General features: G+C 39.4%; 2 protein-coding genes across 6 annotated transcripts; one reads left to right on the top strand and one right to left on the bottom strand.

Moving 5' to 3' along the window:
- Window positions 1-72,158: 72,158 nt before the first annotated feature.
- On the top strand, window positions 72,159-89,070 carry NFYB (nuclear transcription factor Y subunit beta). Of its 4 annotated transcripts, none has more exons than XM_082664969.1 (8): window positions 72,159-72,264; window positions 74,838-74,924; window positions 81,556-81,649; window positions 83,066-83,196; window positions 85,273-85,470; window positions 86,696-86,777; window positions 87,718-87,797; window positions 88,621-89,070. In XM_082664969.1, the coding sequence occupies exons 3-8, from the start codon at window positions 81,556-81,558 to the stop codon at window positions 88,651-88,653; spliced, it is 618 nt and encodes a 205-aa protein (XP_082521095.1). In that variant the 5' UTR covers window positions 72,159-72,264; window positions 74,838-74,924; the 3' UTR covers window positions 88,654-89,070. The 4 variants fall into 4 exon arrangements, with proteins under 4 accessions (XP_082521095.1, XP_082521097.1, XP_082521096.1 ...); XM_082664970.1 differs by lacking the exon at window positions 72,159-72,264 and adding an exon at window positions 72,897-73,374; XM_082664968.1 differs by lacking the exon at window positions 72,159-72,264 and adding an exon at window positions 72,897-73,388.
- Window positions 89,071-96,954: 7,884 nt separating this feature from the next.
- On the bottom strand, window positions 96,955-143,662 carry HCFC2 (host cell factor C2). Of its 2 annotated transcripts, none has more exons than XM_082665746.1 (16): window positions 143,490-143,662; window positions 141,909-142,057; window positions 140,288-140,448; window positions 131,153-131,361; window positions 130,326-130,410; window positions 128,668-128,774; window positions 128,375-128,563; window positions 124,470-124,637; window positions 123,878-123,930; window positions 113,407-113,584; window positions 110,089-110,292; window positions 109,502-109,575; window positions 107,453-107,590; window positions 105,670-105,855; window positions 104,749-105,034; window positions 96,955-97,663 (listed from the first exon to the last, which is right to left on the bottom strand). In XM_082665746.1, exons 1-16 carry the CDS (start codon window positions 143,650-143,652, stop codon window positions 97,656-97,658), a joined length of 2,358 nt encoding a protein of 785 aa, XP_082521872.1. In that variant the 5' UTR covers window positions 143,653-143,662; the 3' UTR covers window positions 96,955-97,655. The 2 variants fall into 2 exon arrangements, with proteins under 2 accessions (XP_082521872.1, XP_082521871.1); XM_082665745.1 differs by lacking the exon at window positions 96,955-97,663 and adding an exon at window positions 101,468-104,194.
- Between the last annotated feature and the right edge of the window lie 517 nt (window positions 143,663-144,179).

Genomic DNA, 144,179 nt, shown 5'->3' with positions numbered 1-144,179 from the left:
CAGTTATAGTTTTACTTCTTCTTTTCCAATTTGTATTCCTTTTATTTCTTCTTCTTCTCTGATTGCCACGGCTAGGACTTCCAAAACTATTTTGAATAACAGTGGTGAGAGTGGACATCCTTGTCTTGTTCCTGATCTTAGAGGAAATGCTTTCAGTTTCATTAAGAATGAGGTTTACTGTAGGTTTGTCGTATATGGCCTTTATTATGTTGAGGTAGGTTCCCTCTATGCCCACTTTCTGTAGAGTTTTTATCATAAATGCGTGTTGAATTTTCTCAAAAGATTTTTCTGCATCTGTTGAGATGATCATATGGTTTTTCTTCTTCAATTTGTTAATATGGTGTATCACATTGATTGATTTGTGTATATTCAAGAATCCTTGCCTCCCTGGGATAAATTCCACTTGATCATGGTATATGGTCCTTTTAATGTGTTGTTCGATTCTGTTTGCTAGTATTTTGTTGAGGATTTTTGAATTGATATTCACGAGTGATACTGGTCTCTAATTTTCTCTTTTTGTAATATCTTTGTCTGGTTTTGGTATCAGGGTGATGGTGGCCTCATAGAACAAGTCTGGGAGTGTTCCTTCCTCTCTAATTTTTTGGAAGATTTTGAGAAGGATGGGTGTTAGCTGCTCTCTAAATGTTTGATAGAATTCACCTGTGAAGGCATCTGGTCCTGGACTTTTGTTTGCTGGAAGATTTTTAATCACAGTTTCAATTTCATTACTTGTGATTGGTCTGTTCATATTTTCTATTTCTTCCTGGTTCAGTCTTGGAAGGTTATACCTTTCTAAGAATTTGTCCATTTCTTCCAGGTTGTCCATTTTTTTGGCACAGAGTTGCTTGTAGTACTCTCTTAGGATGCTTTGTATTTCTGCGGTCTCTGTTGTAACCTCTCCTTTTTCATTTCTAATTTTATTGATTTGAGTCCTCTCCCTCTTTTTCGTGATGAGTCTGGCTAATGGTTTATCAATTTTGTTTATCTTCTCAAAGAACCAGCTTTTAGTTTTATTGATCTTTGCTATTGTTTTCTTTGTTTCTATTCCATTTATTTCTGCTGTGATCTTTATGATTTCTTTCCTTCTACTAACTCTGGGTTTTGTTTGTTCTTCATTCTCTAGTTCCTTTAGGTGTAAGGTTAGATTGTTTATTTGAGATTTTTCTTGTTTCTTGAGGTAGGCTTGTATAGCTATAAACTTCCCTCTTAGAACTGCTTTTGATGCATCCCATAGGTTTTGGATCGTCGTGTGTTCATTGTCATTTGTCTCTAGGTATTTTTTCATTTCCTCTTTGATTTCTTCAGTGATCTCTTGGTTGTTAAATAACGTATTGTTTAGCCTCCATGTGTTTGTGTTGTTTACGTTTTTTCCCCTGTAATTCATTTCTAATCTCATAGCATTGTGGTCAGAAAAGATGCTTGATATGATTTCAATTTTATTAAATTTACTGAGTCTTGATTTGTCACCCAAGATGTGATCTATCCTGGAGAATGTTCCATGCACACTTGAGAAGAAAGTGTAATCTGCTGTTTTTGGATGGAATGTCCTATAAATATCAATTAAATCTATCTGGTCTATTGTGTCATTTAAAGCTTGTGTTTCCTTGTTAATTTTCTGTTTGGATGATCTGTGCACTGGTGTAAGTGAGGTGTTAAGGTCCCCCACTATTATTGTGTTACTGTTTATTTCCACTTTTATAGCTGTTAGCAGTTGCCTTATGTATTGAGGTGCTCCTATGTTGGGTGCATATATATTTATAATTGTTATATCTTCTTCTTGGGTTGATCCCTTGATCATTAAGTAGTGTCCTTCCTTGTCTCTTGTAACATTCTTTATTTTAAAGTCTATTTTATCTGATATGAGTACCAGCTTTTTTTGATTTTCATTTGCATGGAATATCTTTTTCCATCCCCTCATTTTCAGCCTGTACGTGTCCCTAGATTGGAAGTGGGTCTCTTGTAGTATATATATGGGTATTGTTTTTGTATCCATTCAGCAAGCCTGTGTCTTTTGGTTGGAGCATTTAATTCATTCACGTTTAAGGTAGTTATCGATATGTAGGTTCCTGTGACCATTTTCTTAATTTTTTTGGGTTTGTTTTTGTAGGTCCTTTTCTTCTCTTGTGTTTCCCACTTAGAGAAGTTCCTTTAGCATTTGTTGTAGAGCTGGTTTGGTGGTGCTGAATTCTCTTAGCTTTTGCTTGTCTGTAAAGCTTTGGATTTCTCCATCGAATCTGAATGAGATCCTTGCCGGGTAGAGTAATCTTGGTTGTAGATTCTTCCCTTTCATCAATTTAAATATGTCATGCTGCTCCCCTCTGGCTTGTAGAGTTTCTGCTGAGAAATCAGCTGTTAAACTTATGGGAGTTCCCTTGTATGTTATTTGTCGTTTTTCCCTTGCTGCTTTCCATAATTTTTCTTTGTCTTTAATTTTTGGCAGTTTGATTACTATGTGTCTCGGAGTGTTTCTCCTTGGGTTATCCTGCCTGGGACTGTCTGCACTTCCTGGACTTGGGTGGCTATTTCCTGTCCCACGTTAGGGAATTTTTCGACTATAATCTCTTCAAATATTTTCTCAGGTCCTTTCTCTCTCTCTTCTCCTTCTGGGACCCGTATAATGTGAATGTTGTTGCGTTTAATGTTGTCCCAGAGGTCTCTTAGGCTGTCTTCATTTCTTTTCATCCTTTTTTCTTTATTCTGTTCCACAGCAGTGAATTCCACCATTCTGTCTTCCAGGTCACTTATCCGTTCTTCTGCCTCAGTTATTCTGCTATTGATTCCTTCTAGTGTATTTTTCCTTTCAGTTATTGTATTGTTCATCTCTGTGTGTTTGTTCTTTAATTCTTCTAGGTCTTTGTTAAACATTTTTTGCATCTTCTCGACCTTTGCCTCCATTCTTTTTCGAGGTCCTGGATCGTCTTCACTATCATTATTCTGAATTCCTTTTCTGGAAGGTTGCCTATCTCCACTTCATTTAGTTGCTTTTCTGGGGTTTTGTCTTGTTCCTTCATGGGGTACATAGCCCTCTGCCTTTTTATCTTGTCTATCTTTCTGTGAATGTGGTTTTTGTTCCACAGGCTACTGGACTGTAGTTCTTCTTGCTTCTGCTGTCTGCCCTCTGGCGGATGAGGCTATCTAAGAGGTTTGTGCAAGTTTCCTGATGGGAGGGACTGGTGGTGGATAGATCTGGCTGTTGCTCTGGTGGGCAGAGCTCAGTAAAACTTTAATCCACTTGTCTGCTGATGGTGGGGCTGGGTTCCCTCCCTGTTGGTTGTTTGGCCTGAGGCAACCCAACACTGGAGGCTACCTGGGCTCTTTGGTGGGGCTAATGCCGGACTGTGGGAGGGCTCACACGAAGGAGTACTTCTCAGAACTTCTGCTGCCAGTCTCCTTGTCCGCATGGTGAGACACAGCCACCCCCCGCCTCTGCAGGACACCCTCCAACACTAGCAGGTAGGTCTGGTTCAGTCTCCTATGGGGTCACTGCTTCTTCCCCTGGGTCCTGATGCACACACTACTTTGTGTGTGCCCTCCTAGAGTGGAGTCTCTGTTTCCCGCAGTCCTGTCAAAGTCCGGCAATCAAATCCCACTGGCCTTCAAAGTCTGATTCTCTAGGAATTCCTTCTCTCGTTGCCGGACTCCCAGGTTGGGAAGCCTGACGTGGGGCTCAGAACCTTCACTCCAGTGGGTGAACTTCTGTGGTATACGTGTTCTCCAGTTTGTGAGTCACCCACCCAGCAGTTACGGGATTTGATTTTATTGTGATTGCGCCCCTCCTACCGTCTCACTGTGGCTTCTTGTTTGTCTTTGGATGTGGGGTATCTGTTTTGGTGAGTCCAGTGTCCTCCTGTTGATGACTGTTCAGCAGTTAGTTGTGATTCTGATGCTCTCGCAAGAGGGAATGAGAGCACGTCCTTCTCCTCCGCCATCTTGAACCAATCTCCTATCTTTGCCCATTAAAAACCCAGACTTCACAGTAGGATCACAATAGGATGTGTTATGCAACAAGCAGGAAACTAACTTTATGTAGAAGTTAATTTCCTTGTGGGCAATTCCAATTTGAATTAATGCATTTCTCATTCTAGAGAGAAATATGAATTAATCAGGCCAAGTACAAATATAAAAACAAAGTTTCACCACTCTGACTCACTCACATCACAACTGCTAAATGAGATAATAAAAAGCAAAACTGAAGGAAATAACCTGGGGGAAATTCTATTCCAAGGTAATTTTTTTTTAATGAATGTGAACAGCCAAGTATATAAGTTGTACCCCCCTCAGAAGAAAATCACTGTTTTTACCAGGAGAGGCACCTAACCATCTTTCATGGCCAAAGACATTGAAAATTCATTTCCATATTAATTGAATATCTTATATTCTGAAAAGCTAAGGAACTGCCAAGGTAAAACCAGAGGATATTTGTCCAGAAGTCCTGGCATACCCAGAAATTATTCAGATAATGACATTAAATTATTCAGATAATAACATTAAAGTTGCCAGAATAATTATACATTTTAATAAGTGTGCAAATACCTACCACGAGCTGTGTAGGAAAAGTTCATCATTCCCACAGTACAGGCAATTAAGTAAAACTGCCTAAATAAATAAATAAATGGCAAGGCTTTACCTTTTTAGACACAGGGCAGAGAGCTGAGAAATGAGGAAGTCAGGAGAATTCAGGGATAAGATAGTAGGAATGAGAGTAGTTACAGGTCAAGGAGATCTGCGATTGTCAGGAACACATAATCTGACGGCCTATCACTAGCAGCAACCCTGACCACACTAGCCCAACCCTTCATTGCAGAACTAGAGCAGAGTCAAAATTGGAATTTTCTAATTCTTTACTAGTGTTTTAAAATATAAAAGTAGAGTGACCAAAACTGGCATATGGCAGGCACTCAGTGGTGGTTGTTATTAATAAAAGTGTACACTGTAGGCCTCCAAGTGCTTTCACATAGACTTGAAACCATCTGGGCCTCACAATAAAGCTGTGTATTTTACAGATACAGTAGATAAGGTGGCACTGCCATCCTCATTCTATTGTTGAGGGAACTGAGATTTACGGAAAGAGAACTGAGGTCTTTTCAGTCCAGGTGTTCCTTCTGCTGTACCACTGTGAGCATGCAGCTATGAAAGGAGAGGCTAGGCTAGAATAAGAAACCTCTTTTTAACAGGATCAGTTGTGCTTGGAACAGAGATAGATATTTGTTGACTGCGATTTAACCAAGGCTCAGAATTGATAGAATGAAGATCACCATCCCAGGTCTTAAGTCTTGATAGGAAAACAGGAAGAGCAAGTAGTTCTCTTATTTAATCAACACTTTAATAGCATTTACTATGTACCAGGCATGTTCTATGGCTTTTTACAAATATTTACTAATTTTATCCTCACAACAAAGTTCTGAGATAGGTACTATTATTATCCTTATTTTACAGATGAGAAAACTGAGGCACAATAGGTAAATAACTTAACCAAGGTCACACGGCTAATAGGATGCGGAACCAAGATCCAAACTCTGACTTCAGAATTCAGGTTCTTAACCTTATTTGGTAACAGAGAAGATTAGACAACCACATAATTTCAGAACTAAAAGGAATCTCAATCATCAACTAGTCTCAGCTCTTCATTTTAAAGATTAAACAAGCGAGAAGAATCTCAAAAGATCACCAGAGCTAGATAACTGAGCCCCCAGAGGGCCAGAATCATACAACAAATTTCTAATACCCAGCCCTCTTTTAAATTCTCTACCATTTACTGCTTATACTAATCATTTAGAAGTTAGCATGGGTTATCTTAGATCATTTTTCTTTCTAAACATATGTTCTGCCTTCTCAGTTTGAATAAACCCCCTAGGGATGGGACCTATACCTACCTCTTGGTAACCCTACTCCCAGTATGATGTCCCACACAAAAGGCACCATGATGACATTAATAGGGATGAAGCCTCAGGTGACAATGAAGCAGACTATGTTCAGGTGAAAAACAAAGGTGAAAGGTTCTGCCTACTTTGCTTCCACTGCTTGCCCGCCTTCCCTTTGTTCTTATTTGGAAAAAGAGAAACACACACACACACACACACACACACACACACACGCACACACACGCACACGCACACACACGCACACGCAGAGCCAAAAAAACCTGTCTCTACATAAGGCTTCCAGAATAAAAAGTCTTCTGAATTCAACCTCTCTGAGAACTGGAAAATAAGTCAAGAGATAAGCAAGCTGAGGGAAAACTGAACTTAATAAATTACCTGGACAGATAGTTATGTTTACTTAAGACTCCATCGTGTCTAGTCCTAGAGCAACCCTGAATATAATTTAAAGTTAAACTTCAGTGCTATTTAAATGCCCTCAACCTTCCTATTAAGCACCTGATCAAGTTTGTCTTTAAATCCTCAACTTCAATCTGTGGTTAAATCGAGATGGATTAAACCAGTCCTCTCCATGGCTGTGATCACTGACCTTGTCTAATAATCTAAGATCATGAACCAAGTAGGAAGCACAGTTCATTCTCTGCCCATAATAAACCAGAGCATAAAGAGATATTTATCCAAATTTGGAGTACCTTAAGTAACAGCTCCTTAGGATATAGTGCCTATAGACGTGCTAAAAGGGAAGCAAATCACCTGGTTTGGTAACTCCCCTACCTCATCTTCCCTGACCTTGACTACCTGACGACTTCTAGTACTTTGCAAAAACTCAGAAAAAGATTACTCAAGCAATGTTTTGTTCTCATATCAACACTCTCCAAGTACTCGGAAGCAAGTTACACCTACACACACACCCTTCCTAGGGTGAAATCCAATTGTTTACACCTGAGCTTGAAAGTCTGTCAAATTTCTATCATTCAACAATTTGTCACCACCTGCCGAGGTTAAAGCCTCACCTCAGTACAGCGCTTGCACGTGGACTTGCTGAGGGTGACCTCAGGGTGGCTGTCGATCCAGGCATGCAGCTGGGCGCTGGGGCCTGTGAGGGCTGTGCTGGCGGACCCTGAGTGACCACTCACGCCGGTGGTTGAGCTTTCTGGCGAAGTTGGACTAAAGAGACGATCCTTAGCTACAATAGAAACAAAGACGGTAATTATCAGAAGGAAAAACACGATGTTGCATTTTCTAATATCAGGTTCGCTCCAAGAGTCTCACAACTTCAGCCCCAGCAGCCACACTAAGGGATCTGAGGAAGGACTCCAACGCGGACGACACATTTAGCTCTGTCATCTGACTGGAGACTTCTGGCAACTCATTCGATATTCCCGACTCTTTTTTTTTTTTAATTTATTTATTTTTTAATTTATTTTTGGCTGTGTTGGGTCCTCATTGCTGCGCGCGGTCTTTCTCTAATTGCGGCGATCGGGGGCTACTCTTTGTTGGCGGTGTGTGGGCTTCTCATTGCGGTGGCTTCTCTTGTTGTGGAGCATGGGCTCTAGGCACGTGGGCTTCAGTAGTTGCGGTGCGTGGGCTCAGTAGTTGTGGCTCGCGGGCTCTAGAGCACAGGCTCAGTCGTTGTGGAGCACGGCATGTGGGATCTTTCCGGACCAGGGCTCGAACCAGTGTCCCCTGCATTGGCAGGTGGATTCTTAACCACTGCGCCACCAGGGAAGCCCCTCCCAACTCACTTTGCATACTCAAGATTAGTTCTCAGGGGATCCTGACAAATGATAGCAAGAGTCTGAACCATCCCTGGAGAAATAGTAGAAGGCTCTGAACACTGAGGGCCACATTTACCCGACTCCTACTCCTATCCATGGCTTACATGCAGAGAGGCCCTGAATCAGACATTATGTCCCCTTCTCACACAGCCCTGCTCAGAGACACGGGAATAGACGACTCAAACCAAGCCTTACTCCTTTTCCTCCAGCTAATTCCTGGATAAGACACAGGATCTTTAGTACACAGATGCAACAAATTTTCAAAAAAATACTTTTTTCAGAATCTCTGTTTCCTCTCCAGGAGTTTGCTGGGGTCCAATTTGGCACCATAACAAACATGACCCGGCTGAATGGTATGTGATCCCCACATGACAGCACCGTCATCCTGCACAGCATCACCAACCAAAACCACTGAGAGACTGCTGCCTCTGGCCTGTAAGTATCTTAAACTAGCTGTCTACTTCAGGGTCCACACACAAACCAAGGTCAATCCTACCCTTATTACTTGCTCTGCAAGTTATTTCTTCTCATTTCTGCTTGTCTGAGACTTACCCATTCTCCAATCTCTTCATCATCTTCATAGTTCATATTCATGTTTATTAGGCAGGGAGTGACTATCTAGATGCATCACCTCATTTAATCCTTACAAGGATACCATTAGGTAGGCACTGCTACCATCATCCCTATTTTGCAGATAAGGACACTTACTCAGAGAGGTTAAGCAACTTCCCCAAGGTTGCACAGTTTACAGTAAGTGATGGAGCTAAAATTTCAAATCTAGGTTGTAATTCTCTAGAACCCATACTTAAAAAAAAAAACAACCCAGCTTTATTGACATATAATTCATATACCATAGCATTAACCAATTGAAAGTGTACATACAATCAATAGCTTTTAGTATATTCAGAGTTGTGCAGCCAACAACACAACCAATCTTAGAACATTTTTATCACCCCAAAAAGAAACCCGGTACCCATTTGAAGTCACCCCCTATCTTTTCCCAGCAAGCCCTCCTCCTTCACCACCTCTAAGCAACCACTAATCTATTTTACAGAGTCACACAATATAGTCTTTGTGACTGGCTTCTTTGACTTAGCATGGTATTTTCAAGGTTCATCTATGCTGTAGCTTGTATCAGTGTTTTATTTTTTTAATTGCCAAATAATGTTCCATTATATGGATATACAACATTTTATTTATCTTTTCATGAGTTGATGGACATTTGATGGACATTTAGCTGTTTCCACTCTTTGGCTATTGTGAATAGAGCTGATGTGAACATTTGTGTACAGGTTTTTGTTTGAACTCCTGTTTTCAATTCTTTTGAGTAAACATCTGGGAGTAGAATTATTGGGTAATGTTAAGTCTTTTGAGGAATCACCAAACTGTTTTCCAAAGCAGCAACACCATTTTACATTCTCACCAGCAATGTATGAGGGCCCCAACTTCTCCACATCCATGCCAACACTTATCTGTCTTTTGGATTCTAGCTATCCTAGTGGGTGTGAAGTAGTGCATCACTGTGGTTTTGATTTACATTTCTCTGGTGGCTAATAAAGTTGAGCAAATTTTCATGTGCTTATTGACTATTCGTATATGTATTTCTTTGGAGAAATGTCTGTTCAAATCCTTTTCCCATTTTATAATTGGGCTATTTGTCTTTTTATTCTTGAGTTTGTAAAATATTCACAAATCTGATATCTGATCAGATATATGATTTGTGAATATTTTCTCCCATTCTGTAGGTTTTTCTTTTTTACTTTATTTGATGGTATCCTCTGAAGCACAGAAGTTTCAAATTTTCTGTTTTACTTTTATTTTTGGCTGTGTTGGGTATTCGTTGCTGTGCCTGGGCTTTCTCTAGTTGCGGTGAGTGGGGGCTACTCTTCGTTGCAGTGCGCAGGCTCCTCGTTGCAGCGGCTTTTGTTGTGGAGCATGGGCTCTAGGCGCGCGGACTTCAGTAGTTGCAGCACGCGGGCTTCAGCAGTTGCAGCGCGTGGGCTCAGTAGTTGGGGTGTGCAGGCTCTAGAGCACAGGCTCAGTAGTTGTGGCGCACAGGCTTAGTTGCTCCACGGCATGTAGGATCTTCTCAGACCAGGATTGAACCCATGTCCCTTGCATTGGCAGGCGGATTCTTAACCACTGCACCACCAGGGAAGTCCCAGAAGCTTTAAATTTTGATAAAGTCCAATTTATCTATTTTTTCTTGTACTTTTGATGTAATATCTAAGAAATCATTGTCTGATCCGAAGTCACAAAGGTTTTACTCCTATAATTTTCCCCTAAGAGTTTTATAGTTTTAGCTCTTATATTTAGTACTATGATCCATTTTGAGCTAATATTTGTGTATGGTGTGAGGAAGGGGTCCAACTTCATTCTTTTGCATGTAGATATCCTGTTTCCCAGTACCATTTGTTGAAAAGATTATGCTTTCCCTATTGAAATGCCTTGGCACCTCTGTCGAAAATCCATTGACTATAAATGCAAGGGTAGAGCCCATGATTTTAACTAGTATGCTATACTGATATACCTAGACTGATATTTAAACAAAGTGTTAACAAAATCAGCTAATCCCAAGAAATGTTAACAATAGTTATCTCTACTAAGCTGAACTTGCACTTTTCATCATATACTCTTTTACATTATGTGTTTTAAAACATGAATATGTATTATTTTCATAAAAAGTTTTTTAAAAGCTAGTCAGTTATAAATTTTAAAAGCTAACCCCTATTATATTCTGTCAAGACAAGGGTCAACAACTAAGAGACTGTTTTTTAATGTACTAGACATTCAAATATTACTAACACCTGAAATATAGATGGAAAGGTGAAAAGGGATCTAGAAATCCTCTTATCTCTGAAATATGAAGAATGGATGCTTCTTAAAGAAAAACTAAAATCCAGTCAATTAGTTATAGGATCCCAAAAGAGCAACTGGGTTTTGTATTCATGGCAGAATATTCCAGATCAGACTATACCCTTAGTATCTGTCCTCCATAAGCTTGTAGTCTAAGATAGGCTTCTCAACCCTTATTTGCGTCAGAATCACCTGGGTTCTCTAGGTCTCACTCTTGACCTACTGAATCAGAATCGCAAGCCATGGGGCCCAAGCATGTATATTTATGTATGTGTATGTATATATGTATGTATGTGCACACACATAACTATACATATATTTTAAATGTTCACTGGTTATGTACACTCCTAATTAAGAACTACTGAACTAAGGCAACATGACACATGACTACAGCCCAACAAATGATACTTTGAAAATTTTTAATTAAGCTCTGGTTTTTATTTTGCTTATTTTAGAAGGCAAAGCGGAAATAAGGATTCTTAGTGGTAACATCTCATAGAAAGAGAATCACAGGATATGAGCATGGGAAAGACATTTGGGGTCACTAGGCTAACCAATTCGTTCTACTGATGAGGAAACTGAAGTCCTCAGGTAATTAATGGGCGTTAGCGTCAGTGCTACCACACAAGCCTCGTGATTCCATTATGCCTTACTGACTCCTTTGATTTCACAGATGACTGACTCTAAAAGAAGGTGACAATTCCTTACAAAACATCTATGCTAAGGGCCCCACCCTCCTATTAAGCTCAGATATTTGCCAATACACAGAACACAGTACTAAGTACCATTACAAGGAAAGGAATATCTTCCGTAATCAAAAAGAGCTGCAATATTACAGGGGAGAGACTATTTACCAAAAATAAAAATAAACAAACAGATGGATAAATAAGTAAATAATAAGAGATTGCACAACTAATCAAAAGCATCAGAATTTTTCCCTAAATTCCACCTCTAACAAAAAAGGCAAATAAAATTTAGTTAACAATTTTATCATTTGTTTCCAAATTCCCCCCCTCAATTTTGAAATAAAATTTGAAACAGCACTGAAAGAAATATATTAAGTAAATGTTGCAAGAACTACACAGGACCAGTTGGTCAGGAAAACTCAGGTAAAATTGTAATTATAAGTTTCTTTTATTTTGCCCCAACTCTTCTGCCTAAGATCAATTCCTAACGTTTAGATCCATCAAGTACCTACTATCCACTTATAAAAAGTCTAAAGGGTAATAATATAAAATATGCTCCATACTTAAACATTTACAAGAATTATGTACATCAGCAAAAGAGATTGGATAGCACAGAAATAGACAAATATAGAATAATTTATGATAAAAGATATCACAAAGCAATAAAGAGAGAATGTATTTTTTAAAATAGTATAGTAATGATGGCTTGATAATTTGGAAAAAAGTTTTTTCCCTTATGTCTTACTATATAACAAAGCATGTTAAATGGAACTTTGAGATCTCTGAGGCAATAACTTCCTAAGCTTAGAAGTAAATACAAAGGAAAAGAGCAACAGATTACACTGCAAAATAATAATAATAATAATGTTTTTAAGGCAAAAGAGTAGCTTAGGGAAAATATTTACATTTAAAAAAAAACAAAACAACAACAACAAAAAAAACCTCAAGCAAATTGGTGAGAAAACAGCAGTACCACAAATGATAAAATGAATAAAGAACAGGAATTCTTTAATTCATTAGAAATTTAATTCATTAGAAAGAAAAGAGCAAACCTAGAATAAAAAGGTGTATTTATTTTTATTTCATAATCAGAAATGCAGATTAAAGCAATGAAGTGTCACTTCTTACATATTAAAAATGGAATTCCCATTGGTGGTAAATGTACATTGAGGAGAGTCCATGGATATAAGGGGGTATGTAAATAAGCTGTTACTATTCTTTTGGAAAACAATTTGACAGCGTGGATCGAAAACCACTAAAATGGCCATATCTTTTAACCCAGCATTCTCACTTGTGGGAATTTATCTTAAAAAAAAATCTAAAATAATGAAAACATTATATTCACAAAAATGATCCCCACCTCCTAGTCTTCTCGCAGAAGCTTTCAGTAGTCTTTATTAATATACCTAGCATCACCTAGTTAATGGAACACTTCCAAATTCCTTTTTGATACAAGTTCTATAACTTTAGGAATAATCATGTTAACTTCCTGTAAAATCCAATGGAACAAAATAGGCCACTGACCTAACACTCTCCACTCTCTATCTCCTGAATGTGTGTATCACCTTTCTAGAGACAGGGACAAAGTTATATCTTGTTGCAGCTGCCTTTCTGCCTCCAAAGGCTATATCACAAACAGATTCTATCCCTACTCTCTAGCCTACTTCACCTCTTTCTATTCCCAGTCCTCAATCCCCTCTTTTTCTCTAATTAGTCCCAACAGTTTAATTACAGTATAAACTGTATACTGTACAGTTTAGTAAAAAATTAGAAATAACAGATGTCCCACACTGGGAGAATGGTTAAATTATAGCAGCTGTCTTGTTCTTCAATCATTTCAATGGCTGCATACTATTCAAGATTCAAAACAATATAGAAATGGTTTGACATAATGATAATTAAAAGGAAGCAGAATACCAAATCCTATGTACTGTAGTTTTGCAATTATGTGAAACTCTGCATGTAGGAATCTGAAAAGGAATCTGCAAAATGGCTATACGAGTTGTACTGGCATGACAGGATTGCAAATGGCTTTTCCTTTCTTGTATTTCTCAAACTTGAGAACAATTTTTTTTGCAAAACCTACTAACTGGCCACAAATTGCTACATATGATCCTTAAATAGCTCTTGGAGCCAAAAAAATTGGCTGAATAAATTTTAATAGACTTGTGTCGGATGATATTATGTTTCAACATTAAGTCCAGTGGGTTTATGTGGAAGAGTAATTGTTCTCATGAGGCACATCCTGAAATACTTAGGGTGAAAGTCATGATGCCTGCAACTTGTTCCAAATGGTTCTGGCAAAAAGTGTGTGTGTGTGTAGAGGGAGAGAGAGACTGGGAGGGAGAGAGAAAAGAGGGTGTAAAGAAGAAAACTAAAACAAATGACAGGAAATGTGAATCTTGTGAAGGGAATATGGGTATACGTTATATTATTCTTTCATCTTTTCTGTTGACCTGGGTGAACTGCTAGACTGCTGGGTTAGCAGCTTTTAAAACTTTCCTACAGAGCCCATAGTAGAATATTCCTGCTTGGATTTGTGGGGAAAGTCTGGTTCATTGACCTTCATCACCTTCAGCCATGTCCCTGCACTGAGGCTGGTTTGTGTTTGAAAAACTCAGGAAGTTGTATGTCAGCTAACCCTAGAGACATTAAGAAGCTCAGAACCAATCCCTGGGACTCATTTCTTGATTTCCATTGTTCAGGCAAATCCCAACGATTTCTCTGATGCAACATAAACATCTCTAAAATCAGTGGCTCTCAAAATGTGGTAGGCACACCTTAGAGGTCCCTTTACCTCTTTAGAGGTAAAGCTATTTTCATAATAAGATACATTTGTCTTTTTCACTGCTGGAGTTCTTAATAATGTTTAAGAGTAAAGGACAAATTTTTGAAAACCACCAACCTTGACATTTTGAAAAGTTTGAAAGAAAGAATATGTGAAAAGTGGGGTTTCATTAGGACCCAAAATTTTTATGTAGGTTTGCAAGAAAACCAAGTTCTTCCCTTAAACCTAAGTGAAGTGAACCCAAGTTGGCTTCTCTTTCAAAGCCCCTGAAACTAATTGGAACAGGGCAGTCCTCTAGGCCTCGTTTTAAAACATTGTTGTTGTTCTTTTGTTATGAGTTCTAATTCCAGGACACTTAAAATGAAGGAGAAGGAGAAGAATAAGGAGAAGGAGGAGGACACAGAGAAAGGAGAAGCAGCAGAAGCAGAGCAGCAGCAGAAACAGCTTGACTATAAGGAAGAGATCCATCAACACTCCCTCCTTTCTGGATCCTTACACATTGCATGAAGCTGCAAAGGCCTGTGTTTCTATTTCGTGGTCATGGCAACTAACAAAAAAACAGCAGATCATCATGAGGGTTGACCGATTACACTTTTGAAAGGACCAGATCAAGGTCAAGAGGTTTACACCAATCAAAGGATGAGAGAAATAACCTAAGAACTTCAAAGCTGGGAAACAAGGGGGAAGGCGAAGAGGAGCCCAGCAAAGAAAGCAAAATGGCAAGGTTAAACACAGACTGGAGCTGCCACTTGTTAGAACTTGAACTTCTGCCACTAATTAGCAACATGATCACTTCAAATGTGATGATAAAAATTTTATAGCACTCCATTCAAGGATTTCTGCAGATCCCACAGTTCTTAACAAAACTTTTTATTCAGTTCAAATGCAAAGAGTTTTGCAAACACATCACCACTCTCAGATTTTTTTAAAATAAATTAATAATTTTTAATAGTATTTTATTCAAACCACGGAAACACGGGATATTATTACAGTTGAGTGTAACAATACACCATCAAGTAAGAGGTTATTCCATAAAAAAAACCTAAGAGTAGGGAAGCTTAAGTGGGGAAGCATATATGATCTATAAAGTGAAGAAGACAAGATAATTGTACGTGTGTTTTAAAGTCTGCAGGGTATGAGACATGCTAGAAAAATAAAACACAAGTATTTGTGGAAACACAAGGAAGACTAGAAACTTAATGGGACATGCTGATGGCTCTCTGATGCTGAATATAGTAAATACATCTTAGTTTTTAGTACTATTTATTTACCACATTGAAATCAAACACTGGGATGGTTTTTAGTTTTGAAAGGGGTTTTTAGTTCTTACAAAGAATCTGCCACATGAAGTACTAATTATGTTAGAAGCAAGCTGCTACAGAAGGGCCTACAACACCCTGGTTATAGCTCTTCTTGTAGCTCCTTCCAAGGAGTCTTATTAGAAGATTAAAATTAAACCTGGGTTGTGGTGGGGGTTCTAGCCTAGAAGGAATTTCCCATTTGCCTCACTCCACAACTGTATTCTTCTTCTTTTTTTAAATAAATTTATTTATTTTTTGGCTGTGTTGGGTCCTCGTTGCTGCACGCAGGCTTTCTCTAGTTGCTGCACGCAGGCTTCCTCTAGTTGCGGTGAGCAGGGGCTACTCTTCGTTGTGGTGCGCAGGCTTCTTATTGCTGTGGTTTCTCTTGTTGCAGAGCACAGGCTCTAGGCACGCGGGCTTCAGTAGTTGTGGCACACGGGCTTAGTTGCTCCTCAGCATGTGGGATGTTCCTGGACCAGGGCTCGAACCCATGTCCCCTGCATTGGCAGGTGGATTCTTAACCACTGCGCCAACAGGGAAGTCCCACAACTGTATTCTAATACGATTATACGCCACGTCCAGGATTCAATGGCTATACGAACCAGAGAACACACATTGTGAAAGTAAATATCTCTTCCCCAAAGGACTGGTTTATGATGGGAAAAACTATACCAGAAGATCAAGTGTGTTGTTACTGCAGCAGACTCTGTGTGGAGGTGGGAGTACGGTTGGTCTTAGTTTACTGGATCACTCGGCCCAAACATCATTCTGTCAGGGTGAGGATTTACCACAGGAATTTGGAAGGGTTATTTAAGGACCAAATGGTGGGACTTCCCTTGTGGCACAGTGGATAAGACTCCATGCTTCCAATGCAGGGGGCCTGGGTTTGGTCCCTGGTCGGGGAACTAGATCCCACATGCATGCCACAACTAAGAGTTCTCATGCCACAACTAAGGAGCCCATGTGCCCGCCTGCTACAACTAAGACCCAGCACAACGAAATTGATTAATTAATTAATTAATTAAAACTATTAAAAAAAAAAAAAAGAACCGAATGGTAAAAGAAAAAAATATCCAACTTTCTCCTACTGTTAAATTTCATATTGATGCTGTTAATAAGATAATAAAATCATTTTAGGGACTTCCCCGGTGGTACAGTGGCTAAGAATCTGTCTGCCAATGCAGGGGACATGGGTTCAAGCCCTGGCCCGGGAAGATTCCACATGCCACTGAGCAACTAAGCCCGTGTGCCACAACTACTGAGCCTGTACTCTAGAGCCATGTGCCACAACTACTGAGCCCACGTGCCACAACTACTGAAGCCCGCATGCCTAGAGCCCATGGTCCGCAACAAGAGAAGCCACCGCAATGAGAAACCCACGCACCACAACAAAGAGTAGCCCCTGCTTGCCTCAACTAGAGAAAGCCTGTGCGCAACAATGAAAAACCAATGCAACCAAAAATAAATAAATAAATAAGAAAATAAAAAATTTTAAAAAGAAAATCATTTTAAAGGCAATACTAGAGAACTTTTTTAAAATCAGAAATATAAACACTTTAAAAATATTACATGAAAGAATAAAATTTTAAAGTTTTCCTTAGTATATTATATTTTTTAAATGATTTAAGAAATCAGATTTTTCTCATCTATGATGGATATACTCTTGACTTGATAATGCTCTCTAGATTTCAATTTCTTCATCTACGAGATAAGAGTTGGTCTAGATATGTACAAAATTTCTGCAAAGATGTCTTTTCTGGACATAAAGCATACACATGGAAGAAAGTGTAGGTGCTATCTTTCATTGTACAACATACCCACTATCAAATCTGAATTACAGTCATTAAAATACAAAAGGAATATGTGGAAATGACTAAGCTGATCCCTCACACTCACACACTCACACTCACACACTCACACACACAAACCCCTACCAAATACCACTTAAAAGCTAACTAAAAGAAGTTCTCTTACCTATACTAGACCATTAATTCTCATAATTTCACTGAACATGCTTCAAATATATATACATACAGAAATGTTTTGTATTTCTCTTATTCTTTATGTTACCTGAGTGTTAAAAAAATGGAAAAGTCATAGTATACTAAAATGTCCAGCCAATATGACCAACATTAGACTTTTAAAGAAACTGTCTCAATCTTTCCAGTTTTCTCATAAAAGGTTTAGAAATAAGAGATAAGGTTGCATTGTGTTTGAACAGATTTTCTTTTAAGGACTTAAGAGAAAACTATAGAGTGCTCTTGCCTTCTGAGATGGCCCTCACTCTGTCTGTGGAGTATGTTACTCTCTAAATAAATCCACATCTTACCTATCACTTTGTCTCTCATTGAATTCTTTCCATGATGAGACATCAACAACCTGAGCTTCTTTAAGTCATGAGACCAGGTGTGTGATCTCAGTAAAAGGACTGTGGGTTCAAGTCCCAATCTGGATTTTGGCTGGGTTCAAGTCCCGGCTTGTGGGTTCAAATCCCAACCTGATATGCATGGTTTCAGCTGGTGACCATGAAGGAACAGTGATAAGACTACAACAAATAGGGAGGAAATTTCTGCAAAAAAGTGAGATGGACCTTAAGATCTTGGCACCAAATATCGTTGACTCTATCATTGTATAGAAAATTTCATCTCTAAAAGGAAGAAGAAATACAATCCTGCAGCCTGTGGAACAAAAACCACATTCACAGAAAGACAGACAAGATAAAAAGGCAGAGGGCTATGTACCCCATGAAGGAACAAGACAAAACCCCAGAAAAGCAACTAAATGAAGTGGAGATAGGCAACCTTCCAGAAAAAGAATTCAGAATAATGATAGTGAAGATGATCCAGGACCTCGGAAAAAGAATGGAGACAAAGATCGAGAAGATGCAAGAAATGTTTAACAAAGACCTAGAAGAATTAAAGAACAAATACACAGAGATGAACAATACAATAACTGAAATGAAAAATACACTAGAAGGAGTCAATAGCAGAATAACTGAGGCAGAAGAACGGATAAGTGACCTGGAAGACAGAATGGTAGAATTCACTGCTGTGGAACAGAATAAAGAAAAAAGAATGAAAAGAAATGAAGACAGCCTAAGAGACCTCTGGGACAACATTAAACACAGCAACATTCACATTATACGGGTCCCAGAAGGAGAAGAGAGAGAGAAAGGACCCGAGAAAATATTTGAAGAGATTATAGTCGAAAAATTCCCTAACATGGGAAAGGAAATAGCCACCCAAGTCCAGGAAGCACAGAGAGTCCCATAGAGGATAAACGATAAACCCAAGGAGAAACACGCTGAGACACATAGTAATCAAACTGGCAAAAATTAAAGACAAAGAAAAATTATGGAAAGCAGCAAGGGAAAAACAACAAATAACATACAAGGGAATTACCATAAGGTTAACAGCTGATTTCTCAGCAGAAACTCTACAAGCCAGAAGGGAGTGGCATGATATACTTAAAGTGATGAAAGGGAAGAACCTACAACCAAGATTACTCTACCCGGCAAGGGTCTCATTCAGATTCGAGGGAGAAATCAAAAGCTTTACAGACAAGCAAAAGCTAAGAGAATTCAGCACCACCAAACCAGCTCTACAACAAATGCTAAAGGAACTTCTCTAAGTGGGAAACACAAAAGAAGAAAAGGACCTACAAAAACAAACCCCAAACAATTAAGAAAATGGTCATAGGGGCTTCCCTGGTGACGCCGTGGTTGAGAGTCCGCCTGCCAATGCAGGGCACACGGGTTCGTGCCCTGGTCCGGGAAGATCCCACATGCCGCAGAGCGGCTGGGCCCATGAACCATGGCCGCTGAGCCTGTGCGTCCAGAGCCTGTGCTTGGCAATGGGAGAGGCCACAACAGTGAGAGGCTTGCGTACCTCAAAAAAAAAAGAAGAGAAAATGGTCATAGGAACATACATATCGATAACTACCTTAAATGTGAATGGATTAAATGCTCCAACGAAAAGACACACGCTGTCTGAATGCATACAAAAACAATACCTATATATATGCTGTCTACAAGAGACCCACTTCCGATCTAGGGACACATTCAGACTGAAAGTGAGGGGATGGAAAAAGATATTCCATACAAATGGAAATCAAAAGAAAGCTGGAGTAGCAATACTCATATTAGATAAAATAGACTTTAAAATAAAGAATGTTACAAGACACAAGGAAGGACACTACATAATGATCAAGGGATCGATCCAAGAAGAAGATATAACAATTATAAATATATATGCACCCAACATAGGAGCACCTCAATACATAAGGCAACTGCTAACAGCTATAAAAGTGGAAATAAACAGTAACACAATAATAGTGGGGGACCTTAACACCTCACTTACACCAACGCACAGACCATCCAAACAGAAAATTAACAAGGAAACACAAGCTTTAAATGACACAATAGACCAGATAGATTTAATTGATATTTATAGGACATTCCATCCAAAAACAGCAGATTACACTTTCTTCTCAAGTGTGCATGGAACATTCTCCAGGATAGATCACATCTTGGGTGACGAATCAAGCCTCAGTAAATTTAATAAAATTGAAATTGTAGCAATCATCTTTTCTGACCACAATGCTATGAGATTAGAAATGAATTACAGGGGAAAAAACGTAAAAAACACAAACACATGAAGGCTAAACAATACGTTACTAAATAACCAAGAGATCACTGAAGCAATCAAAGAGGAAATGAAAAAATACCTAGAGACAAATGACAATGAAAACACAACGATCCAAAACCTACGGGATGCAGCAAAAGCAGTTCTAAGAGGGAAGTTTATAGCTATACAAGCCTACCTCAAGAAACAAGAAAAATCTCAAATAAACAATCTAACCTTACACCTAAAGGAACTAGAGAAAGAAGAACAAACAAAACCCAAAGTTAGTAGAAGGAAAGAAATCATAAAGATCACAGTAGAAATAAATGGAATAGAAACAAAGAAAATAGCAAAGATCAATAAAACTAAAAGCTGGTTCTTTGAGAAGATAAACAAAATTGATAAACCATTAGCCAGACTCATCACGAAAAAGAGGGAGAGGACTCAAATCAATAAAATTAGAAATGAAAAAGGAGAGGTTACAACAGACACCGCAGAAATACAAAGCATCCTAAGAGAGTACTACAAGCAACTCTGTGCCAAAAAAATGGACAACCTGGAAGAAATGGACAAATTCTTAGAAAGGTATAACCTTCCAAGACTGAACCAGGAAGAAATAGAAAATATGAACAGACCAATCACAAGTAATGAAATTGAAACTCAGTCTCAATGGTGAAAAACTGAAAGCATTTCCTCTAAGATCAGGAACAAGACAATGTTTCACTTTCGCCACTATTATTCAACATAGTTTTGGAAGTCCTAGCCACGGCAAGTAAAAGAAATAAAAGGAATACAAATTGAAAAAGAAGAAGAAAACTGTCACTGTTTACAGGTGACATGATACTATATATAGAGAATCCTAAAGATGCCACCAGAAAACTATTAGAGCTAATCAGTGAATTTCGTAAAGTTGCAGGATACAAAATTAATGCACAGAAATCTCTTGCATTCCTATACACTAATGATAAAAAATCTGAAAGAGAAATTAAGGAAACACTCCCATTTACCACTGCAACAAAAAGAATAAAATACCTAGGAATAAACCTGCCTAGGGAGACAAAAGACCTCTATGCAGAAAACTATAAGACACTGTTGAAAGAAATGAAAGATGATACCAACAGATGGAGAGGTATAACATGTTCTTGGATTGGAAGAATCAATATTGTGAAAATGACTACACTACCCAAAGCAATCTACAGATTCAATGCATCCCTGTGAAATTCCCAATGGAATTTTTTAGAGAACTAGAACAAAAAGTCTTAAAATTTGTATGGAGACATAAAAGACCCCGAATAGCCAAAGCAGTCTTGAAGAAAAAAACGGAGTTGGAGGAATCAGACTCCCTGACTTCAGACTATACTACAAAGATACAGTAATCAAGACAATATGGTACTGGCGCAAATACAGAAATATAGATCAATGAAACAGGATAGGAAGCCCAGAGATAAACTCACCCACCTATGGTCAACTAATCTATGACAAAGGAGGCAAGGATATACAATGGAGAAAAGACAGTCTCTTCAATAAGTGGTGCTGGGAAAACTGGACAGCTGCATGTAAAAGAATGAAATTAGAACACTCCCTAACACCATACACAAAAATAAACTCAAAATGGATTAGAGACCTAAATGTAAGACTGGACACTATAAAACTCTTAAGAGGAAAACATAGGAAGAACACTCTTTGACATAAATCACAGCAATATCTTTTTTGATCCACCTCCTAAAGTAATGGAAATAAAAACAAAAATAAACAAATGGGACCTAAGGAAACTTAAAAGCTTTTGCAAAGCAAAGGAAACTACAAACAAGATGAAAAGACAACCCTCAGAATGGGAAAAAATATTTGCAAATGAATCAACGGACAAAGGATTAATCTCTAAAATATGTAAACGGCTCATGCAGCTCAACATTGAAACAATAAACAACACAATCAAAAAATGGGCAGAAGACCTAAATAGCCATTTCTCCAAGGAGGACATACAGATGGCCAGGAAACAGATGAAAAGCTGCTCAACATCACTAATTATTAGAGAAATGCAAATCAAAACTACAATGAGGTATCACCTCACACCAGTTAGAATTGGCATCATCAGAAAATCTACAAACAACAAATGCTGGAGAGGGTGTGGAGAAAAAGGAACCCTCTTTCACTGTTGGTGGGAATGTAAATTGATACAGCCACTATGGAGAACAGTATGGAGGTTCCTTAAACAACTAAAAATAGAATTACCATATGACCCACCAATCCCACTACTGGGCATATACCCAGAGGAAACCATAATTCAAAAAGACACATGCACTGCAATGTTCATTGCTGCTCTATTTACAATAGCGAGGTCATGGAAGCAACCTAAATGCCCATCAACAGATGAATGGATAAAGAAGAGGTGGTACATATGTACAATGGAATATTACTCAGCCATAAAAAGGAACGAAATTGGGTCATGTGTAGAGACATGGATGGATGTAGAGACTGTCATACAGAGTGAAGTAAGTCAGAAAGAGAAAAACAAATATCATATATTAACACATATATGTGGAACCTAGAAAAATGGTACAGATGAACCGGCTTGCAGGGCAGAAACTGAGACACAGATGTAGAGAACAAATGTATGGACACAAAGAGGGGAAAGCAGCGGGGGGGTGGGGGTGGGGGTGTGATGAATTGGGAGATTGGGATTGACGTGTATACACTGATTTGTATAAAATGGATGACTAATAAGAATCTGCTGTATAAAAAAATAAATAAAATAAAATTCAAAAAAAGAAAAAAAAGAGAAAACTATAGAAAGCAGTGGTATTTAGAAGTCCCTCTGATCCAGCAATATTTTCACATGTATAGAATACCAGGAGAAAAAATATTTAATAAATATACCAATATACCAATCTACACAATCTTGTCCAGAAAATACAAGACAAGGGACCATTTTCCAACTCATTTTATGAGACCAGTATTACCCTGATACCCAAACTAGACAAAGTCAGTACAAGAAAAGAAAACTGTAGACCAACCAATATCCCTCATAAAAAAGACATAAAATTCCTCAACAAAATAATGTCAAATTCAATCCAGCATTATATAAAAAAAAATAATAATAATATACCATGAGCTAGTGGGGTTTATCCTGGAATGCAAGGTTGGTTCAACATTAAAAAAAAAATCAATCAATGTAATCTGCCACATTAACAGTCTAAAAAGAAAAATCACATGATCAATTGTATGCCAACAAATTAGATACCTGCTATGAAACTAAAAACTTCCTAGAAAGACATGACTACCCAAACTGACTTTTTTTTATTAATTAATTAATTTATTTATTTTTGGCTGCATTGGGTCTTTGTTGCTGTGCACGGGCGTTCTCTAGTTGCAGCGAGCGGGGACTACTCTTTGTTGAGGTGTGCAGGCTTCTCATTGTGGTGGCTTCTCTTGTTGTGGTGCATGCTGTAGGTGCACGGGCTTCAGTAGTTGTGGCATGTGGGCTCAGTAGTTGTGGCTTGAGGGCTCTAGAGCACAGGCTCAGTATCTGTGGCACACGGGATTAGTTGCTCCGCGGCATGTGGGATTTTCCCAGATCAGGGCTCGAACCCGTGGCCCCTGCATTGGCAGGCTGATTCTTAACCACTGCACCACCAGGGAAGTCCCCCAAACTGACCTTTTTTTTTTTTTTTTTTTGCGGTATGCGGGCCTCTCACTGCTGTAGCCTCTCCCGTTGCGGAGCACAAGCTCCGGACACTCAGGCTCAGTGGCCATGGCTCACGGGCCCAGCCGCTCTGCGGCATGTGGGATCCTCCCGGACCAGGGCACGAACCCGTGTCCCCTGCATCGGCAGGTGGACTCTCAACCACTGCGCCACCAGGGAAGCCCCCCAAACTGACTTTTGAAGAAATGAAAATCTGAATAGACCTACACTAAATAAAAAGATTGAATTAGTAGTCAAAAACTTCCCACAAAGAAAAGCCCAGGCTCAGGTGCCTTCACTAGTGAATTCTACCAAACACCTACAGCAGAATTAACACCAGTTCTTCACAAACTCTTCAAAAAAATAGAAGACGGAACAGTTCCCAACTCATTTTATGAGACCATTATTGCCCTGATACCAAAACCAGGCAAGGACATCACATGAAAAGAAAACCACAAACCAGGGAATTCCCTGGTTATCCAGTGGTTAGGACTCCATGCTTTCACTGCCGAGGGCCTGAGTTCAATCCCTGGTTGGGGAAGTAAGATCCCACAAGCCGTGTGGCGTGGCCAAAAAAGAAAAAAGTAAACCACAGACCAATATCTCCTATAAATAGAAACACAAAAATCCCAAAATCCTCCACAAAATATTAGTGAACCAAATCCAGCAACATACACAAAGGATTATATACCACAATGAAGTGGAATTTATTCCAGGATAAACTTTGCACAGGTTGATCTAACATATGAAAAATAAATCGATGCAATATCCCATGTTAATTGAATAGGGACAAAAACTACATGATCATCTCAATAAATGCAGAAAAAACACTTGACAAAACCCAACACCTTGTTATGATAAAAACACTCAACAAACTAGGAATAGAAGAGAACTCTCCTAACCTGATAAAGTCCATCTATGAAAAACCCACGACTAATATCATACTTAATGGTGAAGGACTGAATGCTTTCCCCCTAAGATCAGGAACAAGTTAAAGATGTCTGCTCTTGCCACTTCTATTCAACATTGAACTAGAGGTTTTAGCCAAGACAGTTAGGCAGTAAATAAAATTAAAGTTATCCAAGTTTGAAAGGAAGTAGTAAGACTATCTGTGTTCACAGATAACATGATATTGTATATAGAAAATCCTCCGGAATACACAAACACATGAACACACATCTCTTAGAATGAATGAGCAAGTTCTGCAAGTTGTAACATAGAAGGTTAATATAAAAATCTTCAGTTACATTTCACTAGCAATGAGCAATGTGAAAATGAAATTAGGCAAGCATTTCCATTAACAATAGCTTCAAAAAGAATAAAATACTTAGGAAAAGGTTTAACAAAAGCAGTGCAAGGCCTATACATTGAAAACTACAAAACATCATTGAAAGAAAGAACTAAATAAATGGAAAGACATCTCAAGCTCATTGACTGGAAGACTTTAAGATTGCAATATTCCCCAAATTAATCGTGGAGCCTCTGCTGCAACTCTGGGTCCAGCAGGGATAGCTGTGTGAGCCCCTCCCATCTCTGGCCGAATCTAGGGCCTTCGCTCAGCAGTCCCTGAGCCGTCTGAGTCCTGCCCACAGGTAGCTTGAGTAGCCTGCACTGTACCAGGTGGCGCTGTCTGAGAAGCTCCGGGCCCTGGTGGACATACTGAGTGCCAGAGCTGCCCTCTGAGAATCCCCTGCTGGGAGATGCCTGAAATTAACATGAGTCACTCACTATAGCACACCCCCCCCCAAAAATCTACAGATTCAATACAATCCCTATCAAAATCCTAGCTGTCTTCTTTGCAGAAATTGATGAGATGACCTTAAAATTCACATGGAAATGCAAAGGACCCAGAATTGCCAAAATCTTGAAAAAGAGGAACAAAGTAAAAGGACTCACACTTCCTAATTTCAAAACTCACTACAAATCAACAGTAATCAAGACAGCGCAGTACAGGCACATGAATAGATAATAGATCAATGCAATAGAATTGAGACTCCAGAAATAAACCAGTATGTTGATTTTTTGACAAGGGTTTCAAGACAATTCAATGGGGGAAAGTAGTCTTTTCAACAAGTTGCTGACAACTGTATATCCACATGCAAAAGAATGAAGTTGGACCCCTTCCTCACACCATACACAAAGATTAAATCAAAATAGATCATGGAACTAAATGGAAGAATAAAAACTATAAAACTCTTAGCAAAAAACATAGGAATGGGGCTTCCCTGGTGGCGCAGTGGTTGGGAGTCTGCCTGCCAATGCAGGGGACGCGGGTTCATGCCCCGGTCCGGGAAGATCCCTCATGCCGCGGAGCGGCTGGGCCCATGAACCATGGCAGCTGAGCCTGTGCGTCCGGAGCCTGTGCTCCGCAACAGGAGAGGCCACAGCAGTGAGAGGCCTGCGTACCGCAAAACAAACAAACAAACAAAAAAACATAAGAATGGACCTTCCTGGTGGCACAGTGGTTAAGAATCCACCTGCCAATGCAGGGGACACAGGTTCGATCCCTGGTCTAGGAAGATCCCACATGCCATGGAGCAACTAAGCCTGTGCACCACAACTACTGAGCCTGCAATCTAGAGCCTGCGAGCCACAACTACTGAGCCTGTGCACCACAACTACTGAAGCCCACGTACCCTAGAGCCCAAGCGCCGCAACTACTGAAGCCCACATGCTCTAGGGCCCATGTGACACAACTACTGAAGCCCGCAGGCCTAGAGCCCGTGCTCAGCAACAAGAGAAGCCACTCCAATGAGGAGCCCGCACAACACAATGAAGAGTAGCCCCTGCTCGCCACAACTAGAGAAAGCCCAGGTGCAGCAACGAAGACCCAACACAGTCAGAAAAAATATATATATATATAGGAATAAATCTCTGTGATCTTGGATGGTTTCCTGGATATGACACCAAAAGCACAAGCAACAAAAGAAAGCAAAAGATTAAGTGGACTTCATCAAACTTTAAAAGTTTTATGCTTCAAAGGGTACCATCAAGTAAAGTTAAAAAACAACCTACAGAATAGGAGAAAATATTTACAAATCATATATCTGATAGGCGACTTGTATGCAGAATACATAAAAAACTCTTACAACTCAACAATAAAAAGACAAATAGCTCAATTATCAAGTGGGGAAAGATTCTGAACAGACCTCTTCCCAAAGAAGACATACAAATAGTCAATAATCACACAAAGAGATGCTCAACATCATCAGTCAGGGAAATGTAAATCAAAACCACCATGAGATACCACTTCACACCAACCAGTTGGCTAAAATTTAAAAGATAGTAACAAGTGTTGACAAAGATGTGGAGAAATTAGAACCCTTATACATTGCTGGTGGGAATGTAAAATGGCATGGATTTTTAAAAAGCAGTTTGGCCATTCCTTAAAAATTTAAACATGTAATTATATGATCCAGCAGTTCTAATTCTAAGTATATACCCAAGAAAAAAGAAAATGTGACCACACAAACTTGTACACTTATGTTCATAGAAGTATTATAGATAATAGCCAAAAATAGAAACAACACAAATGTCCATCACCTGATGAATAAATAAAATGTGGTATATCCATACAATGGCATATTTTTTGTTCTGTTTTCTTCATTTTGTTTACTCAGTTGTAAAATTATTTATTTTTCATAATTTATACACATATATAAGCATAAATATAAATAATATGATCCCTAGAAAAACGATCCTAACATCTTTCTATAGGATTACTTCAAACAGAGGCAACAGACTATATTTCCTTTTTGATTGGACCTCAGAGTTTCAGACACAAACAATGGCATATTATTCAGCAATAAAAAGAAATGAAGTACTGATAATATGCTACAGTGTGGATTAACCTTGAAAATGTGCTTAGTGAAAGAAGCTAGTCACAAAAGACCACATAGTGTATGATTTCTTTTCTATGAAATGCCCAGAATAGGCAAATCTATACAGACGGAAAGTAGATTAATGGTTGTCAGGGTCTCCTGGGAGAGAGGAGTGGAGAGGGTATCTACTGCTAATGGGGATGAGGGTTCTATTTAGGGTAGTGAAAAGATTCTAAAGTTGTATAGTAGTGTTGGTTGCACACTTAACTGTACACTTTTAAATGGTGAGTTTTATAGTATGTTAGTTATATCTCAATTTTTTAAAAACCTGGACACAAATGTTTATAGCAGCTCTATTTTTAATCACCAGAAAATGAAAACAATCCAAATGTCTTTCAATAAGCGAAAGCTTATATTATGGTACATTCATACAATGTAATAAATGCAATAAAATAGAATACAACATATTGTATGAATCTCAAAGGCATTACACATGTGAAAGGTTACATTTTGTGTGATTCCATGTATATGGCATTCCTGAAAAGACAAAACTATATTGATGGAGAACAGATCAGTGGCTGCCAGAAGTTAGGAGAGGGGATAGGTTGTGACCACAGAGGGAGAGCAGGAGGGAGTTTTTTGGGGGGTGATGGAACTGTAATATATCCAGACTGTGTACATGTGTGTTAAAACTTATAAAACTGACAACCAAAGTGTCAATTTTACTTGTAGATTAAGTCTTAAGATTTAAAAAATATCCCAAAAGATATACTCAGTTACTGAGCAGCTGTTATGAAAAAAGAAAACAAGACTGCAATGAAGATCTTATATATAGAAGAGGGACATGAATTTAAGAATCATTCCTTTCAGAGAACTGGTTCCAGAAATGTACTTGTATTTATGCAAATCCCTCTAATCTTTTTCAAATGCAATTAAGACATTATTTTTGATTTTAATATATTTATCACTGTAAAGCAAGTTCTTTCCTGCTATCTCAGGAGTTGCTGGCTTGCCCACATAAAATGAAGTGAATGAGTTAAAATCTTAGTAGTTATTCAAGCATGTATTACAGGAGCCAAGACAGGAAAACAGACATGTCTTAGATAATAAATGTGAAATTACCTTGTATATTGTGGAATCCTACAAAATGCTAGGTATTTTTGTATGAAATTATTACATGTCCTATGCATTTACTTTTTTTTTTTTTTTTGGCTGCACTGTGAGGCTTGTGGGACCTTAGTTCCCCGACCAGGGATTGAACCCGGGCCCTCCTCAGTGAAAGCGCAGAGTCCTAACCACTGGACCGCCAGGGAATTCCCTGCATTTAAATTTTTCTGGGAGACAGATCCATAGAATTTTAGAGCTGGGAAGGATTTAAGGTTTATCCGTTCACTTTATTTTGCAAATGAGGAAACTGAGGCCCAGAGTGCCATGGAATGTGTCTCAAATCACACAGCTAGTTGATGGTAAAACAGGAGCTAGAACTCTGTTCTCTTGACTCTGATTCTCTTTCCACTCCCCCGCAAGTGAATTGTGGAGCCATAGTCTAAATAAGCAGCCCTCAAATATAACAGGAGCTCTCTGCAATGATGGTCCTGTACTGGGATCAACCTTAGAAGCTAAGTTGTTTTATATCAGGCTCTTCCAATTCAAGGTTACGTTCCAGGGACCCGACTGATCTTGTGGACACGAAGTGATAAAGGGATACTACTATGCTTTGAAGGCAGGGTCAGTGAGCCCACAGCATTCAGCACTCATCACCTAAGCTGGACATTTTAAGCTGTATTCAGGATTTCTATGACTAATTTTTAGTCTACTTGTCCTTAAACATAAGGTTAAACTGTCCTGAATATGATCCTTTTCCCCTTCATTTCCAGGTACTGGCAATCCTCCTAAAAGTTTTATTTTAACTCAACTGCTTATTTTCATGGAAACACAATGTTTTACTTTCAAGTCTTATGACGTGATGGAGGGACGCAGGTTCTCATTACGTTAAAAATGGCTAATCAATCTATTGAGGCAGTAGAGCATCAGCTTCCTGGGGGAGGATCCTGGCTCCACTCCTTACTATTTGTATGCCCTTTACCTCTCTGTACCCAGTTTTCCTCATTTGGTTGTTGCAATGATTGAATGAGTTAGTGTATGTAAAGCACTCAGCATAGTGCCTGACTCATAAAGAGCATTCACATATATCACTACTTTTCATAAAAAGTCTCAGAAGTTATATTCCACTCCAGAAAACCCCAGAAGGGCATGTTCAGTCACATCCCCAGTCCCTACAACAATGCCTAACATCTAGAAGATGGTTAATAGGTGTTGAGTGAGTAGATATAACCTAACTTAAAAGACTACCTTAGGAGTTACCCCCTCTTTCAAAAAAACTATATTACTGGGAACTACAACACCCCATATGGAATGTTGGAAAAACCATTCCTTCTCCCTCATGACAAGGGCAATTTTACCTGACTGAGTTGTCTCATTTGTAAGATTCCAAAGAGTCAGAGGCAAGAGAACTAGATAATAGAAGTTTCCAAGGGGGAAAACTGGTTCCTGGATTGATCAAAAGTGGGAGAGAAAATCAGACAGGAGAGAAAAACTCGACTCACTTTATTCAAACATTTACTGAGCACCTACTATGTGCCATGCACTATCCCAAACAGGAAATTCAACTCTGAACAAGACAACCTTACCCTGGGAACTCAGTCTAGTAGAGTATATTACACACTACACAATATGTCCTATAACAGAAATGCAAAGGGCCACAGGTGTCCACAAACGGCAACACTAACTCTATTTGGGGAATCACAAAACTGTCATTTGGACTTGGTCTTGATGGGTAAGGAGAGTTTGCCCAACAAAGAGAAGGAAGGGTATGTATTCCAGGCAGAAGAGACCAACCATTGAATAATAAGATAAGTGAGGCAGCCTGGCAAGGTCAGGGAACAGAAAAAACAAAACAAAACTGGGCCAAATGCAAGAGAGGAAGCCTTTAAAAGAAGCCTAAACCTGTCAAAAGTTCTTTGCTCTTAAAAGAAAATTCCCCAGGAGTTACAGCAGTGATCTAATCCAATGTGAATGATTATTAACCGGTGCCTAAGCAAAAAGATCATACACACAAATCCCTTTAAAATCTACCACCTCTGCCTCTCACACTACTCTGCCCACACCCAGAGCCAGAGAAGTTGATCGGGCTTTGCTTTGTTGTTGTTTTAATAAAGAGTTAACGTTCCTTAGCAAGCCTGCTCCAACTGCTGTACCTTAAAACTAGCTGCCAGACACACCTGCTCATGCTTCCCTTCTTGCCAGTCCCTACCTTCGGCTGCCTTTTAGTGATACTTAGAGAGAGCTTTTACTGGTTAGTCCCTGTGCTTGACTGAAGGCCAAATCCCAGTTCAGCTTCCCTTATGTTCTACTTTGACCTGGAATCCTCTCTTGTCCAGCCAGATCAGCCTGGCCAAATCCCGAGAATTACCAGTCCAGCAGATCAAATCACACCCAGGAAGATACCATGGAGCCCTGCTTGCTGCAAATGGGTACAAGAAAACAAACCATGCTTCCTGCTTTCCCAACACAAGGAATGTTTAGCCCAGTATTATATGCCTGACAAGCTTGACCTGGGGGTGGGGAGATGCTTACTGAGTTTCAGTTCCTTCTACTTCTTTTCCTTGATCTCATTGCATACATAAAAGAAAAAGCAAATCTAGCTCTTGCTCAATCAGGTAAGATTACTTCCGTAAACCTAAAACAAACGTGATGACCAAGAGTGCTGCGCCCACTTCAAAATAAATCTTTGTGATAAAGCACTCTATGAAACTGGATATAGAGGGGGCAAGACTTCAGTATGCTCACAGTGGCTTTAATCCCTCTGCAGGCTGCTGCACACACTTGAAAAAGTAGGCAAACTAGGGCAGCACAATTTGAGAAGAATAAGCAGCTTAAAATACCACTAAATAAGTGAGCAGTAACTTCAAGATAGTCATAACTACGGTGTAATACCCACGATCTTAAGAAAAAGTATCCAAAACTTGGAAATAAATGAAGGGATGACAATGTCCTTTCAATGTCATACTGAGGCATTGTTAAAAAACCCACTCGAGACTCATTTAATAATCTAAGAGAATGTATTTGTACTATTTACTATTTTATTAGAGTCCAGACACTGAAGTTTCATGTTAACTTGTACATTTCTGTCCAGTAATACCAAAGGTTACAGTTTTATTGACCTGTAGGACATTAATCAGTTTTGTAACTACTAGCAAAATCCATTCAGCAATTCTTTGATTGTGTAAGTCTCTATTCCTTGAATTCTCCTTTAAATCAGCTTTGCTACCTTATTGATTCCTTCATTAATTGATGAGTTTAATAAATTTTTATACAGGTTCATTTTATTTGTGTACAAGAATCATGTTTTTAACTTTTTGAAAAATCATACTTTGATAACAGTCATTACATTGTTCACTGAGTCATTTCTCTGCATTGTGGTCTAAGAAGAACTATTTTCTGCCCTGGCCACTCCTCCCATACATTCAAAAGGCACATTTTTTGTTTTTTTAACATGTGCCAGCTTGACATAATTTTACACAGTCACAGGCCTTAATTACCTACAATCATACAATCAGATCTTGTGTGGTCCTCAGTGTTTTGTTTTATTTAACTGAATTATTCTGACATTTACAAACTGGAAGTCACAAAAATAATTAATAAATATGGATTTCTAGTTTCTTTTGAGAAATCAGAAGGTCTGGCAACACCACTCATTTTCTCACACAGTGGAAAGGGAGCTGAGTAGAGGTTGCCCCTTTTTAGAGCATTCTCCCCTCGGTTAGCCACAGTCCCCAACACACCCTGTTGTTTACCATACAGATTAATGATTTCTTTCAAGAACTTAATCCAACTGTAAATCCGAAATGCATTTAAAAAAAAAGACTAGGTCTTCCCTGGTGGCGCAGTGGTTGAGAGTCCGCCTGCCGATGCAAGGGACACGGGTTCGTGCCCCGGTCCAGGAAGATCCCACATGCTGTGGAGTGGCTGGGCCCATGAGCCATGGCCGCTGGGCCTGTGCGTACGGAGCCTGTGCTCCGCAACGGGAGAGGCCACAACAGTGAGAGGCCCGCGTACCGCAAAAAAAAGACTAATTTAAAAGCTTTAAATACTCAGTACACTTCAATACAAAGAAGTGAACATTCAAGTGTGAAGATCTAAGTCATGTGCAAAGATTTTAGTTACATTATCTGGCTAATGTGGGCTAAAAGCAATTATGCTCTTGATTATCTAGTAAATCAGGCAACATTAACTTCTAATTGCAGATTCCTAGCCTGTCAGCCAGGATGATCTTTGGTTCACAGTTTTCAATTTCCTCTTACTGCATCTGACTCACTCTATCAGCCTCAATGATCTGCAGAGGCTGCCTCCACCCATGCCTCAGCCCCACTGCTGAGGACAGGAGCCTCTTCTGGGAAAAGATGGCTTGACTCTGGCCCAAACACCTCACTGCTGCCTTCTCAGACCTTGGTTCAAACAGAATCAGCCAAGCCACCAAAAGTGAGGATTCCTGGCCCAATACCCTGAGACTGACTTACTAGGTCTAGGTTGGAGACCAGGAAAAGGAGCTTTTAATCTCCACATCCCTTACATGTATTAATTCTCTTGTAGGTGGTCTTAGGACCACACTTTGAGAAACGCTGTCTTATGTAATTAATTCTTACATAATTAATTCTCTTGCAGTTGGTCTCAGGACCACACTTTAAGAAACACTGTGTCTCTGCCTCACTAAAGAAGCTGATCAGCATTAGTAACATCTCGGCTTATGGAAAATACCTCACTTAAAAAAAAAATTGCCCTTTGCCATATGGACCATATGGATACATTTACTGACTCCTAACTATCTTTAAGGCACCATGCCAAGGACTGTGGGAGATGCAATAATGAACAAGACACATTTTCCCGATCCTCAAAAATCCAGCAGGAAAAATGTTTACAAGTTAATTAAAATAGAATGGAATATGTGTCATGGCAGAAGTACAGATTAAAATCTAAGCACCCAGAAGTGAACTCTCTCTACCACTTTTCTCAAGGATCTTGTACCCATCCAGCTTTATGATTACACATGATGACACAGCATTTTCTATGTTACTCATCTGCACTAGACTGTAAGTTCAAGGGCTGAGATCATGCCTTATCCATTCTGGTGTTCCTAGTGCCTGATAAGAAATAAGATGCTTGGTTGAAGAGTCATTCAATCAAGACTCATTACAACTTTGGCCGGATTGTGAGAAACTTCACATTAGATTCTGGCTGCTCATTGAAGAAGTCGGTTTCTTGCTTGAAACCTAATAATTTACAGTGGGAGGGAACTTTGAGAACATGTGACCTAACATTTCACTAAATTTGGTGTGCAGATCACTGGTGACACTCAAGAAAGATAGCTTCTAGAATATTTATAGGTGCTACAGGAAAGAACATTTTAAATTTCGATAGGATGCATACATGTATGTGCATAGAAAAATATCTAGAACAAAGCAGTGCTTTCATAGATTGATGCTTAAAAAATGCTAAACTTATTTTGAAAAGTAAATGTAAAGGTGAAACTTTTATGCTGTTAGGAATCAGCAAAGGCAAACATACGCCAATAAAAACTAAGTAAAAAAAAGAAATCAGCAAAGGGAATTCCCTAGCGGTCCAGTGGTTAGGACTCCACGCTTCCAATACCGTAGGGCCTGGGTTCAATCCCCAGTGGAGGAACTAAGGTTCTGCCAGCCTCACAGTGTGGCCAAAAAAAAAAAACCAAAGAAAAACGTGCCCTTGGTGTGGGAGAAAGAGGCATGGGGCGGGGGTTTCTGGGGTAGTAGAAATGTTGTTTCTTTAGCTGGGTGCTGGCTGGATAGGGACATTCCGTTTGCAAACATTTAGTAAGCTGTATAACTGCACTTTTCTGTACGTATAGTATACTTCAATTAAAAAGCACTGCAAAAGGTGGATGTAGCTAAAGAAAAATAGTCAATAGATGGTAGCACATGAATATGGGAAAAATCCTGAAGCTGGTACACGAAAGGCAAATTTGGGACACACGGACTCAAACTCCTTCACTGGGTAGATGAGAAGAAACTCAAGGAATGGTCACAAATTAGCTGCTTGACCTTGAGCAGGAACTGCCCCCACTTGACCTTCTCCCTCATTCTTCCCTTGCCCCAACTCAAGTCCTCAACTCCAGCAGGCTACGTATCCTCATGACCTCCAGGATGGTCTTATCAGCTGTTCCCAGAGCAAGAATGATCTTTCCCTTTCAGACACCCCTGCCAAATCCTAGCTCTTCCAAGGGAGCTGCCTTCCCCACTTGGCTCTTATTACAATTCCTTTTAGCCTTTCACCATATGCTGCCCTAACTAAATGGTAAGCCTCGAAAGGAGGCAGATCCTACAGCATTTAACAACTCCATCAGTTGGGCAGGTTACAATGAACACAACATTGTAAATCAACTATACTTCGATAAAAATGTTTTTTTTTAATTGGGCAAGTTACTTTTCTGGGTCTCACTTCTCACACCTGTAAAAATCCGAGGCGAGGGCTTCCCTGGTGGCGCAGTGGTTGAGAGTCCACTTGCCAATGCAAGGGACATGGGTTCGTGCCCCGGTCCGGGAAGATCCCACATGCCGCGGAGCGGCTGGGCCCGTGAGCCATGGCCGCTGAGCCTGCGCGTCCGGAGCCTGTGCTCCGCAACGGGAGAGGCCACAACAGTGAGAGGCCCGCGTGCCGGGGGGAAAAAAAAAAAAAAAATCCGAGGCGGGGGGGGGGCAGTATAATGGTTATGATCTGGGCTTTGGAATCAAATTGCCTCAGCTTTTAACCCGGTTCTACCACTACTTAGCTGTGGAAATTTGGGCAAGTTTTGTAACCTCTTTGTGCCTCAGTTTCTTCATCTGTAAAATGGGGGTCGGTGAGATGTACGATACACCCATCTCAGAGTACTGCTGGTAAAATGCAACCAGACCCATGCCAAGTGCTTGAAACAGTGCTTAGTAACTGTGAGCCTTTGCCATTATGATCATTACCTGCAACACGGAGAAAATATACGCACCTTTCTCATCGAAAAGAGTAATCGGAAGGATAAAGTGGGGTGGTGTCAAAAACGTGCCTCAGATTCAGGTGGGTGGGAGAAACAGGGAGGATGTGTCCCATAAGATTCGGGATGAACGGCAAGAGGGTGCGGGGGCCTGGGGGCACGTGGGCCCCACCCAAGACCTATCCAGTCAGCATCTCCAGCTAAACGGGCCTAAAAGTCCCTTTGGCCTTAGCTCCTTTGAGTTTGTCACCCTCAGCCCAGGGCCCTGGATTCTCGAGAGGGGAAGGTAATTCCCCGGGGGTAGTAAGTGGCGGGTTCCCTTCCCCTCTACTCTTTCTTTGGAAACTCTGTGCCTGTAACAAGGGCGCACCTTCAACAGCCCGCGGGCAAAAAAAAAAAAGGCCAGTAATTCTCTGTAGGGTCGGCTCTGAACCGTCTTCGCAGGTCTGGGCTGCCCGGCACCTGCCTCCGACCCCCTTGAAAGCTGCCAGGCCGGGCGGCCCGCGGCCAGCCGCCTCCTCCGTGTCTTCGGGTGGAAAGGGAGCGGTGGCCTTTCACCGCCGCGGGGCATCCCCAGGGCCCCCGGCAGGGCCGGCCTCCCCCGTTTCCGGATTCTCCAGCTTGGCGCCCGTCGGGCCCGCGACGACGGCCAAAGGCAGCCAGGCCGAGGGCGCCATGGTGCGGGGCCCCAACCACGGTGGGTCGGCGCCGGCCGTCTGGAGGGCCCCGGGGGCCGCGCCTCCGCCCTCAGTCGTACCTGCCCTGCGGCCGCCCCGGCCACTCTTACCGTCGGCCTGCCGCTCGGCCACTCGCGCCTCCTTGCTCTTGGAGCAGCCCATGGCGCGCGGGGCCTTGTGGGAACTCGCGGCTGGGCGACGCCAAGCGGGGGTCGCGCGGCCCCTGCTGGCCGCCGCGGGCGAGACCGCGAGGCCCGCGCCTCTTCTGTTTCAAGCGGTGGATTTTTAGCCTCGCCAAACATAAATTAGGAAAATGCAAAGTGGAAAGAAGGAGAGGGGGAGGGAGAGGAAGAGGGAGAAGGAAGCATCATCCAAAATCTTACCCTTCAAACTACTTTTGCTGCATTTATCACTTCTTTCCAAGTTTTGGGGGATTTTTTTTCCCCTCAATGCATAGTTTTGCACCCAGCTTTTCACTTAATATTAGCATTTTCCATACTGTCACATAGTCTGCCAGATAACTGCCTGGCTTCCACCCACACCACAGGCTTTGCCAATGGATGAAACTTACACTGACCTCGACCCCCAAACCCTTACCTTATTCTTTTGTTTATTTAGCGCTGACAGCCTTTTAACTTGCCCTATATTCGCGGTCTCCGGCTCCCTCTTGCCTCCTCCTAAATGTATACCCCAGCAGAATAGCACTTTTGCATATTGTTTTTCCTTTGCTGTATCCCAAAAGCCTAGAACAGTGTCTGGGACACTGCAGAAATTCAGTATTGAGGAAAAGGAAGAAGGGAGGAAACATCATCTTTAATAACTAGCAGTTAATAGTCCTTCCAGTAGAGCTACTGTACTACGCCTACCTGGTTCTCTTTGTTAGACATTTTGTTCGTTGCATATTTTAAAATATTATGAATCTAATTGCAGTGAATATCTTTCTTTTTACAGCTTTAAGGACTCTCCTTACACATGGCCAGATTGCTTTTCCAGAAAGGCAGTCCCCGTTTGTTCTCCCTGTGGTAATCAATGAAAGTTCCACACTCCCCTAGAGTGGCTTTTTTTTTAACACCAAAACCACATTGTGCCACATCAAGAGAGTGTGTGTGTGTGTGTGTGTGTGTGTGTGTGTGTGTGTGTGTGTGTGTTGGGGGCGGGGGTGTCACTGTTCCCAATCAGTGCAGTTTTTTGTTTTCCCTTCTTCCAATTAATTAACATATGTGAAGCATCCAACCCATATCCGGCTCTGTTCTAAGGTTACAGGGTGTCTAAACACAAGTTTCCTGCGAGGAACTTCTATCCCAGCTGAGATTCAGGGAACTTGTCTGCTTACCAGATGTGTGGCAAAGGTGCAGGCTCTTTGTTTTTATCTGGGTTTGTGGGCAAGCTTATTTCCTGCTTTTCTTGGGAGCAACCCAGAGTCAAACTGTTCTTTGAAAACACTGGTGTTTATTTACTTAAATACAGAAAACAAAAGCTGAACCAAAGCCTTTTAAAAACAGACACTGCCCCAAGCCAAAGGGAATCTTAATAACAACCTCCTACAGGTGTTTGCAGTCTATCATAACAGTAACTAATATAACTAAGGCAGGACCTTTTAAAGGCAAAGAAAAGCTCCCTCCCTCTGTGAGCCAGGTCTGTTTCCTTTGTTCAGTTGGAGTGATTGTTTCAGAGATTCTTTTTTTTAAACATACTTGTTCAACTTATGCTAAAACTACTATTTTGTCAGCAAAATTCCAATTGTGGTTGTCTTTTCTTTTTCTGTATTTAAACCACACATTTAACTAAAATGATGGCATTTCTATTAAAAAAAAAAAAACAAACTAGCAAAAGTAGCTTAGAGTCATGTGCTTGAGTCATCGTATCATATATCAACAATTTCTTGGGCACTTAAGATGAGCCAGGCATCTTGCTTTGTACTTTCTGCACATCTCATGTCATCTGCACAAGAGCCCCACGTGGTGGGGACTATTATTATTATTCCCATTTTACAGATGAGAGTCCTGATGCCAATCTAGGTCTCCTGGCTCCCAGGCCTCTCCTCTTAACCACTAAACTCTCTAATCATTGTGATACAGCAACCCACTCAGCCCTATACATGAGAAGGCCTCTTCCCTGGGAAATGTTTTGAGTTTTAATTTAATTATACATGATTTGTTTCAAGAGCATTGAAAGAGGGGACAACTCTATGATTTCACACAATAATAGTCAATTCTGAGTCCTCATCTTACTTGACCCGTCCACAGCATTTGACCCATTTAAAATTTTCTCCTCCTTGGAACAATTGGCTTCCAGGGTACCACATTCTCCTACATTTCCTCTTATCTTGTTATCTGCCCTTTCTCAGTCTCCTCTGCTGGCTCCTCCCCAATCTCTCTGGCCCTTAATATTGAAGTAACCCAAGACTCAGTCCTTAAATGTTCTATCGTCTATCTATCTAAATCTGCATTTGCTCCTTTGTTGATCTCATCCAGTCTCAAAGTTTTAAATGGCTCACAATGGCCAGATTCCTATCTCCTGCCCTAGACCACTTCCATAAACTCCAGGCTCACATATCAGCTGGCTCTCCAACATTCCCACTTGACTGTCTAGTAAACATCTCAAGCCTAAAATGTCCAACAGATTATCCTCTCCCCAAACCTGTACCTCCCTCAGTTCTCCATCTCAGAAAATGGCAGCTCCATCCTTCCAGTTGCTAAGGCCAAAAACCTGAGTCATCCTTGACTCCTGTCTCTGGTACCCCACATTCAATTCGCCAGCAAATCCTGTTCACTCTACCTTCAAATTACATTTTAAAATAAACAAAAAAATAACTACCAGTTTATAGGAAACAGAGGACAAAGGAACAAGTTAATACCATAGGAATGTAATCAGCAAAATCCAGGATGTGCCAATTCCATCTACAAATAATGGCAAGGGAAGAAAAAGAGGAAGTGGGAGATTATCAATTGCAAGAGACTTAGGATACATGAAGTATGCAGAATAGTCGAATTCATAGAGACAGAAAGTGGAATTGTGGTTGCCAGGGGCTGGGGGAGGAGGAGAAAATGGTGAGTTCTTGTTCAATGAGTCCAGAGTTTCAGTTTGAGAAATTGATAAAGGTCTGGAGGTGAATGGTGGTGATGGTTGCCCAACAATGTGATGTTCTTAACTCCACTGAACTGTGTACTTAAAAAGGCTCAAAATGGCAAATTTCTCACATTATGTATATTTTAGTACAATACAATGTGTGGACTTTGGATCTGAACAAATATATTGTAAAAACACTTATATATGTAAAATACAGACTGGATATTTATAGGTTGCTAGTGTTTTTTTGTGGTGCGCCGGCTTCTCACTGTTGTGGCCTCTCCCGCTGCGGAGCACAGGCTCCGGACGCGCAGGCTCAGCGGCCATGGCTCACGGGCCTAGCCGCTCCGCGGACCGGGGCACGAACCTGTGTCCCCTGCATCGGCAGGCGGACTCTCAACCACTGCGCCACCAGGGAAGCCCCTGGACTCTTTTTTATAAAGACATTAATCCCATTCATGAGGGCTCCACCCTCATAACTTAATCACTGCTCAAATGCCTAGTTCCTAGTAACATCACACTGGGCATTAGAATACAACATATGAATTTGGGGGGACACAAACATTCAGTGCATAACATCCAGCAAGAGGGGACTGGTTAAATAAATTCTGAAACATCCAAAAAATGGTATGGTCGACCTCCATAAAAAGAATGAGCGAGCTGTTATGTGCTGATATGCACAATCTCCAAAATAATTTTTAAGTATCATAAGCCAGAGCAAGGTACATAGCCACATGAGTAGCATACTACCATTCTGGTATTTTTAAAAAAAAGAAGGAAAAAGGAAAGAGAAGAAGAATCTATATAAGTACTTGCTTGTAAATACAGATAATCTCTCTGTAAGGATATACAAACAAAGTAGTAACAGTAGTTGTTTCCAGTGAGGGATTAGGGAAGCAGAGACAGAGGTGGGAGTGATTTTTGCTGCATATATCTTTTCATACCTCTTGATCTTTGAATCATGAATGCAAACCATATTTAAAAAGAGACTTCTTTAAAAAAGTTGAATCACGGTTAAGTCATGGTGAAGGAGACAGAGCTGGGAGAAAAGGAAGGAAAGAAAAGCAGCTGTTGCATGAATTTGCTATTATTGTTGATACCTAGGGAGGAAATCAGGCCACAAAAGAATACATATGACTGTCTGAGGAAGTGTGCAAATTCAACAGACACACCATCCTTTTATCATCACATGCCTTCTTCCATTTGTGATGTGTTCAGAATGGCAGGTGGGAGTGGCCTGGAGTCAGGGAGAAAAGTGACCCCTCATTATTCAAGGGGGACATGAAATTCCTCAAGGGCTTTAGGTTATGGGAGAGACTGTGGTAACTAGTCTTCATGGACAGGTGGAAGAAGGCTTATTTCTAAGAGGATGTCTGTGAAGAGGCTGCAGTCAGAAGTAGGGAGGGAAAACAAGTCACGGAAAGAACAAAAAAGGAAAGAAAAGAAAAATGATTAAAAACCTACTACTTCCGGGACTTCCCTGGTGGCACGGTGGTTAAAACTCCATGCTCCAAATGCAGGGGGCCCGGGTTTGATCCCTGGTCAGGGAACTAGATCCCACATGCATGTTGCAACTAAGAGTTCACATGCCACAACTAAGGAGCCCACCTGCCACAACTAAGGAGCCCGCCTGCCACAACTAAGGCCTGGAGCAACCAAATTAATAAATATCTTTTTTTAAAAATGTTATAACTACTACCAGTTATAAGACAAATAAGTACTAGGGATGTAATATACATGATAAATACAATTAACACTGCTGCATTTAGATATGACAGTTTTTAAGAGAGTACATCCTAAGAGTTCTCAACACAAGGGAAAAACTTTTTTCTATTTCTTTAACTTTGTATCTATGCTGATGGATGTTCTCTAAACTTGTGATAATCATTTCATGATGGATGTAAGTCAAATCATTATGCTGTACACCTTAAACTTATACAGTGCTGAATGTCAATTATAACTCAAAAAATGGAAGAAGGTAAAAGGTAGGCTTCTCTGAAGCAAATGAAACAATTGCAGATATTTAGATTATCCTGATTCAAAGTTACCTATAAGCAGAAACCAGGTCTTATAAGTCTTGTGAACTACCTTCACCAGGGCCACCCCTAGTGTGTGTGAGACCATAGGTGACTATTTTTGTGGGGTCCCTATCTAAATAACCAATTTGATTTTTAAAAAAACCAAAACCAAAAGCCCCAAACCTATTCTGGGCCAGGCACTGTACTTACAGTGGAATCTATGAGTTTTGCCAACATCTAGGCCCCCATTCTTCTGGTAGCAGTGCCCCGATTTTCCTTAAGCATCCCTTTGTTAGTCTATATCGAGGTTTTCCAACTTTGGCACTATCGTCATTTGGGCCGGGGTAACTCTTTGTTGTGATGAGTTGTCCTGTGCATTGTAGGATGTTTAGCAACATCCTGGCCTCTACCCATGAGCTATCAGTAGCCTCCCTGTCCCCCAGTTATAACAACCAAAAATTAGTCCAGACATTGCCAACTGTCCCCTGGGGATCAAAAATCATCCCCCGGCCCATTGAGAAGTACTGTTGTGAACTGCCTATGGGGTCACGTGGTAAGAAACTGTGGGTGACCTCTAGGAGCTGAGAGTGGCACAGATGGAAAGGAAATTAGGACCTCAGTCCTACAACTGCAAGGAATTGAATTTGCAACAAGAATGAGCTTGGAAGCAGATTTTTCTACTGAGCCTCCAGATGAGCACTCGGCCTGGTTGATCCCTGGATATCAGTCTGTGAGACAATATATGGGATGTGGCTGTACGCTGCTAGGTTTGTGGGGATTCGTTATGCAGCAATAGGGACCTTAAGTACCATGAGATATATCTATATCTTTATAATAATTTCCCCCACTCCTTTTTTCCCTTAAGCCATATCAAATAGATTTGTTATGTGCAACTAAAAATGTCCTAAGTAAAAAATTACCTTGTAAGCCTATTGAATCAGACAATTGCATTGATCTGTACATTTCACTACTTATAAATTTTACCTAAATTTAAAAAAAAAAGGAAAAAATTATTTCATAGGGTTGCCATGAAGCATAAATGAGATAATGTACGTACAGTTCTGTGTTAGATACAAGTGGCTATAACTTAAACTGGGTTAAGTTAAAAAAGGAATGTACAGGCTCACAGAACTGAAAAATCTAGGGGTACGTCTATGTATTCGTTCTCCATTGTTGTGTTTCCTTTCCTTTTAAAGCTGAATGACATTCCTTTTTATGTATATGTCATATATTTTTTATCCAGTCATCTGTCAGTGGACGTGTGGGTTGCTTCCACCTCTTGGCTGTTGTGGATAATGCTGCTATGAACATGGGTGTGCCAATATCTTCCTGCTTTCATTTTTTTTGGATTATATACCAGGAGTGGGATTGCTGGATCATAAGGAGGCTCCTTTTTTTTTTTTTTTCGGTACATGGGCCTCTCACTGCTGTGGCCTCTCCCATTGTGGAGCACAGGCTCCAGACGCGCAGGCTCAGCGGCCATGGCTCACGGGCCCAGCCACTCCGCGGCATGTGGGATCCTCCCGGACCGGGGCACGAACCCGTGTCCCCCGCATCGGCAGGCGGACTCTCAACCACTGAACCACCAGGGAAGCCCTATTTTTTTTTAAATTTTTGAGGAAACGCCATACTGCTTTCCATCAAAAGTTCATCCTTTCACATTCCCACCAACAGTGCACAAGGTTTGCAATTCCTCCACATACTCACCAACACTTGTTATTTTCTGTTTTTTTTCCACATTAAGTTTTATTTTATTTTTAAAAAGCGCACTGGATGCAGCATGGAGAATGGATTAGAGGGGTTCCAGGGTTAATGCCTACGGGCCCGGAATTGGCCTGAGATGAGTTGCCAAAGTGGAAGATGTACCTGCATAGCATTGGCCTCCAGTCAAGATATTGTGTTGCTTCGTAATCATGGACCCAAGGTAAGTTCCGGGGAGATTCGTGCCAGCACTGTTTATTGATAATTGTGAGATGGATGATTTGCACCTGGTCTCAGTGAGACCCCCTTGAAGGGGCTCACCATTGGGGTGGATACATTGCAAGAATATCCTACGTGACAGGATAAGAAGCCTGGCCATACTCCATTTTGGACACTGATTCCAAGGTGTTCAGGGCACATGTTGGTGGTTCCTGACCTAAAGGCAAAACTGTGTCTATTCAGCAAAGCAGAAGGAGAACGGTTGGTGTGTACATCTGGCCATTCTGGACCCTGTTGTGAAGCAGACTTTGCCTGCTTGCTACGCATAACCTTACTTTAATGCTGCTGCTATGCTTTAGCCCTTTCTGCAACATCCTCATTTTGGGTCCTATTAGGTTCCTTTAGGAATCAACCCCTGCTAACTGCCACCATTACTGCAAGGGGGGAATGACTGGTTCTGTGGTATCCCTGTGTCTAATATAGCGCCTGGCAGACGATATGCATTTATTGTCAGTATTTGTTGAGTCATCCAGGCTGGAGCTGGTGAGGAGTGTGGAGTGGGAACGGAAGTCCCACTACCCACCTCCTCTGCTCCCCCCTGTGTCACACGGACTGCTCATCAGTGCCTCGCCCAGAAGAGCTGCTCGGTACACATTTCTCAAATGAGCAAGTAAATGAAAGAAAAAGAACAAATGTTCTCTTTACTTGGACGTGGCAATGATCTCAAGGTGCTACAGAGCAAAACAAAGGAAGGTCAATGGGCAAGTCGCGTGGAGCTCATCCTTCTCCAGGCCTCCTGGACACTCCTTTCTAATGACAGCTTCTCATGGACCCTTTTAGATAAGCTGTCCTCAAATGAGAGGGTCCAAATGATTTTATTCTGCGGGCATTTCACCCGTGCTCCTTTCTCAACATCACCCCAGGGATTCACCAGCCTTTTTTGAACTGCCAACAATGGTTTAAAAGCAGATATTTTTGTACTAGTTGATTCTTGTCAATCCTGCCTCTTTTACAGTTTCTTGTTCCAAAAATAGCCCGTAATTTTGCTTTGCCCTAAGAACCTCTGAAGAAGGATTCTCCATTTGAAAAAAAAAAAAAAAAAAAAAAAAGGCATTGAAGCCCTGTATACAGAGAGATCTTAACGTGCCATCATTTCTTGGGCTTCTTTCTTTTATCTTCCTTAAGCACCAACTGGCTCCTCAAAAATGTGTGAGGCCTTTCTCAAGTTCCATATTATTTCTATTCGGCAGCCATGAAACACCTTTTGTACTTGAGATGGACTTTGACAGAAGGATCTAGGAGTAAGTGTTCATTTTAGGTTTTTCAGAATATTAATAAGAGCAAACTTGATGGTTCCTGGAAATCACTGGGAGGGGGAAAAAACGGTGGAAATGCCCATGGCTTTAGTACTTGGAAAAGGAGCAACAGGCTTCTCAATACAGACATTTTAAAGTAGACATACAGAAAACATCTGCGACAATAAAAGTGCTAATAATCCAAAAGAGAACTAAGCCAAAAAAGCTTATCTTGGGCAAAGGAATGTGGTTTGGTATTTACATTTGCAAATGGGTTTGCCTGACTTCTTGTATACCTAGACAAGAACGAAGCTGCTCTGACCCAAGACTCTGCTCTAACTCAGAGAAACTGACCCAAGAAGGGCTAGAGACCCACAGTTTCCTCACGCAAAGACTCTGCCTCCTACCCTATGCTGTGAGAGCAGTGCCTTCCTTTTCATGTCTAATCCACAACTTCTCTGGGTAAAGTTGAATAATAATGAAGTCTTTTTGTTTAAAGAATAAAGTAGTTGGGGACTTTTTCAAGTACAACTGGCATAAACACCAGAATAACTAGATTAAATGAAAAGACAACTCATTGACACATGGAAAGGAGAGTCGTTGACTTCAGGCACAGCTTGATCCAGGAGCTCAAATGATGTTATCAGGACTCTGTTTCTGTTAAACAGAACTTCTCTACTAGAGATCATAATGATCACTGGCAGCTCAGACATATCCTACCAGCTTAGCATCCTCAGAGGAAGGAGAGCATTTTCCCAAATCTTCTTGGCAGCAAAGTCTCAAGGAAGATTTTGAATGGTATCATTTGGGTCATGTGCCCAATCCTGAGCCAGTCCTTATGTCTGAGGGCATGGAGTCCCTTGGGAGATGTGGGAGATGGATATGAGCAAACCCACTCGAACTACATGGGGCCCGTTTCCCTACAGGGATGAAGAATGCTGTTTCTAGAAGAGGGAAGGGATGTCAGGCAGACAATCACAACAGCTATGCCCCACAAAAGGTCTTCCAGAGTAACTTACCCAGCAGAACAGAGAGGCAGAAGGAAGGAAAAGGCCACGGGTGGGGGGCCAACTTTGGGATATGATTTTTTTTCATTTCTAATTTCTTGTTTTCCTCCTTCCTTCATTTGTTTCCTTCAACAAAACTTCTTGCTTGCTGGAAACAGCAGGAGCTGGGATTGAAGGCTTATAACATCACGTATGAGGGTTTTAATAGAGATGTGAACAAATGGAGGCTGGACTGACTTCCTGAGAATGTAATTTTGAGTCAGGTCTGAGCAGTGAGAAGGAGGGAGATCACTAGAGGAGGGAGGAGAGGTGAAGAAATGTCAGGTAGGGCTTCCCTGGTGGTGCAGTAGTTGAGAGTCTGCCTGCTGATGCGGGGGACACGGGTTCGTGCCCCGGTCCGGGAAGATCCCACATGCCGTGGAGCGGCTGGGCCCGTGAGCCATGGCCGCTGAGCCTGCGCGTCTGGAGCCTGTGCTCCGCAACGGGAGAGGCCACAACAGTGAGAGGCCCGCGTACCGCAAAAAAAAAAAAAAAAAAAAGAAATGCTAGGTAAAGGAGACAGCTGGCATAAAATTATGGCATTCTAGCAGGGTAGGCACATTCATTCAACACGGGAACATTCCCCGCGGCTGGGGCAAGGGCTGCATGGAAGGGGGGGCCGGTGAGGAGAGAGGAGCTGGGAGAGGGACCTCAGGGCAACCTGTGAACTGCCTTGAACCTCACGCCAAGATGTTTGGACTTAATCTTCTCTCTAGGTTTTGGGGAGGTTTTTAACCCTAGAATTAAATTTTCAAATATTTTTATGATGATATCTCTGGCAGCTGACAAGAAGGTGAGGTGGGATTGAGCAAGACGGCTGGCAAGGAGTCCAGTTTTGAGGCTAAGTTGGGAATTGTGGCCAGAAGTGACAAAGACCCCTAAGGCAGTGGTAGAAGGAAGGGTGGGATTCTGGAGGCACAGCTCAGGTAGAATCCATGGGATTTGGTTTTGCCACAGATTGGGGAAGAACTGATTAACGGAAGAGGTATATGGAGACAAGAGTTGGAAGCAAGGAGCTACTGCCCTCCCCTGGCAAATTATTGCCAGAATGAATCATCCATTAAGAGACAGGAACGTTCGCTGTATTCTCAGAACAGAAGATGCTTGTTTCTGGGACACATCAGTCAGGAGGTATGGGTTGCATTCGTGTAGATTTTCATTTCATTCACTTCTCCAGAAATATTTATTAGGTCCTGTTACATGCCCAGCCCTGTGCTAGATGCTGGGTACAGACTGGGAAGTGAAACAGACACCCTTCCTGTCATCATGGAGCTTTCTGTACACTGTACTGGAGGGAAGGACAACAAACAAATGTATGTATAATTAACATGTACAAACTGTGTTAAATGTATGAAGACAATCAGTTCTAGGTGCAATGGGAAGAAATGAAGGAGCTAGTGGGAAGCAGCCGCATAGCACAGGGAGATCAGCTCGGTGCTTTGTGACCACCTAGAGGGGTGGGATAGGGAGGGTAGGAGGGAGGGAGATGCAAGAGGGAAGAGATATGGGAACATATGTATATGTATAACTGATTCACTTTGATATAAAGCAGAAACTAACACACCATTGTAAAGCAATTATACCCCAATAAAGATGTTAAAAAAAAAAAAAAAAGAAATGAAGGGAGCAGAGAATCTCCTAAGATGGATGGTCAAGATGAGGCTCGATTCAGAGTGGGACCGTCCACATCCCCTTTCATCCGGGTAGGGCATTTCTAGCCAAGCAGATGTCAAACTAACGAAAATTTCGCTATGTTGATAAATTTCACTTTGAGTTCAAAGTCACTCTTTTCTCCAAGTATCTTGCAGTTTTAAATGCACTCTGAGTAACTTGCTTTACTTATCCTCAAGTTTTATAACTATAACTCATTTAGTATTCTAAAATTTGCAATATGATTCTCCATATTTGCTGACTGGTTTATGTGATAATCCCTGGGGTAGATTGTTACAACAATGGCTCCCACTCTATCACCCTTTCCTGTATCCAATCTCTTAGGTAGGCCCCTCCCACACTGACATGTGGTGTGGCCATGTGACTTGCTTTGACCAATGGAATATTAGGAGACATAAAACAAGCAGAGAATTAAAAAGTGCTTGAACACTGGGCTTGCCCTTTCTTGCTCCCTGAGAATGACAGGTGAGGAAGCCTGAGCTAGCCTCCTGGAGGATGAGTATCCCAGCTGAGTCCTCCTAGGTCAATGAGCTCTCAACCAGTCTACAAGTTGACTGTCACCACAGGAGTGACCCTAGACAACCAGCAGAAAAATCTATCTAACTGAGCTCAGTCCAAATTACTAGGCCCAACGAAAGTTTGAGAAAATTAAAGGATTGTTGTTTTAAGCCACTAAATTTTAGGGGCTTTTTATGCAGCAATAGATAACTGATATGCTGTAATCTTCAAACAACTTAATTATTAGTTTTTAAACAAGAAAACTTAAAAGCAGCAAAGATAAATGACCGTCCTAAGATCTCACATAGTTTGGGGGTGGATCTGAATTCTTACTTTACATCCTAGACCTTATTCTTTTTTTTTTTTTCGGTACGCGGGCCTCTCACTGCTGTGGCCTCTCCCGTTGCGGAGCACAGGCTCCGGATGCGCAGGCTCAGTGGCCATGGCTCAAGGGCCCAGCCGCTCCGCGGCATGTGGGATCTTCCCGGACCGGGGCACGAACCCGTGTCCCCTGCATCGGCAGGCAGACTCTCAACCACTGCGCCACCAGGGAAGCCCCCTAGACCATATTCTAAACACCACTTCATTTCTGCAACTTCCAGTATCTCTCGGAAAATACCCAAACCTAAACCCACTAATGAATCATGGTTCCCCAACTTCCCAGTTTTCTTAGCAGGTATCTTTAAGTGATATTAAGATACTGGGCTTTAATTTAATTTAAGTGATTAAGAATCAAGATTATATATAATTGCATGAATAAACAGAACTAAACTGATCATTTTCAAAATAGCCACATAACCTTGTAATCAAAAGTCATAACCATCTGAGAAATATTCTTTCTGTCATTCTAAACAACAAACGAATTGAGAGGAAATAAAAGGACATCTTACTCAACTTGTTAAAAAGAAATTATTGTGACTTTTTTTCCATTGTGCTTAGAGAAGAAACATACTTTTCCAGTTCTTTGAAACATTAAAACAATAACTAAACCTAAAGTGGTGTAATCTAACACATATGTTCTGAATCCTTACAGATAGGAAATAATTTGTTCCCTAGGACATAAGAGAAACTCACATCTCTTTAAGGTTTTGTGTACTTTTTTTCAACTTGAGAATCACTTTCAACTTTTTAATAATGACTTGAAGATGTTGAGTTACTTGCCCAAGATTACAGATTATAAATCATAGAGATGGAATCAAATATTTTTCTTTTAGATGCCAAGTCCCATTCTCTTAACTGCCCTAACTAAAATAATAACTATTATTATACAAGTAATATGGTCACTTTCTTCTTCCTAACAGAAGGAATTTTTTTTGCAGTGTCCCATCCTCCCCCCAGTAGCCACATTCTTCTGGGGAGGTGGGCACTAGACCATCTTGAGGGTGTGGTCCTGATTGGTCTATGTTTAAGTCAATCATAGTGGTCTCAGCTGGTTTACACAAGGACATGTGATCCCTGTGACACATACGGAAAGTCTGCTGGGGCATTTGTTCTTAAAAAGAGAGAATGCTTGTGACTGTCCTGAGAATGTCTTCTCAGCTCTCCAGCTGCAGGGACCATAACTGACTAACAGTCTCTGAGCACCTGAGGCCACACTTCCCAGGGCAGCTTCCAGCCAAGAATGGAGTGTGACATGGGACTCCTGTGTCAGGTGACTTTGATCAGCGGTAACTTCGGCTAGATGCCTCTGGCCTTCTCTGCTAGGGATATTAAGTTTGGATGTTTCTCCTGAAACTACCGCACCTATCCCACATGAGCGGAGCTGTCTGAGAACAAAGCCTGCTCCCGGAGAATGGCAAAGCAGAAAGATGGAAAGAACCTGGGTTTCCAATGATGTTTTGAGCTGCTGAGTTAATCAATCCCAGGTTCCCGCTAAATTTCCTTATTGTGTGAACCACTGAGTTGAGGTTTTCTTTACTTGCAGCAGAAAGCATTGTCATGGATACAATTATTCTCCAACCCCACTTCCTAGAAGAAACCTCTAATAACATTTTACTATGAACTTTCCCAATATATTTGCAAACATATGTATCATTTTGCAACTTGCTTTATTTTGTAGTCATCAATATGTTACGTACATCCTTCCACATCAGTGCCTATAGATCTACCTCTCTCTCACAGCCGCACAGAATTCTATATGGGGGTGTACCCTCATCAATGTGCTTTTATCCATGATCATTCACCGTGTGCCCTTTTTCTGAGTCAAAAGATTTGAGAGCCACTGGCAGAACCTTCCTTAGAGGTCAAATTACTATGTTCTGTTCCTCTTTCCATCCCAGAAACGGGACCACTTTCAACACAGAGGGAAATATACTTTTAAAGGTACACCAAAGGCAGCCTGAGCAAATAAATCAGACTTAGGAACCAGAGAGGGCAGACGTTTTGTAGAAGACGAGACCTCCCAGCGAGGCCTGGTCACAGAGATGCAGCCTGAGACTGCTTGTGGAAGAGGGCAAGAGTATTCTAGATTATTCTAGCCACCTCCTCGCTCCTCCACTCCACCGGCCTCGCCTCCTTCTCGGCCCTCTGCTGCGTCAGGTTCTGGGGGCCGCGAGGGAGGCAGGGAGTGAGTGGGCTCATGCCGACGAATCATCCTGCAGGAACAGGCTCGGCTGCTTACGTTGGGCTCTGTGGGATCGAAGACACCTGCTCAGCCCGACCCAGCCTGGCCAGCTTCCACCGCCCTCTCCCGGCAGGCGTCCTGCCCCGCCCCCTAAGCACCCAGACCCCGCCCCAGCCCCACCCACAGCCTGGCTCCACCCACTGCCACCGCCGGCCCAGGCCCCGTCCCTGCTCGCTGCTGGGACTTCTGGCTCTGGCGTGCACCTCTCCCCTTACTCTGTATGGGATTGTTTTGAGTCTGCAAACAGCAAACCAAAACAACACAGAAAGTGTCCACTCTAAGGTGCTGTTTTTGTTAGGGCCAAACAACCAATGTGTTTCACCTAACGAGATCCTCCACCTTACCTTCTGAGAGGTGGAGTGGTCCTCAAATCCCAAGCCCATCGGAGAAGTCTGATGTTGAGGATAGAACTCTGCACCGTGATTCTCACAGGAGCTTCTTCTGGCGGAAACTGCATCTCCTCGCCTTTCCAGGAAACTTCCCACGTTCAGCCGGCTGATTTCAATCACTCTATCAACTCAAACTGGCCTGGCTTAGAGATGGCTCTTATTCGGCTGGGAATATAAAAGCAGCGGGCTTGGCTTTTTTTTTAGCTTTTGAAGCCCTGCCTACTTATTACAGCAAACATTAAAATAGCAACTAAGCACATCACACATTAAATATACTTTTTACATTTTTGCTATAAATGTTATTCGATCAAGATGGAGAAAAGTGGGTATAATATGCCAATGTTTATATAAAAAGAGGGAGATACAAATCGGTATGTATATTTACTTATTTGGCAGAGAAAAGGACAATGGAAAAATATACCATTAAAGTGAACAGTTATCTATAGGTGAGAGGAAGAAACTGGAAAGAACAGAAATAAAAGCTAGACTTTGAAGTTACCTTGTTTTGTAGATTCAAGGAACCATATGATATTTTGTATAATTATAAAAATAAAATTAAATGACAAAAAGCATTATTTAACAGTGAAAGCAAAATGGAAGAAAAAAAAAAAGAAAGGTAGAAAGAAAGAAAAAGAAGTTAACTGTATATCCAGTGGTTAGTATAACCACATTGTGAAGAACTGAGACCAAAATAACAACCCTCTGGGCAACACTGTAGGATGCTAGAGAACCAAGTCATTATTTTGGAAACTAGTAAATAAAAAGAAAGAATCAAGCATTTACCTTGCCTTTTTTATACAAGCTATGCTTTGGGGTAACCAATTAATTGATGAGGGAACGTTTCTTTTTATAGTACTCCAACTGTTAAAAGAAGGAATGATAGAATAACACCATTTTACAACTTTGAAAGAATTAATGGTTCTAAGCAATGATCATCAGTGGTTGCAAATATCTCAAAAACAAATACAACCAGATATTGTGTGCCTCCTGATAGAGGTACCTCTGAAGGAGGCTTCCAAAAAAATAATTCCATCATAATCTAATCAAGTAACTTGATCTGACTACCAACTCAGGAAATATCAGGGAAAGGAGATGCGAAGTGACACTGTAAGGTGCAAAGTAACAAAATCCAGACTACGGCGAACTCCACGGGACAAACAACCTGGTTTATTCAACAAACAAATTGTCAGTAAGAAGAAAAAGAGATGGAGGGAAAGACCTACAGATTAAGAGGCATTTAAGAGACGTCATTCATTTGCATTGAATGGACTTTAATTGGATCTTGATTCAAACAAACTCTAAAAAAATAATTCTATAAACAAGCACACATATTTGAACACTGGCTAGATATTTGATGGTATTAAGATTTTATTGTTTATTTTTGTGTTTGGGTTTATTTGTATTTACTGGGCTTTGGGGCTATTTTTTGTGTTTCTGTGGTTATGTTTTTTAAAAGAGTCCTTATCCTTTAGAAATAAATGTTGAAATATTTACAAACAAAATGATAGAATGGATGTCTGGAATTTTTTTCAAAATAATCCTGGCTTGGGGGCAGGGCAATGGGTAGGGATGTAGATTGGCCATGAGTTGATCATGGCTGAAGCTGAGTGAAAAGTACATGGGGTTAATTATTACTATTTCCTTTACATTTGTATTTGCTTGAAAATTTCATTGGTAAAATGTTTTAAGAAATCCTTTGGAAAGGGTTCTTATAATTTTGCTTTTGAAATTACTTGAGTGTGAGTAACTCACTTAATTTGGTGATGACTTCTTAGAAATCAGTTCATATTTTGGAATTCTTTCCAAGTGAGAAAATAATGATAATAACAACAACAGTTAGTACACATCCTTAGAGTGTGCCAAGTACTCTTCTAAGTGTTTTGTTCATTTAATCTTTTCAACAGCCTTTGAGGTTAGTGGTATAACTAACCCCATTGCGGGCCTCTCACTGTTGTGGCCTCTCCCGTTGTGGAGCTCAGGCTCCAGACGCGCAGGCTCAGCGGCCATGGCTCACGGGCCCACCCGCTCTGCGCCATGTGGGATCTTCCCGGAGCGGGGAACGAACCGGCGTCCCCTGCATCGGTAGGCGGACTCAACCACTGCGCCACCAGGGAAGCCCACCCCACCTTATATACGGTATTACAGAGGATGAGGAAACGGAAGCTCAGGGAGATTGTATTACTTGCCGGAAGTCACACAGGTAAATGAGGAGCCAGGATTTGACCACAGGTAATTTAGCTTCACAGTTCATACTTTTAACTACTATATTAATCTACGAATTATTTTCCAATATAAGGACATTTTTATGAATACTAGATTGAATAATTAATGACGTTGACATAAGGATGCTTCATACACATTTAGTTAACCTTCATTAACTTACATTTTGAGATTTTTCTCTTTGTGCTGCAGAGCAATACTTTCTCGCAAGAACCCAAATGTTTTCATAAATCCCAAATATCTCACAGGCCCTATGCCTGGGGCGTCTCCTGCCCAGTGTATAAAACAACCTGAGATCTAAGGCAGAAAACTGATTGATTCTCAGGTGTTACTTCAGCCTGATCCTCTCGTCCTGGTTTTGTCAACTGTCAACATCCCTCCCCATTGTCTCTATCTGCCTCCTTTGGTATATCTGCCACTCATCTTCTGGAGTGGATCCCAGTGTATTTTAATCCTTGATTCTACCTTGAGCGGCTAGTATCAGTTTGCTCCTAAGGAATATGTTTTGGCTTTTCTGGGTCTCCCCTGCTCACAGGGTTGGTTGGCCACTTTTTGGTCAGAATTCACAGGCTCTGGGCCTAAGAAATGCAATGAGTTGGGCAGGGCACTCATCTCCTTGCCAATCCCCACTGATAGAGCTTAGTCTGTTCTAGAAGACTTTGAAAAGTTCTAGCCAATGGGATTCCTGGATCTAGCTTCTGTGTAGTGACCAACTAACCAGATGTGAGGATAGTTTAGCTAGTGGGCAATAAAAAAATTAAATTAAATTAAAAAATAAAATAAAATACCTGCACACAGTCAGCCCATGAATTCCCCTAATACTGGATCCTCCAATACTGGTTATCAGACCCTGGGACCCCTCATGTTCTCAGTCATCTTATTGTGTGTCTTATTTTTCCACTTGAGTCTGTTCTTTGCATTAATTTTAATATCACATAATCTGAATGTTTAAGAGCTCGGAGCTCGGAGGAAGGGACATAGTGTAATTTTCCCTGGGCCTGCTGGAGAGCTACTAGCTATGAACCCTCCCCAAAGATAACTCTGAACACAGGATAAGCATACATGCATGCATGCCAAGAATGATGTAATAAGAAGTCTGCAATGTATCAAAAAATAAAAGGATAAGCATAGACTGACTCAAGGATCAAAAGAGCAGAAGAACTTTGAACTTCCAAATCAATTTTTCCTCTAAAACATATGTTTAAAAACCTTTATAGGCAGCAGACCTGAAGGATTTTGGTTTTGTGGTCTCATATACAAGCAGATAGCCAACTCCAAAGGGTAAGGCTTGTTAGCACTGGTTCCATCCTTCCTTAGTGAATACAGTGCCACTTGTTGAATTGCCTCTATTGGTCCCTGCACTGCCCCTGTATTCTTTGAAGTTTCTGGAATTCAAGAGTTGGCCTGTTCCATCCTATATAGTTTAGGAAATTTTAAAGTGGCCCAAGGCAAGTAAGACTCAGAGCCAGAAACACAGCCTGATATCACTGATAAGATAACAAGAAAAGGATGAGATAAATACACTATATTTAATCTTGGGAATGTTTATGTTGCTATTTGCATCATTCCAATTAAAAGAGTGATGTACACAAATGAAGTTTCCTACAGTTGTTGTGATGTGCTAGGCAAGGGTTTTCTGAGCAGGGTGGTGGTGTGGGGTGGTGAGGATGAGTTGAAATGGAGAACAAGGTATGACAGGTGTATGGGGTGGGCTGAGCCACCACGTTGTACAACTACAGGGGATGCCGCTCATTACCGTGTAAGTGAATGGCTGGCGCTCCCTGGCGTTTTGCAGTGCACCACCTGTGCCCCAGGGGTCTAGGAGAGGGAGGGAGTAATGTCCTGGCAAACAGACAAGTAGTCCTTTCCCATTTGTCTACCAGTGAGTGATGTCTTCTTTAAGTTTCAGAACTTGTTTCACTGTCCCTATCCTACCTGAATCTTTCCTAACATTGCATACCGCCCTGGAGAGAGTTAACAGAATCATCTTCTATATTCCATTTTTCCCCTAAACACAATTTCTTCACTGAACGTACCACCCTGAAATTGTAAGAATTTGGTGCTGTCTCCCTTGCTAGATCATTTTTCTTTTTTTAAATAAATTTACTTATCTATTTATTTTTGGCTGAGTTGGGTCTTCGTTGCTGCACGTGGGCTTTCTCTAGTTGCGGCGAGCGGGGGCTACTCTTCATTGAGTGCGTGGGCTTCTCATTGTGGTGACTTCTCTTGTTGCAGAGCACGGGCACTAGGTAGTTGAGGCTCATGGGCTTTAGAGCGCAGGCTCAGTAGTTGCGGCACATGGGCTTAGTTGCTCTGCGGCATGTGGGATCTTCCCGGACCAGGGCTCGAACCCGTGTCCCCTGCATTGGCAGGCATATTCTTAACCGCTGTGCCACCAGGGAAGCCCGCTAGATCATTTTTTGAGGCAGGAAACATTGTGTTTCATTCATATTTGTAATCCTATTGGCTGGCACCTAGTACGCACTCAGGAAATGTTTATTGAACTGCGCCGAAAGCAAAGGATGGTTTCATCATCTCTTAAATTCAAATCTAGAGACAAGACAAGCATTTCCTGAAGTGTGGACCACAGAACAGTAGTCCTAGAGAAATGGTTTTCCTAAAAGGGTAAACGCTGCAACCAAATTATCCCGTCATGAAAATCGCAGTGCATATTATATAATACAGGCTCTATGAAGTCCTGCAATTAAAAACAAAAATCTTTTTAACTTTGTTTTAAAAGCAGAATTTCCAAATTCATTTGAGCATGGGATCATCCCCTTCTCCTCTGTGGTAACATAACATTTCTAAGGACACTTAAGAAACATTGCACCAGAGTATCTTTTTTTTCTTCTTTTTTATTGAAGTATAGTTGATTTACAATGTGTGCCAATCTCTGCTGTACAGCAAAGACTCAGTTATATACATATATACATTCTTTTTCTATATTCTTTTCCATTATGGTTTATCACAGGATATTGTATATAGTTCCCTGTGCTACACAGTAGGACCTTGTTGCTTATACCAGAGTCTCTTGATGTGTATAAACCAAGCTCTATTCACATTTCTCAAATCCAAACTGGGAGCCTGCCGTTTTAGTTCTCCCCTGAAAAGAACTCATTTTATTTATTTATTCATTTATATATTCATTTAACTAACATATATGGAGTGTTTATGGCTCATATGCCAAGGATAACAAAAGATGCCCTAGCCTCCCAAGAATTCATGGTCGAGACAAGAAGACAGAGAGCTAAACAGACTCTTACAGTGCATACGACTCAATAGCTGTATGATATAAATAGCCCCTGCTTCACACCACTCTGAGCCATTACTCACACTGAAGTCTAGATCAGCTGGGGGGGGGATGGGAAGAGTTCACCTGCCAGGGTATCTCCACTGGGGTGAAGAACCAATTGGTTTTTGTGACATTGTGACTTATAATAAGAAACAGACATTTGGTCTTCCTAAAACCCTTAGTATTTCCTAATCAGAGGATAAAGGTGTCTTCATATTCACAACAAACCCCTTTCAACTACACCTGAGTTTATGTCAGTGAGGTGACTTTTGGAAAGCTCCTAAGGCTAGGGGCTGGTTGCCAGGGGAACCAACCAGGTGTTTAGAGGGTTGGAACTCTCAGTCCTCCCCCCTCCACAGCCCCCACCTGCAGAGAGGGGAGAAGGGGTGGAGATCAGGTTCAATCACCAAGGGCCAATGATTCAATCAATCATGCTTCTGTAATGAAGCCTCCATTAAAAACTCAAAAGGATGGGGTTCAAAGAGCTTCCGGTGGGTCAGCACTTGGAGATCTGGGGAGACTGGCACACCGGAGGGGGCATGGAAGCTCCGAGCTTCTTCCCACATACCTTGCCCTATGCTTCTCTTCGTTTGGCTATGCATCTGTTTCCTTTATAATATGCTTCATAATAAAATGGTAAACGTAAGTAAATGTTTCTGAGTTTTTTTTCTGAGTTCTATGAGCCACTGCAGAAAATTAATTGAACCTGAGGAGGGTGTCGTTGGACCCTCCAATCTCTAGCCGGTGGTCGGAAGCACAGGTGACAATCTGGACTTGTGATCGTGTCTTGAAGTGGGGTGGAGGGGGTGTATCTTGTAGTCCTGAGCCCTTAACCTGTGGCATCTGACTCTATTTCTGGGTAGATATTGTCAGAATTGGGTTGAACTGTAGGACACTCAGCTGGTGGTGGAAAATTTCTTTTTGGTGGTGGGGAAAAAAACCCCAAGAACAAAGTTTTTTCTTTTTCAGTCCATTGTGAATCGATACCTTTGCAAAATACATAAAAAATGTATTACTAAGGCAGTGTGATAGTGGCATAAAGACATATAGATCAGCAGTCCAGAAAACAACCCTCAGGTTTATGGTTAATTGATTTTCAGCAAAGATGCCAAGACCTTTGCTGAAAATCAATAAATTTAATGGGGAACTAGGACTCTTTTCTTTTCAACAAATGGTAGTGGAAAAACTGAATATTCACACGTAAAAGAATGAAACTGGATTCCTTCCTTACACTGTGCACAAAAATTAACTCAAAATTGATTACAGACCTAAATGTAAAAGATATTCTTTGAAGAAAATATGAGAGCAAACTTTTGGAATCTTGGGTTAGCCAAAGCATTCTTAAAGAATATAACACCAAAAGCACTAGAGACAAAAGAAAAAATAGATAATTGTATTTTATTAAAACAGAAAACTTTTGTGCTTCAAAGGATACCACCAAGAAAATGAAAAGACAAGTCACAGAATGAGACAGGATATTTGCAAAACATACATCTCATAAGGGATTTAAAACCAGAATATATAAAGAACTGTTGCAACGCAATGATAAGAAATGATAAATAACCCGATTGAAAAATGGGCAGGGCTTCCCTGGTGGTGCAGTGGTCGAAAGTCCGCCTGCCGATGCAGGGGACACGGGTTCATTCCCCGTTCTGGGAAGATCCCACATGCCGCAGAGCGGCTGGGCCCGTGAGCCGTGGCCGCTGAGCCTGCGCGTCCAGAGCCTGTGCTCCGCAACGGGAGAGGCCACAGCAGTGAGAGGCCTGAGTACTGCAAAAAAAAAAAAGAAAGAAAAAGAAAAATGGGCAAAGAATCTGAATAGACATTTTTCCAAAGGAGATATACAGATGGCCAAAGATGTGAGCAGGGTTTGTAAACCGATAGGAGACAGTGTGGTTCCCCCGGTGTTAGCAAGAGCCGGAAACCATTAGCAATAAAGGGGCGCGAGGGGAGGGAACAGTCTCAGAATCTATGGAGAGGAGCTGAAGGGAGAGGGCTGCCCAGACAGGACTGTGGCCTTTGATAGAAGGGAGGCAGCAAATCCACTGCTTCCGGCGGCAAAGGAACCAGGGAAATAAACGCCCCAGACCCACTCTCTTCCTGGCTTTGATTTCTTCCGCCATTGGCCAAACTCAGAAGTAGAGCTTGAGTCCTCCAGGTGGAAGACAGTGGTGGAAACAGGCTTAAGCAGAGGCGAGTTTGTGATTTAGGGCGTAGGAGACAGAGGGAAAAGCTATACATTGGATGGACCTGGAAAGTCAAAATGAAAGAGAAACTAAGGTGAGTAGCAGAGCAGGAACGGGGAAGATGGGGGCGGGAACAGGATGTACTGTGGATTTAGATGTGATAAGGCTGCTCGCTGAGTACCAGGATGTTCTCAGCTGGGTAAAAACCAGCGGCGGTTCAGCTTAGAGCAGAAGTGGCCTAAAACTATTGTGCTGGTTTCCAACTTCTCTTTGGAGCATTGCCCTAGGCCAGAGGTCAGCACACTTATTCTCAGAGGCACAGATGGTAAATATTTTAAGTTTTGCATCACAGCTACTCAACTGACACTGCAGTGGGAAAGCAGCCTCAGACAATACATAAATGAATCGTGTGGCTGTGCTCCAGTACAACTTTATTTATAAACACCGCGGGCCTGCCAGCCATCGTTTGCCAACCTCTGCGCGAGACACTTAAGAATTTTTTCATCATTTTGCCTTCAGGTAAACTTTTTTTAATTTAAAAAATTTTATTTATTTATTTATTTTTAAATTTTTTGGCTGTGTTGGGTCTTCATTGCTGGGCACAGGCTTTCTCTAGTTGCGGCGAGCGGGGGCTACTCTTCATTGTGGTGCGCGGGTTTCTCATTGTCGTGGCTTCTCTTGTTACGGAGCTTAGGCTCTTGGTGCTTGGGCTCAGTAGTTATGGCACACAGGCTCAGTAGTTGTGGCTCATGAGCTTAGTTGCTCCGCGGCATGTGGGATCCTCCCAGACCAGGGATCGAACCCGTGTCCCCTGCATTGGCAGGCGGATTCTTAAACACTGCGCCACTAGGGAAGTCTCTTCAGGTAGACTTTTGATGCATCTGTTCAAATGGCCTTTCCCCAATTCTGGCTTCTGACAGATAAACAAGCTGGACTTCTTTCAGTGTGCCAGGAATGAATGAGTCAGTAGATTTTGCCTTAATTCCTATAGATGTCCAAGAAAGGAAGCATGTGTAGCTGGCTGACCACTAACAAGGGACATGGGCAGGAATTTCCAGCTCCAATGTCTTCATTTCAAATATTTTCCTGAAAATATGTTAGGTTAAAGGGAGGTTTGCTTTTCATGCCAGGAACATACTCTAGTCTGGTGAAATGAAGATTAAGCTTGGAAATCACACAGACCTGAGTTTAAAGCCAGTCACTTACTAGCGGTTTGACCTTGCTGAACTATCTTTCTCATCTGTAGAATGAAGGTATTCCTGACCTCATAGGTAGCAATAGCTATTATTATTATGAGGAGTTACAAAATATGTTCCTATTTAGAGCTTTTTTCTCTCTTGCTCTTTTCTACTGCCCTCTTGAAGAATATTGGTTCTTAAAGTTTGTTCCCAACCTACAGATTTTTCACTTGGGTTCTTTAAATCCTCCTTGAGCAAAGCCAGAATAGATCCCAGACAATTTATAAATTGATGGAGACATTTTTTTTTCATGGAAAGGCATTTTATTTTAAATATAACAGTGTGTACACGGCAATCCCAAACTCCCAATTTATCTCTCCCCTCCACCCTTCCCCGCCCCTTAACCACAAATTCGTTCTCTAAGTCTGTGAGTCTACTGGAGATCCTTTGTTTGCAAGCAATAGAAACTGAATTCAAACTAATGTAAGGGGAAAAAAAGAAAGGTGGGGTAATTTATTGGATACTGGAATTGTTCTCAGAAGAAGCATAACAATTCAGCCTCAGGAAAGCATGGATTTCAGTAACTGAACTCATATTCTCTCTCTCTCTCTCCGCTTTTCTCTGCATTTCTTTTCCTGTGTGGACAAGTATTTTCTTTTTTCAATTAATTAATTAATTTATTTATTTTTGGCTGTGTTGGGTCTTCATTGCTGCGCGCGGGCTTTCTCTAGTTGTGGCGAGCGGGGGCTACTCTTCGTTGCGGTGCGTGGGCTTCTCATCGCGGTGGCTTCTCTTGTTGCGGAGCACGGGCTCTAGGCGTGCGGGCTTCAGTAGTTGTGGCTCGCGAGCTCTAGAGCGCAGGCTCAGTGGTTGTGGCTCACGGGCTTAGTTGCTCCGCGGCATGTGGGATCTTCCCGGACCAGGGCTCGAACCCGTGTCCCCTGCCTTGGCAGGCAGACTCAACCTCTGCTCCACCAGGGAAGCCCCTGAACGAGTATTTTTTATACTTCAAGGGAGGTGCCTGTTGAGAACTCTCAGTCACATCACAGCTTCGCCACCTAAGAGGAAATGAAAGTTCTTTGCTTCTTCTTCCCCTAGAGCTATATTTTAAAACCCCATGAAAGGGTCCTGTCTGTCCTGACTTGGGTTGCGTGCCCCTTCCTCGAGCTAATTGCCGTGGCAGTGGAGGTGAGGTACTATGATCTGCTGAGCTTGTGTAAAGTACGCACGCACATCATCTGATTGGCCGCACCCACTCGGACCACATGGTTGGAGTGGGGGAAGAGCAGTGTCTCCAGAGAAGAAGAGTGATGTTACCTGTAGAAGCATGGAAAGGTGTGCTGGGCAGAGAGATGCGTGCTATATTCGCTGGCCATGTCCGCTCTATTAACCATATCAACATAGCAATTTTTCTAAGTGCCTGTCATGATAACAGTGCTAAGATCCTTAGAGTGAGCTACAGGACATATGTGAGCACATGACTCCCACCCTATCGTTGGGGTTGGGTGGATGGGGGCAGGTATCTGTTAGAGGAGTGGGCTGTGAACAGGACATCTGGGATCAGTTTAGTATGAGGTATAAGGTAAGAGATTCTACCTAATAGTTTTCCAAATGATCACGCTAGACCCATTAAAGTTCGATTCTTGTGTCATAAATTTTTTTTCAGTTGAAAATTTAAAAAATGGAAGTCCAGTTCACATCTCCCTTTTTTGACTCCTCTGGCTGTTTCTCTGTGCTTCCCCTCTTCCCTGGCTCTCTCCTGGATACTATGTCTCGCTAATTATAAGCTTTGTAATGATTTCTTTTGCACAGCATATCACCTGGGGTGGTAGAGAGGTGGATGTTTATATTAACTCAGATGAAAGACGATGACAAGCAGTATCACAATGAGCAAAATTAACCTCCCTTTTGTGGTTATTACGTCTGGGACCATACTAGACACAGGATGTGTTACTCAAGACTTAACTTCAAGGGACAAAAACCCAGCTAGTACCAAGTGAAGTCAGTCAGACAGAGAAAGACAAATATTATATGATATCACGTATATGAGGAATCTATAAAATACTACGAATGAACTTATTTACAAAACAGAAGCAGACTCACAGACATAGAAAACAAGCTTATGGCTACCAAAGGGGAAGGGGGGCATCGAGAGGGATAAGTTGGGAGTATGGGATTAACAGATGCACGTTACCATACATAAAATAGATAATCAAGGATTTACTGTATAGCACAGGGAACTATATTCAATATCTGATAATAAACTATAATGGAAAAGAATCAGGAAAAAAAAGAATGTGGATATATACACATATATGTATAATCAAATCACTTTGCTGTACACCTGAAACTAACACCATATTGTAAATCAACTATATTTCAATGAAAAAAAGTAAAGTAAATTTAAAGAAGAAAAAAAGAACCAGCTAGTACTAAGTTGATGACTAGTACTAAGTTGATAACTAGTACTAAGTTGACAAAAAGTTAGACAAAACGGAGAATGAGAAACTAGAACCCTGCAGAGACCCTCCCCTGCTTCTCTGCGCGTGAGACCCTCCCCTGCTTCTCTGCGTGTGTGCTGGCTTTCTCCGAAGGGCTGGGGGCCAGGAAGTTGCCAGGCCAGCTCCTCCCAGCTTGACACCAGACAGAGGCAGACACTTGCTCTCCTGGTGTCAAGTTTACAAGCCTGGGTAAGGGTTCTTCCTTGGGATAGGTTGGAGGTTGAACCAGCATCAGTTGCCAAAACTGAGACCTGTCTTCGGAGGTCAGGCAGGTCACATAAAGGGAAGGGATAGCCTGGTGGAAGCCTGGGGTTGGTGGGGCCTGGAGCAAGTGAAAGAAGCCATCACCCCCAAATGACTTAAATTCCTCCCTTCCCATTCCAAACTTTGAATAAGTGAAATAAAAATATGTGTGCTGGGGACTTCCCTGGTGGCGCAGTGGTTAAGAATCCGCCTGCCAGTGCAGGGGACACGGGTTTGAGCCCTGGTCCAGGAAGATCCCACATGCTGCAGAGCAACTAAGCCCGTGAGCCACAACTACTGAGCCTGCACTCTAGAGCCCATGAGCCGCAACTACTGAGCCCGCGCGCTACAACTACTGAAGCCCGTGGGCCTAGAGTCCAAGCTCCGCAGCAAGAGAAGCCACCACAGTGAGAAGCCCGCGCACCGCAATGAAAGTAGCCCCCGCTCGCCGCAACTAGAGAAAGCCTGTGCGCAGCAACGAAGACCCAATGCAGGGCTTCCCTGGTGGCGCAGTGGTTGAGAGTCCGCCTGCCGATGCAGGGGACATGCCCTGGTCCAGGAAGATGCCACATGCCGCGGAGCGGCTGGGCCTGTGAGCCATGGCCGCCGAGCCTGCGCGTCCGGAACCTGTGCTCCGCAGCGGGAGAGGCCACAACAGTGAGAGGCCCGTGTACCGCAGAAGAAAAAAAAAAAAAAAAAGAAACATACGAAGACCCAATGCAGCCAAAAATGAATAAATAAAATAAATAAATTTATAAAAAAAAAAATATGTGTGCTGCCTCTAAAGGCCATACTGGCTGGGGAGGAGTTTGCAACCTTTGAGCTAGAAGGCCTCAAGAATGTCTTAGCAATTGCGCAAATGAATCTGTGACTTTGATCATAAGCAAATCAAAGTGGGAGGAGTCTTTCCAGCCAGGAAAACACTATTTCCCAGAAGGATAATGAAGGCGGGGATGTGCCAGGTTGGGAGAAGCTGCAAAGCATCCTTCCCTTTACATTTCATAAAACTCAGCGACTTCCCAGAGTGAGGTCATAAATGCCTTTAAAAAATTTTTTTTATCACCCTAGGTTCAGAAAATTCAGTCACGTAAGTTCAGTCTATGCTTATAGTTTTGTATCCTTTGGTTGGATTGGGTTCTCACTGGACTCAGTCAGGGTCAAGTCAAAGGCATGATGTTGGAAGGGTTTCTGACTCTGAGGCAGGGGAAGTTCAAGGGCCTTGGAGTCAGGTCATAGTAACCTGCACAGAGGCGGCGCATTAGCTTTGTCCAGGCGCTTGTTGGAGGTGAGGGAGTTGGGGCTGGGGTGGGGTGGGGGCGTGGTCACTCATTTGATAATTTGTTCATTTAGTAAACTTTCTTTCAGCTTTGAGCCAGGTACTGTTCTAGGGTGGGTGATGAACAAGATGGACGTGGTCCGGCTCTCACAGAATCTACATTCCAGAGGAGGATGTGCTTTAATGAACAAGATGGATATCACTCGAAGGCTTGAACTTGGAGGATCAGGAAGGCTTCCTGGAGGGGGTGATATCTAAATTCTGGAGGATATGTAAGCAGCAGCCAGGCAAATGGCAATGGGTGAGAGGTCAGTGGCCCAAACTTCCCAGGTGGAATTAACTATTATGCAAACCAGGAACGTGCTTAGGGACCCGCAAAGCGAGGATATCAGAAAATGAGGGAGAACATTTTTTTGGAAAGAATTTGACATTGAAAAACATATTAAAGTGCCCATTTTGGAGAAAGCAAAAACTCTGTGGGACTGCCATCCATGTATTTTTCAGCGAAGCCTCCTTTTTATTTTGAATTAGATGTGGGACACATGGCGTCATAATCTTTTTGGTGCTGAAGGTTCTCAGGAGCTTAGGGCCACTGAAGGTTCTCAGGAGCTGTCCTGGACCAAGAGGTGGGAGGGAGGTCTGTGACCTCCCATTTCTTCCCTTCCAGGTACCTCCCTCAGCTGGTCCTTCCCCTCCAGGGCTCAGCCTGCCTACTCACACCTCTCTTGTAGAACCATTCCCTAGCGTGCCTATTAAAATTCACTGCCTTCATATTCCTTCCCCCCTGCACCTCTAATCCACAGCGACATGGGTGTTAATGATCACATAGCACATACATTACTCCCATAACTGAGTAAACTAGATAACCTTTAAAGATGGCCTGATTCCACTGTAATAAAGAATATTAATAACAGTCAATGACTACTCATAGTCATTCTTAATTTTGATTTCTTTTTCAGTTATCCCCCATCTCAATAATTAGAACAACAATAATGGCTAACAGTTTGGGCCATTATTCAACGGCTCTCTTGTTGAAGAGAGTGACCAGCAGCTGAGTGACCTTGGAGGCACAGGCTACATAATCTCTGTGTGCCCCCATCTCCTTATCTGCAGAGTGATGCTTTTCCTCCTCCATTTTGGAGATAACAGTCTAACTCTTAAGGTTGTTGCAAGGCATGAGTTAGTATAAGTTTAGAGTCTGCCTACAACATAGTTTTTCCCCAATTTTTTCTACTACTAACAGAGCTCTTCTGAATTGCTTGTTACCTAATTATTATATCATTACCTGCATCACAAATTATTTCCTTATGATACATTTATTGACTAGAAGGGTAAGAACATCTTAAAGGCTGCTAATGCACCCTGACTAGTTGCTTTCTAGAAAGCTTCCCATCACTGGTGTATGGGAACAGCCATCTCACCACACCTTCATATTCATCTTTGTTGTAAAATTCGTAGCTTATGTGATAGGTTTCTCCTTCCTTTGATTTCTTTTAAAAAATAAATTTATTTATTTATTTATTTTTGGCTGCGTTGGGTCTTTGTTGCTGCGCGCCGGCTTTCTCTAGTTGCGGCGAGCGGGGGCTACTCTTTGTTGCGGTGCCCGGGCTTCTCATTGTGGTGGCTTCTCTTGTTGCGGAGCATGGGCTCTAGGTGCCCGGTCTTCAGCAGTTATGGCACTCAGGCTCAGGAGTTGTGGCTCGCGGACTCTAGAGCACAGGCTCAGTAGTTGTGGCGCACAGGCTTAGTTGCTCCGTGGCATGTGGGTTCTTCCTGGACCAGGGCTCAAACCTGTGTCCACTGTATTGGCAGGTGGGTTCTTAACCACTGTGCCACCAGGGAAGTCCCTCCTTCCTTTGATTTGAGGGTAAAGCTTTTTTAATAACCCCCACGTTTAATAGCCATTTGTATTTTTTCTTTTATGAGTTTTCTATTTTATGTCCTTTGCTCATCTTTCTATTGGAGATGTGTTTTTTTCTTATCAATTTGTATGTGCTTCATACATAAAGATATTAACAATGGGTAGGATTTTTTAAATAACAGATTTATTGTGATATCATTTACCTACCATACTATTCAACCATTTAAAGTGTACAATTCGAGGGACTTCCCTTATGGTCCAGTGGTTAAGACTCTGCACTCCCAATGCAGGGGGCCCGGGGTTCAATCCCTGGTCGGGGAACTAAGATCCCACATGCTGCACGGTGCGGCCAAAAAAATAAATAAACACCAATTTTTTTAAAAATTAAAAAAAAATAAAGTGTACAATTAAATGGTTTTTAGTATGTTGACAGATTTGTGCAACAAATCAATTTTAGAACATTTTCATCACCTCAAAAAGAAACCCCATGCCCTGTAACTATCACCCCTCGTTCTCCCATCCCCTCCTGGAGTCCTAAGCAATCAGTTGACATCTGTCTCTGTGGATTTGCCTGTTCGGTACATTTACTATAAATGAAATCGCATACTCCATGGTCTTTTAGGGCTGCCTTCGTGCACTTAGATAATGTTTTCAAGGTTCATCCATATTGTAGCCCGTATCAGGACTTCATTCCTTTGTTGTTGTTTTTTTTGCGGTACGCGGGTCTCTCACTGTTGTGGCCTCTCCCGTTGTGGAGCACAGGCTCCGGACGCGCAGGCTCAGCGGCCATGGCTCACGGGCCCAGCCGCTCTGCGGCATGTGGGATCTTCCCGGACCGGGGCACGAACCCGTGTCCCCTGCATCGGCAGGCGGACTCTCAACCACTGCGCCACCAGGGAAGCCCCTTCATTCCTTTTTAAGGCTGAATCATGTTTATCCATTCATCAACTGATGGGCACTTGAATTATTTCCACTTTTTGGCTCTACGAATAATACTGCTATGAAGCTTCACGTACAAGTTTTTGTGTGGATTTTTTTTCCTTTTCCTTAGGTATGCACCTAGGAGTGGAATGGTTGGGCCAAAGGTTAACTCTGTGTTTAACTGTTTGAGGAACTGCCAAGCTGTTCTCCACAATGGCTGCACCATTTTACATTCCCACCAGCAGTGTAGGAAGGTTCTGATTTCCCCATCCTTAATGACATCTGTTATTAGCTGTCTTTCTGGTTATAGCCAAACTAATGGGTGTGAAGTAGTATCACATTGTGGTTTTCGTTTGCATTTCCCTCATGATTAATGATGTTGAGCATCTTTTTACGTACTTATTGGCCACCTGTATGTCTTCTCAGAGAAACATGTATTCAGATCTTGTAAATGGGTAGGATTTTTATGAGAGATTAGGGTCAGAATGAATCTGCAGTGGGGCGAGACTAAGAGGGAGTCCTAAACTTGGCTCTGCCACCACTAGCTGGGTGATTTCTGGGTTTCTTAAACTCTGAGCCTGTTTTCATTTCTTTTAAATGGGGATAATAATACCTACCTCACAAAGTCATTGTGTGGCTGAAATGAGAAAACATGTGTGAATGATTTATTGGAGTACACAATACACAGTAAACACACAATAAGTGGCAGGTATTTTCATGATTTCTAAAAGGTAATAACATGATACGAGCTGTGTGTCAGTAAGATTAATCTGGACCTGTCACAGTAAGTAGATCACAGAGAGACTGCAGACAGGGCCGCAAGTTCAGAGACTACAACAGTTTATGCAAAAGCAAACGAAATGAGAAAAAGATGTTTTTTGGCTATCCTTCCTATTAAAACAATTTCCCCTCCAGTCCTTGGCCTGGGCAGCCCTAGAAAGGAGAGGGATATTGTTGCTTTTTCAGGTTGATCAAAGAATGTTTTAATCATCTTCATATATTAATTCATCTAATCCGTGTGGAACTAGAGATGAACGTATTTTGAATATTTTGATTAACACTTCATAATAACTTGAGGAATTTTAAATATGTTTATTAACTCTGTTTCTCTGGAGAAAGATGACACATGATGCTTTGGTAATTTCAGGGTCATTTATATTATCAATTAAGATGCAGATCTTCCTTGATTTATGATGGGGTTACGTCCTGATAAACCCATTGGAAATTGAAAATACTGTAAGTTGAAATGCATTTAATATACCTCACCTACCGAACCTCACAGCTTAGCCTAAGCTACTTTAAACATGCTCAGAACACTTATATTAGCGTACAGTTGGGCAAAATCATCTAACATAAAGCCTATTTTATGATAAAGTATTGAATATCTCATGTAATTTATTGAATACTATACTGAAAGTGAAAAATAGAGTGGTTGTATGGGGACAGAAAGGTGGTAAGTGTACTGGTTTTTACCCTCATGATCTCATGGCTGACTGGGAGCTGTGGCTTGCTACCACTGCCCAGCATCCTGAGAGTATTACACCAAATATCATCAGCCTGGGAAATGATCAAAACTCAAAATTTGGGGAATTCCCTAGTGGTCCAGTGTTTAGGGCTCCACGCTTCCATTGCAGGGGGCATGGGTTCGATCCCTGGTCAGGGAACTAAGATCAGGAGAGCCACATGGCCAAAACAAAAAACAAAAAAACAACAAAAAAACCCCTCAAAATTTGAAGTACAATTTCTACTGACTGTATATTGCTTTTGTACCATTGCAAAGTTGAAAAATCATAAGTGGAAACTTTTAGGTCGGGGACCACCTGTACAGTGTTATCCAATGCCTGCTCATGAATTCATTCCTTACGTATTTACGGAGCCCCTACTATGTGCAGACACTGTTCCAGGTCCTGATTATACAGCAGTGAACACAAGGTCTTTGCACTCAAGGAGTGTATATTGTAATAAGTTGAAATGTTAAAAATCCATTCATTCGGGGCTTCCCTGGTGGCGCAGTGGTTGAGAGTCCGCCTGCCGACGCAGGGGACACGGGTTCGTGCCCCAGTCCAGGAAGATCCCACATGCCGTGGAGCGGCTGGGCCCGTGAGCCATGGCCGCTGAGCCTGCGCATCCGGAGCCTGTGCTCCGCAATGGGAGAGGCCACAACAGTGAGAGGCCTGCGTACAGCAAAAAAAAAAAAAAAAAAAAGAAATCCATCCATTCATTCAACAAATATTTTTTGAATACGCTACTATGTGCTTGGGATGCATGGGTGAACCAAACAGCAAAACTCCTTGTCCTCATAGAGCTTACATTCTAGCAGGAAGAGACACAAAACATAAACAAAATAAATAAGGAAGCTCTACAGTATGTCAGAAGGTGATAAGTGTTACTAAAAATAATAATAATAATAAAGCAGTTAAGGGAAAGTGGGGGTAGGGAACTGGAATTGCAATTTTTAGATAAGTGATCAGGTTGGTGTAAGAAACGGAAGGAGGTGAGAGAGTGAGCTCTGTGGATATCAGAAGGAAGAATGTGCTACGCGGATGGAATAGCAAATGCAAAGGCCCTGAGGCAGGAGCATTCCTGCCAGAAATAAGGACAAAAGGAAGTGGAGTGAGCAAAGGAGAAAATAGGATATGAAGTTAGAGGGGGAGTGGAGAGGAAATAAGATTGTAGATGCCATAGGGCCTTGTCTGATCTTCATGTCTGAAAGAAACAAAAAGTGCAGAATATATTTCTTGCTAAGCAAAGGACAGCTGTATTATAAGGCAGAGTATCTCTGAACAGAGAAGTCTTTGGTCTTATATAGTGTTTCAGGAAGTGTGGGGTTCAGAGACTGGCACTTTTAGAAGCTGGACTGTTCAGAGACGAATTGACCTTTAGAGAAGAAAGCAGGATTACTGGAGTGTGGCTATGGCTCATTGGCTAACTTTCTGAAGTCAGGGGTTGTCACTGATTGGGAGGTTGTCATAGATTGATTAAAAAAGATTCTGGTGGTTGCTTGTTTCATGGCCAGAAAACGATTAATCTTTTCCTTTGTTCAACTTGGAATGAACAACCTTGTCACTCTCTGCTTGCAAGACTACTGTAAAGTCTTTTGTCTTTTACTCTGAGGAGAATGGGGAGGTACTGGAGGATTTCTGAGCAGAGGGGTGACAGCATCTGACTTCTGTTTTCGGGGGATGAGTCTGGCTGCTGTGTAGGCCGGGGCGGAAGCAGGGGGACAAGTTTGGAGATCACTGCAGTTGCCCTGCTGAGAGGAGATGCAATGAGAAGTGCTCCTATTTTGGATATATTGATAGACAACAACCAACCAAGACAATCCAATGAGGTTAAGTATATTGGAGCGAACATAATAATACTTATTATTATGAGTGGATGACATTATAGGGTGGGGCTTTTAAAGAGGTCAGGGGTCAGGGAAAACCTCCAGTGGGTCTAGAAGCTGGTGAGGTGGGGCAGTGGTGACAGGCATAGCTGGGGTGGGAGAGGGAAGCTGAAGCCCTATCCTTCCAGGCCTTCAGGGCAGAGAATGGATGGAGAGGATAGGGGCAAGAGTAGACTAGGAAGTTGGAAACGGAGACAATACTATAACAGACACTGTCATCAGGGGAATTTATGAAGTGAGGCCTCATTAAAGTAATAAAGTAAAATCCAACTGAGAAGTCTTCATTGTGCTGGGGATTCTGTTTTGATGTTTGCTGAATTATGACTCATATATAGTGGTATAAATTAAGGGGCAGCTGTGGTGTACGGATTAGGGAGGGGAAAAAAGACAATCACCTATCCTTTGACCTTTAATACAAAGTCTAGATTAGTCTAGAGAATGTCTTTTCCAAGACATTAAATTGTGATCCACATCCCTCTCTTTCACCATGTCATCATGAAAAATGGTTAATGTTTATTGGGGGACTCCTGAACACAGGTATTAAAGGCACAGAGAACATAGGTTGTCATGGCAGGTTAACTGGGATTCAACTGCAGAGGGGTGTGGACTGGGTCTCCAGTCTCCTAGAGTCAGCTTCCAGGGTAAGGAGAGTGCCTTATTTACCTCTGTAGCCCTGAGGCTCCTAGCACAGTGACTGGTAGACAGTAGGGGCTGAACAATCCTTTGTTGACTCGAAATTAAGCATGTAGATTATTAGATCAATGGCACTGAAATAAAACCCTATTAATGCAGGGAAAGTCGTCAGTTATCTTTGCATCTTTTGATTCATCATCCATTGTGTGGATTTGTCATACTTCTTCCAGTTCTACTACTTCCTTTTTTACATTTCCTGCCTTTGAGTACATCATTTCACTCCTAAAACTCCACTTTATGGGTAGTGGTAGAGAAAGGGAGGAGTTAAACACAGGCCAACATTATTTCTTTTCTGCAAATAACAGTTTTTAAAAGTTTGATGGAGATTGAAATTCATGTGATACAAAGGTAATAAGCCAATTTAAGCTAATGGGCCAACTTTTCTTAGGGCTTTCTCTGTACATTTACTCTAAGTGAATTCCAAACAATCCTAAGAAGTAGCCAGTATTACTCCCATTGTAGAGGTGAGGAAACTGTCACGGAGAGGTCAAGAACCTTGGCCAGGGTCACATGCCAGTAAGAGGGGGAGCTGGCATTCAGATCAGGTTGTCTGATCCCAGGGTGGTATTGCTACTCACTCCTCTTGGAATAATTGGAGGCTTTCATTCGTCTTTGCTTCCTTATTTGCTCCGGAAATGTGAAAATATGCAGAGAAACAGTAGGAGCTTTATAAATAAAACATGTCTACATATTTTTACGTGATTAAAGCTGGAAAGTTTAATGTGGCACCGGGCCACTTGTTTAGTGGAAGTAAAGGGAACATGATTCCCGGCCCCGGTTGCAAAAATCCTGCCCCCTTTGCAGTGAGTGGTGTCTGGTCCACGGCCCATCTCTGATGGTCACAGACCAGGGAAGTCCGAACCAGACTGGACTCAGGGAAAGACAGCGAGGGAGCTTGGCTGCACCGAGGCAAGAATGGGCCATGCATTCTTGCAGCCCAAATGTCATCTGGTTGGGAAAAGCCACGTCATGTTGCAAATACTATGCGGGTGGGGGGCAGCATATGCAACATTTTAAGCTGGCGTGAAGGCTGCCTGGACTGACCAGCTTGTTAAACCTGAAGGAGAGTATTGCAACTTCAGATGGAATCTGAAAAACGAATACCGGAGCTCAGCGGCCGAGTGAGAAGGAGCGTTGTGCATGTGGCCACATTAACAGGGACACAAGGCCAACACGAGGTACTGAAAGCGTCCCAGGAGACAATCGCCGTTCAACTCCACCCTGCAGTTCGGGTGTTGCCCTGGACGACAGCTTCTGCCCTTGGTTTCCCCATCTTAAAAATCGAGGCGCAGGCAGGCTGCACTCAGGCAGGCGGATGAGACACTTGCACTTGGTGGAAGGAGGCGATTGAAAAGAGAGGGAAGGCTGAGAAATCACGCTTCGCAAGGTCCGGGGAAAACATCGCAGGAAGCAAGTCCGCACAGACCTTAGCAGAAGCGCGCCTAAGTCCCGGTCCCTGGAATCCCCCGCCGAGCAAGAAGGCCGCTGGCCGGCTCCGCCGTGCCCCGCAGGACCTATCCGCAGCACCTACTCACAGCACCTAACGGCAGCTGCCCCCAGCCCGCTCTGCAGGCTGGCACAGCTGCAGCCGCTCGGCGCACGGGGCGGGGCCGAAGGCGGGGCCGGGGCCGGGGCGGGGCCGCGCCGGGCGGGCACGCGGGAGGCGCGGAGGGAGGGTGTCGCGCCGAGGGAAGCGGCCCGCGGCGGAGGGAGGGAAGGCCGAGTCCTGGAAGCGGAGCTCCGCGCTGGGACTGGTTCCTTCGCAGCCATTTTCTGTCCAACCAAACAGCCGATTGGAGACGGGAGCCAACCAGGGCTGCATTGGAGGTTTGTGTCTCGCTTCGGCCAATGATCGCTCCTAAACCGACTCCACTTTAGCTCGAATGAAATGTCCGTCTCCTCCCGGCGCCGTCCCCGCCGCCAACGCCGCCGCGGCCGGGGGCACTCGCCTCCCTCCCGCCCGCCCTCCCGCCCGGGCCGGAGCCGGGGCCGGGCGGGCGCCTGCGAGGCCTGTCCCGCTGCGGGCCCGGCCGAGGAGCGAGCGCGGGGCCGCTGCGCGGCTCTTTGTGCGCGGGGCCGAGGAGCGGCGGGACGCGGGCCAGGCCGCCCCCTGCTCGCCGCCGCCGCAGAGCGCCGGGCCCGAGGCCGAGGAGGGGGCGCCGGGGCACCGTCGGGCCCCGCTCTCGGCGGCGTCCCGGCCGGCTCCATTTTGTGCGGAGAGCCGGCCGGGGGACGGGGGGACGCAGCCAGGACCTCCGGCCCTGATCCTGCCCCCTGGGCCTGGCCGCCGTGCGGGGGTCCCCGGGGAGCGCCCCTCTTCCGCCCGCCGGTCCGCGGAGGCACGGCGGGACCGGGCCGCTTTGTCTGCCCCGGCACCCCGAGCGCCGCGCGGCGGGCGGGCGTTGGGCGCGGGCCCGGGCCGGGCGAGTCGGGGGGATGCGCGCCAGGGGCGTCCTCGCCGCGCGGGCGGGACTGACAGGTCGGCCGGGCGGGCCGTGGGGCCGGGGCCAGTCCGCGCACCTTCGTGGGGAGGAAGCGAGGTCCCCGGGAGGAAGGAATGGATTTGGTTTCCCCGCAGTCTGGTTTGCGCGTAAAGAATGCAGCCATCTGGCGGCTTGCGGTCCCTGGACTTGCCCCGAAGGTGGGAAGGAAGCCTTACGGATTGGACTAAGGTTTTAATCTTGGGTGGGAGGCGGGGAGGATATGTCAGGCTTTAGGAGTAGTAGTCTCCGAGAACAAAGAATTAGAGGACCCACAAGTCGTAATCTCGACCGAAGTACTCTAATGAGATGATTTAAGCAAGGTTAGGTAGCGTATGACCTTTAAAAAAAAATAGTATCCCACTAACCTGCATGGACTCCACGGTTCGTGCCACGAATCACTGGGATGGTTTCGGCTTTCTTCTATGGAAACTAATCAGCAATATAAAGTGATGAGGTAAACCGATCAATGTAAGTGGCATTAACAAATAGGGATTTTATTTGTAAAGTATTGAAAGTTTAACCCAAATACCTTAAAAGGCAATTATTCCTTCCTCACACTGCTGCTGTAGTTTTTAATTTAAGGATTATATTGATGCAAAACTCTGGTTTTGATGCCAAAGAATGGAGGGTGGAGGAAGGAAGGGTCTACTGCTTTTCTTGGATACAAATTTGCATTTCTTTAAACATTAAACAGATGTATGCATTCCCTTGAGCTTTCATATATATCATAACCTGCCTTTAAGAAAATATATACCATATGAGGTGATAGTGTTTTTCTTTGATATACCGAATCTAAATATATACCGACTCAACTATTTGGGTGAGTGTGGTGAGGTGTGGCACCCCTTTCCCCAGCAAAAATACATAAATATCTACAGCTTCTATATTTTAAGGATTCTGAGGATTTTTTACCCCCCCAGAGACACCCTTTAAAAAATAACACTTATAGCTACAAGGAAGGAATTTTCCGGGCAGCTTTGGGCTAGGAAGAGGACGATATTTGGAAAGAAATTAGAAATTCCTTTTAAGATTATAACACAGTGGGCAATGTCAGCCAGTCTTTGCTGCCTGGACCCTTGTAATGGCATTTTAAAATTCAATTCAGTGGTTATAATTTTTTCTGCCATTTACTAGATTTCATGCTTGAATGTGTATCGGTATTTTTTTCTTCTTTTAAAAATTAACACTGAAAGGGTATGTTTTTTTCCCCCCACTCTCCATTTAATCGTTTCACTCGAGAAAAGGAAAAGCAAATGAGAAAGGGAGATTGTAACATTGTTATAGATGCTAGTTTATTCGGCTATTTATGCCTTAAGGTGAGAAGGAAGTTCTATTGAGATGCAATTTGAGTCCAAAATGGTGGTACCTTAAAATGATAAAGGTCTTAATTGTGTTGTTCTCTGGGCAACATGTATCTTCTTCCCGCTATAATCTGAGATATTTAAAAGCGTTATACTCTGAGGTAAATTTGTCTCGCCTTTTGAGCTTTTGGACTCTAAATCGCACTCTAAAACAATAAGAAAATCATCACCAAAAAATTACGTTGATAACTGGGGTGTTCGTGTCTGGGTGTCGATATTTTAAATAGTTTAGATATGTTAACATGATTTTTGGTCTCTTGCATATTACATAATTTGGTGTGTTGTGATGAATATTTATGATGAACATGACTAAATATAGGGTTATGTTGGAAAAGCAATACCTCCCCCCGATGGCATTAACTTTTTTGTAAGTTCTCCAAAATATATCTTCCAATTTAACAAACATTTATTGGGTGCTTGCTTTTTGCACCATTTTTTAGCCATGCACTCCATTAAATAAGAATAGTAGGTAAAATTATATGTGCCTTTTTAAATTTTACTAGGAAGAAAGCCTATAGGCTAACTTTTTTACTACTAATAGATGTTTATCTTCTAGGTTGGAATTGGGCAGAGATTAGACACCTTTTTAGGCAGGTGTTCTTGAGTACCACTGACAACACGGTTCTCAAAGTATTTCTTGACAGTAAGTATGTTTTATCATTTTGGTTGTTAATTTGATTTGAACTGTAATTAGCTGGAAACAAAATTGTAACTGATTTATATTGGAGATTCCTGATAGAATGAATGCCTTTCAAGGCCAGACAGTACCTCTCCTCATTCCTGTTGCTTTCTTCTTTCTAGGGACTTGCATATATTAAGTGTTTCCTCTGGGTCCTTAAGAGTTGTCCAGGCTACAGGGTAAAAAGCCATCCCAGCTCTCAAGAGGCTATCTGTTTAGCTGGTAGGGCTTTAGTCAAATTGAATACTTAGAGGCAAGTTATGTGTGGAACAGAAAATGCTGGTTCTAAGGGTAGCACAAGTGAAAAGAGAGGTGTGGTGGGCTTGGTAGTTGGGAATGTCATGGAGGGAGCCTGCAGGGTTCGAACTGAGCCTTGAAGGATGAGTGGGGTTGGATAGGTGCAGGCTGTCACCATAAGCAAAAGCCTGAAGGTAGGGGTGAGTGACTTATGTTTAGTGGCTGGGCAGTAGATCTGCATGGTCCAGGTGGGGATTTCACAGGATAATCCAGTGAAGAGATGCCACGTGACCTGTCTGGATACTTAATCTTGAATCTGATACTACATCTGTAACATCAGGCATGTCACAACTTCCTTGAGACATGATTGCCTCACTCCTAAAACAGAAGAACAAAAACAAGAACAAAAGAACCTGGTGGTCCCTAAATAAGGTTTTTTAAAAAAAATCAGCCCTGAAGATAGAGTTGGAAACCAGTTTAGTTAGGTTAAGTAGGGGAACCTCTCATGTAAAGCCATGAAATGGTTTGGATTTGATGCGGAAGACTTTTAGAACCATTATAGGTTCAAGAGCTATAGAAGCAATGTTTCAGTGAGATTGGTCTTAAAACTACATGTACCCAGGTAGGTTGGATAGTAATCCAGTGTAAGTAGAAAAGGAAGGGCATATCCAGAAAACATTTAAACAGATTAGGTAGATCTTGGAGGAGGTGGAAGAACCTAAGATGACACTGGTATAATTAGCCTGGAAGGGTACGTAGAGAGATGGCATTATTAACAATGGAATTGCAGCAGTTCAGAAGGAGTTCTTATCCATTGCCTCCTTGCAGGGGATGGGGGAGGTGACTTTCATTTTCCGGTATCTTAAGTTTGCAGTGGTGGGATATCAGGCATATTCTACAGGCCTGGCTTGCTTGAGTGGCAGTCATGATATAGTTGTAGATGTAGGACTTATGAGCATAGAAATGATATTTAATGAGTTTATTAAGAAAGTAAGGGAAGAAAGAGAAAACGATTGTTGGTTAAAACTAACAAGTAGGATGTGGGAAGGAAAGAATATTGCTTTGGAAATCAAGGGAGAAGAGAATTCCAAGCATAAATGTGGGGTCAGCAGTGGCCAGCACTACAAAGAACAGTCAAGTAGGTTGAAGGCACAATCTTTGGCAACTTTTGAGAGCAGTTTCAGTATCATGTTGGGATGGAAAAGCACATGTCACAGAGTTTCAGTAGGACTGAAGAGGTGTGTAAGGACTGTCAGGGTGAGGATAAGCCAGACAGAGTGTGGAGCAGAATTAAGCTTGTATGTGTCTATATGTACTTGGTGTGTTAGGGAGACTAAGCATGTTTAAGGAAGAATGAAGAAGCTGGTACTAGAGATGAGGAATCTTTGTATTATTTCTTATCCTCAAAGAGATAAAAAGGAATTGATCCACAGAACAGGTAAAAGGGGTCATGTAAGAGAGAAAACTTTTTATGCCTGGGAAGAATATGAGAACTGTATTTGAAGGGACAGTAATAATACTAGGGTACATTTGCTGAGTTCTTACTGTGTATCATGTACTTTGCTAAGTGCTTTTTTGTTGTTGTTGTTGCGGTACGTGGACCTCTCACTGCTGTGGCCTCTCCCGTTGCGGAGCACAGGCTCCGGACGCGCAGGCTCAGCGGCCATGGCCCACGGGCCCAGCCGCTCTGCGGCATGTGGGATCTTCCCGGACCGGGGCACGAACCCGTGTCCCCTGCATCGGCAGGCGGACTCTCAACCACTGCGCCACCAGGGAAGCCCTGCTAAGTGCTTTTTATACCATACCTTCACTTCTCATAGCAATTTCATTTTGAAAATGGGGAAGTTAATATTGTCCTTGCTTGAGAAGCATCTTTGAAGATTTTTAATATACAATCAGTAGACTCAGAATTTAGAGGACAAATTAAAGACGTAGGCTTAAGGACTATTTGAAAAACTATCAGGAACAAGTACTATAAAGTACTTCGCATCTGAGACTCTGGACTTCGGTCTCATTTAGGTTGCCACCTTTGGCAAGTCGTTAGCCTCACATAACCTCAATTTTCTCACCTGCTTCATGGAGTCATGAACATTGCATAAGGTATTTAGAAAGTGCTCAAAAATGTTAAACATATTGAAGAGGGCACTACTTATCGCATTTGTGCAACAGATTATTAGTATAGTTAAGATACCGCTACATCAAAAAATTATAGAATAAAATTTACTAGCTTAGACAGCTGACCATTTATCTCGCATAATATTTTAGAGAACAATATTATCGGTTAAACTAAATACTTAGAATAGTCAATAAAGTTAATTTAATGGGCTTTAACTACTCTTTGTCCATATTTCTCAGTTCCCTTGGAGCTAATGATTGATCATTTTACCCATTCTCGTCATTATTCTACATGCTCTTTCCTCTTTGTTGTCTGGATGGAATTCAACACTTCAGGGTCTCTGTTCTTACCAGGCTTGTAAGTATCACAGCTGGACATATCGATTCCACTAAACATTTATGGTCACCAACTTCAGCTAGGCTCTTTGCATCCTCCTAGCACTCCTGTTCCCTTCCTTTTGCATTCTTTGGTGAAAGCCATCTGTCTCCCCAGCTGTAAGAATCCCAGCATTATCCTTGGTTCTTCCTCCAGCTCTTATTCAGTCAGCCACCAAGTCTGTTGATTTTACCAACGAAAAAGCTCTGTAGTCTCTGCTTCTGCTGTCCAGTGCTGCTGTCCTGTTGATACTGGGAATGTTCATCATCTTTCCTGAACTCATGCCCTAAATGCAGCATTACAGTCCTTACTGGACTTCTGCCGCCATTCTTACTCCCCTCCACTTCACTTTCTACACTGGACTGTAGCCAGAGTGATGTTTTTAAAAAGAAATCTGATTTGCATTCTTCTGCTAAAACTCTTCTTTGCTTTACTCTTGTCCACAAGATACTGCTTGACCCAGCCTCTACTAGCTCATCAGCCCACCAGTACTGTTTCTCAGTTTCCTTTGCCTGGAACATTCTCGTCCCATCTTTCTTTGACTGATTGCTGTTCATTTTTCAGTCTCAGTTTAAACGTCATTTTCTTAATACGGCCTTCCTTGACTCTTTTAGACTAGTGAGGTTCCTTATGGAATAAACTCCCGAAGCATATAACAAAACATCTTTATTTTCCTTAGCACTGGGCACTAGCAATTAGTTAATTATTTGTCATTATTTAATAACTATATATAACATTTACTGAGTACTCCTATCGTACTATGGTATGTCTTTACATGGTAAGTACTATTCTCGTCCCACTTGCCAGTAAGTTGCAGGGAATTCAAACCAGGTGATCTGATTCCAGAGCCTGTGCCTTGGAAATACTAATAGGCTGTGCTCCCCACCCCGTCCCCCTGACCCCAGTTTACGTAACATTTGTCTTCTCTGCAAGATGAGGACAGAGACCTTGTCTTTGTTGTTGACCTGTGACGTTGTCGGCACATAGCACAGACTTGATAAATACAGGGTGCTTACTCGGTAAATATTTGTTCACTGGCTTACAATCTACAATTGTGAATTTTAATAGGAAGTTTTAGACCTAGAAAAAGCCTTTGGGATGTATCTAGGAAGTTACCCCCCTCATTTCTTATATATATATAGGAGGATAGCTAGCATATTGTAAGCATCAAAGATGCGGCCAGCTTGTTGAATGGAAGATTCTAAGAGCCTTGGGGATTCCAAGATGGGAACACTGATTTTTGGCTTACAGAATAGGGTAAATCAGATTTCAGGAGGATGGGTGAACACTGGGATTAAAGTATGGGGCAGGATTTTAATGGTAGAAAGAAGAGAGGAAGACAGGAGTGGTGAAATGACAGAAAAGCTAAAACTTGCAGAACCAAAGACGCATACAGCTAAGCAGATGACATGTGGCTTATCTTCAAAGGAGGGAGGGTGAGATCTGACATCTGAGTACACTATGTGCCAGACTCTGTCCTTAGCAGGTTTCTAGTCTTTATTTAATTCCAACAACTCTATGAAATACTTTCAGAAGTAATTTTTAGAAGACTGAGGTTTAGAGGCTAATGTTCTTAATCCAGGTGATAATCTTGCTGCTAATTCCAGTGCATGACAAGATAATGTGAGTTAAACTTTTTGCTTTTAACACTTTTTTTACATTATATCTATAAATTAATCTCTCAGATCATGGTTATTACAACAGGGTCTTGCTCATCAGCTAATTTAAAAAGACTCAGGCTATCCTGTGGACATTGATTTAGCAAAGGATTTCTGTAACTGCCTCCAACCCCCCTTCCCAAAAAAACAAACTGTATTTGTTTCTTAGTTGTAGGCTTTTAACCACTTTGGTCCTGTCTCCTGCACCTTGATCTCCCCTAGGGCATTGTAAAAACTAATCCATTCACAGCTATCCTAATTGACCTCTCTTTCATGGCTAATAAATCCATCATCATATCTATTAAAGACAACTCTCCTAGTATCTTTATAGCATTTTAGGATCAAAATAGCATTTTATATTTGGAAAATGCTTCATACATATATTAGCTGTTTAAGATGGGGAAGGTGAAATTATTATTTCCATTTTATATAGAAATACATTTAACCGGTAGGGATGCTTGTTTTCAGGGATCAATAAGACTCTAAATCAGAGCTCACTGACTGCTGTTTACCTTCTCTTAGAGGGCACTAAGAAGCATCATAAATAGGTACCCTGTACTTTCACAAATTATTAAAGTAAGTGAATTCTATTCTCTATCCCCTTAAAACAGCTATATAAATTATGGAAATGTATCTGTATTTACAGTTAAATTAGATACCACAGTCAACAGATGCATCAAAGAAATGCCATGTTATTGAAGACTTGGAAACTAGCCTGGTATTTTAGTATTAGATAAAAATCCAACAGAGATGGAAAGGAAGAGGTGTTACATAAGGACTCAGATATTGCGGTTAATAACACTAAGTTTGTGCTGGGTCCTGGGCCTTGATAAACATTTAGCATCAACTGTCTCTTCTTGATTTGGCCTGAAAGCATATGTAAATTACACTTAATTTTTGCTATGCTTTTTATTCAGATAATGCATTCAAAATTTTTCCAGCCACAATTAGCCAGTCCCTTATTGTTCTGAATAGTATTATTTGCAAAGCAGAAAGACTTCCAGGATTTGCCATATTGGAATGGAGACAGTTCAGGGCTTATGGGTCCATCCCCGCCCCGCACCCCCGCCCAGATTTTCTCTCTTAGAAATCATTTACCTCTGAGTAAAATTAAGCAGGGTTTTATTTTTATTTTGGCTGCGCCGTGTGGCTTCAGGGAATCTCAGTTCCCTAACCCACAGCAGTGAAAGCGTGAAATCCTAACCACTAGACCACCAGGGAACTCCCAGGGTTCTTTTAAAATAGTCATTTTAGGGCTTCCCTGGTGGCGCAGTGGTTGAGAGTCCGCCGGCCAATGCAGGGGACAGGGGTTCGTACCCTGGTCCGGGAATATCCCACATGCCGCGGAGCGGCTGGGCCCGTGAGCCATGGCCGCTGAGCCTGCGCGTCCAGAGCCTGTGCTCCGCAAGGGAGAGGCCACAGCAGTGAGAGGCCTGCGTACAGCAAAAAAAACCAAAAGTCATTTTAACTCTCATTTTTGTCTGTGGTTATCATTTTCCTATTTTTATATGCAGATCTCCAATCTCCCTGACCCCTCCTTTTCTTTTTTCCTTAACGAGTCAAAAGTCTGAGGGTGGGGGAAGAGAAAATTAACCTTTGACTAGAATTAGGGGTGATGAGCTTGTTCAAAATGTGGGTGTACTTTTAGGTTGCATGGGTACAGAATTGTGCAAGGAATCCATATGCTTCTTATACCAAACAACAGTTTTAACCAGGATATTGTCTCTTGTGGAACTTCTGTGAGATAGCAAAGAAAGTTTGCAGCGAGAGCAATAAAGTTCGTGTAGGAATATCTGGCTTTAGCAGGAGAGCTGAACGGGCTGGATATATCCAGGTGGCTAACTACTAAGCTGATTTTGGCTTTGCTTGCCATTACAGAGATAAATTAGGTTGTAAGTCAGGGTTGCCTATACTATATTTGATGATTATGCAACTGAAAAGAAAGACGTGTGTGTTTTAAATTCATTTCCTTGTTTTGTTTCCCCGTTGGTCGTAGGCTTATCACTTAATAGAGGGTGAATAGGGAATCTTGAATCATTGGCAAATTATCAAAAGGTTTCCAAATCAAGAAATATGTTTTCTTTTAGTAAGCTTAAGGCTATGAAAAATTTAACTGACTCATCCTATGACAATTTATGAGCACTGAATCTATTATGTAGTTTTTAGACAAGTTTTATTGAAGATTATTGAAAGCTTTTTTTCCTCATAGATGGATGGTGACAGTTCCACCACAGATGCTTCTCAACTAGGAATTTCTGCAGACTATATTGGAGGAAGTCATTATGTTATACAGCCTCATGATGGTAAGAAAGACACAATTAGAAACAAATTCACAAGTAGGAACAAATTAGAAAGTGCAAATTTTATTGATGTGATGTTCTATGTTACTTTTGTCTTTACAGGAAAATTAGCACTCTGTGTCACAGTTTAGTGATAGTCTAAAAAGGTATACTTTGCTATTTTTATTAGAAATAGTCTTCAAAAGAATGATGGGTTTTAGAAAATAATTCTATAAAAGTATGCCTTTTTAAAGCTGGTACAGTTTCTTTAATGATTTGTTATTGATTTCCTACTTAAGTATTAAATATGGCGAATTCTTACTCAATTGATAAACTGAGTAGTTCTTTAGAGGGTGGTTGCTAGCTATTATATTTCTGGTACTTATGAACAGACTTAGTTTTGGTTTTTATTCAATATTAAGTTTTAACTTGTAGTAGAATGGCAGTATTATGTTGGCCTATCAAATAATTTGCTTTTGTGGCATTCTGATGTGTAAGATTAAAAAACACTAAGATATATTTTTGTAGAAGGCAGTTGGGGGTAGGTGATTATTTATTCCATCCTAAAACAGATATTCAAACAAGTTAATTTTGATAACATCATTTTAAACATGTAAAAATGTAAACTGAATCAACTTAAGTACCTTTCTTATTTAATACATATATTAATAAAAGAGTGGGAAGTTTACTTACAAGATACTGCATTTAATCATAAAAGGATATTATTTGTACTATGAAAGCTTCAGTTATATCTAAAAATTTACTTTCTGTAAGAACATTGGATTACTGCTATAGCTTTGTTCATAAACTATTACTACATTAGTGGTAATCCAATTGGGTTAGTAATATTCAAGTCCAGTTTTTCCATTCTATATAAACTTGGCTTTGGATAAACACACACCCTTTTAATCTTGTTATATGCATGGAGCCATAGATCACAGTCTCTTCTATTTTATAGCTAAGTTATGTAACAGATAATTTATGAGCACCTCCTCTGTTGGAGGTGCTGTACCAAGTCCTAGGAAGGACACAAAGCTGATCCCTGGCCTCAGGTAGCAAAAATCTAAGAGGGGGAATGAGAAATAAGGATTATAAAATGTGTTAGAGAAGAGACACAAAGAAGCACTTGTTTGAGATATTTTGTGAAAGGAGAGATCACTTCTGAAGGTGCTGTGGAGATGTATTTGAGCTTTTTGGAGAGTGGGTAGGTAGGACTTAGTAGGCAGAGTTGAGGATAAGAGTATTCGAGGCAGTGGGTTTGAAATTAATGAGGAGGCTCAGTTATGGCCCTGAGAAAATTGTGAAAAGAACTGCTGTCCTAATCCCTAAAAACGATTAGAAAATGAACCAGAATGTTTCTTATCTTAGATTGTCTGAGGTAGTCTTCTCTATCTTGAAGGAAAAATTATGAGAAGCTATAAACCTGTTATTTTTACTTAGATACTGAGGACAGCATGAATGATCATGAAGACACAAATGGTTCAAAAGAAAGTTTTAGAGAACAAGATATATATCTTCCAATTGCAAATGTTGCAAGGATAATGAAAAATGCCATACCTCAAACGGGAAAGGTAATGCTGAGGAGAATTTAACTGGGTTTTGTTTTTCAGGGGTGGGGAGGAGGGCATGTAAAACTACATGAACACATATTTCATGAATATAGTTAGCTGTTGATTTCAGTCATTCACCCTTTCAGCAAAACACACATCTCAGCTGTACACACTTGGTTGCTGAGCGGCGCTCCTGCTCCCCACTTGCTGGAAGCAGATGAAACAGAATTAAGAATCGTTTTAAAAATAGGTGCATTGTGGGCTTCCCTGGTGGTGCAGTGGTTGGGAGTCCGCCTGCCGAACCTGCATGCGGGTTCGTGCCCCAGTCTGGGAAGATCCCACATGCTGCGGAGCGGCTGGGCCCGTGAGCCATGGCCGCTGAGCCTGCGCATCCGGAGCCTGTGCTCTGCAACGGGAGAGGCCACAACAGTGAGAGGCTTGCGTACCGCAAAAAAAAAAAAAAAAAAAGTGCATTGTCAGAACTATCAGGTTTTGGGCATATGAAGTTGTAACTTCCGTAATGTTGCAGCAAAATTGGACCATGTTGGGCTGATGGATGTAGTAAGGATTTTCCCCCCAAATCTGTATGTTTGGAAACTTTCTCTATAGTTAAAAATAGTAACATACATTTAATTCAACTGGCATGATCTTTTAAAGTAGTTTTGTCTTGTGGAGAAATAACTGTATATACAGTTACTTATAACAGCTTTTAAAAACTCACTGTCACTCTACTTATCACTTGGTCTGAACTAAAGTCCACACTTTGTATATTGTTTTGTATTGCATAATAAGGTTTCTCTCATTTTATTGTAGCTTTGAAAATACTTATGAAAGTAATAAAGCTTACAAAGAAATACATTATTAAAATATATCACGAAGCCTAGAAGTTCCAATTTGAGTGGTCCTCCTTATGTTTTAAGGGGAAAAAAGCACAACTGCTGATAATTGCTTACTATGCTAGACCTGTGCTGCCTGGTACTGTGGCCATTAGCCACATGTGGTTATTGAGCACTTGAAATGTTGGCCGAATGAACTGAGATGTGCTGTAAATGTAAAACATACCCCAGATTTTGAAGGCTTAGTATAAAAGAAAGGATAAAGAGATCTCAATTTTAAAATGTTTTTTTAATTGAAGTATAGTTGATTTACAGTATTTAAAATATCTCAATTTTTAAATGGAATCCTGTGTTTAAATGATAATATTTTAGATTTACTAGGTTAAGCAAAATATATTGAAATTAATTTCACCTTTTTTTTTTTTTTTTTTTTTTAGCATAGCTGCTGGAACATCTAAAGTTATGTATCTAGCTCAGGTTATATTATCTTGTTTGACTGCATTTATGCAGTAACTCTTGTTACTTTTCACCAGGATGTAAAATAGGCATGGAGGTGAAAGACAGTATGTTTCAGCAGAGGATTTTGTCATTCCTGTTAGAAGTGGCTTTGGAATTGCATGATTTAATCTATTAGAGTTTCACTTTCAAACCGTAGACCACTAAGTGAAGAGTTGTCTTTATAATGAGATGGCAGGTGTGTGCTTCTTTTGGTAGGCTTTTTCATAAACTCAAAACGTATTCCGGACACTTTGTATCTTTATTAATAAAAATGTCACCAGATGTCATTATTTCACTCCCTTGTAAGCCTTACAGTGAATTTAGTTTTCAGTTTGTTTTTAAAAACTTTCTGGTGTCCTCACTGGTGGAAATGCCAGGGCAGAGAAGCGGTACCTAAGTCTAGCCCACAGTACACTCCAGACATAACAGGACTGATTTTCTTGGGGCACTTGGTTTGTAAGAGTTTTCATTTTTATGGGGTGGTAGGGTCATCCAGTAGTTGCTTTTAAACCTAAATTCTGTTTTGTGTGAACAGTTGTCAAGGCTTCTCTCATTTGTATTTAAGTTTTCAGTCTCACTCAATGAGGGTTGCAATTTTAATAGCATATGTTACGTCACTGTTAGCAGCATACATTTTGAAGGTTAAAGGTTAACAGTCATAAACTGAAATTTATATTCTTCTGAATAGCCTTTTATTTTTGCAGGTTTTTAGGAAAGTGGTGGTTATATTCCCTGCAGATTTACCTATGATTTTTCTCTTCAGATTGCAAAAGATGCCAAAGAATGTGTTCAAGAATGTGTAAGTGAGTTCATCAGCTTTATAACATCTGAAGCAAGTGAAAGATGCCATCAAGAGAAACGGAAGACAATCAATGGAGAAGATATTCTCTTTGCCATGTCTACCTTAGGCTTCGACAGTTATGTAGAACCTCTGAAATTATACCTTCAGAAGTTCAGAGAGGTAAGTAAAGTGTCTCCCATTATGTTTTTAAGAAAATAAGATACACTATTCACTTTTAACTTTTTAAATGTATTAATCATTTCTCAGAAGTATGTAATCACTTACATTACTGAACTTAAATAGGAAGTCCTTTCTTTCTTCCTTTGTATTACTAATGGCAGCATAGTTGTGTAATGATTAAGAGCATGGACTCTGGATTTAGACCATCTGGATGCTGAACTCTGTGACCCTGGGCAGCCTGTTTAAGTACTTTAGGCCTTGGTTTCCTGGTCTGTAAAGTGAGGCTAATAATAATAGTACCTACCTCACAGAGTTACTGAGAGGACTAAGTAAAATAATCCATGTACAGCCCTTGGCTTGGCACATACAGAGTGCTCAATAATGTTAGCACATGCTGTTATTGTTACTAATTTAAAAGAAGTAGCATCTCAAAGCTTGCGGCCTTTTAGATAAGAAAAAGGGAATTATAACTATAACCTTTTCTTATTATTGATTGAATTCTTCTACATTTCCTATTTGGTTTTTCTTTGCATGTGGTATGAATTTTGTGAAAATGAATTGAGATCAGCATATTTATTTCTACACTCCAACTTGGGTGTCATATCCACATTGCTTTCAAAATACTTTCTTAATGTCTCTAGTGTTAGAATCCCATTAAATTAGTGATATCTGCACAGAATGACTAAAGTAGGAAGAGAATGTGTAAATTCTTTACAGAACTTTTCCAAATCTTCAGCATCATTAGAACCTGAGAGTGGACAGAAACTTAGAGGTCTCTGATCCAAATTGTAATTTTGATTTAGGAATTTTAAACTCCAAACTGGCTGCTGTAGTGCTGGCCGAGAGCTGCAAGTATAGTTAAATGATAACTTGGATCATTTGTAGTAGATCTGCAAGCTGGGTATTTACAGTTTTTGCAGACTACTTCATCTGTAAATAGACTTCTCTTTTCCTTTTGATGTAGTGTGGAATAACTTTATTTTTACTCATAAATATTTTAGATTTTCTAGGTCATTACTAACACTGTCTTGTGATGACTACTGCATATATAACAGCATTTTGAAGGACCTTTCCATATGTTATTAACCAGAAGCATTAATAAATACTCTGTATTTTGTAATAATAGAAGCTCCTAATTTTAGGAAATAAGTAAGCATTCTCATTTAGGAAACAGGTTGTTGTTGTTTTGAATATAGTGATTACTTGTTTGATTTCCCTTCCTCAGGCTATGAAAGGAGAGAAAGGAATTGGTGGAGCAGTCACAGCTACAGATGGACTAAGTGAAGAGCTTACAGAGGAGGCATTTAGTAAGCAGTGTTATGATACATTTATGCAGCTACATTCGTTCTTACGAGTCATGTAGATTGTTGGCAGTGATTAATTCTATATGTCTGCAGTAGAACTTTTGGAATATTAGCACTGAGTGTTTTGACATAGCACTACTTTGAATAGTTCTTACTAGTTCATGCCCTTATATTTGAAGTCAGTGAGGGATAAGCGTATAAATTTTAATTCTGCAGAGATTATAATCTTTCACCAATAGTTCTAATGGATTTCCATAGTCCCTAGTTTTTGGTTTAAGATTCACATGAGAGGAGTATTGAGAATTGTTGTTTATAATATAAAATCTTGTGATTTAAATAAATTTGAACTGAAGGTTTCTTAAAAATTGAGTGTTGGGCTTCCCTGGTGGCGCAGTGGTTGAGAGTCCGCCTGCCGATGCAGGGGACACGGGTTCGTGCCCCGGTCCGGGAAGATCCCACATGCAGCGGCGCGGCTGGGCCCGTGAGCCATGGCCGCTGAGCCTGCGTGTCCGGAGCCTGTGCTCCGCAACGGGAGAGGCCACAACAGTGAGAGGCCCGCGTACCCCCCAAAAAAAAAAAAAATTGAGTGTCATGTTGGTGAAATAAAAGGTCCTATGGTGATTATATTTCTCATATAAAATTTATATGTATATATATATTTCTCATATTTAAAATATATGTTGCTTAGTTATGTAAGTGTTGCTCCCAACCAGGCCTCACAGTGTAGGTCTACTTATGAGTCAGAAACTCCATCCAGTCTTTTATGCCCATGGGGAATTAATTACCGAAAGTACACTTAAGAAAACTGAAAAATGCTATAGGAAAAAAATGTGCATTTTTAGGGAACTTTTTTAAATGGAAAAAAATCACACAACCTTAAGGTTCAGGTCAAGAAAGCAGATGCAGTTCTTTTCCTGCTTTAACTTTTTTTTTTGTCTTTTAGCTAACCAGTTACCAGCTGGCTTAATAACTGCAGATGGTCAGCAACAAAATGTTATGGTTTACACAACATCATATCAACAGGTATAGTACCTTCTTTCTATTAATACTTTAAATAATTAAAAAAATTATATTCATTAATTTTTTTTAATCACAGGTAGTTAACGTCAACACATTAAGAATCTGATAAAGGTTGTTAAAAATTGTTTTCTCAAAATATATAACTGTGTATAGTATTCTCTAATGGTTACAGATATGTACACAGATGTTCATACAGTTCACCCTTCATATCCACGAGTTCCACACCCATGGATTCAACCAGCCATGGATCATGTTTCCGATCTGTGGTTTGTGGTTGGTTGAATCGCAGATGGAATTTGCAGATGCAGAACTCATGGATACTGAAGGCCGATTAAAGGACTTGAGCGGGCTTCCCTGGTGGCGCAGTGGTTGAGAGTCCGCCTGCCGATGCAGGGGACACGGGTACGTGCCCCGGTCTGGGGAGATCCTACATGCCGCGGAGCGGTTGGGCCCGTGGGCCATGGCCGCTGGGCCTGCGCGTCCGGAGCCTGTGCTCCGCAACGGGAGAGGCCACAACAGTGAGAGGCCTGCGTACTGCAAAAAAAAAAGAAAACAGGAAAAGGACTTGAGCATCTGTGCATTTTGGCATCCACAGGGCATTTTGGAACCAATCCCCCATGGATATTGAGGGAATGAATGTATTTGCATAGATTTCTGTAAAGATACACAAATTATTGAAGTAGCTCCTTAGGTAGAGAGAATGGAGATTTGGGGTGGGAACTAGACTTATTTTTCATCGTCTGTTGTTTTTACTCTTTGAATGTTTATAATATACAGGAAACTATTTTTTCTTTAATTCTGCTCAATTTAAATTTTCAAATCTTAGATTTCTGGTGTTCAACAAATTCAGTTTTCATGATCCGAAGAAATGATGGACTGGAGAGTGTAGAGAACTGAGTCTGTATGATTCCGGAACAGAGACATTAGAAGGAGCTGACTGGTGAAAAGATGTCTCTTTGTATATTAAATAGTTGTAATGTAGCTTCCCAATGCTTGACTAATTGAGGTGTTAATTCTGACTTGAGAATCTTTTTCATGAATGATTTTAAAGAAAAATTTGGATTTTAAAGGTATTAAAATATTTTTGTTTTGTACGAGAGTTTGTTGCTCTGTATGACTCCTGTATGCATTGTATATTGCAGTTTATTACTGTCAGAGATTTGTAGACAGTTTCTTATTTTCATATTGAATCATGTTACTTTTGTAATAATTCAAGTAAGCAGCTGGGTTAATTCATGATGTTTGCCCTTTTAATAAAAAATAAGGGTAGAGTTCATTTTGAATGCAAGTTGCCTTTATTATAAATTTGAGTTTGTCTTGGTTATATAATACTTTGCATGATAACCTAGCTAGATTTTTAGCATTTGCCATATTTATTAACTTTTTTGTAAAACATTCATAGCTTAAGCAGCACCATTTTTTTAAAAAAATGTAATTGAGAAATTAAGTGTGAATGCAGAAGCAAATATTGTCGGCCCTATTCAAGCTGGTGCCCGTTAACAGTGTTTACACTGTTCATTGTGCCTGTTAAGATAGTTTTAGTTTATTGGAGCTTTTGTTAAGACTAGATTTGTTTTTGAGTTACATTATTATGAGTGTTGGAATTCATTGAAGTTTAATGTAGTCCTAGTGCTCTTGAAATGGTGCCCCTTTCATTTTGTATATGATTTTTCCAAAGGCATATCTTCAAATACTATATAGTATCCTCTTCCAGAAGAGGAATTTCATAGTCTGATGGTAAATGTCCTCATTTTACCTTTTTAATTGAAATGTCAAGTTTCCTATTATGCTATGGGAACCAAGAAATATCAGACATCATTGTGTGTATACAGAGCTTTTTTGCATGGGTGAGTGAATGAAGTGAAGAACAGAGTTAGTGCTGTGAATGGTGCGAAAGGGAAACCGCCAGCTTCTAGTGTGCTGTCTTGATCTTTGCAATAAACTAAATTTAGATAATGTAACTTTGTATAATTTACTAGTATTGTACTTGGGTTGTTCCTTTTTTAGAGTGAGGATTTGTATTTTCTCACCTATTCTTTTTGGTGATAACTAACTTGAGTCTCTTTATTATTTTTTTTAAATCAACAATTGCTCTTGTATAGTTTGCCTAAAAGGCACTTTGAGTGAATGTCATCTTGGAAGGACACTCACATTATAAGGGAGAAGCAATTTCCTAGATACAGGCTGGACAGAAACATTTACTTTGCCAGAAGGAGCTTTTGCGGGCACAACTGGGATAATCTGAAGTTAATAACTCCCTCACTACCTTCCCATTTAAAAAATAATCTTCATTACAGAAAATTCAAATGGGCAAAAAAGGGTGGTTAAGCAAAACCAACTATCATCCTACTATGTTAAAAACAACCAATGTTAATATTTTGGTAAATATGATTTGTCCTTTTACTTTGCTAAATATGTATATTTTTATAAAAATGGGCTCATACTTGCATACTGTTTTGTAACATGCTTTTTTCACTTAATATATTGTGAACATCTTTCCCAGGTCATTACATAGTCTTCTACTTTTATTTCTTTATTATTCTGTTGTATGGCTGAAACATAATTTATTTAATCTTCTATTGGACATTTTGACTATATACATCTTTTCACAGTTATAAATGACACTTCATTGAATCTTGTGTACATCCATGACTGTTTTCTTCAAATAAATTCTATTAGTAGAATTGTTGGTTTAACAGATATGCAAAATTTTAAGGCTTTTGATACATATATAATTGTATTTTTGAAATAGCTTCCATTTGATCCAGGCAGTATGTCATTATATAACTGATAAAAGCACTTGATCTTTGGTTATCAGGTTCTTTCTCTAAAGTTTAAAGATTGAGCTATGTATAAGAATCAAGATTAAAAAATTAGACAACTTTAAAATGTATATCAGTATATACCAAAATAAAATTCTAAATTTAATAATTCGCTATTAGTACTAAAACTTTAGAGTATGTAAAATTAGGTCAATTTTGGATTATACGGGCTTCATACTCTGAAAGAACATTGGCAATTTGCACGTGTCAGGTCCATAATCCCCTTTTATGCATGTGAGAAGTAGTGCTGCCTTCTTACCTGGCTATGTTGCATGTACTGAATGTCATGTTTTCTCCCCCCCAGAACTTAAGTATATAAGCTCCTACAATAACCTAAAAGTTAGTTTTTAAAATAATTTTGTATGTGTTGCTTTATGAGTATCTAAGACAGAAATGGGCTTCAGTGATTAAGTCATAGAAGAAGGGACTTAAGTTAGCTTCTATCTATCTATCTATCCCCTCACTACCTCGTTATAAACGGGGATGCTTTAGTCCAGAGAAAATTTTTTTAACTGCTACCTTCCCAGTGTCATATGCTTGGGTATGATGATGTTTTAAGCTATTTGTATATCTTTTCCTCTTATAGTATACTATCTATGCAGTATTTTCCTTTCTTCAAAAACATGCCTTCTTGCATATCAATTAGGCCTGAAAAAGGAAAAAAAAAAAAAAGTTTCTACCATTTACCAAGAATGAAATCTTGCAGTGCAAGATTTTTGGAAAATATATTTTCTCTTAGGGAAACTTATTTTATCAGCAGTCCAAAATAAGACAATATTTCTTGCTTTATGTGATAAAATACACTTCTGAGGCAGAAGACCTAAACAGACATTTCTCCAAAGAAGATATACAGTTTGCCAACAAACACATGAAAGAATACTCAACATCATTAATCATTAGAGAAATGCAAATCAAAACTACAATGAGATGATATCATCTCACACCGGTCAGAATGACCATCATCAAAAAATCTAGAAACAGTAAATGCTGGAGAGGGTGTGGAGAAAAGGGAACACTCTTGCACTGCTGGTGGGAATATGAATTGGTACAGCCACTATGGAGAACAGTATGGAGGTTCCTTAAAAAGCTACAAATAGAACTACCATATGACCCAGCAATCCCACTACTGGGCATATACCCTGAGAAAACCATAATTCAAAAAGAGTCATGTACCAAAATGTTCATTGCAGCTCTATTTACAATAGCCCGGAGATGGAAACAACCTAAGTGCCCATCATCGGATGAATGGATAAAGAAGATGTGGCACATATATACAATGGAATATTACTCAGCCATAAAAAGAAACAAAATTGAGTTATTTGTAGTGAGGTGGATGGACCTAGAGTCTGTCATACAGAGTGAAGTAAGTCAGAAAGAGAAAGACAAATAGTATGCTAACACATATATATGGAATCTAAGAAAAAGCAAATGTCATGAAGAACCTAGGGCTAAGACGGGAATAAAGACACAGACCTACTAGAGAATGGACTTGAGGATATGGGGAGGGGGAAGGGTAAGCTGTGACAAAGTGAGAGAGTGGCATGGACATATATATACTACCAAACGTAAAATAGATAGCTAGTGGGAAGCAGCCGCATAGCACAGGGAGATCAGCTCGGTGCTTTGTGACCACCTAGAGGGGTGGGATAGGGAGGGTGGGAGGGAGGGAGACGCAAGAGGGAAGAGATATGGGAACATATGTATATGTATAATTGATTCACTGTTATAAAGCAGAAACTAACACACCATTGTAAAGCAATTATACTCCAATGAAGATGTAAAAAAAATAAGTAAATAAATAAATAAAAGCCAAAAAAAATAAACTTCTGAGTCACTCAAATAAGTGATACTGGATGAGATCTATACTGAAAGCTAGTCTATTTTATTAAAAAAATTTTTTTTTTAATTTATTATTTTTTTAGCCACGCCATGTGGCTTGTGGGATCTTAGTTCCCCAACCAGGGATTGAACCTGGGACCCTGGCAGTGACAGCGCTGAGTTCTAACCACTGGACTGCCAGGGAATTCCCAAAGCCAGTCTATTTTAAGTGTATAATTTTGGTATCCCTGAATTAGGCAATTTATTAGTTTATGTAATAATTTATATATATATTGACATTAAACTCACATTGTCATATAGTGTGCTCATGAGTAAAAAACAGAACAACCCTACTAACTCTGTTTTCAAAGAGTTGTACTATACTGTCTAAAAACTATTCAGTTTTAGTTTACGGTTTCTTTTAGAGCTGGAAATGTTACTTTGCTTAATTTCACCAAGTTTAGCTTCCTCTTTCTCGTTCTGCTCCAGCCATCCGGGTCCCTTGGCTCCTTGTGCCGTGTTCTTTGTTTCTTCCCAGCCCCCTGCCATGGCTTTAAACACATATACTTACTTCCGCCTGGATAAGGCCAACTCATCCTTCAGGTCTCAGCTTAAACTTCATCAGGAAAGCCTTTAAAACTGTTGTAAAAACTTTGTACTAATCATCAAATACGGAAAACAGCACCACCCAAAATCGGTTTGTAATTAGCCGATATGCTGGCTGCTACTGCTCCATGGATATTTCCTTCAAGACTATGCTGCTTTTCATACCTGATTTTAAGGATTTTAAAACCGTAAGGCAGAATCCTTTCAAACCATGGGCCACAGATGGCATTGGGATGGATTCATATCTCTGGCTTCTGGGCATCACATTCTGAGATACAAGCTTGCCTAGAAATACAGTTACAGCTTTCCCTGACCTTACTCCAGAGAATTTCCTTTTGCACTGCATATTAAATAGACACCTGTGCAAGGCAATGTATCGTAAGAACTCCTTTGCCAAGTTTAGTGGCACCGAGCGTGCCAAATAAAGTCAGTAAAATATGTGCTGGCTCTGTCTGTAGAGGCCTAATGGCCATGTATGCCTTTTAGGGGCGGAAGTTACAAGTTGATAGGTAATTCCTCCATCTTCCACAAAAATACATAAGATTAAAAACTTCTGACACAACAGCATAAATTTCTGCCTCTTTTAAAAAGGCATAATTTGGGTCTTCCTTGATTGTCCTCTAAGTACAAACAGTAACGGTTTTGTGTCTTACTTTTGTACCTCTTTTCCAGGGCTCAGTTTCAGAGTACATCTGAATGAAAGATAGTTCTGAACCTTAAACACTGGGTAATAGGTTGAAAACAAGTTGCTAGGCAAAGACAAGTCATAACAGACAGTGCCTTTCAGCTAGGACAGGTATGCCAAGAAGGCCCATTCACGCATATATAATGCCCAACATTAGGTTTACAAGAAACCAAATTCAAATCCTTTTTTTCAGACCAAAGCAATCACTAGTCAAAGAACACAAGTAATATCTGGGCTAATAGCCATTTAAGGAAATGGCAGAGCCATTCCTTACTGTGGAGGAAGAGTGTAACTTTAAAAAAATGGTTTTCTATACATTTCCAACCTTGCAAGTAGCAGTCCCCATACCATAAAAGTGCTGTCTTGCAGGACAGTACAAAGGAAATAACGAGGCATCCTACAATTCTGTACAGACTACAAACTATTATGTTTCCTACTCACATCAGGACAAAGTAAAATGAATTTTAATTTAGACTTCATTTCTGAGAGTAAGGCAGTCTAGATACCTTCAGTAACTCCTGTTGTAAAAAACCAAATGCTGAACAAAATGTAAGAAACAATGTAAAGTTGTATTAAATAAATATCTTTTTAAATGTGTCACTGAGTTGACAGGAAAGTATAAGGCATCTGCAAAACGCCAAAAATGAAATGGAAACAGGACACCTGTGAGGTGAGCCAGCACCAAAGCCTGCTTTTGCCATGAGAGTTCTGTTAAACTCTGGAGACCAGAAGCTACCAGTAGCGGGGGAACTGGACATAAAGCCTGAGGCTCACTTAGGCTGGAGTCTAGCTGGGCCACCACCGAGAAGTGGGCAGCAAGGAACCTTGCCTGGTTCAATTTTGGTTCTGGGTGGAGGGGGATAAATCACCACCACCCTTGAATTCATAATCACTGGTGAGCCCTGAAGGTTTGTGATCTGAAATCAGAGAAACTTCAAGCTCATAATTTAAAGTGGTCTCAGGTTACTGGCCCCTGGGTGTTTGGCAGAACAAACAAATTATCTTAAGGATCTCAATTTCAGTCCATACTTCAAGTAATTCCTTTTTTCCCAAGGAAAATAAGTTTCAGGTATCACAAAACAAGGGGAAATGGCACCGTAAATGAAAAGCAACACAATTTATACAACAGTAGACTCACCCACAAAGAATACTGGTATCAACACAAGAAAAATTACTGATGTATAAAGGAACAGAAGCATGGAAAATATGAATAAGGAGCAAAAGATTATACAGGAAAAGAAGTACATTTATAAACCAAATAGAACTCATAAGAAAAAAATATAATAATTGAAAAAAACCCCAACAAATAGAGGAAGGGAAAAAAGAATAAGAAAATGAAAAATGAAACATAAGGGAGGAGTGGACAAAAATTTAAAAAGATAATATGATGAGAAATCATAAAAACAGAAATCATAGAAATAAATCCAAATTATACTTGTAATCATAATAGAGGTACCAAACCATCCGTATGTTTTCTGTGGCCGTATCTTTTAAGTGTGTATCAAAATGTGAGGCCAAAAAAAGATCTAAGATATTCAGATAAACACTAACCAAAACATTGCTATAGTAAGTAAGGACAACAAAAAGATGAAAGCAACAGCAGTCACAGAGAGTCACTGCATAATTATAAAAAATTCAATTTTCACCAGGGAGATAGAAAAATTCTAAATTGGTATGTATCTAATAATAAAGCCCAAAGAAAAAGAAAGCAAAGAAAAAGATAGCAAACACAACTTAAAGAGCAACTGAGAAATCTACTTATCATAATCAGATCTTGAGACTCTTCAGTAAATAAGAAATTAACTATAAGGTAAATCAGTAAGGAGAAGATCTGCACAGCACAACTAACAAGTTTGATCTAATGGACACTACACTCAAAAACCGAGGAATATACACTCTTATCAAGTAAACATGGGGCATGTATAAAAACTGATCACAAGATAAATCATAAAGCTAGTCTCAAATTTCAGAAAATCTTATAGCTCATATTCTCTGGAAAAATGACATAAGAAATAAAGATTAAGACAACTATAACCCACCCCTAGCATCTGGAAATACACTTTGAAAATGACTAATGGGTTAAAAAGTCAAACCTCTGGAAGGATTAATGATGAAAAAAAATGAGAAGGCAAAAATGAACTAACAGGAATGAAAAAGAGTCATAACTACATATGCTGTGGAAACTAAAACGATATAAAGCTAATAAGGATAACAATATCAAAAAGTTAAACTAAGATGAAATGGAGAAATCCCTAGAAGAATTTATTAAATTTAACTAAACTGACTTGAGAATAATAAATCCTAATGATGCTAAAACCTTCAAAGAAATGAATCAATAGTTTAAAATCTTCTCTTAATGACCACATGGCTTTAAAGACTAGTTCCAATCTTAAACTCTACAGACAGTTGAAAACCTCATTTAATAAGACTGGTATAACCTTGATACCAAAACCAGACAATGACAGGACATAATAGGAGAACTATAAGCTGATTTCACTCACGAACGTAGAGGCAAAAATCCTAAAGAAAATATTCGCAAATTGAGTCCAGCAATGTATTAAAACACACACACCATGATCAAACTGGGTTTATCCTAGGAATTAAAGATTGGTTCAATATTAAAACATCAACCATCATAAGTTAATACATTAACATTAAAAGAAAAAACAATTTAACCATTTAAATAGATGAGAAAAAGCATTCAGTAAAATTCAACATTCATTCATATAAAACTATTAGCAAACTAGAAATAGAAGAGAATCTCAACGTGATGAAGGCCATTTGTGGGAAAAAAAAAAATACTCAACTGAAATGTCGAAAGCACTCCCTTTAAATTGGGGCTGAGACAAGGATGTTCACTATCAGTTCTTTTCAACGTTGTACTACAGGTCCTAGCAAGTACAGAAATGTAAGAAGAAATTTTTTAAAAGGTAGAAGGACCAGAAAGGAAGAAAACTGCCACCATTTCAGATGATGCGATTACATAAAAAACTCAGAAAGACATCTAGATACATTATTAGAACTAATAAAAATTTAGCATGGTTGCTGGATCCAAAATCAACACATAGCAGCAATATATCTATAATCAGCAACATCCACTTAGAATAGAAAGTGTAATTTTAAGAAATTTACCACAGCATTAAAAAATATATAAAACTCCCAGAAAGAAAACTAATATAAGACATGAAGGCCTTTATGGAGAAAAATTGTTAAAGTTTATTGACAGATATTAAAAGAAAACCAAATGGATAAATACACAATGTTTTTGGATGGGAAGACTCATTATTGAAAAGATATCAATTTTCTCCAAGCTAATCAATAAATTCAATACAATCACAAAAGATAATACACAAACTGGGAGAAAATACATACAACATGTTTAACTGACAACGGACTGGCATCCAGAATATATAAAGAAATCATATGAATCAATGAAAAAAAAGACACACACCCAATAGAAAAATGGGCAAAAAAGACATGAATAGGTATTTCACAGAAGAGGAAACACATTCATGTACGAAAAAACACTCAGTTTCATTAGTAATCAGGGAAAAGCAAATTAAACCCACAGTAAGATACTATACAATTGCCATCCAATTGACATATATAAAAGATAGTCAAGATTAAGAGTTTGCTAAGATATAAGTGTTTGCAATGACACACAACCACTGCCAGTGGGAGCTTAACTGGTACAAATGCTGTAGAAAACAGTTCAGTATGACTAAGTAAAACCTGCTTCTTAGAGCATCAGTTCTCAAATTTTTGGTCCAGAACCTCTTTACATCCTTAAAAATTATTGAGGACCTCAAAGACCTGTTGTTCATGTGGGTTATAGTTATCAAAATTTACCATATTAGAAATTAAAACAGGCATTTTCAAAACAAAAATATATAGGTACACACTTGATAAGCTGTCAGAGTGATGATGTCATCATATATCTGGAAAACATTTAAAAGTGAAAAATGAGAGTGAAGAGGACAAATAGCGTCTTAGTATTCTTATGAAAACGCTTTTGCCCTCACAGACTCCCCTGAAGGGGTCTCAGGGACCTCAAGAGTCCCTCGACCATACTTTGAAAACAACTGCCCTAGAGAACTCTTGCACGTGTGCACCAGGAGACATGTACAAGAATTCACTCATTCCTCAAATATTTATTAAGCATCTACCATGTACCAGCATTGTTCTAGACATTGTGAATGTGTTAAACAGACAAAATCACACAAAAAAGACAAAATCCCTGCCCACACGGAGCTTACATTGTAACTGGCAGAATGCTCACTAGCAGCATCATTCAGAATAGCCAAAAACTGAAAACAATCCACATCTCCATGGACAGAGGAATAGATAAATTGTGGTATAGTCATATAATGGAATACTATACAGTAGTGAAAAACAGATGAAATACACTTACATGCATAAACATGGATAAGAATCTCAAAAACTGTGTCAGAAAAAAGTCACAGAAGAATACATACAGCATGATACCATTTACATAAAAGTTCAAAAACAGGTAAATCTAAATAATATATTATTAGGGATACATAATATAGATGGCAGGGCCATAAATAAAAACATGGGAATTTTACCCAAAAATCCAGAATAATGTTTACCTCATGTGGTATGTGGGGAGGGAAGACAGAGTGGGGTAATTCTACACATCTGAGGGTATTCTAGTTCTTAAGCTGAAGATTGAGCACATGTGGGATCATTTTATTTATTCTCAACAAACATCGTAAAAGAAAAAGGATATAAGGTTACGGGATATAACTTCATCAACAAAGAGAGGGAACATCCGATTATTTCAGCCACTGTTCTGCATTGCATATCAGGCAATTATTGTAACTGGTGGGGAAGAAGTACATAGTAATATGAAAAAAGGAATGAATATGGGCTGTTCTTCACAGACGTTAACTAGGTTCCCAGAGAGCTAGGATCTAACGAGATGGCAGTATTATAGCACTGCTCTGCCAAGTTGGTTCAGCCACTGGCATGATTCTGGTTAGTTGGTTATGTTGTTCATTGGGTATATAATTATTTGTATAAAGCGGAGAATGAAATGATAGGTGATACAAATCACAAAATAAACTGAGACACTGCCTCTTTACTGAATTCTGTTGACTTTCAAAAGTACAAATTCCCTTTGGCACATTCTCCTAATAGTGCATCTACGTGTTAAGCAATCCAAAAATACAGAAAGTGCTTGGTGGCTACTGACTGTTTCTCCACATTGGTCAATAACATGTGCCCAGGTTGGTCACAAGTGTCGTAACAATTTTGCAATCATATCTTTGCCAGGGTCTTCACCAGCAGTGCCATTTTGCAAATTAAACAAGGCACAGTTAAGGTACATTTTCACCTGATTCAGGGGATTAGCTATACATTTTGGTATACAATTTAGAAATTTGAAAAAAAAGATCTTGAAACATTGGATCCATCCCTCGTACCCAACAAGGCAGGCTAAAGTTATTATCTTGGGTTAGGGAGGTGGTGCAAGAGGCAGACTAGGCCCGGCAGCAAATGGCTGGCAATACATTCTCAGGAAATGGAGAGCAGACAGTGTATCCTTCAGGTCCAATCTCTTCAACTAGGTTCCAAACATTCAGAAAATTCCAGACATCGTTGTACTATTTTAAAAATCCTAGGCTGCGTGTTACAAAAGACCCAAAATCTTACCCATATGTAAGCTGGAATGGACAATGCCACCAGGAGGTGCTAAACTGCAACTGGCAGCAGGATGATTTCGGATCAAGCAGTTGGCTGGACCTCCAGAGCCCTGCCCCCTCTCTTACATGCTACGCTGCCTTAAGTGGCACACCCACAACTTTGTTAAATCGGATGTAATTATTATACCTGTAGCTTTGTCAGGTATAATAATTAAATCGGATGTAATTATTATACCTGTAGCTTTGTCCTCCTTCTCCAATAAGAAACAGAGAAATAGGGAGGGAGCTTTTCTCAAGCTTGTAGGGAACTTCCAGTCTATCTTTTCAGAGGAGGAATGGATAATCCTCTTGGTCAGAGGTGGACATTTCTTGGACCATGACTTACTAGCGGACAAAGTTACTCTATGCTCAAAAACAAACACTAGATGCTACCTTATATAGTTATAGAAATAGAAGATATAGAGATCTATTTTGAATAAGGAGGCTGGTATAGCTTTTTCCTTCATCATTCGGTTTATAGAATTGTCTCTCCCCAGAATGTTGTAGTTCATGTTTTTCCAGGCATGATTTTTAAAAAGTCTTTTTCTGAGTTACAGAAATATATAAGTATAAGGACTCCCAACTATAACTGGGAAACTTGGAAAGAAGGTGTGCCAATGTCATCTTGTTTTCCAGTAGTGTAAGAATCCTTTGTCCTGTAAGCTTAGAGGTGACAACAGTGACCTGACAGACTCCAGTGAGGTTCTAATGCTGGTGCTCTGTGTCCTCCAGCAGCTCCCTGTGCTTACATATTAAATATGTAGGTAGCTTCTTCTAAAGTTAGACAATTGTCCATGGCTTTCCTATATGGAAATCAGAGAGACTGACTTTGGAAATATTTTTAGCTCATTTTCCTGATCATCCAATGTTAAAAATCATTATCCAGCAATGCCCACCAGTCTCACTAAATTCTCAGATCTTTTTAGATCAAAGAATTCCTCTTGAGATCTATACACACCCATATTAAATCCCTTTTAGCCTAATAAATATGTGACATATCTCTTACTTATCCCAGAACTTCTCTTAGGAACCTAAGTAACAGCAGGGTAGGGTAAGACAAAGGTGAAGCTTGTATTTCCCCCAGAGGCTTATTAAATCTGCTAAAATCTCTTTCCCTTTCAAAGCCTCCCTCTCACTTTGACCCAATTTGAGAAGGGGAGTGAGAGTATGGAGAGAGATGTAAAGGTGCAATTTTATTTAGTCATTTGTTAAAATATTTAAGTAGCAGCTAAATGGCTGATATGGAAGAGAGATAAAGACCCAGTCTCTGACCATCTGGCAGAGGGAGAGGAATAACAACACTAACGAGTAAGGGCGCAAGAGCTTTTAGGCTGCTATGACAAAAGATTGAACAAAGGACAGTGGGGGCATAAGAAAAAGGGGTCAAATCTACCTAGAAATGAAGTATGTCAGGAAAGGCTTCAGCAGGTTGGAGACCTTTACCTAAATCTTGAAAATATGAATGGAGACAGGTGGGAGTGGAAAAGGGGACTGCAGACGAAAGGAGGTGCATAAAAAGACAGAGAGCACAGTCTGACAGAAACTAAAAAAACGTGAAAGTGTCAAGGGAGTGGTTTAAGTTTCAAATGACAAGATTAAGTACAATGAAAGAATTCAATGGATTTGGGAAATGAGACGTTATCCCTGACCTCTGCTAGAGCCATTTTGATGGAGTAGCAGGACAGAAGACTGGCTGCTATGAATTAAAATGAAAAGCATAAAGAAAAAAAAAATTAAGAGTAAAGAAGACCAAAAAAAGGTGACAACAACTTTAGTCTGTTTCTTGGAGCCATCTGCCTTTTTACTTTCAAGCATACTAGTTTAGTTACAATGAAGGTTAGATAGGCTCTACATTTCTATCAGAAAATGACTCCCAAACACAATCCACTAAATAAACAAGTTTTTAGACAAAGTTCATTCTTTATGAGCCTGCCTGTATCATTTTAAGTGAATGATACAACATCAGCATTTCTACAGATTTACTCTGCCACCACTAATTTTTCTTCCATGTAGTTCAAAATAAATAACACCTGTAATTGCTTATAGTAGAAAAGGTGCTTTATTTTACATGTAATTGGTACACAATATATAAAACTGCCTAAAATTAGTCTTGGAAAACATAACTGTCAGTTATACCTTAAATGGTCAAGGACCAAGTCTATTTTGTAACCTATTTCATTTATGATCAGATGACTACAGTAATTTTAAATACTAATAATCTCTTCATATCCAATGTTACAAGTTATTTTTATGCTACAAGTGCTGCAATTTTTAAAAATAAAAATATCTCCAGTTATAGTAGACCATATATCTAACTGGAACAAATCTTTGCTAGTCTACAACTCTTTGAAATAATGGATCAACAGTTTCACCTTCTTACAGATGATTATATGTATGCAGTTGGGTTATAGGGCAGGGGGCCCTCATACATGCAATTGGATTATTTCTGTTTTTTTTTTTAATGCAGATAAAAGTGAGTTTATAATACCCTATTTCTAGTTAAGTTGCCAAACAGTTTACTAAACTAAAATGAAGCCAATACAATATTTTAGAAAACATAATTCTAAGAGCATGCAACAGCAAAATCTTTTTACTACCTATGTGAACCAAATCTGCAGAGTCCAGGAAGAGGACTATGGCACAAAGGCTTGTACATCTGAATTGCTTATCCAGCTGGGAGGAGTAAAGAAAGTAATTTAACTCAGGGTAAATCCTTTTATGAAAGATACCTGCATGTTATAACCCACTGCTACACAAAGGGATCTTCACGTAGAAAATGTGCAAATCATAAGAAGCTAAATGCACTTCTCTTGTTATTTATCCCAATCCATTCTATTCATAAACACATAGCTCAATGATCTCTTATTAACTATTAATGTGAAAGCCACAGATATTTCCTAATGGCGTCTTTCAGTCACCAATCATTTATCAGCGATAAACGTGATTACTACTTAATGTACAAATGTGAAAAAATGGTAAGAAACTGGGCTGATTCTCAAAGTAAAAACATGTTATTTTAACAAATCCCTTGGTATAGAAAGACTGCCTTTCTCTCTAGAAAATAAGACATATTTTAGAACCACAGGTTCATATTCACCTCCTAGTCTAGAAAAGAAGAGATATTTAAACAAAGTAAACTAAACAAAATACTAAGTAGGTATAAATGTACACACTCAAACAAATATTCTATTCTTTGCTTAAAGTCAACTTATTCCTTGTCATTAAGAGAAGTGCTTCAAGATGCAAATTGTTAATTAATGCAGAGAATAAAGGGTTAAAAGCCAGACCTTTTCCTAATAAAGCAAACAGATCATTAAAATGATTGGGCTTGAAACACATACTTACTATAACTTTCCATAGTTATTCTTTTTATAACTAAACGCACACATATACACAACAAACCCTAGCATTTAATATGTGCAAAATTGCTTACCATTTATTTTAACTTTGGTTAAGTACTTCTTTAGCCTATATCAGACATATTATGGAAGCTACACAAATGATTACAAACATAATAATGAGGTAAGTTAAAATTCTACTAGTGCAAAAAGCAAGCATATGCCAAAAGCAAAGCATATGAGTTAAACAAATGCAGAATGAAGCTCTCATCAAGGGAGGTGCTGGGATAACAAACCAGAGAAGCTCCTTGTAAACACTGTTTGTAAAGTACACATTTAAAGATTAAGGATTCATATAGCCACAAAAAAGGTATTCTAACAACACCACAGTAGTGCATTTATTTTACCTTTAGAGTTTGGAAATCACTCATTACGTGTCTAACAGTTTGCATATTTTCTTCAAGAGAAAATTAGTGAGACACATTAATTACAAATACTGTAGTATAAAAATCCCAGTTCTTTACAAAAATTATATATTAAAATATTCTATACACTTTTAAATTAGTAACTGGAACATACATATATATCAATTCTGCACAATTAAATCCATCTTTGCTTGGAGTATTATACATGAAGTTTGAGGACACAGCTACTCAGTCAACCTAAACTGGCATAAGGTTACATGGTATAAAATGACAGACCTGTGCCCCTGCAGTTACTGCAGCTCTTAGTCTGAAATATCTTTTCTGCAATTATTGCTCTGTATATTCATTCCAGATTCGAATAGGCAGTGGAACCATGAAACGTCTAAAAGGTTTAAAACAAGTTACCTGTAGCAGAGTATCCATAATGCCTATATGCATCTTTAAGGTTGTAATGGAACCTGAGGAAGCTGTCTAATGCTTATATTTCAGTTGTAAAAAAGTTTATACAATTTCAAGGTAAAAACAATGCAAAAATAAAACATTTAGAGCATTTACAAAAATCTTACAAATGTTTAAAACACTATTTCAAAACTCATGTCCAGTTAAGGTGCTTCTTTCTTTCTTCAATAAGAAGGACATACTTTAACTTTGAATTTTAAACTATGAACATTTTAATTTCAGCAAAAGTAAAATTAGATCCATTGAGACAGATGTTAAAATGTTTAGGGATATACTTTACTACTGATGAACATACAGAATTTTACTGCTGAAAGGGACCTTAAAGGTAAACTCTTTTAACTCCCTCATCTATTAATCAGGAAATTGAGGGCCAGATAAGTTAAGTGCTTTGGCCAAAAATATATTCCAATATATCAACCTGGTATGAATCAAGAAAATCCATTATCCTTTTTGTATGTTGCCATGATTCTTGGAAAATGATGAAAATTCAAAAGCAGATTTCTGAACTTGCCTTTCTTTTTTTAACTTCTTAAGCTCTGTGCTAACTGTAGATAAAGAAATGAATCAAATGGCTACTAAAATCAGTATTACAAATATTATCCAGTAGAAGATAGCTGTTAGAGGACCACTGCTCATATAGAATAAAGTTAGAGGGAATACTCAAAGACAGGGCCTTTACAATGTAGAGAACATTTACTATATAAGACAGCACAGTGTACAACAGCCAGTTACTAGAATCATCTCAATAACTCTAGGATGACTGAGTTACATGGCCTTTATAAAAGATATTGGAGTAATAAAGCCTTCTAGCTTTTATCTTAATTTTACTATTTTCCTTTATAAAAGAGCTATAACTTTAAGGAAGAATTCATATACTAGTTTTCAGAGAGGCTTTGCTTCTTTTCTACTTTTATTTGGATCTAGAATTGAGCAAATACATTTTAAGAACAACTTACAAACTCAAATTCATAACTGCTAGAAATACAGTCAGAGAATACTCTTTTAAATGACAAATCTTCAAAACCAGTTACTAATAAATAATCATCACAATACCTTCAGTTTAAAAAAAATCAATTTAAAGGTGCTTTTTTATTGTTACCTTGAAGCCATCGAACTTGTGTAGCTGGTCCATATCCCTTTTCATTCTTTGCCGATATTCTGAACACAATGGCAGGCCTGGATGTATAATCAATATGTGCATTTGCAAGTTGCCCAGCAGTTACTATACATGATGTCTTTAGACCACAATAAATCCTCATAAACACAAGCTGACTTGGATTATCTTGTATTTGTGCTGTGCGGATAGCCAAGTAGGCTGAATATTCCAAAATATTTCCAGAAGGTGAAGTTGGAGGTTCCCAGGAAAGATGGATACCCTCAACATTCTTGAAGAGTGGGGGAAAAACAAAAACAAAAACAGGTAAAAGTTCTGAAGTTTTCTCTAATATCACTTATTATGTTGAGTCTATCTTTAGAACACAAGACGTTTTTCACTAAAGTAACTGCATTAGATGTTAGAACTTTTATTGTTGATTTTTAAAAACCAAACTTAATTCGATCTATAGTGTTTAATTCATGTGCTTTTAAAAAACATAACTAGGCTTAAAAGTCTGCCTGTACTACCCCAAGAAAGGGATTTTTCTTATCTGAAAGCAGACCTTATCTTCTCTAAATAGGGATAGGACCTTAGGATAAAATATAATCCAATTAAATGTGTTCTATTAAAATTCTCCAGCACAAAACTTTTTGGTTCCATAATAACAAGAACAAAGCTAATATTAAGAAGCATACACAGATTTCCCTGACCTTCTAAAATTTGGATGCTGTAATTCTGCTTGAAATTTTGGTCCTTAAAAATATCATGAATGATTAGAGAAAAATATTTAAAAAATTTTTAATCTACCCCTTTTAGATACCTCTCATTTCATCAGACACTAACAAGAATCTCTAAACTGATAGTTTTACTTCATGTACAAAGTCTCAGTAATTTAAATCATTAAGTCTTGACCTGATGTCTCACCTTTGAAATTCTGACTGCAGAAGGAGCTCCAGGAAAACCGGGAATACAAGTTTTAAATTCACTGATTTTGCTGAAAGGGCCTATTCCACAACCATTGATGGCAGCAACCCTGAATCTGTATCCTGTGCCTGGAACAAGATCTTGTTTCTTAAGTAAACTGTAGTCAGGTACATCTGCATTTCCTATCTAAAATATAATATATGCAAAAGTCAAAGAAAAGATGCAATTAATTATTTTTTCATTAAATAACAAAACTTTTAAAGAATGAATTATGTTTTAGGGTTGTAGTTCACATTATTTATTTTCCTCTTTCATACATGGAATGAACCCCCCCTCCCCCAAAACAAAAGTAACTTACGCCCATAAATTGGTGATTCTCATCCAGAGGAAAAGTGCCTTTCCAGTTGAGAATCACTGGCTATAAAAAGAAATATAAGGGTATTCTGCACATGAAGAGTATGGAGATAGAAAAAAACTGACCACTATAAACAAGGTAACAACTATCTCCATGTAAACTTAACGTGGAGTAGAAACCTCAGAAAATTTACTGTCAAACAGTCTAGCCAGGAACAATACCCTTTGGACACAGGCAAGCAAACTTGATAGAAAAGGAATGACTAGCACGTAGTACAGAGCATTTTAATAATTAATATTCAGCAGATGCTGAAAAAATGTTAAATTAAATAATTGGACTGCATACTCTGCATAAGAAGATCATAACATCTACAACTTTCAAACAATTTTTACATATTCTCCCTAACTCTCACTACACCACTGTGAGACAGGTAGTGCCAATGTACCATCCCATTTTTTTAAGGAAGTTAGGTCATCTCCATTTCACAGATGAGGAAACTGAGTCTCTGCAAGGTTAAACAAGTGACTTGTCCAACGTTACACTGTCAAGTACTGGAACTAATGATTCAAATTCAAGTTTACTGGCTCTAAATTTTATGTTCTTTTCTTTCTTTTGGGAAAAACATAGCTACTAGGCCCTTAGATAAGGATATTTCCATGTATATGAAATCAAACTACAGCCAGAAATTTTGTTAGGCATAATACCAACAAATTATTAACTAGGATATCTATTTTTGTCAAGAATTGGAAGAATTCAATATGTAAAAGTGAGACACCAGAAGTAATATTAGAGAAACTAAAATATAATGATAAATAATATATTCCCCATTAGTAAGATCTTTGGGAGATTCAAACTGAATATGTATTTCTTTGGCAATTCCCTCTCTGAAATTCCCCATTCCAGAAAAATATTAGTTCAATATGCTTTGGAGCTGTTATCTATTTCATAATTCTTAGAGGGTTAATGTCTCATCTATATATATGAGGTCCTCTTTAAGGGACTTTAGAATTAAGGGAAAATTAGATTGTATTCAATAGCATAGGGGTTTTTAAACTTTTTAAACTGTGAAATTAGGAGTAACAAAAGTTCTAAGTAAAAAAATGTTCTTTAAACATTCTTTAAACACACCAGGTAACAAAATTAGAGATATTTCAAAAAATCTTTATCTGTACTGGCCAGACCATATCACTTATGACTCAAAATTCAGCCCAGTGATTGTATGAGATTTTTTAAAATAACCTGCTTGTGATATATTCTATAAAAAGAGTCTTAAAAAAGAATACAAGATAACTATATATAGAACTCGCAATTATAGATTGTAAACAGATCCCAATTTCACTCATTCGAATGTCCTGAATCAGGATTACTTTTTAAAATCTCATTCTTGAGGCTTATAACTAACAGTGTAGAAAGTATGTCAATAGCTACCTTTGAGATGCTTTGCTTCCCTTTTGGCAGCAAATAAAACTGGCTCACCAAAGCTGTATTATTTTTAAAAATTCCTACATCACACCACTGTCGTTCTCCTGCTTTCATTGTGGCCACTGGATTTGAAGGAGTCTCTTTCTAATTTCAGAGAAAGAAACATTTATGAAGACTCTTACTGAACATACAAGAAATTTCAAGATTTAATAATCCATGCAGTGATCTACAAGTAGGTATATGGGTAAACACCACAATAAATAGCTCATAAGTAAATAAACTCTTAACAGATTAGGTCAACTGACAGTGAAACAGGGTTGCCAATTCAAACATAGGGAGTGACAGGCATTCTCCAAGTCAGTAGCTCTGTGCTATCAACCTAGCTGGAGTTAGCATGCTTTCCAATCAGTGATACGTTAAAATGCCAGCTGTTTTATAGAACATTGTCATTTCAGAGACTCTCTCAGAAAATGTAATAATCCCTTTAATGTGACACTACAACTTGCTCCAAAAGGAGCAAATAAGGAAAAATTCATTCCAAGCTGGCTTATTTCTAGATTCAAAAACAACTAGCAGAAATTCAGTGATCTTTGCACTTGAAATACCTGTGATTCTCCAAACCTAAAAGGAGAAAAAATGTTCAAAACTAAAATGCAATTTGAATATAATTTATTATATACTAAAGAGGAACAGATTAAACAGTTTTACATTTTTACCTTGCTTTAAGACTAATAAACTTCCTCTACCTTAAGCTACTTTTAGTGATAAGTGAATTATACTTAACCCTGGAACTAACCTTTTTAAGCCATCTTCTTTATAAATGAGACACTGTTTCCAGAAGCTCAAAACAAATGTGCACTTCAGTTATTTATTTCTGTCTTGAATATATAACAGCAGAGGTACATGCTTATAATTCACATTACTTGTTACTTAGGCTATCACACATGACAAAGCGAGCTAACTAGAAGAGTCTTTAAGGTTTTTAGAAAAGGAATAGCTTTAAACTTGTTTTCATTTTAAAGTTGTAAAAACTCTCTTCAACAACTTTTATAAAACAACTGGCTCCAACTGAAATAACAGATACCACTCTGGCTGATGCATTGTAAAATAGACTTAAGAGATAAAAATTCATTTGAATAATTCTTCTCTGAGAAGAGTCTAAGAACACTGGGACTTAACATTCTGGAAAGGTGAAAGCTGATGAAGGTAAATACGGAATCAAAAGCCATAAGATCATGACTGAAAGAAAACTACAACTATAGACTAATCTTGAAGATTCTAAAAGGTAAATTTTAGGTCAAATAAAAACTCTTGCTCATAGCAATAAAGTTAAAATGACTGAGAATTTAAAAATAAATTTAAAGATATACACAAACACATGTATTCATCTAAGTGAAACAATCTTAGTATACTATTTGTGAGGCACATTCCTAGCATTTAAATTTGGTACCAGGCAGACTAATTCTGGCCTTCCACCAAAAAACCCAATGTCAGCGATTGTTGGGATACCCTACAGGTATGCCTGACTCGGTATTGCAATATTCTGTTGTTCTCCTATTAAGTAGTTAGCAATAAAGCCATTCAAGTTTTATGTTTTATGACATGTCCTTTTATTCTTTAAACCATTAATATAATTTCAATATATACACATATGTATGTATACACACACATTTCTGATTATTAAAGTAACATTTTATTACAGAAAAATCCTGAAAGCATAAAGAAGAAAATTAAAATTATCTCTGGCCCCACAATCTGAAGAAAGTCATCTAGCATCGTAGTGCAGATGTGTGGGGACTCACGTGAGAGTGTGAATGTACACACTGTGTGTGTTTTTAATAAAATTGGGAATGCAGTATATATATTTTGTCCACAGTTTTCCACTTAACATTGTACTGTGAACAGTTTTCTCTTTAACCCTTCATTTTCCAATCTATGTCAAACAATTACTAGAGGATACCCGAGTCTTTTCCTGAATTTATGTTAAAGGTGCTCAGCATTTAAAGCATATTTAACCGTCTGTAAACATATATCATGTCCAGGTAATATACTTACAGAAAATGGCATCACTGCAGCATGTGCCTCTACACGGCTGATCTTAGTTGCAGGTAATGCACATGTTTCATCAACTAAAAATTAAACAATTCATCAGATAAGACTTACATAATCACTTATCAAACAGATATATTAAAATATAATTATAAATATACAAAAAATCACAATAATTGGAAATATGGACCCTCTAACTTGAACTAATTCACAAAGTTCATTTTTTAAGGATTTGATGACTAGTTGGAACTTCAGAGAATGTTCACCAAACATGAAACACAATTCCTATTGCAAAAGAATAAAATGAGAATTTACAAAATCAGAAATCAATCAAGCTGGGAGAATTGTTACTCCACAGCCTAGAACTAATCTTTTCTAAGGAAAAAAATTTTGCAGAATAAGTTCATGGTAGGAAAGATACATTCTGATTGTATTACAGTGTGTGCTAATTTAACTATTTTATGTAAGGTACCTTATCCTTTTATATTTGATTCAATCCAAGATGAAATGCAATTCCCATCTAAAACAAATACGTTTGATGAATTTATATACAAAAATGGTTCAAAATACAGTATGTGAAACACATTTCAAACCTTCAGATTTGGTACTGAATGTTGTTAGTGAAGTTTCATCTTTAACAACTGCCCCATTTGTACTGGATGATTCAGTTTTAATGGTCTGCTGGGTTACCATAGTTTGTGCGTTGGAAACAGTACTGGATACAGAAGTTTCAGGGATTACTGTTCTTAAGTCCAGGCAACTACTTAGAACACCTATATTTACTGAAGTGTGAGGACCTAAAATTAAAGGGAAAGGATTAATTATTAACATAACACCTGCAAATAACTGCTGTATCTTGTAGTTCTTGTCACCCAATTCTTGGCATTTTCAATTTTAAAATCGTAAACGTGAGCACCACGAAAGTCAGTCATATGACTTAACCATTAGGCATAAAATATCTAGAAAAATAAAGTGCATTATATCCATAACAGATTTCCAACTTCTCAGCTCCTTCTTCCATTCTAAACACTGAATCACTGTTCTTGAACTCTACTCAGTCATAGATCAAATGGCCTTTCCTCCCATTTTAGGAAAAGAAAAAGAGGTGATCAGGCATGAATGCCACCAATTTTCTGCCTTTTCTTGTCCTAAACTAGAAATGTATTTATGATTGTGCCCAACCCCTCTGTCCTCTCTTCCATTTCAGATGATGACTTCTCTCCTAAGGAAGTTTAATCTATTCTCTTGTGCTCTTGGTCCCATTCCTTCTGCATACTTTGGGACCCTCTTTTATCAATCATTCCTTTCTTTTTGGTGTTTTCAAATTCTTCTTCAGTAGTTTTGGCCCTCAGTCTATAAACATTATAAACAAGTATTCTCCAGTTACCATCTCCCCTCGCTAACTTCCTTTAGAGCAGTCTCTACTTCCTTGACCTCCCCAAATTTGATCCAGCACACAACTCTAATGAAATGGCTCTGACAAATGTCAAGGGATACTTATTTCTAAGGGATAGTTATCTATTTTCATTTACTTGACTTCTCTGCAATGTAAACAATCCTCACCACATACTCTTTTTTGAAACTGTTTCTGTCTATGACTTGTATTCACTCATGCATACATCATAAATGCATAGTCATAAACAGTGATGCCCACTATACAGGTAAAAAACATGATACCAATCTTTTTTCCTAACCTTCTTGGAATGCCTTTTCAATCTCTTTAGCTGGCTTCTCTTCTTCAAATGACTCTTTAAATGCAGGTGTTTCTAAGCCTTTTCTTTTCTCCCCTTGCATATTTTCCTGTTGTTTTAGCTACCATTCACGAATTATACATCTCTCAAATACATGTCCCAGGTGCAGTGCCAGGTCCTGAGAATCCAGCAGTAAACAAGTCAGACAAGGTCCCTGCTCTTGTGGAGCTTACATGTTAGATACTCTTAATTTCTAAATTTATACTTCTAGCCAAGAACTGCCTCATAGACTCCAGACCTAAGTATCCAACTGCCTATTAGAAATCTTTACCAATATGTTACTCAAGTGCCTCAAAAACAGTAAGTTCAAGGTTGAACCTATCTTATCCCCAAATCTGTTCTTGCTCCTGTATTTCCTATCTTCATCAACAACTGAATGTCCAACCCAGAAAACTGGGAGCCATGTTCAACTCATTTTTATTTCTCATATCTAACCAGTTTCCAAATCTAATAGGTGCTACTTTCTAAAGGTCTCTGAACTGATGTATTCTCTCCTCTCCATCCCACCCACTGCTTTAGTCTCTATGCATCTCTTGGAGTCCTAAAAGAACCTCCTAACGAGTCTCCCAACCATTTCCTATTATAACTCTTCCTGAGGGTGAGGCTAGAATGTCCTTTCCAAAATAAAAAACAAAAACTAATCGCGGGGCTTCCCTGGTGGTGTAGTGGTTTAGAAACCGCACGCCAATGCAGGAGACACGGGTTCGAGCCCTGGTCTGGGAAGATTCCACATGCCGTGGAGCAACTAAGCCCATGCACCACAACTACTGAGCCTGTGCTCTAGAGCCCGCGAGCCACAACTACTGAGCCTGCATGTCACAACTACTGGAGCCTGCGCACCTACAGCCCATGCCCTGCAACAAGAGAAGCCACCACAATGAGAAGCCCACGCACTGCAATGAAGAGTAGCCCCTGCTCGCTGCAACTAGAGAATGCCCACGTGCAGCAACGAAGACCCAACGCAGCCAAAAATAAATTAATTAAATAAATTAATTAAAAGAAACACAACTAATTGTGTCACTCTTTCACTTTTGAAACATACAAAAAAAGGAAAAAAGAAAGAAACATATCAGCTACTCCAACCTACAGAGAAAAAGCCCAATCTCCTCTTGTTAACCTGAAATTGGGTAACCATTCATTCACACATTTGAATATCTACTATGTGCCAGACACTGTCATTGTACAACCACTCTTGTTTCTCCATTTGACTAATATTAATTTTATCCAAATTGCCTTACAAGTAGGATTCAGAGTACATTAAGATTCTCAAATCTCATATTTGTTTTCAAGAGTATAAACTTCTTTATATGATAGACATAGAAAATCACTATAAAAAAAATTTAAACTGACGTCCAAGACCAAGCTTTTATAATTTTGACCAAATGATTCCCTTATATCAGAAAATCAACAAAACAAAAGTGCTCTCCTCTTCCACAAATAATAAAATTAGAAAAACTATAGGAAATTATTTTCCTTGAATACTTTAAGGTCGTAATTTTTTCAAATTAAAAATAAAACCACATATTCCTACGTCAGGGATATATCAGAATGAGATTTATAAAGTAATTTTAGACAATGAAATCAGAAGCAACACTTAATATATCTCGAATGGTATCAGAATATTCAAATTAAATACTTTAAAATATAAGGATCACCAAATTACAAGCTGTACCATGAATTCAACAGGCTAATCAACAGTTTCATAAATGAACTACCTTTCTGGGGATAATCCAGTTACTTGGTAAACAAATATGTATTTATTTATTAAGTGATTACTATTTACCAGGCATGAATCTGGGTGCTGGAGAACTTTACGTGAACAAGGTAGACAAAATCCTGGCCCCAAATAAATTACTGCAGATAGTTATAAGTGCTAGGACAACAGGGTAATGGAACAGTGATACTGAACACACTGGCCAATCTCAAATGGTACACAAGAGCTCGCCTCATTTAAATTCTATAGTTAATAACTAATCTTTACTATTCAGGTAAGTTCTTGCTTGGTATCTTGACATCATTCTAATTAGGGTTAATATGGCAGGTATATATTATATTTTGAAAATGGATCCAAACCATATAACATTTACTTTTTCAAAGACTCTAAAATTTTTACCATTATTATAAAAAGCTTAAGCTTTATTTAGAATGCCATCTTTATACCTTCATTTTTCCTTAGCATATCCACCACACAACTGTTATGATTAGAAGCGTTAGTTGCCAAAGATGAATGTAAAGTGGCATTAGAATCAGTTGATGCTTTGAGTTCTGGTTTGTTTTTCAGTGAAGTTCCTTTCATAGCTGTATGTTCAGATTTTGCACTGTTCATTGTATCACTGATCTACAAGAAGTAAAATAATTTATTGTAGCAAGTAATGTTCAATTAAATAGAAATACATGTAAAAAACAAGCAAAATAATTTATAACTTAAATGTTTTGAAAATAAATTTTCCAAAATACAAAACAGTTTAAATAATATTCTTAATTTGTACAGGATTATACTTTAAATTTTGTAATAGTTTAAGGAAACAATTTCTTTCCATTTAATATTCATTCTCAAAAGACCAGTTCTGAAGGGAAAAGGAACAATACATTTTCAGGGAAAAAAAAAAAAAATCTACATTTTTACAAGTGGTAGTTAGTATTCAAGTAAATACATACGTAACATAGGTGACAACACCCAAGATACTGAATTTAACATTCAAATTTTCTTAACAAGATCAGACATGTACACTAAAGATTTTACGACTCCTAAGAGAAAAATCTCAGTTATATGAAACCTTCAAGCATATGAATTATTCTATATGACTGAGTTTTCCATATAGGCTTCAAGATTTAATACATACATATCAATATTCTTCACTATTAAACAGTCTAGATAGGAATCTTCCTAATTACATTTGTTTGTCTTCTTAAAGACACTATAACAAACATATTTAAACCTTTTGATAATTCAAATCATCAATGTGAACATCAGTTATTATATAGCAATAATTACAGGTCTACTGAACCATAAAAGTGATCTGGCTTCATTCTAATACCCCAATATCGTTGCCTCTTTTTTGTTACATGTTTTTTGTTACTTTCCTGTCTCCACCTTTAATGTCAATTATAACTATATTATCAATTATAATTTCTCATAGCTCTAAGAATACTTGTCCATAATATGCCCTCTACTTCCCTTCTAATTGATAGTGATTGTGCTACTGTTAATAAATGATGATGATGACAGCCACAACCATCAAGGAGCATTGTATTATGTGACAGGCCTTGTGCTACATAGTTATAAAGTCTGTATCTCATTTAATCTTCATAAGAATTCTATAAATTGGATAAAATCACCCCTGGCTTACAGATGGAAAAAAATGAGACTCAGAGAGATCTTAAATAACACACCCAGGGTCAGGCAGCCAGCAAGTAGCAGAGCTAGAATTTGACCCTAAGTTTATTTCACTACCAAGTCTCCATGTTATACTATCTGGGAAGCACAGTAAAGCAAAGTGCAAGAAATGAGGTATGACTTTATAAAGCAGAAAAAGCTAAAGCTAAGAGCCTATAGGTGGAAAGTGACTGAGAGGTGAACCGGTTTTGCTGAAGAGCCCAGAAAGGCTTGGAAATTGGGGGCATCAGGTTCTTTGGAGGCTGAAGTGCAGAGTGCAGAACACCAGAGGACCATCATATAGAAGACTATATAAAAAGTGTCTGCAGCCCCAGCTCTGCTCTTCCAGCATACAAAGGCAGACAGATTCCTCACCTCCATTCGAACTGAAGAAGGGAGATAGGTAGAAAGATTAAAATGGGAGTCTCTGGACCATGGTACAGAGTCTCTCTGGTGAGGATGGAGGAGGGGCACCGATACTAAAAATGGGGATTAACTGAAAGTCTGCATACTGAACAGAAAGACACTGCCCTCTCTGCATTAAGCTCCCAGAATATTGATAGCCAGGCTTAGAGCCCTTAAGCAAGAGGTTGGAGAAGTCTCAGGGGAAACCCACTGGTTCACAAGATAAGATACTGATATTTGTAGATCCTCACTCAAAAACCCTCATTAAGGTCTACTAATCAAGCATGCCCATAGGCATAGAGCTGCTATGGTCTGACATGTCTGTGTCCCCCACAAATTTATATGTTGAAACGTAACCCCCAAGGTGATGGTATTAGGAAGTAGCTTTGGGCTGTGATTAGTGCCTTATAAAAGTGGCCCAAGAGTTTTGTTGGTTTTTTTTAAAACAGATTGTGCAAGATTGTTTTCACAAAAACTTGAAAAATTCACAAGTGGATCAGCAGTGCATGAGCACCCCCTTTTCCTGATGGTGAACGCCAACACTGTGTGGCTGACAGGGTCTTGGTGCTCCAGCTGGGTGGCAGGCCTGAGCCTCGGAGGTGGGAGAGACGAGTTCAGGACACTGGACCACCAGAGACCTCCTGGCCCCACGTAATATCAATCAGTGAGAGATCTCGCAGATCTCTGTCTCAACGCTAAGACCCAGCTCCACTCAATGACCAGCAAGCTCCAGTGGTGGACACCCCATGCCAAACAACTAGCAAGACAGGAACAAAACCCCACCCATTAGCAGAGAGGCTGCCTAATATACTAAGTTCACAGACACCCCAAAACACACCACTGGATGCGGTCATGCCCACCAGAAAGACAAGATCGAGCCTCACCCACCAGAACACAGGCACCAGGTCCCCTCCGCCAGGAAGCCTACACAACCCACTGAACCAACCTTACCCACTGGGGGCAGACACCAAAAACAATGGGGAACTACAAACCTGCAGCCTGCGAAAAGGAGACCCCAAACACAGTAAGTTAAGCAAAATGAGAAGACAGAGAAATACGCAGCAGATGAAGGAGCAAAATAAAAACCCACCGGACCTAACAAATGAAAAGGAAATAGGCCGTCTACCTGAAAAAGAATTCAGAGTAATGATAGTAAAGATGAGCCAAAATCTTGGAAACAGAATGGAGAAAATACAAGAAATGTTTAACAAGGACCTAGAAGAACTGAAGAGTAAACAAACAATGATGAACAACAAAATAAATGAAATTAAAAATTCCTTAGAAGGAACCAATAGCAGAATAACTGAGGCAGAAGAACGGATAAGTGACCTGGAAGATAAAACAGTGGAAATAACTACTGCAGAGCAGAATAAAGAAAAAAGAATGAAAAGAATTCAGGACAGTCTCAGAGACCTCTGGGACAACATTAAACACACCAACATTCGAATTATAGGGATCCCAGAAGAAGAAGAGAAAAAGAAAGGGACTGAGAAAATATTTGAAGAGATTATAGTTGAAAACTCCCCGAATATGGGAAAGGAAATAGTCAATCAAGTCCAAGAAGTGCAGAGTGTCCCATACAGGATAAATCCAAGGAGAAACACGCCAAGACACATATTAATCAAAATATCAAAAATTAAATACAAAGAAAAAATAATAAAAGCAGCAAGGGAAAAACAACAAATAACATACAAGGAAATCCCCATAAGGTTAACAGCTGATCTTTCAGCAGAAACTCTGCAAGCCAGAAGGGAGCGGCAGGACATATTTCAAGTGATGAAAGGGAAAAACCTACAACCAAAATTACTCTACCCAGCAAGGATCTCATTCAGATCCGACGGAGAAATAAAACCTTTACAGACAAGCAAAAGCTAAGAATTCAGCACTAGCAAACCAGCTTTACAGCAAATGCTAAAGGAACTTCTCTAGGCAGGAAACACAAGAGAAGGAAAAGACCTACAATAACAAACCCAAAACAATTAAGAAAATGGGAATAGGAACATACATATTGATAATTACCTTAAATGTAAATGGATTGAACGCTCCAACCAAAAGACACAGGCTGGCTGAAGGGATTAAAAAACAAGACCCGTATATGTGCTGTCTACAAGAGACCCACTTCAGACCTAGGGACACATACAGACTGAAAGTGAGGGGATGGAAGAAAGATATTCCATGCAAATGGGAATCAAAAGAAAGCTGGAGTAGCAATACTCATATCAGATAAAATAGACTTTCAAATAAAGACTATTACAAGAGACAAAGAAGGACACTACATAATGAGCAACGGATCAATCCAAGAAGAAGATATAATAATTGTAAATATTTATGCACCCAACATAGGAGCACCTCAATACATAAGGCAATTGCTAACAGCCATAAAAGGGGAAACTGACAGTAACACAATAATAGTAGGGGACTTTAACACCTCACTTTCACCAATGGACAGATCAACCAAAATGAAAATAAATAAGGAAACACAAGTTTTAAATGATACATTAAACAAGATGGACTTAACTGATATTTATAGGACATTCCATCCAGAAACAACAGAATAAACTTTCTTCTCAAGTGCTCATGGAACATTCTGCCGGATAGATCATATCTTGGGTCACAAATCAAGCCTTGGTAAATTTAAGAAAATTGCAATCATATCAAGTATCTTTTCTGACTACAACACTATGAGACTAGATATCAATTACAGGGAAAAAAACTACAAAATCCAAACACATGGAGGCTAAACAATATGCTACTAAATAACTGAGAGATCACTGAAGAAATCAAAGAGGAAATGAAAAAATACCTAAAAACAAATGACAATGAAAACACGACGACCCAAAACCTATGGGATGCAGCAAAAGGAGTTATAAGAGGGAAGTATATAGCAATACGATCCTACTTCAAGAAACAAGAAAAATCTCAAATAAACTGTAACCTTACACCTAAAGCAATTAGAGAAAGAAGAACAAAAAACCCCCAAAGTTAGCAGAAGGAAAGAAATCATAAAGATCAGACCAGAAACAAAATGAAAAAGAAATAAAGGAAATGATAGCAAAGATCAATAAAACTAAAAGCTGGGTCTTTGAGAAGATTAAAAAAACTGATAGGGCTTCCCTGGTGGTGCAGTGGTTGAGAGTCCGTCTGCCGATGCAGGGGACATGGGTTCGTGCCCTGGTCCGGGAAGATCCCACATGTCGCGGAGCGGTTGGGTCTGTGAGCCATGGCCGCTGAGCCTGCGCGTCCGGAGCCTGTGCTCCGCAATGGGAGAGGCCGCAACAGTGAGAGGCCCGCGTACCGCAAAAAAAAAAAAAAAAAAAAAATTGATAAACCATTAGCCAGACTCATCAAGAAAAAAGGGAGAAGACTCAAATCAACAGAATTAGAAATGAAAAAGGAGAAGTAACAACTGACACTGCAGAAATACAAAGGATCATGAGAGATTACTACAAGCAATTATATGTGAATAAAATGGACAACCTGGAAGAAATGGACAAATTCTTAGAAGAGCACAACCTTCCGAGACTGAACCAGGAAGAAATAGAAAATAGAAACAGACTGATCACAAGCACTGAAATTGAAACTGTGATTAAAAAGCTTCCAACAAACAAAAACCCAGGTCCAGATGGATTCACAGGTGAATTCTATCAAACATTTAGAGAAGAGCTAACACCCATCCTTCTCAAACTCTTCCAAAATATAGCAGAGGGAGGAACACTCCCAAACTCATTCTAGGAGGTCACCACCACCCTGATACCAAAACCAGACAAAGGTGTTACAAAATAAGAAAACTACAGGCCAATATCACTGATGAACATAGATGCAAAAATCCTCAACAAAATACTAGTAAACAGAATCCAGCAGCACATTAAAAGGATCATACACCATGATCAAGTGGGGTTTATCCTTGGAATGCAAGGATTCTTCAATATACACAAATCAATCAATGTGTTACACCATACTAACAAACTGAAGGATAAAAACCATATTATAATCTCAACTGATGCAGAAAAAGCTTTCGATAAAATTCAACACCCATTTATGATAAAAACTCTCTGGGAAGTAGGCATAGAGGGAACTTACCTCAACATAATAAAGGTCATATCTGACAAACCCACAGCCAACATTGCTCTCAATGGTGAAAAACAGAAACCATTTCCACTGAGATCAGGAAGAAGACAAGGTTGTCCACTCTCACCACTATTATTCAATATAGTTTTGGAAGCTTTAGCCACAGCAGTCAGAGATGCAAAAGAAACAAAAGGAATCCAAATCGGAAAAGAAGAAGTAAAACTGTCACTGTTTGCAGATGACGTGATACCATACATACAGAATCCTAAAGATGCTACCAGAAAACTACTAGAGCTAATCAATGAATTTGGTAAAGTAGCAGGATACAAAATTAATGCACAGAAATCTCTTGCATTCCTATACCCTAATGATGAAAAATCTGAAAGAGAAATTAAGGAAACACTCCCATTTACCATTGCAACAAAAAGAATAAAATACCTAGGAACAAACCTACCTAAAGAGACAAAAGACCTTTATGCAGAAAACTGTAAGACACTGATGAAAGAAATCAAAGATGATACAAACAGATGGAAAGATACACCATGTTCTTGGATTGGAAGAAACAACACTGTGAAAATGACTATACTACCCAAAGCAATCTACAGATTCAATGCAATCCCTATCAAACTACCACTGGCATTTTTCACAGAACTAGAACCAAAAATTTCACAATTTGTATGGAAACACAAAAAACTCTGAATAGCCAAAGCAATCTTGAGAAAGAAAAACAGAGGTGGAGGAAGCAGGCTCCCTGACTTCAGACTATACTCAAAGCTATAGTAATCAAGACAGTATGGTACTGGCACAAAAACAGAAATATAGATCAGTGGAACAGGATAGAAAACCCAGAGATAAACCCATGCACATATGGTCACCTTATCTTTGATAAAGAAGGCAAGAATATACAATGGAGAAAAGACAGCCTCTTCAATAAGTGGTGCTGGGAAAACTGGACAGCTACATGTGAAAGAATGAAATTAGGACACTCCCTAACACCATACACAAAAATAAACTCAAAATGGATTCGAGAACCAAATGTAAGACTGGACACTATAAAACTCTTAAGAGGAAAACATAGGAAGAACACTCTTTGACGTAAATCACAGCAAGATCTTTTTTGATCCACCTCCTAGAGTAATGGAAATAAAAACAAAAATAAACAAATGGGACCTAATGAAACTTAAAAGCTTTTGCACAGCAAAGGAAACCATAAACAAGATGAAAAGACAACCCTCAGAATGGGAGAAAATATTTTCCAACTAAGCAACTGACAAAGGATTAATCTCCAAAATATACAAGCAGCTCATGTAGCTCAATATCAAAAAAACAAACAACCAAATCCAAAAATGGGCAGAAGACCTAAACAAACATTTCTCCAAAGAAAATATACAGATTGCCAACAAACACATGAAAGGATGCTCAACATCACTAATCATTAGAGAAATGCAAATCAAAACTACAGTGAGGTATCACCTCACACCGGTCAGAAAGGCCATCATCAAAAAATCTACGAACAATAAATGCTGTAGAGGGTGTGGAGAAAAGGGAACCCTCTTGCACTGTTGGTGGTAATATAAATTGATACAGCCACTATGGAGAACAGTATGGAGGTTCCTTAAAAAACTAAAAATAGAACTACCATACAACCCAGCAATCCTACTACTGGGCATATACCCTGAGAAAACTATAATTCAAAAACAGTCATGGACCAAAATGTTCATTGCAGCACTATTTACAATAGCCAGGACATGGAAGCAACCTAAGTGTCCATCGACAGATGAATGGATAAAGAAGATGTGGCACATATATACAATGGGATATTACTCAGCTATAAAAAGAAACAAAATTGAGTTATTTGTAGTGAGGTGGATGGACCTAGAGTCTGTCATACAGAGTGAAGTAAGTCAGAAATAGAAAAACAAATACCATATACTAACACATGTATATGGAATCTAAAAAAAAAAAAAATGGCTCTGATGAACCTAGGGGCAGGACAGGAATAAAGACACAGATGTAGAGAATGGACTTGAGGACACGGGGAGGGGGAAAGGGAAGCTGGGACGAAGTGAGAGAGTGGCATGGACCAAATGTAAAATAGATAGCTAGTGGGAAGCAGCCACATAGCACAGGGAGATCAGCTCAGTGCATTGTGACCACCTAGAGGGGTGGGATAGGGAGGGTGGGAGGGAGACGCAAAAGGGAGGGGATATGGGGATATATGTATATGTATAGCTGATTCACTTTGTTATACAGCAGCAACTAACACAACAATGTAAAGCAATTATACTCCAATAAAGATGTTAAAAAAAAAAAAAAAGTGGCCCAGGGCTTCCCTGGTGGCGCAGTGGTTGGGAGTCCACCTGCCGATGCAGGGGACATGGGTGCGTGCCCCGGTCCAGGAGGATCCCACATGCCGCGGAGCGGCGTAGCCTGTGCTCCGCAAGGGGAGAGGCCATAGCAGTGAGAGGCCTGCGTACCGCCAAAAAAAAAAAAAAAAAAAAAAAAAAAAAAGTGGCCCAAGAAAGATCCATTGTCCCTTCCACCATGTGAGGATACAATGAGAAGTCAGCAGTCTGCAACCCTAAAGAGGTTCCTCACCAGAACTCTACCATGCAGGCACCCTGATGTCAGACTTCCAGCCTCCAGAAATGCAGGAAATAAATGTCTATTGTTTATAAGCCACCTAGGCTGTGGTGTTTTGTTATAGCGGGCCAAATGGACTAAGACATCTTCTAAGCTCATTTTTAACGCCTCACTTAAACATGAAAGGACAGCCAAGCATCACCAGACATTTGATAACAGCCTCTAACATGGAAGTCCAAGACCAAAACAAATTTTTTTTAAAAGGAGCTTGAAAAAAAGAAATAATGTTGAGAGCAGAATATAACTCCATTTTTTTTAAAAAAGCATAATTCTTGAAGAGATAAGGGAAAATATTACATTCATGAAGCAAAAATAAAATGTCATAAAAGAAATAAAGAATAAGAGCAGGCTTTTAGAGATTAAATATGTGGTTGAATATATTTAAAAATTGCATAGAAGATTTATAACATAAATGAAGAAACTTTTCAGAAAGCAGAACAGACAGAGGAAAAATAGAAAGTAAAAAGTAAAATCAGAGGATTAGTTCAGGAGGACCATCATTCAATTAACAGGAGTTTCCAAAAAAGAGAAAGAGAATGTGGAAGGAGGAAATAATCAGTAATGAAAGCCATGAGTTTCCAGAATGACGCAGCCCACTGACTGCACAGTACTGTGAATGAAGCAAAGACACACACTCTAAGGTACATCACTGTTGAAATTTCAGAGAACTGGGGATTAAAACAAAAAAAATTAGGTCACACATAAACGATCAGGAATCCGAGTGGCAACAGACTTCTTAACAGCAACACTGAATGCTAAAAGAGAGTAGGAAAATGTCTTACCATTTCTAAGGAAAACATTTCCAATACAGAATTCTATATATAACGCAGCCAAGCTACCAATCAAACGTGAACAGAGAAAAGGCATTTTCACATATGTAAGATCTCAAAAAGTTTACCTTTCATAAACCCTTTCTCAGGAAATTACTGGAGAATACCAAGAAAGAATGAAATGAGATCAATGGACTCTAACACAGAAAAGAGGTAAAAGAAACTTCCAAAGTGAAACAAATGGAAGTTCTAATCTGACAGCTGAGTAGCAGACTTAGAGAAGAATTAGTACAGACTAGAGCATCAAGACAGAGGCCCTGGGAGGAATGGTTCCGGGGGCAGGGGGTGGTGAAGAAAGAAAAAAGAGACTACCTTATATGTTTGAATATTTTGAGAGGAGTTTTATTATTTTATTGGATAATCTGAGTATTAATTAATGATAGGCAAGAAGAAAACCAAGCAAATGAAAAAGTGAGGCAGTTAACAATGCCAAGAAAAACAAAAAATTACATGAAGAAGGAACAATGTTCACAGCACACTACATGGCTCACCTATGAATATGTCATCATCACAATGTAAATATCAAATAATGATTCAACTAAACATATTTAAAGGATGTGGGAAGAGGAAGGGGAGGAAATGGCAATATTTTAAGAGATCATAAAATCTTCATCTTCCATTACTAAAGACAATTGACCTAAAACTAGAAAGTCAAGAAGTGGCAGCACAAGGATTTTATTTAAAAGCACAAAGGTGGATACCAGAAGAGAGCTAAAATATTTGAAAGTAGTTGTTTCTAGAGGCAGGATCAAGGGCAAGTAGGAGCAGAGCAGGAAACTATTGCTCTTCATTATAAACCTTGTAGTACCACCTAAATTAAAAAAAAAACAAAAACCAAACGTATATATATACATACATATAAATATATATAAATATATACACACATATATATACATATATATGTGTGTGTATATATATATATGTGTGTGTATATATATATATATATATATACGTATATATATAGTGTGTGTGTGTGTTTGTGTGTTTGTATTAGCCTCTGATACTATGTGTAATGAGACTTCAATCTCTTGGCCAGGGGTTCTTAATTCAGGCTACTGTCACAATGATATACGGAGCTTTCCTTAAAAACAGAGTTATCTGGGCATCGTTTTAAGATTCTGCTTCACTAGATCTGGGGAAAGGCATGGGGAATCTGTGTTTATTTGTTTGTTTTTTAATCTCAGAGGTGATTGTGATGTGCAGCCACGGTTCAGAACCCCTGTCCTAGGGTAATATGCTAAAAATATTAATAAAAATTGGGACTGTAACCATAAACATTCATTTACTGTTATAAATTTTTTCAACTTACACTGTTAGGAATGATGCTATTACTGCCTTGTCTGTGTGGGTCCATCCTGACTCCTGTAGGAATGGGAAAGTTCAGACTGATATGCTCTAAATTAGCTTCAAGAAAATACATTACAATCAAATATTTTTAAAAGTTACATATTAAAGGTTTAAAAAGTTGCATATTTATCAAAGTTTACCTGTTTTCTTAATAGTCTGCTTAATAGTTGACTGAAATCCTTTTTGGAAGAACATGTAAAATTAAATTTGCCTTTACTTTCCTTCCAAGTGCCTGTTAGTTAAAAATACTTTTGAAAGAAGCTGAAATATTTATGAAAACTAATTAAAACCATCTCCTGAAGTCAAGTAGCATGTCAGATTAAGAAAGTACATCAAAATGAACTCCAGAAAAAACATTCTACCCTACATGCCTATGTGTTCTACTACACCATAATGGTAATACAGTCAAGTTTCAGAGTTGAAACATATTTTTCAGGCAGGAAACATCATAGAATAAAATTTCTTAAACCAGGTCTAATCACAGGCTTTTCTACACTATCTTTCTTTCGTGAAGCATACGAGCATACACGCTTTAAGTGTGAAAATTATGTTACCTTGCATATTTGGTGTTGCTGAAGAATCTGATGACACAGCTTGGTACGGCAAGTCTGTATTCAACTGCAAAAGATAGCCTTCAACTGTAGGCACTTCATCCCATTTGACATGAAAAGAGTTGGTAGTGGCTTTGATCAGTTGTACTTGTGATGGTGCCGGTGGTTTCTCTAAAGAACAATATTGGTATTATGTATTAAAGTTTCAAATGTATCAATAGTTTGCCTATATAGCTTGTGGACCTGGAGTTCTGAAAACATCAGCAATGAACATTTCATCTGTTTACTAAGAGGAAAAAATTTACTCAGATAAACATAGCTATAGTAGGTCAAATAAAAATAATTTGGAGTTCTGATTTTATTTATCTAATTCCTTATATGAATAAATCTATAAACAAAATAATTTAGTTCCAAGCTGAGTCATCAAATTAAAAAAAATATTTAATCCTAGAAGTGTGGGGAAAAACCAAGTACTTTATAGTTACAGCTATGCTATTTTACCTTCTTGGTAAGTTTTTAATTTTATGACCCAATTTTGAGCCAACAGCATACATGTCAGAAATACTGTTAATGTTGGCAAAAATGATTTGGACATGATATTTCGGAAAAACTTCTTTGAAGTAACTTCTTTGAAGTTAATATCTTCTTATCAAAACTTGTACTAACCAGGGCTTCCCTGGTGGCGCAGTGGTTGAGAGTCTGCCTGCTGATGCAGGGGACACAGGTTCGCGCCCCGGTCTGGGAAGATCCCACATGCTATAGAGCGGCTGGGCCCATGAGCCACGGCCGCTGAGCCTGCGCGTCCGGAGCTTTTGCTCCGCAATGGGAGAGGCCACAACAGTGAGAGGCCCGTGTACCGCAAAAAAAAAAAAAGAAACAAAAGAAAAACTTGTACTAACCAAAACAGGTAATTATTTTGGAATAAAATGTTACCAACATTTCTAAAACAATAACAATCATAGACTATTAGAACTGGAAAAAAGGACCTAAGATTATTTCTACAATATCCCTGTCTTTTTGTTTACCTATCAAATTAGGGAACTCACAAATCCCAAGGCAGTACACTCCATCTCTGGACAGTTATATAAGAAAATGTATTTTTCTAGTGAGTTGAAATCTATACACTATAATTTAATCTTTATAGAACAAGTCTAATATCTATCTCTTTGTATCTTTTAGAATAGGGGTCAGCAAACTATGGCTCATGGACCAGATCCAGTCTCTGCCTATTTTTATAAATAAAGTTTCACTGAAATATAGCTATGCTCCTTTGTTTAGGTATTGTCTATGACTCCTTTTATGCTACAGCTGTAGAGGTGAGTAGGTGTAACAGAGACGTTATGGCCCAAAAAGCTTAAAATATTTACCCTCTGGGTCTTTACAAAAACAGTCTAATGTCCCTGTTTTAGAGGGTAATTAAGCCTAGTTCCTCCAACTATTCCCATGGAAATTCCTCCACGATCCTATTCACAATCCAGCTTATTTATGTTTTTCAAAGTAAGGCAACCCATACCTGAACAAAAGCAGAGAATAAGAAGACAAGTCCAGGAGGTACACCACCCACATAAAAGAAGTTACATGAAGAAAAAGAGAGAAAACAGAAGGGTGTAAATCAGTGAAATAAACTGAGAATTCTCACAACTGAAGAACATGAGTTTCCATACTGAAAGGGCCCACTGAGTACTCAACACAAGGGATTAAAAATAGACACACAACAAGACACATCATCATAAAATTTAAGAACGGTAGGGACAAAGAAAAAATTCTAAAAGCTATCAGGGGAAAGGTCACATTTAAAAGGACCAAAAATCAGAAGTGGTTTAGATTCTAACAAAAACACCTGAAGTCTGAATATAACAACTTTCAAAAAAATTTTTTCCCAGCTTTCAAAATTCTGAAGGATAATGACTTCCAATATAGAATTCTATTTCCGCTCAAACTGTAAATTCAGTAGGAAGGAAGACTGAACTTATTTTCAAACAATGCAAGATCTCAAAATAAATTTATCACCTATGCACCCTTTTCCTGGGATGTGCTCTACAAAAATGAGGATGTAAACTAACGAAGGGAAAAATATGAGATCCAGGAAACAGGGAATCCAGCACAGGTGAGAGGCAAAAGATATCCCCAGAAAGATGATGAAGGGAGACTCCAAGATGATAGGTGTGCTCAATTTGTGGAAGGCAATCATCTCAGATTGGAGGAGGAGAAATTTCTTCAAGATGAGGAAATTTGATAGAATATCTGATGCATCTAACCATAATGAGAGAAGATTTAAACAAATGAGAGCATAGACTGAATTAGTGGTAAATACATACAGATCTAAAACAAAAAAAGTGACCATTACTAATCGACGGCAAACAAAAAATATTCACAATATTCTACATAGCTCACCTGTGAATAGCATTTATATGGTTATAATGTAAACACTGAACACTCATCTAACAAAATTATGGTGTAATCAATCATACTCAGAGAGTAGGGGTTAGGGAAGGTGCATAGGAGAGAGGTGAGGAGTGGTGGGAAGAAGAGAGAAATCCTTAACTTCCACGGTAGAAAGTGAGCATATTATGCCTAAACTGAAAAAAAATAAAAGTAACATATTCATGTTATATGGAGAACTGTAAGTAAATACCGTAAGAACTGTTTAACAGAGCTGAAAGCACATGCTTGTGAAGCAAGGAAAATGGGAGGAAAGTGTGAGCAAAAGACTGTTATTTTTCATAAAAAACACTTATGGAAGTATATTAATCTTTATATGAACTCAAATGCACAAAACTTAACTAAAAGTGAAGAAAGGCAAGATGAAGAACCCTACTCCCCTCCCCTGCCCAAACTGAGGCCAAGTTATCACAAGGAAAAGCAAAATCTAAATTTTGCCTTTATGATAGTGGCCATGATTACTTTTAGAAAGATATTCCCGTCCACAGCCTTTTATGGAAAGGTTTATGGAAAAACTGGCCATTCAGAGACAATGATCTTTAATCTTTTAAAAGTCACAGATCTCTTATAGAATCTGGTTAAAGTGACATATTTGCTACTGAGAAAAATTTATATGTGCACATTTTTCTTCTAATCTCAGAGACTGATTAGAAGCTTATCCTTGGATTTCAGCTCATAATTTCCAATTTCAAAGATGAATCAGTAAGTTCAATTTTCTATAGTTTTTCCTCCTTGCTAGTATGTACTTCTTCCATAGAAAGCATTTAGTCTCCAACTTAACTGTTCCACTTATTACTTTTTCAAGTATCTTAATTTTAAAATTAAACTTTCTACATTATAAAAGCAATGCATGCTACTGCAGAAAATACAGATAAGAGAGAAAACCTTTTAAAAAAATGTATAATCTCACCTCTTAGATAATACTTTGGTACACAGTGTATCCTTCCAGATTTTCCTGTTTATACACTTAAAAGAAAAACTGGAATCATAGGTATGTTTTATAATCTGCTTTTCTCATAAAACAACACATACTACATCTTCAGATCTGATTTCTCTACTGGCTTCCAGACTTCTTTATTCCCTCAATTGCCTACTTGATCTCCTTATTTCAAACTTAGCAGGGTTTAAATGGAACTTTCCATTTTCTCCACAAGCCTGTTTTCTCCGCAATTTTCCCAGCTCAATAAATAGAAATACCACCAAATTATTCAAGCTAAAAACGTCATCCTTCTTTCCTCTCTTTCTGTCATCTGCCATACCCAAATCAGTCGGTTCTGTCAACAAGAACTCCAAAACACGTCCTGAATTTATCCATCTCCACGTATGAAAAACCCGAATGAACTTTTTGGCCAAACCAACATGAAAAAGAGAGGCAGTGGCTTTGCAGTAAGTCTCAAAAGACAGACATCATTTGATTATTTATTTATCTAAAGGAAAAACTGTATTTGTTAAATACTCTTACCTACCAGTATCAAGATACCAAAGATCCTTGCAGCAAACTTGACTATTCAGTGCTTTTTTGTAGCCATCTCTTCCACTCCAAAAATACAATCGAGTGCCAATTGCAACAGCACAGTGTCCAGCTCTTGGTCTTGGTCTTGAATTTTTTTTGTCTTCTTGAGAATCTGATACTAGGGTGGTCCACTCTGCTGTATCTAAAGACAGAAATATCCATGATTAATCTACTTTTCTTAAATGACAAAATAACAAAAGTTATTTTATTAATAAACTTTATTTTAATAACTCTTAAAAGACTCACCAAGATTTAAGTAAGAAAATGAACTGGTACATCTCCATTCACAATCATGAGGTGAAGTCTCAATATTTTCCCCCTTATGTGGAACCCATCCACCAAAGATGTACATCCTGAACAACAAAAAAAGAAAACATAAAGTAGCTGTTTTTTTTTCTAAAGCTTTAATTTTATTTTTCAGATTTAAAATGCTAAGAATAGACAAATTTATTTTTTCTTGACTCAAAGCTTCAGGACTAATAAATCACTTATCACTGTCAAGGTAATGGAAATACGATAGTGAATAAAGTGGTCTTCTTTCAAGAGTTTATAATTTTATGAAGCAATACAGAATCAAAATTATTACTCTCTGGCAAGTTATTCAAAGTGGGAAATATTTCAATTATAATACATTTGAAAATCAATAATGTATGCAATAAACTAAGGGTTGCCTGCCAGAAGGACACTCAAATGATCTATGACATCCAAAGTTAAATTTAGAATTGTATGTGTATAGTAACCAAAGAGAATTAAGTTTCTTATAACTTTGGTCACTGATATCATCAAACAAAAACCATTAGACTATGTTCCTCAGGGCCCTAAGGGTTCTCGAGACATGCCCGATGGCTGCTGAAGAAGAAAGGCTCATCAGGAAGAGCTCAGGCCATGTAGCCTCATGTCAACCAGAGAAGCTCTATTTTTTTTTAATCTATTTTATATGTTAGAGTTCCAATGGAAAAACTACATGTTATAAAAGGGTTCTGCTATTTAAAAAAATGAACATCTTATTAGGTTTTGTTTATGGCTATTTTTTAAGAAGAACTAATGAGGTTCTAAATTACAACTAGCTGTTTCCTAAAACATTACTTTTAAGGTGAAGTCCCTACACAGGTAAACACTTACTTAAATTCTATTTAAACAATATTCCTAATTCTGGCCCAATGTTGCACAAAAAAGGGAACTTGTTGATAGTAACAGCTAACCTTTACGGAGTGCTCTCTATGTACCTGGCACTGTTTGAAGCATTTTATATGTATTAATTCACTCAATCCTCATGACAGTCTTGTGAAGGAGGTTTCATTATTATCCACATTTTATACTTGAGGAAACTGAGGTACAAATAAAGTTTCCTTGCCCCAGAACAGATAGGACAAGTATCAAAGCTCAGACCTGAATTCGGGCAATCTGGTTACAGAGTCCACATTCTATCCATAACACCATCCAAAGTATAATCATTGAGCATAGACGCTGAATACACACCTGGGTACAAATCAATACGTGAAAAATATGTAAAATATGTAAAAAGAAACAGTGAGTTATGTGTGTCAAATCTGTTGATGGAGGACAGATCAGTTTGACAACACTCTACCTTACACTTATATAACACCTACTCTGTGCATGATATTGTAAGGAATGTGAAGAAGTAAAAGAGGCAGCATGACAAGAAAATGGTAAGTATTTTGACTCTTATGGGCATATTACTTTATGCCCAATAAACACTTACTTTATGCACAGTAAGTATTTTAGCTCCTGTGGGCATATTACTTTATCTTCACTAAGCACAATCAAACATTATTAAATCATTTTCAAGAAATTAGCAGCATCACTCTTCTTTGTACCTATCTTTCTTAAGTTTGTTAAAAAGACAAAAAAAAGGAAGACTAAAAAACAGAAAAACACCATACTTATTTCCTATAACACTGGCTGTATGAAGGCTTCGTGGAAGTGGCACTGTCCCTTTAGTTTCTGGTTTTGACCATGACATAGTTTCTAAAAGTAAAAATAAGTATATTAGCAACTTAATCTAATAATAGCAAATTACTTCAACTTGCAGAATTTAAAAAAAAAGGACTTACAAAAATGAAGCAAAGGGTTTCAAAACCATTACTTGAATTTCATCTTAAAATAAACATTTCCAGCTGACATAAATTGCCAATCACAGAAATCTATTTACACTTGAATGTTAGTATTTGTAATGGAGAGGTGTATTTAGGGTGCTACTGATTTTGAATTAAAACCAGATTAAGGATTTTAACATTTTAAGTAAGAGCATATTGTGTAGAAGACACTCAGAAGTGGAAGCACACATACCCTCCAAATATTCATTCCTACGATCCCTTAAAATAGCTATGCAAGGAGGTTTTTCACTGACCAGCAGTAACATTACTAACGCCACATTTCCTGTAGACAGAGTAACCACATAAATTCAATCATCCTCAACTGGGACATCTCACAGAGTGAAAGGCGTACTATTGATAATTACGTGGGACAATAAGCATAAACCAGGACCATCCAAGGCAAACCAGAATATATGGTGACCTGACTTATAGGGAGCCCAGGAGAGTTACTGTCATAAATCAAATATTCATTTGTTCAACTTGACTGATCAGCAATCACTCATATCAAGTACAACTCAATAAAAACTGTAATCAAAAATATTTTTCAAAGCAATTTTTGTATTTGCCTTTATCAATCATAATGAATTCCTGAGCCTGAATGAACTTAAGCTTACCTAAGTCAAGTTGCCATAGGTCATCAAGGCGAGCACCACACATTCCACCAAAAACATACATTTTAGGACTTCCTGAATCTCTTCTGCAATATATAACAGCTGTGTGGGATTCTCTTGGAGAAGGCACAATCCCTTTAGTCACTGGAATGCTCCAACCCACAACACCAGAACCATGCTGTAGCTCCAGCTCATAGAAATCATTTAAATATCTAGGATATAATGAAAGAAATTAAAACATTAACATGATATACACTTTTTATTTGCTTTTTGTTTCTATTTATAAAAATAACATATGCTTATTCATATAATACAGAAAGCCATTAGAAGAGCAGAAACCCCATAACTCATTCATTCAACATGTATTCATCAAACACTACTATGTACCAGGCACTCTTGTGGGGATCAGTAGTGAACAGAAGAGATTAAAAAAATTCCTGCCATCATTTAGCCAGCACTCTTGTCCATGACAATACCGTGACAGTTTCAAAACATAGCTGCAAATTCCCTGACACTCTTCCCATGAGGAGGTAGGGTCTATGTCCCCTCCCCTTGGTGCTAGGCAGGTTGTGACTGCGTCAACTAATAGAGTGTGGTGAAATGATACTATGTGACTTCTGGGGCTCAGTCACAGAAGGCCAATGCAGCTTCACTACAGAACACTTGCACTTGGAATCCTGAACCTCCCTGAAAGTCCAACTGTCACAAAACCACCATATGGAGAGGACACAAGTAGGCACGCAGGATGACAGTCCCAGTTGAGTTCATCCTTCAGCCATCTCAGCTGAGGCATCAGACATGGCAGTGACCACTGAAGCCTTCCCATCTGAGGGCCTAGTCATCACTGCTGTGTCCTGTATGAATTCCCAATGTACAGAATCCACGAACACAATAAAATGGTTGCTATTTTGCATCACTAACTTTTGGGGCAGTTTATTACATGGTACTAGATAACCAGAACAATCAATTACTATTGACAATAATTAGTAAATACCCTTTCAGACCTCTCTCTCTATGGATACCCACATATGTATAAGCAAGATATACTACAAATATTGCTTTGCAACTTTTTTCTTTTTAAATTTTCACTCTATAATGTCATAGCAATGTCCTACATAGCTTTTCTACTCTAGAAATTGGCATGAAGCTTCTCATCTATGACATGATGTTTTCAGTGTTTTGAGCAAAGTGACACTTATAAGAATCTATCTCTCAATAAATTGAGTAATCAAATTATTACTCAAATATGAGGGCAAAATTAAACATTTTAGAACATATAAAACTGCAAAATTTAGGGCTTCCCTGGTGGCGCAGTGGTTGAGAGTCCACCTGCCGATGCAGGGGACACGGGTTCGTGCCCCGGTCCGGGAAGATCCCACATGCTGTGGAGCGGCTGGTCCCGTGAGCCATGGCCGCTGAGCCTGCGCGTCCGGAGCCTGTGCTCCGCAACAGGAGAGGCCACAACAGTGAGAGGCCCGCGTACCGCAAAAAAAAAAAAAAAAAAACAACAACTGCAGTTTAGCCATATAACTGTTCTGTGAAAAAATGATGCTAGATCATCCAGGAAAAATAAAAAGAAATCCAAGAAAGAATACACTGAATAAAAGAAATGGTTGTGCAAAGAAACTAGTAATTTATAATTAAATTTAAATTGATGTTTATAACCGTGGCTGTGAGGTCTAAATAATCACTGGGAAAGACTGACTAAAAAATTAATTTCTTAACATTATTGTAGTCTGGAATACGATTCACAACTCTACGAAACATATGTAAAAAGGGAGTAAGCAAAAAAAGGCTAAAGAAAAAGACAGTAATCTGTTTCCAAAGAGTACAAGGCATCTTCCTTTTAAATGTGTATGATGATTTCCAAGCAACTAAGGGAAGCATAGAATTAGCATGTATAATTTTCAAATCATTAGCAGGAAAGAAAGAATCAAAGAAAAACAATAAATCAAGAAAAAGGAAGGAGAAGGAAAAAAAGCAAAGCATAGTCTATGGAAATAAGATGGCTGGGGGAAAAAACAGCTATAAACAATGTCAAAAGAGAAGAGAAAAACTGAAAAAAAATTTAGTAAACATCACAGAATTTTCTTAATATAAAGAGCTCCTATGAAATCAAGATAACGACCAATCACACAATAGACATAGGTAAAAGGATATAAACAGGCAGTTCACAGAACAGGAAATAAAAATTATATAAATATATAAACACACATACACAAATATTCAATCTCATCACAATTTTTAGAAACCTAGCAAAGGCAGGGAAAGGGGTGTGGAGAAGCAACAACAAGCAGAGTAGATGGAAAACATAAAATTACAACGGCAGGAAAAAACGTCCTTATTTTAAGACAAAGTCTCTTGGAGATAGGGAGTATGCAGGGGAAACAAAAGAACCCCAAATCCAACTATAAGCTATTAATAGCAGGATGATATTAAAACTATTTAACAACTGATATGGCATAGAGTTAAACAGATCAGAACGAATCCCAGCCAGTATGCTATACCAGTGCATACTAGTTAATTGTTAGTCCTATTTACATAAGATAAGTCTACAACAAAATAATACACACAGGTTGAAATTATATATGTAAGGAACAAAACACAAATTCACAATCACACTGGGAGATTTTAACATGTCATTCAGAAGTTATGACCTACACCCACAGGATAAAAAAGCTTTGAATAATAATTTAAAACATTGATTTAATAAAGAACCTTTTAGCCAAACAGTCAAGAACTTACAATCTTTATGAAGAACTATGGAATAATTACAAAAAATGACTGTGACATAGACCACAAAAACAACCATTAAAAAGGAGAAATCCTATAGACCACATTTTTTTTAACCTCAATATAATAAAACTAGATATTAGCAACAATAACAAAACTTTCCATTTTGAAATTTTTCTTTTTTTTGGCCACACCACTCAGCTTGTGGAAACTTAGTTCCCCAACCAGGGATCGAACCCAGGTCCATGGCAGTGAAAGCCCAAGTCTTAACCACTGGACCACCAGAGAATTCCTCCATTTGGAAAATTTTAAAAATTAAGCTCAACATCCATTTTTTGGTTAAAAAGAAAGAAAAAATGAATTAGCAAACTATAGATTTAAGAAAACTTCCTTATATATATGGAACCAAAAAATACAACAAACTAGTAAATGTAACAAAAAAGAACCAGACTCACAGATATAGAGAACAAACTGTGGTTAGCAGTGGAGAGAGGGAAGGGGGGGAGGGACAACATGGGGTAGGGAATTAAGAGGTTACAAACCATTAGGTATAAAATAAGCTACAAGGACATACTGCACCACACTGAGAATATAGCCAACATTTTATAATTATAAATGGAGTATAACCTTAAAAAATTGTGAATCACTATACTGTACACCTGTTACTTATGTAATATTATACAACTATACTTCATATATATATATCTTTTTTTTTAGAACTTCCTTAATCTGATCAAAGGCATATACTAGAGACCTACAGCAAACATCACAATTAAAGATAGAAAGGTAAATATATTAATGAAACAGAAGAGAGTCTAGAACAAGAGCTCACAAACTTTTTCTGGAAAGAGCTAGATAGTAAATATTTTAAGCTTTGTAGGCCATAAATTCTGCCACAACTACTCAACTCTGCCCTTTTAATATGAAAGCAGCCAGAGACAATATGTAAATGAATGGACATGGCTGGGTTCCAATGAAACTTTACTAGCAAAAACAGGCAGCAGGCCAAATTTTGTCTACAGAGAGTAGTTTGTAACCCCTGGTCTAGAGAGTCTAGAAAAAGACCCAATTCTAAGAGAATTAAGATATGACAGAGATGGGAGTTCAACACATTGTGTGGGGGGGGACTGGCTTATTTAATAAATGGTGGGAGAACTGAAAATTCATTCAGAAGAAAAAGTAAAAAGCCTCACACTAGTCACAGAAATATATTCCAAATGCATTAATATTTTAAACACAAAAACAAAGCTGTGAATGTACTAGAAGAAAATATAGAAAAATTATTTTTATAGTTTTGGGACAGGAGATTCTTCCTAATAAGCAGGATACAAACCAGAAAGCCATTAAAAAGTATATTGTCATACTTGATAAAACAAAAATGAAAACCCTTAAAAAAGCGGGGGGAGCAAACAGAAGACTTGGGAAAAAATATCTGGAACATATAAAACAAATTACATAGAGAACTCCTAAGAATCACTAATAAAAAGAAAAACAAAAATCCATGAAAATATGATTAGAAATAATAAATGAATTCAGCAAGGTCACAGGATACAAGATCAATATACAAAGACCAAATGTATTTCTATATGCTAGCAATGAACAATCCAAAAATGAAATTAAGAAACCAAATCTATTCACAATGTCATCAAAAAGAATAAAAAGTTAGAAATAAATTTAACAAAATAAGAGCAAGATTTGTACATTGAAAACCTCAAAATATCGCTGACTGACAATAAAGAAGATCTAAATAAATGTAGAGACATTCCATGTTCATAGACTGGAAGACTCAATACTAATAAGATAGCAACTGTCCACAAATTGATCTATATAGTCAACACAATCCCTATCAAAATCCCAGAAGAACTTTTTGCAGAAATTGGCAAGTTGATCCTAAAATTTATACAGAAATGTAAAGGATTCAGAATAGCTAAAACATTCTTGAAAAAAGAGTAATAAAATTTGAGAACTTATATCTTCCTATTTCAAAACATAATATAAAGCTACAGTAATCCAAACAGTGTGGTACTGGCATAAGGCCAGTGGAACAGAATTGAGAGTCCATAAATAAATCCTTACATTTACGGTCAATTCATTTTCAATAAAGGTGCCAAAACAATACAGTGGGAAAAGGATAGTCTTTTCAATGAAAGGTGTTGGGAAAGCTGGATATCTACATGTAAAAGAATGAATTTAGACACTTACTTTACCCAGGCATAAAAATTACCTCAAAATGAATCACAGATATAACTACAGAACTTTTAGAAGAAAATAGAGGAACAAAGCTTTGTAACCTTGAGACACGCAAAGAGTTCTTAAAAAGGATGCTAAAAGCATGACCCATAAAAGAAAAAATGGATAAACTGAACTTATCAAAATTAAAATCTTTGTGCTTCAAAAGATACCATTAAGAAAATAAAAAGACAAGCTACAGATGGGAAGAAAATATTTGCAAATCACATATTTGATTTTTTAAAAAACCTGTATGCAGAATATATAAAGAACACTTATAATTCAATAATAAGAATACAAGCAACTAAATTTTATTTTTAGATTTATTTTATTGAAGTATAGTTGATTTACAATGTTACGTTAACTTCTGCTGTACAGCAAAGTGATTCAGTTATACATATAAATATATACATTTTTTTCATATTCTTTTCATTATGGTTTATCACAGGATATGGAATATAGTTCCCTGTGCTATACAGTAGAACCTTGTTGTTTATCCATTCTCTATATAATAGTTTGCATCTGCTAATCTCAAACTCCCAATCCATCTCTCCCCCACACCCCCACCCTTGGCAACCACAAGTCTGTTCTCTATGTCTGTGAGTCTCTTTCTGTTTCATAGATAAGTTCATTTGTGTCATATTTTAGATTCCACATATAAGTGATCTCATGTGGTATTTGTCTTTCTCTTTTTGACTTACTTCACTTAGTATGATAATCTCTAAGTCCATCCATGTTGCTGCAAATGGCATTATTTCATTCTTTTTTTATGGCTATGTAGTATTCCATTGTATATGTGTACCACATCTTCTTTATCCATTCATCTGTCTTTGGACATTTAGGTTGTTTCCATGTCTTGGCTACTGTGAATAGTGCAGCTATGAACACAGGCATGTACATATCTTTTCGAATTATGGTTTTTTCCAGATATATGCCCAGGAATGGGACTGCTGGACCATATGACAACTCTATTTTTAGTTTTTTGTGAAACCTCCATACTGTTTTCCAGAGTGGCTGCAGCAATTTACATTCCCACCAACAGTGTAGGAGGGTTCCCTTTTTTCCACACCCTCTCCAGCATTTATTATTTGTAGACTTTTTTTTTTTTTTTTTTTTGCGGTATGTGGGCCTCTCACTGTTGTGGCCTCTCCCGCTGCAGAGCACAGGCTCTGGATGCGCAGGCTCAACGGCCATGGCCCATGGGCCCAGCCACTCCACGGCACGTGGGATCTTCCCAGACTGGAGCACGAACCCGTGTCCCCTGCATCGGCAGGTGGACTCCCAACCACTGCGCCACCAGGGAAGCCCTATTTGTAGACTTTTTAATGATGGCCATTCTGACTGGTGTGAGGTGGTACCTGATTGCAGTTTTGATCTGCATTTCTCTAATAATTAGCAATGTTCAGCATCTTTTTTTGTGCCTGTTGGTCAAGTGTATCTAACAAATGAACAGAGATTTGAATAGAAATTTCATCAAACAAGATATATGAATGGCTAAAAAGCTCATGAAAAGAAGCTCAACATCACTGGTCATTAGGGAAATGCAAATTAAAACCATAATAAGATACCACCTTATACCCACTAGGTTGGCTGTAAAAAAAAAAGACAGACAATAACAAGCGTTAACAAGGATGTGGAAAATTTGGAACACTTATACATTGCTGGTGGGAAGGTAAGATGGTAGTCACTTTGGAAAACAGTTTGGTAGTACTTAAGAAGTATAAATTTCCCACATGACTCAGCAATTCTATTACTAGGTATCTAATCAAGAGTAATGAATACATGTCCATAGAAAGACCTGTATGCAAATGATCATAACAGCATTATTCATAAAAGCCCAAAACTGGAAACAATCCAAACGTCTACCAACTGATGAACAGATAAACAAAATGTGATATATCAATACAATGGAGTATTATGCATCAGTAAAAGGAAGAAATATTTGATACATGCTACAACATGGTTGAACCTTAAGAACATTATGCTAAGTGAAAGAAGATAAATGCACAAAAGCACATTTGTACGAAATGTTCAGAAAAGGCTAATCTACGGAGACAGAAAGTAGACTGGTAGTTGCCTGGGGATTGGTATGGGAATGCAGACTGACTGCAAATGAATAAGAAGTTTCTTTTGGAGTGATAGAAATGTTCTAGAACTGGATTGTGGTGATGGTTACACAACACTGTAAATTACTAAAAATCATGGAATTGTACATATAAAAAGGATGAATTTTATGGTATATAATATATACTTCAACTTTTTAAAATAGAAAAATAAACAAGGACCTGAACAGACAATTTCAAAAAAGTAATTGTAAATATCCAATAAGCATTGTTAATCAAGCTCATTCCTAGTTTAAAAATAAATCAAGATAAACCCATGAAATGTATTTCACCAATTATGTTGGCAAAAACTAAGAAGAGTGAGATGATTCAGTATTGCTGAGGGTATAAGGCACTCTCGTACACAGTTATTAGGAGTATAAAATACTTCCATCTCTTTGGAGGTTGATTCAGGGGTACCTAAACAAACTTAAATGTACCCTTTGACCAACACCCTCCCCCCCAATTCCATTTATAAGTATCAATCCTACAAAAATATTTATACATGTGCAAAAACTGTAATAGCAAAATAATGGAAATATTTAAATGTCCATCTGTAGGGGAATGGTTAAATAATTTGCATAATTCAGACTACTTTTCAGCCTTTAAAAAATAGGTCAATCCATATCTACTGCCATGTAAAGATATATTGTTAAAAGTAAAAAACAAACAAAAAACCCAAACAAGTAAACAGCCAAAGTCATAAAGCAAGAAGAAAGACCTCACTTGTATAAAAAAAATACATGTCTGCGTAGAATCAGATTAAGGTTCCCAAGTCCCCTCTCCCAGAAAGCAGAACATGTATCCTTGCATCATGACTCAGGTCTTGGCTTTAGGGCTTGCTCTGACCAATGGAATGTCAACAGAAATGAATGTGCTAGCTTTAATCAAGGTTTTAAAAAGTATCACGTGTATCTAGTTATTCCCTCTAGCAGCATAAACTTGAGAAGCTTACCCTTAACACAACAAAAGCTAATACAATGTGTTACATGAAAAAGGTTCCAAAAGATACACATCAAACTGAATTATGTGTTCTTGCCTATGCTGGGGAACAGTGATGCTATGAGAAAGAACTTCGTATACTTTTTAGTTTCTTGAATTTTACAAGTCTGTACCTAAAAAAAATTGTTTAATGGAAAATGAAAAAAAGACATGGGCTAAAAGTAAAAGTATCTGGATTAGTGTGGTGGTATAAATTCTTTTCCTTTTCTCCAGTTTCCAATTTTTCCATGTAGTTTTAGTATATGTTATTTTTTAAAGTCTGGAGGGAAAAAAAAGCTAACTCTATTATCAGTCTAATGTAGGTAAAAAGACACATTATAATGGCGATGACAACTACTGATATTGCTGATGGCAACTTGAAAGTCCTTTGAAAATTATTCCAATAATCTTATTTAGCAATCACAATGACACTGAAAGGTAGGTATTTAATCACTCCCATTTCACAGTGAAGGAAAACAGGCTTAGATTACTTCCACTAAAGGACACATACACGGTAAGCAGTGAATCAGAAAATAGCCTTTTGGATTCTAAACCTCCAAATCCTGAATGCTATAATGACCATGTGATCAAAACATTATGCAAAAAGAAAAGAGGCAGTGATTAATTCTGTTTGGAAAAAGGAGGAGAGAATTGGTTCTGAAAGTACTTGCTTGTGTGAACCACTCTTAACAGCTTCCTATGAGAAAAATGGAAATGATAGCCTTCATTCTACATTCAGATTTTTGTCACTAACTCTCAGAGAAATATAATTTGAAAATATCCATTTATTACTTTTCATTATCGCTTATGACAACTAAAATTCATTATGGCTCAACATATACAAATATATTGCCACAAGCAGTTATATTAATATCAATTTAATAAGATGATTTCTGATCGGAAAAGGCAGTTTTGAAAACAGATATACTCCAGGGACTAAGGAAAACACAAAATGGACACAAATTTGTTCACTGTTAGGTTTAATTGAAAATGGTTAAGCTTCATCACTTTTGATAATTAAAGATGGAAGAAATGAAATGTTCTTAATCTAAATCGTAAAATAAACATTTGGTCTGAAAAAGTGTTGGCATACCTGGGAACATTATTGTTTGAATCTTCACTTTCATTTGCCAGGCCACCAAACAAATAGCATTTGTTACCATATAAAGAGAAGCTATGTCCCAGCCGAGGACAAGGAGGTAAACCAGAAGAAGGAGGATACGGTTTCACTTTTTTCCATAACCAACGACTTGCCTAAAAAAGAGCATAAATACTCTCAGACAAAATCAGGAAAGTGCTCCTATATTGTCAATAGTGTAACATCATACCAATACATTTTAATCTGAATCCGATCAGAAGACTTCAATAAGCTACTTTTGGGACAAATGACAAGTTAACCAGATAACTTCAGGAATTAAAATGAGTGTTCCAATAGAAATTCAGTCTAATCGTTCATATTCACAGCTTTCCACAATGGCAAACTAAGCTTATAATAATAAACACTAACAGTTATAAAATATTTTCCAAATGAAAAATTCAACATTATTTATAGCTTTAAGATTAAATGTAATTTATGTACTCTCACTTTTTGAAATTAGGTAATCCATGGATGGTATATATTTTAACCTTTAAATAAACATAAAGCTCATTAAAAAGTTTTTTTTTTTCTTGGCCGCTGCATGGCATGTGAGATCTTAGTTCCCCAAACAGGGATCGAACCTGTGCCCCCTGCAGTGGAAGTGTGGAGTCTTAACCACTGGACCACCAGGGAACTCCAACATAAAGATCACTTAACAAACCAAACTCCAAAACTTATTCTCTAGCCATGGATGCTTTCTTTATCTAAAACTATTTTTGAAAAAATTTTTAAATGGACTGCTTGTAAACAGGCATAATTCACCTACATCTGCCAACTACCAGATATCCTTATGATCACAGAAGTGGGAATACACAGTTCAGGAATAAAAGTCAGTTAGGGCTGTCACAGAGGGCTCTGCGTCTGGTTTATTAGAGAGTAAAATCTAGAAAGGCTATTTGAAACTGTTACCCCTTTTGTATGTACTGCCAGAAAGGGGAAAAAAGTGATTATTAGCATGAGGGTAACAATTTCTGTAACTAAGGCAGAAGTTTTCAAAAACGTATGGTCTGGAGACCAGCAGGAGCAGGTGGAAACTCAGAAGGAATGCAAATTCTCTGTAGAGAATACTGATTCAGAAACTCTAAGGGCGGGGCCCAGCAATCTGTGTTTTCACAAACCCTCCAGGTGCTTCTGCTGCAGGCTAAAGTTAAAGAAAGACTGCGCTAAGATACAAAAGCTCAAACATATAACTTGTACAACTGAGACTAAGTAACAGGTATCTTAATGTTACAAATGTTGCACTGGGTATTGGAAAAAGACTTACACTAGAAACTTTGGCTTTGGGACTTCCCTGGTGGTCCAGCGGATAAGACTCCGCGCTCCCAATGCAGGGGACACGGGTTTGATCCCTGGTCAGGGAACTAAGATCCCACATCCCACATGCCACACGGCGAGGGCAAAAAAAAAAAGGAAACTTTGGCTTTTTAGTGAAGTGGAAATGTTTTCTTTGAAGCTATGAAATGTGAAGCTCGCACTATTTTAAGCATGTTAGTGAAACATTTTGCAATCTTTCAAAGAATTATGAGCAATATCATTAAAACTTCAGGTTGAGATAATAAATTTGAAATATACTTACTTGTAACTCATATAACTCATTGCTGTATCTTCCGTATTCAACCATTCCCCCAAATACTAATATTCTGGTACCATCACAGACAAATCCATGGGCAGCACAGCCTGGAGGGATGTCTCCTCTAACAGCTGGCAGGAACCACTGATTTGTAACTAGTTGCCAAAATAAAATTAAAACCAATTATAATAAACAGTTATCACAAACTATGAGTCTGTACTTTTATATGAATCATTTATATCAGTGGTTCTTAATTGGGAATGGTCTTGCCCACCCAGGGACAAACAAAAAAATTTCAGTTGTCAGAACTGCAGGAGGAGGGTGTTACTGGCAACTAGTGGGTAAAAGGCTGGGGATATAGGGCAGCCCCTAAAACAAACAAAATTATCCGGTTCAAATGTCAATCATGCTGCTGTTGAAAACCCTGATCTATATCACTTAATTTCTCAACAAAAACCCTACTTGGGGAGCATCATCCTCTCTATTTTACAAGTGAAAACTCTGACACTTAGGTTCAGTAACTTTAGGGTTGATCCTTGAGCAACTGGCAGAGCAAAATTCAAACCAGGTCTAACTTATTCCACACCCAAGGTTTTTACAGTCTACCAAATTGTCGACTAACTTTTTAACTTTTTTATGCTGGGGTGCCAGAAGGAGGAGAAGGTGAAAAAATAAAGTTTCCCCTACTCCACCATTTTATTAATTTCTAAATGACCACTATAATTAAGTTGTTTGGTCAAAGAAAAGTTATTGATCACGACATAGATTTCAAACTCATTAATTAGCCTTACACCAAGAAAAGAGCTTCCTTAGGACTGCTGGCGCATTGACAAGTGGGAAAAATGAAATTGCAACCTCCTTTCTGTTCCACGGAGGTACTCAAAGTCAGGGCCTCCGCGGCCGGGGGCATTTCTGATGTGCAGCGGCGCTCAAGGCGACAGTCCTCCCCGAGCGTTGAACGGCTGAGCTTGGGCACACACACCCAACCATGCAGACAGGCATCGGTATCACCCACGAGCCACTTCCCCGCCAGTGAAGAGCGCTACCAACGGGGTAAGAATCTTGACTAACAACTGCCAGGTACGGGGCTGTATTTGGGGTGAAAGTACCAGAAGGCCTCTCGTTTTCCCTCCTCATCTCCCCTATATTCTCTTCCTCCTAAAGAAGGCAGGCAGGCAAAGACGGGAAAGGCCCGGAGGAGCTCTGGTTTGGAGGTGGGTTTTGACAGGGAGGGATCTCGGGGCCCCGGAGTGGGCGAGACTTCGGGAAGAGGCCCAGGCGGATGGAAACAGTCTCTCTCGCCTACGTCCGCCAGCAGGGCTGGGGCGGGGGGGTCCGGGACCGCCTGCCCGAGGGCCGGCGCGCCCCGCACGGGGGCCGGTTCCGCCCCGGCAATCCCGGAGAAACGGAGCTACGGCCCGGGACCCTGCGGGATTGGGGCCGCCCGGCCGAGACTCGCTCCCCGCCGCCCACCGGAGGAGGCAGTGACCCGGCGGTGACAGCTGTCAGGGCCGCGGCAGCCGCCTCGTCTCCCCTCCCCCTCCGCGGCTCCCACAGGCGGGGCCGAAGAACCGCCGCCGCGCCTACCCGTGTTGTAGACGTGCAGCTCGTCGGCGATGCCCTCGTTGCCCCCTCCAAAGATGATCATCAGCTCCCGGATGGCCACCGCGCGGTGTCCGTGCCGGGCGCGGGGGACCGGCCCCGTGAAGGAGGAAACCCGCCTCCAGTTGAGGAGGCTGGGAGCCGCCATCTTCCCAACCCCCGCCCCTCTGTCCACAATGCACCGCGCCTGCTCCGGCGCCGCTGCTCCGGGAGGAGGGCTGGGACCCGCCTCCAGCTGTGCACGCGGGAGGAGGGGAACCCCACGGAGGAGGGTGATGGTCACGTGACCGCGGGCGTCCAGGGTGAGGATGGAGGGCTGCGGGGAGCAGAGGGGGTCCTGGCAAGGGAGCCCCACCCCCCCCGGGTGACGTGGCTGGTGTTGGCACCCTGGACAAGGGATTTTAGGGTGGAAGGAAATTTCCTACCGACCAGTCTCCCCTCCTCATCCAGAGCCTCCAGTTTTTTATTTGTGGGAGAAGATACAGCGTTTTCCTTTACGGCCACTTTGAGCATCTAGGATGTGCGAGTCAGACCTTTTAAAACAGGGGTCCCCAACCCCCAGGCCGCAGACCGCAACCTGTCCGGGCCTGTTAGGAAAGGGGCCACACAGCAGGGGCTGAGCAGGAGGTGAGCGAGGCTTCCTCTTCGCCTGAACTATTCCCGCCCCCCATTCCG

Source organism: Grampus griseus (assembly GCF_964374135.1).
Source record: "Grampus griseus genome assembly, chromosome: 11".
Lineage (NCBI taxonomy): Eukaryota > Metazoa > Chordata > Mammalia > Artiodactyla > Delphinidae > Grampus > Grampus griseus.
This window is presented reverse-complemented; position numbering and strand designations above follow the sequence as displayed.

Coding starts and splice junctions, on each gene's coding strand:
- HCFC2 (XM_082665745.1), bottom strand. CDS start 143,652: ATGGCGGCTCCCAGCCTCCTCAACTGGAGGCGGGTTTCCTCCTTCACG. Junction 140,449..141,908: donor ATGAGTTATATGAGTTACAA/GTAAGTATATTT, acceptor GCTCTTTTTTAG/GCAAGTCGTTGGTTATGGAA. Junction 123,931..124,469: donor AGCAACACCAAATATGCAAG/GTAACATAATTT, acceptor CCATTCCTACAG/GAGTCAGGATGGACCCACAC.
- NFYB (XM_082664969.1), top strand. CDS start 81,556: ATGGATGGTGACAGTTCCACCACAGATGCTTCTCAACTAGGAATTTCT. Junction 85,471..86,695: donor ACCTTCAGAAGTTCAGAGAG/GTAAGTAAAGTG, acceptor TCCCTTCCTCAG/GCTATGAAAGGAGAGAAAGG. Junction 87,798..88,620: donor ACACAACATCATATCAACAG/GTATAGTACCTT, acceptor TTCAAATCTTAG/ATTTCTGGTGTTCAACAAAT.